Genomic DNA, 144179 nt, shown 5'->3' on the forward strand with positions numbered 1-144179 from the left:
GATCACTTTAGATAAGCTATTACCAGCACCACAGTGGAGTGGGAGGAGGTATTGTTTCATGATCTCTGTGTGTATATAAAGTCTGCTGCAGTTTCCACGGTATGCATCTGATGAAGTGAGCTGTAGCTCACGAAAGCTCATGCTCAAATAAATTGGTTAGTCTCTAAGGTGCCACAAGTACTCCTTTTCTTTTTGCAAATACAGACTAACACGGCTGTTACTCTGAGATATGTGTCTCAGGGGTGTGAATTTTTCACGCATCCCTGACTGACACAATGAGGTTGATTTAAGTTTTAGGTGTCGACCAGGCCTAGGATACCTGACTCCATCCCTTGCATTGACCACTAAAAGACATTCTTTTATCTCCTATTTTTAAATGAATCCTGATTTCAAATACATCTGACACCAAAACTCATATTTGTAATAGTTATAGGTGAAACATAATGAACCACAGCTCTCTGAATTACTCTTTTAAAAGTGAGCATTGCCAGTAGAGCAGAGTGGGACAAGCAATGAGAAAGGAAGAAAGCTTAATTTATTTTTCTGCTCTGGAGTATTCGTTCAGCTTGTGGCATTTCACATCAAAATCAAATGTCTTCCAAAAGCTGCAGTCTCATTGTTAAAGATCACAGATTGTTAATAATTACACTAAGTGTATTTCATCACATGAATATTTAGTGTCCAGTAATAACAGGATATTGGTGTCCCGAAGATTTGGAATCCTAAGGAACCTGTCCTCCCCATACACAGTATAAAGAAATCCCAATCATAGCTAATATTTCAGCAATACATTCTACTAAAAATTAGAATGCAAGAGAAGTCAGTTTAAAATTCTTAAAAGATGTGTAATTTTCACCCCAGCATCCCACAGCATGTATCAAACACATGAAAAACTGCAGCACCCCTGCAAATAATCTGCATACCAAATTGCTTCTGTATTGGCCCCAATGCAACCTTTTAACACTTCACGTTTGGCTACCAGTGTGCGTAAACCGTCTCTGAATGCTGTAATATTCAAAAGCCCTGTTGGCTCCCTTAAAGGAGAGGTAAATCCATTTTCCTTACCTCAGGAACCTGTAAATTCAAAAACCAAGAGGGTCATAATGTCCTGAATCCCCCATGCTGTGAAAATGACATTTAGAATTTATGTTTGCAGTTTTGTTGTAGCCATGTCAATCTCAGGATATGAGAAAGACAAGGCATAGGAGCATCTTCGCGAAAGCACTGCAGTGGTTGTAGCTGTAATGCTGCATGTGAACACAAGCCCTAAGGTGAAAAGCTCAGGGCCTGGGGCAGAAAGATAAGAGTTAGTATTTCAGACTGGTTTGAGACCCTAGAGCAGGGGTTCTCATAACAAATTTGTTGGTGGCCTCAGAGTGCAGCCACCAACTTTTGCTGGTGGCCGCTCTGACAATTTTTACTAAAATACTTAATTAACTTTAGAAAAAATAAATATGCACATATCCATGTCCAAATCCTTGTAATTTCTTTATAAAGAGGGTTGTTGTTTTTGCAGACTCAATAATAAAAATAATGTACAGTTGTCTCTATTGTTTACTGGACCTACACAGAACAGGAACACAAATAAGGCACTTTGCACATTCTTGCCTGTTGTTGTTGTTGTTGTTTCTTTTGCTTTTTGGTTGCTTCTTTTTTTAAAAAAAGACCTGCTAGCTAGCAAGTCTGCTGCTGCAAAATGTAATATTTGTATGTTTGTTAATAACACTTTTCACAGCAGTCTTACTAGCTATCTGGGAGGCTGTGAAAGGTGATATTAACAAACATACAAATATCAATGTTCACAGCAGACATACTCAGCCCTAGCATGCCAGGGGACAAATTAAGCCCTAGACGGGGAGGTAAGTAGGGAGGCAGTGGGGCCGGGGCAATGCAAGGTGGTGGTGGTGAGCTGAGGGTTGGCCCCCACCACTGTGCAGCCAGGGTCCAGGGCTGGAGCCTGAAGCCCCAGGACCGGACCCTGCTGCCCGCTACTCCAAGGCTGAAGCCTAAAGTCTGAGCCTCACTGCCCCCGGGAAAGTGGGGAATTCACTGGCTGCCTGTTCCTCCAGTGTTTGCGGCTCCAGAGTGGGTCAGGGCCCAACCCCTGCTGGTGGCCCTGGGGGAGGATCTACTGCTTTGCCACCCCGCCCCTGCACCCCCCGCCTCTCATCCCAGTCACTGCCCAGGAGGCTGTGGACTTAAGAAAAGAACCTGGTGACTGCATGTGGCCGTGGTGGATGCATTTGAGAAATGCTGTTCTAGAGAGATACTAAGGGTATGTCTACACAGCAAAGAAAAACCTATGGCTGGCCTGTGCCAGCTTACTTGGGCTCACAGGCTTCGGGCTGCAGGGCTGTTTCATTGCTGCATAGACTTCTGGGCTTGGGCTGGAGCCTGGGCTCGAGGACCCTGTGGGGTGGGAGGATCCCAGAGCCCAGGCTCCAGTCCAAGCTCCAAAGTCTACACTGCAATAGAAGGCCAGGCCCGAGGCACAGGCCAGTCATGGGTTTTTCTTTGCTATATAGACATACCCTTCAACACAAGGCAGTTGTTTACTTGGGACAGGGCAGTGGTGCCTAACCTGTGGCCTGTGCAATAGCAAGTTTCCTTTGTGCCATTTGTTACCACCACTGATCAAGGAAACAGGACTAGTGCATAATTTGAAAATAAACAAACTGAACTAAGAAAATACTTGATGCTGCATCACCAATTTCTGCTCCAAAGGGAGAACTGATCTGCAAGGCCACAAAATATGTCATCACTTGGCAAAGAGGTTAGTGTTAAAGTAGGGATGTCTAACCTTCAGAGGTTTTACAAACCAGTGGGAGTTGTTTTTGTTTTGGCTCCATGCAAGATAGGATCCACTAAAAAAATGCCCACAGAACTAATTAGCCCAAAAAGGGCTACAATATTCAGGGTACACAAAATCACTTCAAGTTTGGTGAACCCTATTTTGAAATTTAAACGTATATCTAAATATAACGTAATTAATTGGGTTTTTTTTAAACATGCTTTTTCTTATTAGGTGGCAGTTTGCTCTATGTCTTAGTAATAGAAGAATTGCCTGTGTCCCCCTCTTCCCAAATTAAGCTAGGCTGCCACTAGTAGGTGGCAAATTGCATCAGCACAAGCTCCTCTTTGCACCATTGCAGCCCTTCTGCCTTGGGGACTTGCACTGGTGTAGGTATCTCGGTGTAGTTATGCTGGTGCAGACATCCCTGATGTAAAAAGCCCTAAGACTAGAATTGGGTAACTAGCCCTTTTAGGCTAGAAGTTATTCTCTGCAATATAGCGTTATTACTGTATTCCATTTGTAACACTAATCAACACTAGATAGGAAATCAAACTGTTCAGTGCTTACGGGGTAAACACAAGGATTTGTATCAAACTGCAGCACTTAACCATAGCTTATCCAGATTGTCCCCCTAGAGCTATTTTCAAAATGCATCAGCAAGAAGGAGGTTATGTAAAAAGGCCTTAAACCATATGTTACAAGGTTGTACTCACTTACATCAAATACATTAAGACCGATTATAGTCTTGTATGAAATGAATTTTTACAAAACAGGGCTTGATAATCTGTCACTAATTCCAAATGGTGGAAACTGATATATAATGTATACTGCTTTTGCATTTTGCTAATTGAACTACCAAGAAAAAGAATACCTGTACATAAAACAAATACTTCCCTGCTATGGGGAACAAGAGTTCAGTAGATTTATCCAAAACATAATCAGCAGATTGCATTTGACAGTGAAGTATGGAGAAGTGGGAACATTCATTTGAAAAAAAGATTAAAGTAAATATTAGTCTGAATTACAAAGCCAATGCTCAACAGGGTTTATGGGCAAACTACGCAGGGTTGTAGGACAGGTGAATGCCAAAAAAAGATCTGCTATTTCCTCTTGATGGCTAATCTGAGGCAATAACCAAGAAGGCTTGACTTTAACTGCTGCTTTATCTGCAGTTGTCAATCATTCAGTTAGGATGGGAGATGATTACTTTGGTATGTTACAGAGGCAAGATGGGTGAGGTAATATCTTTTACTGAACCAACTTTTGTTGGTGAAAGAGACAAGCTTTTTAGCTGCTACACAGAGCTCTTCTTCAGGTCTGGGAAAGATGCTCAAAGAGTATCACAGATAAATACAAGATTGAATAGATAGTTTAGCATAAGTAATTACCACATATGTTAAGGGATCATACAAGGTAAAGTGGCCTGTTAATACTCTGCAGTCACAGGACAAAAAAGGGGAGTTAGTGGGTTACAGATTGTTGTAATAAACCATAAATCCAGTGTCTTTATTCATACCATGATTTTTAGTATCTAGCAAAGCTATAAATTTAAGCTCCCAGTTTGTCTTTTGAAGGTTTTGTGTAGGTTTCCTTTGAGGATGAGGACTGAGAGATCCAAAATAGAGCGATCATTTTGTGAAAAGTGTTCTGCCATGGATGATATGGTGTTTTTGTCTTTTATTATTTTTCTGTGTGAGTTCATTCAAAAGTGTAGTGATTGTCTGGTTTCACCCACATAGTTGTTATTGGGGCATTTAGTGCGCTGGATGAGGTACGCCGCATGTTGTGATAAGCATGTGTAGGACCACAGATCTTGAAAGGTGTGTTGTGGGGAGTATTGATCATTGTAGCAGTGGAGATATGTCTTCAGGTATTGCATCTGCTGTTCTGGCAGGGTTTGGTGCCACTTTGAGTTGGTGAGTCCTGGTCTGTGGGGAGCTTGCTTCTTATGATGAGCTTGGACAGGTAGTGGTGGTGGCGGGTTGTTTGAAGACCAGAAGAGGTAGTATAGGAAAGATTTCTTTCAGGATGTGGTCCACATCCAGTATAGGTTGTAATTGCTTAATGATGGCAGGTATGAGGTTCTAGTGTGCTGTGGTAGGTGACCACTAGGGGTGTGCGGTTGGAGGTGGGGGGTTTTCTGTACTGAATCATGTTCTCCCATGTTATTTGGGTGACCCATTCCATGAAGCAATCTACTTATCTGATGGAGTGCCCTTGTTTGGTGAAGGCAGTTTTAAGTGCATTAAGGTGTATATCCCAGACTCCCTCCTTGGAGCATATTCTCTGGTATCTGAGTACCTGGCTGTAGATAACAGTTTTCTTGATGTGTTTAGGGTGTTTACTGCATCTGTGAAGGTAAGTGTGGTGATCCATGGTTTTCTCTTATATAGTTGTCTGTAGGGTTCCATTGCTGAAGCTGATCGTGGTGTCCAGGAATTTGAAGCTGGTGTGGGAGTATTCTAGAGAGAGTTTGATGGATGGGTGGTGGTTGCTGAAGTTGTGGTCATAGTCTTAATAGAGACACTGAATTTATGGTTTATTAGAACACTCTGTAGCCCACTAACTCTCTCTTTCCCTTTTTCTCCTGTGACTACAGAGTTGTTAACGGGCCACTTCACCTAAATTGTCCCTTAGGGTATGTCTACACTGTGAAGTTGTTGACAAAACTTTTGTCTTTCACTGGTACTTAAAAAAGCCCCCCCTCAAAAGACAAAAGTGTTGCCAACCCAAGTGGCAGGGTGAATGCAGCGTTGTCGACAGGAGCACTCTCCTGCTGACAAAGCTAATGCTGCACACGGGACTGGAAGTATTTTGTTGGCAAAAGTGCTGGCAAAGTACCGACTAAGTGTCGACACAGTCTTGTCGCTAAAAGCTGCATGGTATAGACAAGCCCTTAGAATATGTGGTAATTACTTATGCTAAAGAATCTGTTCCATCTTATATTTAGCTGAGACACTCTGAGTACCTTTCCCAGACCTGAAGAAGAGCTCTGTGTAGCTTGAAAGCTTGTCTCTCTCACTGACAGAAGTTGGTCTAATAAAAGATATTACCTCACCCACCTTGTTTCACTAATATCCTGGGACCAACACAACTATACCAACACTGGTATGTTATAGTCTTATAAGTAGTTCTGTAGCCTTCATCCAATCTCATTCCACTGCCTGACTCAGTTCTTCCAAAGTACCTGCAGCTGGGAATGCTATTTGCTATTCTTCTGTAGTGAACTTTTCTGCAACATTTTACACTAGAATTCTAAACTGTAGTTGGTGCTTTTCTATCAAATTACTCTGTATTTGTCTTTTCAAGTTAGTTACGGGAAGTAGTATCTGCCACAGGCTCTTCAGTGTATTCGCTGGGATATTCTCCAACTATATATACTCACTGCCTAACCAAATTCATCCCTGGTGTAATTACATACGTTTACACCATTGCTGCACAGGGGTATATCTCACCCATAATATAATATTATGTGCCATATAATATAATATAATAAAAATGAAAGGGAGCTAAAACTGCTTTGATGTCACAGTCCTCTCCAATTTTTTTCTTTGTCACAGCCTTCTCTATATTTTCATTTCATTTTAGAGTGTTGTCCTTCAAGTGAACTATTCATTAAGTATTGAAACTTTTAGATACATAGCAGCCTTCTTCCTATTTGGATCTAATCCATTCCTGTCACTTTGGCTGAAATAAGCAGGTGATCACACTCATGTGATTAACTGAAGTGCATATTGCAGCTTGCACACTACACACCACTGCTTATAAGGTCAAGAACTGTATTAGAAATTTGTCACTAATAATATCTAAATAACACAATGGTAATCAGAAAAGCTTTTTCTCCTGTTTCATCCACATAGGTAACCCTTCTTAACTAATTAAAATATAACATCTTTTTCTAGCCAATGAACAAATTATACAGTAGCACTTGCTTTAAAGATAGACATTGTGTTATTTGTCATTTGAATGATTGGATCAAATTAGATAAGAGATCAGATTAACCATCAGTTGAATTAAAGGCTTTGTACTGCTACATTTAGACCAGATTCTGATGCATTTAGTCCTATTTGATATAACCTTATTTCATAAGTGGTCCCATTGACTTTAGTAGGGTCACCCACAGAATATGGTGCTTTTCAGCATGAAGCGTCTATGTATCATTCAGAAGACTCTCAGGAAAAAATATAACATTTAACATTTATTCATTACAAAACCAAAGAAAGAGAAGTATAGATTGTAAAATGTAGACTTGGAAAAAATGTGTTTGAAATTTGGTTTGGTTTGAGTTTTGGTTCTCATGATGTATTTGAATGAGGATTAATTGTATGACTGTTCTGTCTAGTAAATTTTGCAGCGAAACTATTCAGCAACGCTGGCTTTCAGAGGTGAATAGAGGTGGGTTTTTCAATGGAAACAGTAGCAAAGAACTCTACAGCATTGCATGGCTAATAAAATAATGCATGAAGTCAGTAACTATTTCCTGATTTGGCTGCAGGAAAGGATTTCTACACTGCGTGTAACAGTAGTCTCTCTTTGGCCTGGACTTTGCTACCATCATCTATAATCATCTTCAAGATCACACAATTGCAATGCAGTCTAAATGACATCACGCCTTAAAATCAACTTAGAAATGGAAGCTTGTGCAGAAGGCAGCAGTCTGCTTGTTAGACAGTGTGTCTTGCCAGAATCTGCATCAGCTGCCAGTTAGTTTCTAGATGGAGTTTAAAGGATTAACTATGACCCTTACAGTTCTAAATGGCTTGAACCTGCCTACATGTGATCAGCAGGGGCAATCAACATGAAGCTCCCTTGATATATAAGAGAGTTGGCTGCTAGCAGGGCATTTTTGAAAAGGGTTGCTTGACTTGGAATTCACTTCCCAGCTTGGTCGGTAATAGCCAAAAGTTTAACATTTAAAGATATGCTGCAAAGCATACCTGTTTCGGATGATGCTTAGGAAGCCCTGAGGTTTGGATGATTCAGGTGGGGCTTGGATTAGGATTTTGTGGGAGCTCAGGAAAGGAAATTTTGGCACATGGACTTACTTCCTTTTTATAGAAAAAAATTGATTCTTTGTTGTGGGTTTTATCCTAGAGGTGTTGTATTTTTAGTTTTCTGTCAGGAATGCCTCGAATCTGGGAAAGGTTTTCTGTTTATCTTAATATGCTGAAATAAAAACATATTTCTCTCACTGGAAAATGGGCAATACTTTGACAGCCTGCTGCTCACACTATAGGAATCCAGGACTAAATATGTGGCTATACATAAAACACAAGATTTTACTAACAGGAAAGACCAAGTGTATGTGAAATTTGTTGAGTGTAGTGATAATGGGGACATCATAGTACATGTGTTCTTTCTGAAGAAGAAAACAGTGAAGCTATCTGGATAACCATAGAGGGGGAAGAACAGATGATCCTAGTGAACTTGAAACTGGCTTTCCCTTCTCATTAGTATAATTAAAATATATATATACACACAGAAATTATGCTGTGTCTGTATGAGAGCAACAACTGGGATGTTAAAAAAAAACAACAACACATTGTAATGTACTGGCTGTGTGTGACTGTCCTCTACTGGACATAATCAGAACCATTAAATTGTGTGCAGTAGGCCTTATAATGTTAACAGCTGATAATTGAGATTCCCCATTAGTTTGGGTGTGTGCTTTTGGGTGTGTGCTAAGGAAGTTCTGAATTTTATGCCCCATGCTAGCATTTGGTGTGCAGCATAATTTAATAAGAGGAAAAAGTTGTTCCAACCTGCATTATTACAATAAAGAGAGTGTACTGAGATGCAGTGCATAGGACTGAGAAAACATGAGTTCTATTCCTGGCTTTACCTTGGGCACATCACTTTACTTGTTTTCCCTGCCCACCTTTGTCTGTCTTATCTATTTAGACTGTAAACTCTATCAGATAGGGACTGTAACTTACTATGTTTTGTGGCAAATTGCCAGCACTACTTTGATGGGTCTCGCGCTTTCTCTTCTTGGGGAGGGTTCAGGGCACCATTTCTCGCCCCTGAACTGGGGTATTAACTGCCCCACTAGTGTCTTAGAGGAGGGGAGTGGAGAGGGAGGGACCCAGGCCTGCCCTCTAATCCAGGTCCCAGTCAAGGGGCCCTAGGGATAGCGGTAAACCGCTTGAACTAGTGGTTCCTTCCCCTGGGCTTTCCCTCTCCTGCCCTTCAGCTTGTGGGGCTTCCTGCCCGCCCTCTGCACAAACCAGGTGTCCCTTTACCTAGAGTCTTGGTCTTCTTAGCCCACCACAGCACTTCTTCAAACTCGCCTCTGCTTCCCTCCAAACTGCTCTCTACTCCAACACCAATCCACTCTGCTTCAACTCCTTCCCTTCTCTGATTGAAGCAGGGGGGGTTTATCAGGTGATTGGCTTCAGGTGCTTTAGTTAATCTATAGCAAACTTTCTTCCCTCTACAGGGAATAAGGCTCCCTTCTGGTGCTCTCCTGCTGCCCTCTGGCCTGGGCTTTCCTTGCTTTTTGCCCCTGCTTTCGGCTTCCACCCCAGCTGGGCCTGATGCTCTACCACCTTCTTCCCCCCCCCACACTTTTTTTTTTGTTTTTCTGCTGTTGCTTGAGTGCTGGTCGGCTGCCGGCTGGCTGTCAGCACCCCCTCCGCCCGCCCTCGGATGCTGCTGCCGCTCTGGCTGGGGCCCCCTGAGAGAGGGGGGCCTGCTGGCCCACTCCCCCAGGTGGGGGGAGTGGGGGGACCCGGCGCCCAGACCCAGCCACTTGCTGTTTGTTTGTGGACCCGTGTCCGGCCGAGAGAGACTCTTGTCATCTGTTCCAGTGTCCTTGGAATGCTACAGCTCCAAAAAAAAGAAAAGTCCAGAGAAGAAAGGGAGGGGGCCATCTACCGGGGGAGCACTGCCCGGGGAGTCTGCAGGTCGCTGTGGGGGGGGGCCTTGAGACTGAGTGACTTTCGAACTGTGCTCTTGTGTGGGGGGAGGCCTTGACTGTGTCTTGACTGTGTTTGTAGGGACACAGGGGGTGTGGCACAGAGCTGCCCCCCGATCTATTTGTGTCCTACCAACCCCCACACTACTATCTTCACCACTGCCCCACTCCACCGTCTTTGCTGGCAGTTTAACATCTGCCTCTGGACTCAGCTGCTCGCCCTGATTCCACCGTATGGACCAGAAGCACCAGCCAACCAAACAGGACTCTCTGGACAAGCGTATGTTGGTTCATGTGCCAACCCCCCCCAAATTGTCCACCCCACAGCTTGTCCCTTTTTACCTGACCCCAACTCCTGTTAAGCACCTGCCACCGCCCCCGCTGGGGCATTGGCAATGGAGGGCACCGGGGTGACCTCTGCCGCTGCCATGCCCATCACCTCCCCAGACTCTGGGGACCCCCCCCCCCGCCATTGGGAAATGCCAGGGCAAGAAGAAGGGGAAGGCCCCACTAAAACCACCAGGCCCTCCATGGCAGAGGCCACCCCCACTGCTGCGGCCCCACCACCGACCACGGTGTCCTTCCCCGCTGCCTCTTCCACCAGCTCTGCGGGTGTCCCTCCCTCAGCCCCCAGGATGTATGCCCGGGCGGCGGCAGCCCCCCCACCTGCTGCCTCTTCATCCCTCCCACCCACCACCTCCGCCACCATCAACAGCGGCCGGGGCCCCTTCCCCACCATGACAAGGAAGCATGGTGTCCGATGCCTCCTGGTGCCTGCCTCGCCCCACTTGGAGACCTATGTGCGGGCGTTGGCGAGGGTGGTGGGGCCCTCGGCCTTTGTGGCAGCCTCCAAAATGTATGGGAAGGTTGTCGTCTTCTTAGCATCGAAGGCTGCCACCCAGGAAACGGTGGAGAGGGGCCTGGCAGTGGAGGGAGGTGTTTGTCCCCCTAGAGCCGCTAGAGGACCTGGGCGTCTGCCTGGTCCTGACCTCTGTCCCTCCTTTTCTCCCTAATGCTGCCCTGTTACCTGCCCTTTCCACCCTGGGGAAACCTGTTTCTGTTATCAGCCCTCTCCCGTTGGGCTGCAAGGACCCCACCCTCCATCACATCTTTTCCTTCCGCTGGCAAGTGCAGCTTCCACTGCCGTCGGTGGCGTGTGATGGAGAGGCGCTCGAGGGGTCCTTCCTAATCCCCCACCAGGGGGCCCGTTACCAGGTGTACTTCTCCACAGGGGAAGCCTGGTGCTACCTCTGCCGGGCATCGGGGCATGTCTGGAGGGACTGCCCCTTAGCCCGGCAAGGAGGGGCACCTGGGATCCCCGAGACCTGGCAGGACATCGGCCCCGTCATTGCTGACGCCCCTGGCCGCCTGGTACCCGAACCTGCCCCCCATCCTCTTTGGACCACCACTACTCCCGCTCAGGCCCAAAGGGCACCTCCCCTACAACGCCCTGACAAGCGGGAGAGCCCCGCCCTCGCTGCTGACAATCTGGCGGGGCCTATGGAGGAGCGTGTGGCAGACATACCACCAGGCATGGGAGAGAGCCTGCCCCAGGGAGAATCCTCCCTCCCTTATGCTGCCCCACCGCTCCCCCCGCAAGTCCCTGAGCCATCACCTCTACTCCCTGACATGACCCCTGCTAACCAGCCCCCAGATGATGCCATGGAGGGCTGGGCCCTAGTCCAGGGGAAGCGAGACAAGCAGAAGGCTCGAGCTCCGCCTCATCCACCCGAAGTGGAGGCTCCCCAGAAGACCAGGAAGGGGGGCACTGATGCTGAGCCTTCCGCTTTGCCCATGAGTGCGTTCCATCCACCGGTGTCAACCGGGAAAGACGTGGCAGCACCGGAAGGTAGTGTCTCCCCTCCACGGAAGACCCTCCCCTCCGAGACCCTCGAGGAAGCCCCTTCTGTTCTGACACTACCCGAAGCCCCCGTGAACCCCGAGGCAACTGTCGTGGCGGGTGCTAGCGGGGAGAACCCCGGGGTGGCGGAAAGTGTCCTCTCCTCCATGTTTGAGGAGATCGAGGCCCTAGATATGACCCCGGTCGCCCAGGGGGAGGACGACCTTTTGCCAGCAAACCTCGATCTGGGCGACCTCACTCCACCCCTCTTTTCTCCATGCTCCCTCCCCTAAACTGCTGCTTCTGCTCCCACCTCTGAGGAGCCCCTGGACTCCTCCATCGACCCAGCTGCTGATAGCACACCACTGATGACCACCGAGCCTGCTCAGGTGACAGCCGGCGCCATGCGGCCGGGACACGAGTCACCAGGGGCACCCCCCGTTGGTGCGGAGCAATTGACTTCCTTCCCTGGCAGGGGCCCTACAGAAGATAATCCACCTCCTGATGCTGTGGCCGCTAAATCCACCATGGAGCCCATGCCCGGTATCACTGAGAGCTCCCTCCCCACCCCCTTAACCCTCGAGCCTGATCTGGAGGCACCACCATCCAGCTGCTTGCCTCCCGAAACCCAGAACCTCGCCTCTGCCCCTGCCTCTGCCCCTACCCCTATCCAGCTTACCTTCTGCAATGTTATCACCACCCCCGGGGCTGTCTCCTTCCCTTTTCCAACTGATGACCCCCAGGGAGCGGCCTTTGTGTTTTCCTGCCCCGACCCATTAGGGGCTGCTATTTTCCCTCCACCATCCCCTATTGCCCCAGGGTTTGAGGCGGGCCTAGAAGCTCCAGCCCATCAGGCACCCCGTCGGGGGTCCACACCCTGCTTGCCTGTTTTAGTGGGCTGCGGGGCTGCACCAAGGGCCCTGCTGGGGCACAATCGGGAAACCGTAACCCCACCTCCCCATGAGCTGCGAGGAGCGCTGCGGAAGTTTTTAGAAGATGCCCGTGGCTCCCGCAACAAGGTACAGCTTGCTCTCCAGTGATGAGGGGACTTTTCTCAAATCCTCTGGGCCACAAGGGCCCTCATGGGGGAAGGTAAAGGGATGGGGAAGCGGGATGCCGTGGCCTACTGGCGGGTCTGCGTCTTCTGTGAACAATTACTCACCTGCGGGATGGGTCAAGGACTGTTGCGCGGTCCGCTGGGGGATGCGAGCATCCCTGCCAGTGAGGATCCCCTCCGGCCCTCCCCATGACACCTCTCACCATCGCAACATTGAACACCCGGGGTTGTAGGATGGCTCTCCGCAGGTCCCAGGTGCTCTCTTTCCTTCGGGAGGGAGGGTACTTTGTGGTTTTCCTGCAGGAGACCCATACGGATCCGACCGCTGAAGACAGTTGGTGGCTGGAGTGGAGGGACAGGGTCTACTTTAGCCATTCCACGGTTCGACAGGCTGGAGTGGTGACCCTGTTCTCCCCCGACCTACGGCCTGAGGTGCTAGGGGTCACCGAGGCCGTTCCGGGTCATCTGCTGCATCTCCGGGTCCATATGGAGGGGCTCGTGGTTAACCTCGTTAACGTCTATGCCCTGACATCAGGCCCAGAGTGGCTGCAATTCTATCAGCAGGCGTCCGCCTTCCTTGGCACCTTAGATTCTCACGAGTGCCTGGTCCTGGGAGGGGATTTTAATACCACACTCGAGGAGCGGGACCACTCGGGGACCGAGCAGAGCCCGGCCGCTGCGAACACCCTCCGGGAGATAATCGAACATCACTCCCTAGTGGACATCTGGCGTGACCACCACCCGGATGACACTTCCATGTTCACCTTTGTCCGGGTGGAGGCCCATCGGATGCACAACTCCCAGTTGGACCACATTTATTTATCACGCTTCCATCTCTCACAAGCCCACTCCTTCAGCATTCGGCTGGCCCCATTTTCTGACCAACTCCTGCTCGAGGGCACGGCGCGCTCACCCTCTACCCCAGGCCCGCCGGATCTTTTAATTGGACCCCTGCCCCATAGACCCAATTGACCCCCTCACCCCTTTACTGCGAGCCGGCTGCATGAACTGCAGCCGGTACGCTTCCAAACCGCGCCAAGGAAACATCTATACACGCTCGTGCTCCACACCCTTCACGCCCTCACCCTAGTGTCCCGCCCCGACACAAAGTGGCGAGACCTTCTGCCACCTTTGGAGGGTGAGCAGCCCCAGTGGGCCAGCCTATATTCCACCTTGGTTCCGAAGCCCGTCGGGGACATCAGTTGGCGGCTCCTTCACGGAGCTGTGAGCATGAGCACGTACTTGGCGCGGTTCACCCCCATGCCAGATACTTGTCCCTTTTGTGATGTGAGGAAAACCCTGGCGCATGTATATTTGGAGTGTGCCAGGCTGCAACCCCTGTTCTGGCTCCTCACAAATCTTTTATTACGTTTTTGGTTGCATTTTTCCCCTCACCTTTTTATTTATGCACTCCCCATCCGTGGCCTCACAAAGTCGCGGGATCTCCTAGTTAACCTCCTCCTGGCCCTGGCTAAAATGGCCATCTATAAAACCAGAGAGAGGAGGTTGGCTGATGGAGTTTCCTGTGACTGTGGGGCCGTTTTCCGATCCTCGGTCCGTTCACGTATCCGGGCGGAGTTCCTCTGGGCGGCGTCCACCGACTCCCTTGATGCTTTTGAGGAGCGGTGGGCGCTGTCCGAGGTTCTCTGCTCGGTGTCCCTGTCCGGTTCCCTTTATTTAACCCTTTGATTGGGGGAGAGAGTAAGGGACCCCAGCCCCAGCCATTGCTGCTGCAGACACCACCACCATAGAGGGGTCCTTTTACACGTGGGTGCATGTGTCCCCCCCCCCCCGGATTGTCCACCCCACAGCCTGCCCCTCTTGTTGGGTGCTTTCAAAGGAGAGAATTGTTGGTGACACTGGGCGTGGTGCCAGGTAACTCGAGGGGGTGGCAGACCTTGAGAGTCGATGAAGCCCCCTCGCTCTGGGCCACCAGGTAACTCGGAAGGGTGGAAGACCATGTGAGTCGAGGAAGCCCCCCGCCCTCGGCCCAGGCAAGCTTGAACACTTCCCTCCCCTGAAGCTAATGAGAAGACAATTGTGATTGGTTGCTGTGTTACACATTCCATATGCTGTTGTTTTTGTTTTGTAAGTGTGGTATGCAAATAAAAACACCTTTTTTGCTTCAAAAAACAAAACAAAAAAAAAAACCACTCTCCTGCTGCCCTCTGGCCATGCTGTATCACAGTTTGTACAGTGCCTAGCACAATGGGGCTACTGCAGGGCTTAAATTCTTATAGAGTATTTCTTGGAGCCCCCAAGGCCAAGCCCCATTTGGGGCTCCAGGCTTCAACTGCAGGGTACAGGGTCTCGGGGCTTTAGCCCTGAGGGATGCACTGGGGCTCCCTGTGGTTTTGAATGTATTTATCAGATTTCCGCTCCAGACAGCCCTGTCTGAATTTAAGCCCGAGGCTACTGTAATAGAAATAACAAATAATAAGTCTAAGAGAAAACAGCAGCTAAGAACTGAGCATTGTTCAAAGCTAAGACCCTGCACTGCTTGGCAAAGCTCCAAGATGCTGATACACCACAGGTATGTTCTTATTTTACCCATACTGGTTCTCACAACTCTAGTATCCACTCTATAGCTTTTATCTGTGTTTTTCTGTTCCCAGTATGCAGCATGGTCCATTATGACTTGCACAATCTCTGGCATACACTGCAGTAATTTTTTATTTTTTGGACATAAGTTTCCAAAAGCCTTTCTTTTTCAGTGATACATTTTCCAATCTGTACTATAATTTTCTTTTGTTCTGTGAGACATGGATACTGTATATATATTTGAATTGAATATTAATAAGAAGAAAACCACTTATAACCTTGGTTTCTTGAACTGATATGGATTGTATAAATCCTGGATGAAGTCAATATGGATTTAACATTTCTTTCTCCTTGGTATGCGACTTTTCAAATAATCATCTTCTTTATTGGACATATTCAGTGGTAACTTATCTTACTACGTGACAGGTAAATTTTACTGTAAAAAAATCAATTTCCTTCTTTCAATATTTCTTTTACAACGTTGAGAATTGTATATCTTAACATGAAATATTCCCAACTACTGTGATTAACATGCAAAGCTATTCACTCTTATTTTTAAAATGACACTGAGAGCTTTGTGGCCCTTGTTCTTAATTTTTAAACCCACTAATTTCACTGTGCCTGACACAAAGCAGAACATCTTCACTGTAATTATTGTATAAGTTATTTTTTCCTCACAAAGTGGTAATTTTCCTAAAATTAGCTGGACTGCCTCAATTATGTAAATTGTATATCTTGAGATTATAATAACTGCATTGGGAAGAGCACAATAGAACTTATCAGAAACTAACGGGAGGGTAGGGAAGGAAAAAACCAAACAAACGTAGATGTTCCTTTCAATTAGAACAGATGCAAATCCTCTGCCCTGCTTGTAAACTGGCTCACAAAACTTCTCATTCTGCCAGACACACTCTTCCCTTGGTGTGTGACCAATAGAGTTGGCAAGAAGTCCAGGCTAACATTAAAGCTATTGTGCATGAGAGGAGTGCGAGATAAGCTAGGGTTGGAGTAGGCTTTTATTTATTAATTATTATTATGTTATTTATTTATTTATTTATTTTATTGCGGTAGCTGGGCTCTGTATAAAGAGACAAAGTTTAGACTGTAAACTCTTTTGGACAATGATTAAGACCAGAGACCACAGAAGATATGACAGACAGATGAGGGGAGGAGGCAACCACATGGTAATAGTGAGATAATTATAAACAATATAAGAAGGGTTACAACACACCAACTTCCTAACCTTTGTCAAGTTTTAAAGGCATTGGGGTATCGGCATCAATGAAGACAAGGCTGTTGAAGAGAATTCTTTGCATCAGTCTTTACTGAAAAGGATGTGAGGAGATTACCACACCTGAGCCATTTCTTTTAGGTGACAGAGCAGAGGAATGGTCCCAGATTGAAGTGTCAGTACAGGAAGTTTTGGAACAAATAGATCAATTAAACAGTAATAAATCAGCAGGATTAGACGGTATTCACCCAAGGGTTCTAAAAGAACTGAGATATAAAATTGCAGAACTAATAATTGTGGAATTATGGAATAAAACCTATCACTTAAATCAGCCTCTGTACCAGAAGACAGGAGGATAGCTAATGTAACAAGGATTTTTTAAAAAAAGACTCCAGAGGCAGTCCTAGCAATTATAGGCTAGTAAGCCTAACTTTGGTACCAGGCAAATTAATTGAAATGATGGCAAAGAACAGAATTATTAGACTACAATTTCCACAACATATTGTACTCATATATGTAAGGGAAATCATGTCTCACCAATCTATTAGAATTCTTTCTGCGAATCAACAAAAATGTGGACAAGGGTGATCCAGTCGATATACTGTATTTGGACTTTCAGAAAGCCTTTGATAAGGTCCCTCACCAAAGGCTCTTAAGAAAAGTAAGTAGTAATGGGATAAGAGGGAAGGTTCTCCCATGGACCAGTAATAGGCTAAAAGATAGTAAACAAAGAGTAGGAATAAATGGTCAGTTTTCATAATGGGAAGAGGTAAATAGTGGGGTTCCCCAAGGATCTATACTGGGACCTGTGCTGTTCAACATATTTATAAATGCCACCTCACTGTTTACCCCCTTTTCCAGATCAAAGTTTGCAGATGATTCTAAATTACTCTAGACAGTAGCTGACTGTGAAGATTTACAACAGGATTTTACTGTACTGGGTGACTGGACAACAAATGGCAGATGACATTCAATGTTAAGTGAAAAGTAATGCAAACTGAAAAAATAATCCCATCTATACATGCAGAATGATGGGATCTAAATTATCTGTTACCACTCAAGAAAGAAAGAGATCTGGGACTCATAGTGTATAGTTCTCTGAAAACATCTGCTCAATGTGCAGTGGCAGTCAAAAATGCTAACAGAATGTGAGGAACCATTAAGAAAAGGGTTAGATAAAGAAGACAGAAAATATCAATGTCACTGTATAAATCCATTGCACACCCACATCTTGAATATGGTGTGCAGTTCTGGTTACCCTATCTTAAAAAAAAAAGATATATTAGAATTGGAAAAGATACAGAGAATTTCAACAATAATGACTAAGGTATGCAACAGCTTCTATTCGAGGAGAGATTTAAAAGACTGGGACTGTTCAGTTTAGAAAAGAGATGACCAAAGGGGTGGGGGGGAGGGGGGATATGATAGAGGTCTATAAAATCTTGAATGGTGTTAAGAAAATGCATAATGTTGTAAACATACAGAAAAAAGGGACTAAAAGGGTTAATATTTACTAAGATATATTAATAATAAGGAAGTACTATTTACCCCTTCATCAGCACAAGAACCAGGGGTCACCTAATGAAATTTATAGGCAGTAGGTTTCAAACAAACATAAGGAAATACTTCTTCACACAATGCAGTGTCAACCTGTGGAATTTTGTTGCCCAGGGATGTTGTGAAGGCCAAAAGTATAACTGGGTTCAAAAAAAGAATTAGATAAGTTCATGGAAGTTAGATCTATCAATGGCTATTAGCCAAGATGGTCAGGGATGCAACTCCATGCTTAGGAATAGTTTAGACTATTCCTTCCAATATGTATTCCATTTGTCAACACTGACTTTCATCTGCACATTCCCTGCTCTTGGTTAAATCCCTCTGAAATTCCTCACAGTGTTCCCTCGTGTTGACTAAGATGAATCAGTTGGAGTAAATTCTGTCACCTCACTAAATATATTAAGCAAAACTAGTTCTGATCTGGAACCTTAGAATAAATGGACAGTTTTAATAATAGCAAAAGATTAACACTGGGATGCCCTAATTCTAACTGGTTTCTAGTTTGACAGATTTTTACCTTTCACCCCTTTACTACTTACATTAATAGATTTGTAAGGCCAGAAGGGGCCTTTATGGTTATCTTGTCTGACCACACAGGCCTTAGAACCTCACTGTAAAACTTCAGCATCAAGGCCATTACTTCTATTTGTATTATAGCTCTCATGAGGGACTTTGTCAAAGGCTATTTGAAAGTCCAAATAAATTATATCATCTGACTTTCCTATATCCACTATTCCGCTGACATGCTGATCTAGGGATTTGATCATTTTCTCTTTTCTTATAATTTTAACCAGTTTCCCTGCTATTGATGTGATGCTGTCTTTAATCCCCAGGATCACCGATAGTGCCTTTTTGAAAGAGATACACAATATGTATTATATTCCAGCCTTCAAGTATAGTATCTGATTTTAATAAGATATTGCATATTTTTATCATTTCATTATTAGGTTGCCTCAGAATTCTTTTTGGTATGCCATCAGTCTGAATAGTTTGTTGCTATTTAATTTATCAGTTTGCTCCTGAACTTCCTCTCTTTTCTCTTCTCAATTTCTGTTTACATCTTAAACTCAGTGGTTCTCAAACTTTTGTACTGGTTATACCTTTCACATAGCAAGCCTCGGAGTGCGACTCCCCCTAGTAAATTAAAAACACTTATTTATATATATATATATATATATATATATATATATATATATATATATAATGAAATGCTGGAGGCAAAGCGGGGTTTGGGATGGAGGCTGACAGCTTGCAATCTCCCATGTAATAACCTCACGACCTCCTGAGGGGTCCTGACCCCCAGTTTGAGAACACCCGTCTTAACTATTAGAAAAGAGATGTTTCTGGATAGCTACAGTATCTTCTCCAACATCATTTGTGGATTAAACTAATGTAAGTAAATCATATAGCTTTGTCCACATTTTTCTTATTTTCTACCTTTCCACCTTGGTGGTCCAGTGGACGCACTGACTCCATTATATTTCCTGCTTCTGATATTCCTAACCAATTTCTTGTTATTTGTTTTTGTCTTTGCTTCTTTTTTCTTCAGTTACTTCTTAAAACAACTCCTATGTGTTATTTAGCACTAAGTGGAGAGTAGCTTTTCTTCTTGTGTGTTCCTGAATTAGCTTTTCCAAGAAGCAATTGTGATGAGAAAATGTTACTTTAATAATTGGCCTAATGGATTATATGATCAGGTACTTGAACACACCCGTTATTACTGCTTTATTGGATTTAGCTGCCGCTTTGATTTTCCTCAACATTGTGCCTACAAAAGATCACAGTACGCCACACATATGCCAGTAGAAGAGGGAGAATCCCCCAACAATACACACAGAACACATCTGGCAGGGATTTGCAGCACATAGATGGCAGTAATGACTGAACCAATGGATAGCCCACTCATATAGGAGCAGACACTTGACTTGACAGGAGAATCAGAGGGTGACATTAGCTACATTAGACCTATTCCTATAACAGCCCCAATTCACTTATCTAGATAAACATTACTTGAGTGACATGCATACTAGTGCATTGACCTAAAAATTTTAGTGTGCCGCCTTTAAATTAAATAGTTTTGGTGGTTCCACCTCATCCTCTTCTTCAGGCAGGTCAAGATCCTCATCAAAAGAAACATTATACTGAAATGTCAGATTGCCTACTAGCATTCCCATGTAGATAGAAAAAGTCTTGGCTCTAGCAACATGGTGGAGAATAAGCAACAGAATCTAATTTTAAGGAGACTAATAATATACTGAGTGACAGATTGTGCATTCCTGTGTCCAGTACTGTAGATCAGCTCAAAGACTTTGGCAAGCATGCTATATGGAAATTGGAGGGAGGTACCCTGCCTCAGCTACAAGAGAGAGAAAGAAACACATACAAACATGTGAATGGTGACAAATCTAGGAAAACATCCAAGTACTTTGTCACAATGTAAAAATAAGTTAGTGTCATATTCAGAGGTCCATAATACCTACCAATAGCCATACAGACATCTCCCTCAATAGCCATAGAAACATACATTCAACAGCCCCTGGGGGTAGTCAGTTGGTAACATGTTTTTGTCACCAGCTAGTCAGCAACACATCTTGCAGAGTTTGCTACCAATGTGACATGATTTTATTGCCAGGGTTTAAAAACAGGCAAGGGACTGTTCCAAACACACAGAGGAGTACAAGAACTCTTAAAGGGATATGGCAGCATGTTTCACAGTGATGTCAGCTTTTCAGTAAGGCATCAGCACGATCAAAATAGATTATTATTGTTCAAAACAAAACGTTTTTCATAGAATCATAGAATATCAGGGTTGGAAGGGACCTCAGGAGGTCATCTAGTCCAACCCCCTGCTCAAAGCAGGACCAATCCCTAACTAAATCATCCCAGCCACGGCTTTGTCAAGCCTGATCTTAAAAGTATCTAAGGAAGGAGATTCCACCACCTCCCTAGGTAACGCATTCCAGTGTTTCACCACCCTCCTAGTGAAAAAGTTATTCCTAATATCCAACCTAAACCTCCCCCACTGCAACTTGAGACCACTATTCCTTGTTCCGGCATCTGGTACCACTTAGAACAGTCTAGGTCCATCTTCTTTGGAACCTCCTTTCAGGTAGCTGAAAGCAGCTATCAAATCCCCCCTCATTCTTCTCTTCCGCAGACTAAACAATCCCAGTTCCCTCAGCCTCTCCTCATAACTCATGTGTTCCAGTCCCCTAATAATTTTTGTTGCCCTCCTCTGGAATCTTTCCAATTTTTCCACATCCTTCTTGTAGTGTGGGGCCCAAAACTGGACACAGTACTCCAGATGAGGCCTCACCAATGTCGAATAGAGGGGAACGATCACGTCCCTTGATCTGCTGGCAATGCCCCTACCTATACATCCCAAAATGCCATTGGCCTTCTTGGCAACAAGGGCACACTGTTGACTCATATCCAGCTTTTCGTCCACTGTAACCCCTAGGTCCTTTTCCGCAGAATTGTTGCCGAGCCATTTGGTCCCTAGTCTGTAGCGGTGTATGGGATTCTTCCGTCCTAAGTGCAGGACTCTGCACTTGTCCTTGGTGAACCTCATCAGATTTCTTTCGGCCCAATTCTCTAATTTGTCTAGGACGCTCTGTATCCTATCCCTACCCTCCAGTGTATCTACCTCTCCTCCCAGTTTAGTGTCATTTGCAAACTTGCTGAGGGTGCAATCCACACCATCCTCCAGATCATTAATGAAGATATTGAACAAAACCGGCCAGAGGACCGACCCGTGGGGCACTCCACTTGATACTGGCTGCCATCTAGACATGGAGCCATTGATCACTACCCATTGAGCCCGACAATCTAGCCAACTTTCTATCCACCTTATAGTCCATTCATCCAGCCCATACTTCTTTAACTTGCTGGCAAGAATACTTGTCAAAAAGTTTGTTAAAGTTTAATCTCTCAGAAATCAGAATTTCCAATCTATACAGGAAATTTGTGAGTGCCCAGTAATCTTGGCATATAAAGGTGCCCGAGAGCACGCCAGAACCAATTCTTGATATGGTAGGCATACAACACAATTCTGATGTAAACAACAACAGAACAAGCTTCATGGCCAGACTGTTGCAAAGCATGGAGGCTATTAAAGTTACATAATACAAGCTAATTATTTTTTCTTCTAGATCAAATGAAGCCTTTGAGAAGATAATATTGCCTTAGAACTCCTTTAAACTCTATCAAAACACAAGACTCAACTAAACAAGAACATAATTACTTCATTTACCGCACACAGTTTCATCTGGTTTGCTGTGGATGTCTGTAGGAGGGATCTTCATTAAAACACAGCTGACAAGGTCCCATGCATTGCAACTGAAGCTAAGCACCTAAGGATATAGAATAAAAATCAAGGCACACACAAAAGAAAACACTGTGAAGTGATTTATTCACTCTGATACATCACATCTCTGATATGTACTGTTGGTAATCAGGCTCTGGCTAATTGAAAGTCTAAGAAAACAGGATTTTAAAGAAGATTTTGATTACCTGTATGGCCACTTCAATTTAGGAAAGTCAAAAAGCACCTTCAAGAGCATTTTTTTTTAAGTACAGCTTCCGAGAAGAGCTCGAAGTGAATTAAATGACCCAGAGCAATGCAAACTATAACAGAGAATTGCTGATGCTTCAGGAGTGCTTGCAAACTGTAAGTAAGGAAACAATATCTCAGCTCAGAGAATACTTATGAAAATATGTTTTTGTACACAGTGTAGCCTTATTTGATTGGTTGAGGTACTGATTATTGATTAATGTCTTAGCCTGCAATGGTCAATAAAGGTTTGGTCTCCTGAGGGCTACAGCATCAGGAATATTATCAGTATCATTAGAATGAAAGACCCTAGAAGCACATGAGAAACAATTGCAATTATCACAAGTCCCTTTATTAACAAATCCTCTAAGCAGATAAACAATCCCACAAACACTGACATGTAATAGAAGATAGAGAGATAATGCAAAGAGTTTAGCCCTATGACTGGCCTCATTCCCATCTTCCATCTCCTGCTGGAGGACCCTATAGGATCAATAACTATCTTCCAATTATAATTTGTGGTTGTCATCCTGGCATGCATTCCCCCCACAGCAGCAAGGCCGGGTAATAAGTTTTATCCTGAGGTACACATACACCTACTAAGGCTCATCCATATGAAGAAGGGTTCTAACCCCTTTTCCATACTTCTACACACCACTAATTTAGGAGTGCCCAATTTTTCATAGGCTAGTTCATTAGTTCTCTTTTTGCTCATTAAACTTTACTTCAAATAGTTTCCATGGCAACCTGTGGTCAAGCTAAAATTCCCCAAGATGTAACTACTGGTCAGCTTGCGATATTAACGGATACATTGTGACATACTTTCCAATCTTTTGCTGCACAGTTTCCAGAACATTAGTACTTAACACATCTTTCGCTATTTTCTTACACTCTACCAGTACAGGGTTCTTTCTCAGTCAGTCATTCCAACCTGTGTCAGGCCAGAGGCCTTCTATGGCCAAGCTACATATCTTACAAATCTAAAAACTGTAGGCCTTGCATTACAGTTTATCTTACTTATATATCTAATACACACTCATCGGTAATACATACTTACACGCTACCATTTTAACCTACAACTCAAACTTAATATATTAACCATACATTGATTATATGATTGTATATATAATTATCTACCCCATTAACACAAGTAGCACTGGCTACTGGAGCAGTTCAGGACAGGGAGGAGCTCCTTGAAGCCAACTTTGCACCTTCACTCCATGCCACCAGGGGTCACAGCACAGAATCGAGTGAGGTATACAACCAAAGCCAATTGCAGTGTTCATCCTAGTGGGGGTATTAACACTGGCAGCCAGGGTAAAATCCAATCTAGATAAGAACATTCCAATAAAATATCCCCTTCTACTTGTGCTATCAAATAGACAAAGCACTCTTTCCTTCCTGTCCTAAAATAGTACATATTATTGTTGCATTCCCCCTAATCTTCCTGTAGCTCCCATTTTCTTAGATATGTATAATTTACAACATTGCTGCAAGTCCAACTAAGAAACAAATCTTCAAATGAAAAATACCCCATTTAAAAATATTTCCCCAACACCCTATCTTTCCGCTCTTTCTTACAAAGGATGTGTGCCTGGAAAAACGGGCCCTTTGCCTCCAAAGCATCAGGGCTTTTACTCGGGAATGAACATGAAAGGAGAGCAGAGATAGAGACACACAAACACACACCTGACTGAATCCTGCAGTGAAGTCATAATAAAAAGAAAAACAAATCCCAGTAAAATAATCAGCCTATTTTACTTGCTTTTGGTTTATACCAATGCTGAACACTTTTAAAATTTGAGTTTTACTGCCATAGCCTCAGGAAATACACATTTTGTTTCCATGAGCATCCCAGGGGACTACAACCATAATGCTGTTCAAGTATCCTTCAGTACAATGTAAACAATAGAGTGTGAGACACTCAGCATATGATAGTAACACTGAGCAGTCAAAATTTTAATCCTTTTAATGCTGACAAGGCTTCATAAAATCATGGATTAAGCAATATGGCTTCTTGCTTTCAGCACTGGATTAAAACAAAATGGGGCCCGGATGCACCAAAACCTCAGAACTCTTTGCTTTATATAAAGAACCATGGCCTCATACCAGGCTCATCTTCAAGGATTGTTACAGGAACTTCAACACCAAAACTGAAACCTTATACCAAAGGAGAGGTCTTTTAGCTGAGGCCTCTGTCTCTCTTTCACTCTCTGTCTCTACTGTCTCTTCCTCTCCTGGTTCCTCTGATGCCAAACCCTCAGTTCTCTCTCTGTCACACACATGGCACAAAATAAAAAATAAGGTTGCTTTCCAAGTTAAGTCATGGCTCACTGATCTCATTAGGAATATACCTTATTTTTTCTCAGCAGATCCTTTGGCTCCGGCATTTGAAGTGGTTTGAAATTTTCTGGCAGCTCAGGGGGGGAGGCGCTGAGTAGCATGGTATTTGTTCGCTCCTCATTGCCAGCCTGACAAGCGAACAGCAGTTCACCAGAGTTCAAACATCTGGCAAACAGCTCACTGCAGCGCTGAGCTGTCAGACATTAATAAAGACCAATTGTGCCGTCAAGAACATATTGAGAAGTTTCAAGTAGGAACAAAGGCAAGGGGAAATGTGCTAATTAAAAGTATCTTATATGGAGTTGTACTGGATAAAAATGACTAACTTACCATTCTAATCTTAAAGGCAAAGCTGTATTGCAGGATCAAATATGAACTTCGATTAGTCTAACTGGAGAGGACCAGATTCTGCCAGCCTTACTCCTGTTGAGCAGTACCTTACTCTGCAAGTATCCCACTGAATTATGGAGTGAAGTTCTATAGCCTATATTATGTAGGAAGTTAGAAGATTAAATGATGGTTATGGTCCCTCTTCTGACCATAAAATACATTAATCTGCTACAAAGAGAGCAATGAGATCTAAATACTAAGAAGTCAGCTTTGTTCATGTCTGCAGATCATCTTTGCAGCTCTTTATCGATCAATAAGGTATTTGTTTTCCAAAATCTTTTAGGACAGAACTGCGGAGGACAACTCAGAAAAAGAGCTATGAAAATGACACTACTTACATGTGAAAAGAAAAGGAGTACTTGTGGCACCTTAGAGACTAACCAATTTATTTGGGCATAAGCTTTTGTGAGCTACAGCTCACTTCATCGGATCCGTTACATCCGATGAAGTGAGCTGTAGCTCACAAAAGCTTATGCTCAAATAAATTGGTTAGTCTCTAAGGTGCCACAAGTACTCCTTTTCTTTTTGCAAATACAGACTAACACGGCTGTTACTCTGATACTTACATGTGGCATATCATATGAAACTTTTTGCGATTTTTCAGCTCTGATTTTTGCCTCCCACTTCCCAGATTTCAACTAAGTTTTATTTTTCAATTAATTACTGTTTGGCATCAAAAGCATGAATTTTCTATGTGAAACCCATTTTTCCCAGTCAAAAATGGGACCATTTTTGTTTGACCTATACACAGAACTTTTAGCAACATTTTTCACCAGGAGAGGTTTAGATTTGTGATAAATTGGTAAGCACCATACATTCTGAGGGCTTAGCTACTCAATCTCCTCAATGCACACTAGTAGGGCACGAATTCCACAATGCACCAATACGTGCACACTAACTGGACCATGTGCAGACACTGCTGGCACGTACTAAAAGTTCCCTAGTGTGCCAGGTGACTGGGAATTTGTCCAAACCTTATCCAATGTGTCTGAATCACTTAAAGCTGCAGATTTGGTGTGGAAAATTCATGTGGTCTGGAGATTAGTAATGGCAAATGCAGCCTTCAATCTTTAGGTCACAGGTTGGACCAATTTTATGACAGCTCAGTGGCCTGTAGGTGAGGAGTTGACAATTCAGTGTATTTCCTAGTGCACTAGACCACACCTGCCCCTCTCCTCCCACCCCAGCTAAAGCCATGACAACTCTCAGCACTGCTTCGCAATTTTAGCAGAGAGGCCAAGGACTGCAGAGGCGTGGAAAGTTAATGACTAGGTTTAAACACATTGATAGGATAGGGTCTGGAAGCTTGCACTACCAGCACTGTACCTGTTCTGAGGATAAAGAAAAGTGCTATAAATCCAACACCTTTCATTAGCACTATCTTTTTGACGATGAAAATTAAAATGAGTCGGAGAATAAGAATGTAAGTTATTTTCATTCTTTGCTTGATTTTCTCTGTCTCCTTCATTTGAGGTAAGAGATATTAAATGGGGATCAAAGTTAAGAAGACAGACTGACACAAAACATTAACGGTCTAGAAAGGCAATGCCAAAAAGGAGGAAAAAATGAGATGAGGGACAACAGGGGCGCATAAAAATCCATAGGCTCTAAAATGGGGGTTCTCAAACTTTTTTTCTGGGCCCCCCTTTGAAATTATTTCCGGTTGTGACACCCACCTCAGAAGTGATGTGCCCCCGCATACCAGGCCACTCTTACTTCTGCGCTGCTGCTAGTGGAGGCGCTGCCTTCAGAGATGGGTGCCTGGCCACCAGCCACCATGCTCTGGCCAACCAGCTCTGAAGGCAGCGTAGAAATTAGAGTGGCAATATACCGCAACACCCTCCCACACCCACACAATAGCCTCCTCACACCCTTTTGGGCTGGGACCCCCAGCTTGTGAAACACTGCTCTAAAACAACGCATCAAGGTAAATTAAACTTCTGGAGGGGTAGAGGTGGAAAATGGTACCTGGGAAGAAGAGAGAGGAAAAAAATTAGAGAAGAAAGAAAAGACAATTCTAGTTAAAAGGGAGAAGAGTTCAGCTGAGTCTGGTGTTCTGGGGCTGGAGGTGTTTCGAAGGCAGACATGGAAAGAATTAAAAAATAAAATGGAATAAAATAATGGTGAACATGCAGTCTGAAAGCTGAGAGGGAGAAACAGGTGCCATCTAAAATTCCCTCTCTGTATGCTGAATTCTCCAGTTTTCACTCTGCTAGTGTTACTGTTATAAATAATCACGGCTGGAAGTTCAAATTTCCAGCTCAGAGAAACACCCAAAACTTGAGTAGCATGAAATGAGCTGATTTGTGCATGAGTGCATAACCTAACGGTCATTGTCTGTTACATACCCTATTTGCCAGTTGCCAGAAAAACCATCTGCCGGGTTTTTTTTTTTTTTTAATGTGAGTCTAGAGATTTGCCTTATCATCACAATACACTGGGATATCTAATGTTAAAAGTTTCTGTGTCCAGCTAAAGATGCAGCAGTGTTCCCACTTCTGCAATTTAAGCAATAACAGATCAAAACTGTTGAAAATACAGCAACTGTCTGCCCACCAACATGCAAGCGGCACTGCATGTGTGTGTGAGAAAGGGTTTGCATCACAAGTGAGGAGATGTTGGAATTTTACCAGTCTTATCTATATATGTTTTCTCTCTCTTGATACTATAAGTGGCTGTTGAAGGAGGAGGGTTTTGAAGTTGTCTTGTGGTTGGGGGTTGAGGTTGCCAGGGGCTTGCATTTCAAAGGTGGTAACTCTAATCTAAATACATAAAGGACTTTGTGGTTTACCTTCCTCCCCATGAAGATGAGTGATGCAAGTGAATTCCTCCCATCAGCTGCGCTTGAAGCTCAGAAGTGGAGAAGGGGATAAAACCCTCTAACAAGGAGGAATGGGATCTCTATGCTGTTTGGACTCTGAGGGGCAATGTTTTCTTGGCATAAGCAAGAGTGCTTAGCCTGGGTTAGCCCTAAAGGGCATATAGAGCTTGCTTATTATAGAAGTTTCTATTTTCTTTTGAAACTTGATTGAAACTTATTTGTGTGTGTATGTTCACCTGCTTTATTCACCTGCTTTAATCTTGTAAATAACACTAATTTCCTTTTCCTATATAATAATTCTTTAGATAGTTTATTATAGGACTGTCTACAAGTGTTATCTTTGATATGAGAGATAAAGAGCAGTTGACCGGGGATAATTGACTCGTCCTTTGGGAATGGAAATGACCTAACTATTTCTCTGATCCTTGATATAAGGAACCATCTTTTACAAAGGTAGGCTTACCCCAGGGGACTGCCTGTGACTCCATGTTGAGGCTGTTACAGTGCATAAGGCATTTATCTTTGATAATTGGTTGATGAAACCTAAGTACAGAACTCAGAACCAATTTTGGGTGTGTGCCCCACTTCCTAACAGTCAGCCCTTATGGTAGGTACTCATGCTCTTGAGCAGGGGTGAAAGTAACTTAAAGGACTTACTGGTGCACTGGGCCCTTTAAATCCCCACCCGAGCCCAGCTGCCCGAGCTCCGGCGGTGCTTTAAAGGGCCCAGGGCTCCCTGCAGCGGCCAGAGCCCTGGGCCCTTTAAATCACCACCTGAGCCCGGCTACGATTTAAAGGGCCTGGGGCTCTGGCTGCTGCGGGGAGCCCTGGGCCCTTTAAAGCACTGCCCAAGCTCCGGTGGTGATTTAAAGGGCCCAGGGCTCCCCTCAGTGGCTGGAGCTCCGGCCCTTTAAATCACCGCCGGTCCGGCACACCATACCGGCTTACTTTCACCTCTGCTCTTGAGCTTCTGCAAGACAGCGTGAGAGCTAGTTATTCCACAGAGTTCCAGGACTTTGCTTTCAGCTACATAGATGATATTACTATATTTAGCAACATCTGGGAGGAACACTAAACATATGAGGAAGGTATTGAAAAGCCTCAGGGAGGCAGGCCTCACAGTCAAGGTGTCAAAGTGTATGGTGGGGACAGCGAAGATCCTTCACCTGGGTCATAGAGTAGGCAAAGGCAAAGTCCACCCAGATCCCCTGAAAGTGGAAGCTATTATGAATTGGCCCATCCCCAAAACTAAATAGGGGTCAATCTTTTATATGTCTGGCTAATTATTATTGAAAATTTCTGGGAGGTTTCAGTGACATAGTCACTCCTATCACAAGCCTATGCCAGAAAACAAAACCAGAAAAAACGGTTTGGTCAGATGCCTGTTTAAAGGGTTTTATTACAATGAAACATATTAGTTGGGGATTGGTCCTGCTTTGAGCAGGGATTTGGGCTAGATGACTTCCTGAGGTCCCTTCCAACCCTGATATTCTATGAATCTATGATTCTATGAAACAAATTTTATCAAAGACACCCATTTTGGTCAGTACGGATTTTATTGTACATTGATGCATCCAATACAGGTCTCAAACCTGTATGGATTTAGATCAGGAATGATAACAAGAGCAAAAATGTCTCCCACTGAACAGAACTACTCTGTAATAGACAAGTGTTATGCTATTGTGTGGGCCGCGGTTCCCAGTGGCCACAGTTCGCTGCTTCAGGCCAATGGGAGCTTGTGGAAGTGGTGCGGGCCGAGGAACATACTAGCCGCTGCTTCCAGCAGCTCCCATTGGCCTGGAGCAGTGAACCATGGCCACTGGGATCTGCGATCGGTTGAACCTGCGGACGTGGCAGGTAAACAAACTGGCCCGGCCCCCAGGGCTTTCCCTGCACAAGCTGCAGAACAAGTTTGGGAACCACTGATCTAGACCCTTCCTGACAGGTGTTTGTCTAACCTGCTCCTAAAAATCGCCAATGATGGAGATTCCACAACTTCCCTATGCAATTTATTCCAGTGCTTAATCACCCTGACAGTTAGGAAGTTTTTCCTAATGTCCAACCTAAATGGCCCTTGCTGAATTTAAGCCCATTGCTTCTTGTCCTACCCTGAGAAGTTAACAAGCACAATTTTTTCCCTCCTCCTTGTAACAACCTTTTATGTACTTGAAAACTGTTATCATGTTCCTTCCTCAGTCTTCTCTTCTCCAGACTAAACAAACCCAGTTTTTTCAATCTTCCCTCATAGGTCATGTTTTCTAGACCTTTAATTATTTTTGCTGCTTTTCTCTGGACTTTCTCCAATTTGTCCACATCATTCCTGAAATGTGGCACCCAGAACTGGACATAATATTCCAGTGAGGCCTAATCAGCACAGAGTAGAGTGGAAGAATTATTTCTTGTGTCTTGCTTACAACACCACTGCTAATACATCCCAGAATGATGTTTACTTTTTTTTGCAACAGTGTTACACTGTTGACTCATATTTAGCTTGTGGTCCACTATGACCCCCAGATCCTTTCTGCAGTACTCCTTCCTAGGCAGTCATTTCCCAATTTGTATGTATGCAACTGATTGTTCCTTTCTAAATGGAGTACTTTACATTTGTCCTTATGAAATTTCATCCTGTTTACTTCAGGCCATTTCTCCTATTTGTCCAGATATGAATTTTAATCCTATCCCCCAAAGCACTTGCAACCCCTCTCAGCTTGGTACAGTCCACAAACTTTATAAGTGTACTCTCTATGCCATTATCTAAATCATTGATGAAGATATTGAAGAGAACCAGACCAACAACTGATCCCTGCGGGACCCCACTCAATATGCCTTCTAACTTGACTGGAAACCACTGATAACTACTCTCTGGGAACTGTTCCAACCAGTTAAGCACCCACCCTATAGTAGCTCCATCTAGGTTGTATTTCTCTAGTTTGTTTATGAGAAGGTCATGCGAGACAGTATAAAAAGCCTTACTAAAGTCAAGATATATCACATTTACTGCTTCCTCCTTATTCACAATACTTGTTACCCTGTCAAAGAAAGCTATCGGTTGGTTTGACATGATTTGTTTTTGACAAATCCATGCTGACTGTTACATATCACCTTATTATCTTCTCGGTGTTTGCAAATTGATTGCTTCATTATTTGCTCCATTATCTTTCTGGGTATGGAAGTTAAAATGACTAGTCTGTAATTCCCTGGGTTGTCCTTATTCCTCTTTTTATAGCTCAGACCCTATCTGTTAATAGGTGATTCAGTGTGCACAGGGTAACAGACAGCCCATTAGTATGGCTCCTTAGAACAAAATGAACCCATTCCAGATTGCTACAATGGATCATAGCTTTGGAGGACTATGATATGCAAATTAAACATATTCAGGAGTTGGAGAACAAGGTAGCAAATACCTTGTCCAGAAAAGAGGGGGCAGAGGTGAAAAGTATGTCATGACCATGGCCAAAACTCCAGCATCAGACTCACAGGGGTGTGTGACAATAAAAATCCAGAGACCTCAAGGAGATAACAAGGGGTCTGGGCCCCAAAGAATAAACAGTTGAATCAACTGGTTGTGTACAATGTTATTGTGTTTAAAATATGTCACGTAAGGTATTTTATGAAAGCTTGTAACATTCTGACTTTATGGGCATTACGAGATACGTGTGCACGTTATGAATGTACACACACACACACACACACACACACACACAAATATATGCAGAAAACTGTCATTGTAATGTGGTACAACTTCAGTATCACCTCACAACAGGCCGGTGACACAGGCCATGCCTACACTACCACTTAAGTTGGCAAAACTTATGTCGTTCAGGTGTCTGAAAAAAACACCTCCCTGAGTGACATAAGTGGTAGTTACAGGTTTCAGAGTAGCAGCCATGTTAGTCTTATCCGCAAAAAGAAAAGGAGGACTTGTGGCACCTTAGTGAGCTGTAGCTCACGAAAGCTTATGCTCCAATAAATTTGTTAGTCTCTAAGGTGCCACAAGTCCTCCTTTTCTTTTTATAAGTGGTAGTGTGCAGAGTTCTATGTCGGAGGATAGTATTACATAGCCATTGTCACTCATTGGGGGTGATTTAATTATTCCGACAGGAGAGCTCTTTCCCGTCATAATAGAGCGGCTACACAGGAGATCTCACAGCGGCGCAGATGCATCAGTACAGCTGTGCTGCTGTATGGTCTCTAGTGTAGACATAGCCACAGGCAGGCAGGCAGGGGCTGCAGATAGCAAGACAAACTCCTAGCATTGTACAACCCAGGAAAAGCCAAATAAAGTGTCATTAGGGTTAATGGGAAAACAGTGAGACATCCCAGCTATAATTTCCCCACCCTCAGTAACCATGAGTCACATGCCAGTAGAAATAAAAAACAAAACAACCAACTCCACCTCCTCCCGCAAACTCCCCCCCCCCCCCCCAAAAAAAAAGGAAAAAGGAAAAAAGCCCTTTTAAAAGAAGGCTTGAAACTGCAGAACTGTGAGACAATCTTGAAGGCAGAGGGCTAGCTGTGAATGCTGGATATGCTGGATCTCCCCTAGAGTTAGGGGGAACCCTGGAAAACTGTTGAAATACAATAGGTAACTTGTAGAAGAAAAGGGAATTTAGATAATATGGAAGCCTGAAGTTGCGTCTTTATGTTTCTTTTCTGTGTAACTTGTATGTGTGTTTGCTTTTCCCTTATTATTTTATTTTTGAATCTGTGATGTTTCTATTACATAAATGTTTATTTTTGCCCATAGCTTGTCTCTGGTGTGCAAATTGCGTGGAGTGTGTGTGCTAAAGTGAACTGATAACTGAGTGGCATATTTCATGTTTTTGGGGGTGATGAACCAAAAGGGAAATTTCTGAGTGAGTGGTAAGAACTCGAGTAGATGGATTTGGGGAGACTCAGGACCAGAAGAGCTGTTGGGATTACCCTGCAAGGACTAAGTAGGCTGGTGGAAGTCTGGGTGAGACCTTTATGCTTGTGGGCTGGCTACTGGTGTCAGGGCTGTGAGCTATAGCAGTATACCATTAAGGCATTAAAGGTTACAAGGTGGGCAGTAACAGAACCCCTTACTGGTCTGGATGATCCCCAAAATGTCACAATTTGTAACACCCTTTTCCCTTTTCAAAGATTTTACTGTAGAAGTTGTTCTAGATACCATAGAAGTTCTCTGGTAAATTACAATTCATCATAGCTTTATGGTACTATTTCCCCCTTGGGTATTCTTAAGCTTTTATGGAGTCTGACTATATATCCTGGTTGTTTACAGTGTTTATCAACAAAAGTGATGGCAAAATAGTCTTCTGACACATGATTCACAACACTATTGCTCTTAAAATAATGTATCTTTTCTTCTTCCTTTTTGATGAGTAGATTTTCTTCAATGCACATAAAAGGAAGTATATGATCATAATATTGAGTGTATGGTACATGAACACTGTAGGGTGAAAGTAACTAAGTAATAGCAATCTTCTGAAATGCTGGAAGCTCAATTCTTTGTCTAAGGTTATAATAGTAATGCAGTATCTAATATTTAGTGCTCTCATTCTGAATGATCCCCCCAAAATGCTTTAATAAACTATATATAAGAATATTTTGTCCTCAACTTTTGAAATGTAATACAACATTCTGAGATCAATACACAGACGGAAAAAATAAAGGTACTTTAGGGCAGGATGTAAAGAAGACTACAGTGTAGACCCCGGAAATCTGTGGATATCTGCTTTATATCCACGGACCATGTTTGTGGATCGCAGATGGATGCAGATCCAAATTTTATATCTAGAGCCCTGCAAATCTGTGGATATCCACTTTATATCCGCAGGTGCGGATATCCGTGGACCATGTTTACGGATTGTGGATTGGATGTGGATACAAATTTTGTATCCGTGCAGTGCTCTACTACAGTGTGCAATTGAAAAGATTGGGGGAATTTCCTGTCTACTACAAATGAGAGAGCCCACAAAGTGACTTCAAAGAAACCACTACTGTGGATGCAATCCATAATTATGAAATTGTTCCTATCTAACTCATGATAGTTAATTTTAATACATATTTACAAGGTTCTATTACTGAGCATGAATTACTACGCTGCTAGACTTTAGTTTAGAAATTCAGGGGAAAAACCATCCATCCCATGAAAATAGAGGGGAAAAAAAACCCAGAGGAGAAGGTGGGCTATGTTATGTAATATATCTGTCCACCTTGAAACATGGGGAAGTGCAGTAGAGTTATCAGTAATCTCTGATAAAGCTTTCAAAGGAATTCAAACTCACCAAAATAAGCACCTTCAGAATATGGAAAACCAAAGAAAAAGGATGAGGGGTCAATATTATTTCAGATAACTATGTCACAGGTGCCAACAGTTCTGCAGCTTGTGGGAGGGGTCCATTTGTTCAAAAACTCCATTGTTATAATACCTTTAGTTTGAGGGATTGCGCAGAGAAGATCTAATAGTAACTTTAGTTAAGGGGCCAGTCCTCAGCTGGTAAATCGATGTAGCTCCATTGACTTCGCAACATGGGTTTTCACAGACAGTGGACAGATGGTCGAGCCAAAGTTATTTCCAAGAATAAAAGTTCCAGGATAATACTTCCATGGGACTTATATGTTAAGGCCCTTGGGACAGTGACTTTCTCTCTAATTCTTTAAAAAGCACATTGCACTACAGAATTAGTTATAAATAATAACCACAGCTACAATGGACTTCTTGGCCAAAGAAACATAACTTAGGGTAGGTGGTAACAGTTCTTTAGACTAATATTATGGCCTGAATCTAATAAAACCAACCCTGCTGGTTAAAAGCAAATAGGAAAGAGATTTGGGAATCCAAATCCAGGATGAAACCTGGCTTGATTTGTGTGCAGAGTTTGTGTCCAGGAACAATATAAAATTTGGCTTCATTCTTATACAAATCCAACATAAAGCAATATCAGTTTAATGTTGGAAAGTCACAAAGCTGTTTTAGATGTCTAGGTAGGGCTTCCTGCAAGTGCTGTGGGCAAGTTCCCATAAGTAAATGTATCAGTCTAATGTGGTGAGCCACAAAGCAAACTATCTGGGGATATGGCACAGGAGAGTGCGCACCAGAGAAGAAATTAATTGTTGTCTCTTTTTCTCATTCGTATTTTATAACCTTTAATCTCCTACTTCATTCTGTGAATCCTGGCATGCTACATTCCTTATTCAAGCAAAAGCATCGGATTATTTTCTTTAAATTCAGAAGTGTTGGTACTCAAAATAAAAGTGATGGAGCCTGGCACTTTGAGCGGGGAGTGTTGGCTCACAGGTGACTGCAGGAGCTTGGGTGCATCTCTGATGTGGCTGTGAGCAAACGGTTGAGTGCCTGTGACTGTGCTGTGATATTGTTTGAAGAAGAGCAGTTTAAGCATTTGATGTTCAGTGAGTGCAGGGGCATCATTTGCTATCAGGCTGGAGAGGGGAGGAGAAGGCATTGTGTCTTCCACTCTACCCTGACTTTGCAGGGTAGAATATAATAAAAAATCATGTTCTGTATGCTGATACAACCTTGAGTCTTCCCCTTCAAATATAAAAAAAACAAAAAATAATTCTACTGAAACAAAGACTGAAAAATGACACCCTTAAGAGAGTAAAAAAATTATATATATATTCAGGTGTCCAACACCACAAATACAAACCATTAGGGGGACCCCCAGTGATACAGAAACAGTTACAAACAGATGTGCTGCAGTATTTTTATATTATTTTCAATAGAAATATAACCAGAGCAGTATATCTTACATTTTTAATCAATTTTCCATTTTACAGCCTCATTTTCTGAAGAGGCAGAGCTGGAGTTCTGTGAAACCATCACTCCTGTAGTGCTGAATGACCTCTGGGATATTCTTTGCTGCAATAAAAGTCATAACTAGTAAATATGTCATCCTTATTTGCTATTGATTGATATGTGGCTGTTAAACATGTTTTTATAGAGATGACAATCTTGACATCATATTAAACTGCAAACTGGCAGACAAAATATAAGTAGGCCCAAAGATAGACTGATTCACAGATGGATTCAGAACCAAGCACACAGCTGTAACATGTTAGGTCCCTCAGGTTACCCCTTGACCATGTGTAGGGAGGAGAGGGTAATGACAGTTGCTAAGGTACTGGCAATTATGATGGCCCTGGATTAAATCCCATGGTGAACCCAAGACCCTGAAGAGAGAGGCTGGGAAAAATGAACTTACATTTAATGAAATGGTTTAACACTGTGCAACCAGGGAAACCACATCATGCTCAGATCTCAGAATTTAAGCAGTGTTGGGGATGGCCAATAATAGCATGGAGACATGCAAGGAGACATGCAAATTGAGGGGGCTTTTGGAAGGTGAATTATCCTCAGTATGTGGCACTCTTCCGTCTAAATTGGTATAAAATCAATGCCCAAGTATTGTGATACTAGACACTATACTGTGATAAGGGCAGTCTTTGGGATGAGACATAAAGCAGGCTCATACCACTTATGTTCGTTAATAATTTCATGGCAAATAGAGATTTTCACAAAATATAGAATTGTTAACTCTAGTGTTCCGGCCAAATTGTAATCTGTGTATTTGCATTCTGCCAAAAAATAAAATTTCTACTGCAGGATTTTTTAAAAAATATTTTAGACTTGATTATACGCTTAATTATACCACTTTTACACTGGTATAACTTCTCTGAAATCAAGTATATAAAACCAGCTTAAAACTGATGTAGCAGATGGGAGTATCAGGGCCTCTGTTATTTAATTCCTGTCCTAAACTGTCATTTAGAGTTGTATTGAGCTGTTAAACAGCTGATTATTTCCCCTCCCCTTTACCAGTAGTGCAAGTTTTACTGGATATCCCTAATTCCACAACTCCCACGGTTTTCCTTATTGTAGAAAAGCACTCTGTTTAGTCCCACATGGTATTGCTGGCATATGAACAATGAGACGAAGACATGCTAAAGCAGTGGTTCCCAAACTTGTTCCGCCGCTTGTGCAGGGAAAGCCCCTGGCGGGCCGGGCCGGTTTGTTTACCTGCCGCGTCCGCAGGTTCGACCGATGGGAGCTGCTGGAAGCAGCGGCCAGTACGTCCCTCTGCCTGTGCCACTTCCAGCAGCTGCCATTGGCTTGGAGCAGTGAACCGCGGCCACTGGGAGCGGCGATCGGCCGAACCTGCGGACGCGCAGGTAAACAAATCGGTCCGGCCTGCCAGGGGCTTTCCCTGAACAAGCGGCGGAACAAGTTTGGGAACCACTGTGCTAAAGGATTCAGCCAATTCTACTGAAGTACACGTCATGTTCTGTGTTGAAAGAGCACCTGGTGGAGAACTGATTAAATCAACACTTTTCTGCCCACTGAATATTGCTGTAAAACCCAACTTTTGGCCCTAGCCTTCCCATCATATGCGAACTTGGGAATTACTAATGCACACATATAAATAATTATTATTATTAAGAAATCAAACAAAAGCTTCCTACTGCAAAAAAAGCGAAGGGGAGAATCCTCTATGGACATCCAGATTAGGCTAAACTTCTGTATTTAGAATCTGGTGATGGATACTCTAGAAATACCACAGACGACTGGAACATGAAAAGTCTAAATGCTTTCATTTTGAACACTGGCTAACTCCAGGGCTCTTTGTCACCAGTGGGTATTCATCTCTCCTCTGTTTTGACAATCTAAGACTTATTTTTACCTGCCTTGCTTCTTTAGGAATATTTTCAAAGGCACAAATCACAGTGAGGCCCCTAACTCCAGCTTCCACTTTCACTGTAAGTGAATGTGAGTTCAACATCTAATTGCCATTTGTGCCTTTGAAAATTATCCCCTTAAGTTATTCACAGCTATGCGAAGTGAATATAAAATGCTAAAGAATGGTTGTGTTTTACACTCACTTCACACATGTTTAAATGACTGAACAACATTCCCGACAGTGGAAAATCAGGTCCCAGTCTCATATGTACTCAAGCCTTTAGACTATTGGACTTTCAGGGTTAGTATGTATTGAAATTTTTTTTTCTCTCCTTCAAGAGGGATCTTATATGAATATGTATAAGCCCCACTTATATGTTAGAACTGAAAAACTTTGGATTCATTGGGATATCTTTTAAAGAGGAATGGATCTTGCAGCTCCCTCAGAACACAATGGTGTTTTGCCTTCCAAATAAACCTCTGCACTGCTTTTTGTAGTTGTCTAACTCCAAACGGCGGCTTTAGAAGGAATGACCTCAAAGCATGAGATGCCTAGGCACTGCCAATGCATTTTTTGTATCACTGTGCAGACACAGCCCCAGCAGGTGCATAAAATACAATGTTCCAACCCATTTCACCCTGCAAGGTAGAGTGAAGTACGGTCATTTTCACACTCTGCACTCACTGTCTGCTCTAAGCCAGAGAGTCAGAGCTCATGTGGCTGTGCAATCTTGAGCCTCTTTTATGAGCTTAGCTGGAACACTGCTGGGTATCTGTCCTTGTCGGAGCTTTTTTAATCTTGGCTTGCGAAATCAGAAGTTCTTCCCTGACTGTGAAGATGATTGCCTTACTTTAGGTAAAGTCTCAGATACCCTGAAGTATCTCGTATAGCTTCTCACAATAGCCTTTTCAGCACTCCCTTTTCACTGCTACACTTGCTGCACCATTTTAATTCTGAAGACTGGCTATTGATGTATTATTTCTTGTGATTGCTTAGCAGCCAGTCAGTCTTTTGATTCACGTTATTCTTATATTTGATTTATCTGCTCTAAGTATGTTAGTGTTTGTCACTTTTTGAACCCAAGACTGGAGCAAAAAATAACTCTGCTGTCCATAGGAAAAATGAACAGGAAAATTTCCACAGAGCATGATTAAAAAAAAAAAAAAGAACACCTTTACCTGAAATATAGTTTTGAGTGAGCAGTTTGGTTTGTATGGAGGATTTGTTGTTAAGTCTTATAAAGTATTTTATAGTAATTTTCTTTAGCCTGTGTTAAATTGTACCCTTTCACCATCTTCTAACCTCAAAAGTAAAGATGGGACCCAACCACAACCCCAAATTCAAACTCCCCCAAATGTCAGAGTTCCCAGATCCAAATGTTGTGACTGTCCCTCAGTCTTTGTAATACAGTGTGTCAAGGTTCCTCCCCCACTCTGAACTCTAGGGTACAGATGTGGGGACCTGCATGAAAACCTCCTAAGCTTACTTTCAGCAGCTTAGGTTAAAACTTCCCCAAGGTACAGATTAATTTTATCCTTTGTCCCTGGATCTCCACTGCCACCACCAAACTCTAACTGGGTTTACTGGAAAACATAGTTTGGACATGTCTTTCCCCCCAAAATCCTCCCAACCCTTGCACCCCACTTCCTGGGGAAGGTTTGGTAAAAATCCTCACCAATTTGCATAGGTGACCACAGACCCAAACCCTTGGATCTGAGAACAGTGAAAAAGCATTCAGTTTTCTTACAAGAAGACTTTTAATAGAAGTAAAGAAATCACCTCTGTAAAATCAGGATGGTAGATACCTTACAGGGTAATTAGATTCAAAACATAGAGAATCCCTCTAGGCAAAACCTTAAGTTACAAAAAAAGACACACAGACAGGAATAGTCATTCTATTCAGCACAGTTCTTTTCTCAGCCATTTAAAGAAATCATAATCTAACACATACCTAGCTAGATTACTTACTAAAGTTCTACGACTCCATTCCTGGTCTATCCCTGGCAAAAGCAGCATACAGACAGACACAGACCCTTTGTTTCTCTCCCTCCTCCCAGCTTTTGAAAGTATCTTGTCTCCTTATTGGTCATTTTGGTCAGGTGCCAGCGAGGTTACCTTTAGCTTCTTAACCCTTTACAGGTGAGAGGATTTTTCCTCTGGCCAGGAGGGATTTTAAAGGGGTTTACCCTTCCCTTTATATTTATGACACAGTGAATCAAAATCTCACAGTCAAATCAACTCCAAATTTGGGGAGTTCTGAGTAAACATTTCACCATTTCTTTTTAATAAACCATTTCATCCCAGTTTAGAGTCCTTCTTGTCCTTCACCTAGAACACTGTGTCTCTGAAGGCTACATATATATTTAATGGTCTCCACCACAATAGTATCTGAAGGCCCCCAAACCATTTCTGGATGTCTTCTCATGACAACTTTGTGAGGTGGGTTCATAGAACTACCTCCCCTTTACAAAGAGATTAACTGATTTTCCTGCGGTTACATGGGAATTCTGTGGCCGGTCTGGGAATTGAACCCAGATCTCCTGAGTCCCAGCCCAATGCTTCAACCAAAAGACCCGCCTTCCTATCTGTTTTTATTTGTTACGTATTTTTCAGGAGTTGGTTGTAAAAACCCCAATGTAATGGTCTAGAACAGCGGTTCTCAAACTGTGGGTCAGGACCTCAAAGTGGGTTGCAACTCCATTTTAATAGGGTCACGAAGGCTGGCTTAGACTTGTTGAGACCCAGGCCCAAGCCTGGGGCTGAAGCCAAAGCCTGGGGCCCAATATCTGGGCTGAAGCTAAAGCCTGAGTTCCAAGGCCCAGGGATGAACCTGAAAGCCAAGGGCTTCAGCTCTGAGTGGCGGGGCTCAGGTTACAAGCCCCCTGTCTGGGGCTGAAGCCTTTGGGCTTTGGCTTTCACCCCCACCCTATCCAGGGCAGTGGGGGTGGGGCTCGGGCTCCCCCCCACCCCCGGGAAGCGGGGCTCAGCTCGACTCAGGCTTAGGTCCCTGCTCCTTGGGTCGTGCAGTAATTTTTGTTGTAAGAAGGGGGTCATGGTACAATGAAGTTTGAGAATCTCTGCTCTAGAAAATGAAATCTAAAAATAACAATTATTCCATTACTTCCAAGGTCCAATTAGTTGTATAGGGATATGTTGAATATATTAAGAATAAAGGCTATAGGGATATAGTGGTTCATTAACAGCATAAGCCATCTTATCATTTTATTGCAGGCTGGTCTAGAAGTGCCTTTTTAAAAATAAATATTATTTGTAATTACAAGGAAGTAGGATATCTAATATTTATCACCGAAATGCAGAAATATGATTCATATAGCTTTTAAATTTAAATTGTTTTTTTAGGATAGAAGTTCATTTTTGGAGATCTGGAATATTGCCCTTTCACCTTTGGCACCTGATTTCAAACAAGTGTAATATCCAAACAGCCAATTCAAATTCATTATCATCACTCCCATATTAGTCGTTGGGACACTAGCATTAATGATCAATCAACCAATTTTCTCCACCTCTGATGATTGTGTCAGTGCTGGAGTCTCCACAAAGTCCATTCCTGTCCACTCTTTTATGTTGTCAATCCATCTCTTCTTCTGTCTACCTCTTCTTCTCTTCCCCTGTACTGTCCCTTGGAGGGTGATCTTGGATAGGCCAGATCTTATTTATATGGCTGTACCGTTTCAGCTTGCTCTTCTTCATGGTCGTCAAGAGGTCTTCATGTGACCCAGCGTATTGGGTGATGATGTTGTGGGCCTCTTAATTAGTGACATGGTCGAAGTAGGAGATGCCCAGGATTTTATGGAAGTATCTCATCTCTACTACCTATATTTTCCATTCAAGTTCTGCTGTAAGGGTCCATGTCTCGCACACACATATAGAAAAATGGAAATGACCAATGCATGCAGCAGTTTCAGTTTGGATTCCAGGGAGATGTTCTTATTCCTCCAAACTGGCTTTAGCTTTGTCACTGCTGCTGGTGTTTGTGGAGTTCTTGCCAGAATTTCTGCCTTTGATCCTACATCAGTGATGATTGCCCCCAAATACTTGAACTGTTTCACTGTCTCCAGCTCTTGTCCACTGACAATGATATGTTTGTTTGTCATCAGTTTGGTTTTCTCTGCACTGATTTCCATGCTGTATTTTGCAGAGGTTTCATCCAATCGTTTCACAAGGTTGGAAAGTTCATCTTCACTGTCAGTGTCATCAGCGAACTGAAGATTTGAGATTGTTCACCCTCCAATGCTGACTGTGCATATGTGATCTTCCAGGGTAACAGTCATTATGAGCTCCAAGTAGATGATGAACAGTGTGTGTGAAAGAAGGCAGCCTTGCTGGACTCCAACAGCGGTATGAAACTACTCTCCTTTTGTGCCATTGACGAGAACTGCACTGCTGGCCTTGGCATACAGTTGTTTAATGGTAAGAATAAGCTTAGGACCAACACCATACTTCTACAGAAGTATGAGTTTTGTGCCATACTCTGTCAAACGTCTTCTTGAAGTCAACAAAGATGGGGTAGATGTCCTGCTGGTGTTGTAAGTACTTCTCACATAGAACACGAAGGTTGAAAATCTGTTCTGTGGTACTTCTTCCAGCATGAAAGCCAGCCTGTTCTTCAGCAATGGTATTCTCCGCCTGTGGCTTCAATCTGTTCAATATGACTTTCAAGTTCACTTTGCTGGGATGGCTAATTAAGTTTATGGTCCAGTAATTTTGACACAATTGCAGGTTGCCTTTCTTTGGCAGAGTGATGATTAGTGACTGTGTCCACATGGAGGACCACTCACTGGTCTGCTATATCTTGTTGCAGATCTTGCTGAGTACAACTATCACTATTTCTCCTCCTAATTTCATCAGTTTGGCTGGTGTGTTGTCAATACCTGTAGCCTTTCATTCCTTAGTGATTTCACAGCTAACTTCACTTCATCATGTAGTTTTGGAAAGTCATCTTCCTCTGTTGAATCTGGGCTGTCTAGGACACTAGGATCTCCATTTGTCTGGTGGTTGTATAGATCAGACCAGTAGTTTGTCCACCAATTGATGATGTCCCTTTCTTCTGTAAGACTGTTCCCTTCTTTGTCTTGAATTGGAATTGAATTGCAATTTCAACACTGTAATGAATGAGGCAGAAATGGACATCCTTGGGAAACACCATAAGAAGACAAAACCATGGGTCACAAATGAAATACTACAAATGTGTGACATTAGAAGAGAACTCAAGGGAGTCAAGAACAGCACTGAGGGAATGTAAAAGTATTTCATTACAATTTTCAAAGGTGGAGTTTCATTCCTTTTCACAGAAAATGTAAAGGAATAGCAGAAGTAACTCAGGGAAAGTTTTGCTGGTACAGATCACTTGTCACTTATACCTTTTTTTTAAAGTCATGGGAGCACAGAGGTTGACAGGAACTGTTAAGGCCAAGAAAACTTAAGGCCTCCCATTGACTGGAGAGGCTCCCATTGACTGCACTGATCTTTGGATAAGGTCCTAAGTATTCAATTTGCTGTACAGCACCATTCAAATAGCCACAAGTTTCCAAATGTCAGTTAGAACTTATTGCATTCAGCTACTAATATCTGGGAGAGCATGTGCCAAAATGAATTCAGAGAAAGTTTCCAAGTCTCATGAAAGCATTCCAGACAATAAGTGCTTTGAGTTAGGCTGTCAGTCATGTGACCCAGGCAGATTTCATTCACATGTATCTAGTTCCATACCTACTAAAAAGAAAAATAGAACCAAATCCCCATCCCTCCTACCTTTGTTATGCTGCTGCCCTCACTCCACTGCCTATCCTATTATAGTTAATCATTATTATTTACAATGCCTATAATACTCAAAAGTATGGTAGGTGTTTTTCCAGTTAGCTCTCATAATACTTCTTTAATCTGAATCATCTCTTGACTGACCAGGTAACAGACCCTCCAAATCTGAATTTTGTGGGGGTTTGCTATTGCTTAATCTGTACAATTATTTCCAGAGTTCAAGTCAAAGACCAGCCTTCCTGGGGTATCATTATTGCTCAGTAAATGACATGCCTTCTTACTGAAAGCATGAGATACATTTAGGAAGAATTGTTCACATTGCGCATAATGTCTTATGAAAAAATAATTGATGGCTTTGTGAAATGTCTCAGTGGAATAATTGCTTGTTTGGTGCAATATTTTCCCTGAATAATTCTTTTTCATTTTTTCTCTGTTAAGTATTTCTCTTCTAATGTAATGTTTCTATAAAGATTTTCTGATTTGGCGTAATTGGACCATGAGCTATGAGAGCCTTTAATTGCTGAGTCACACACTGTATTATGCTGCTATTATTTTTAGACTGCTAAGTGGATTGAGCAAGAGCTGCTTTTTAAATTCCACTTCGAAGTACTTGATGTTTGTATTTCTCTGCTACATATATCTATGTAATATTTTCCATACCATAACCAACCACTGGTTCAGCAAGTCCAGCAGCTGCCAATATCTTATGGTTCAGAGGAAGACAAAAACCAAACCAAACCAAACCCATAATATAACTGGCTTCCTAATCCCTTCAGGCCATTGCTCTGAAGCATCAGGTTTGTGAAGTCAGCACATCCCAGGTTCTGGCTGAGAAATGGTGCATCAGTAAAAGTAGGCAGCTAGAAGAGACACTGGTTCAGTGCCTTTTCCAGGCAGATTCAGCTGGAGGGATTTCTATGGAGCCTTGGCCAGCTTTTAAAGCTTCTCACTCTGTCCTGCTGGAGCTCCCTGGTGGGGATACCCTGTGAGCAACTGCCTTCCAGAAATGCCGTTATTCCTTTGGGCACATGGGTGCAAATTGAGGGTGGGGGAGGGAATCTGCATGACCTCCGTCTTAATCGTCAAAGTGGTATAGCTACCTATACTTTGCTTATTGCTTTAGTTTTGCATGTAGGGTTTTCATCTGCTTTACAGATATTAGCTAATATATTGTGCTACAACTGTATTGTTTTATTAAGACAGCCATATTTCTATGTTCCCACAAGTACATTTCTTTTAAAGTATTTTTTTAATGTTACTATGAACTGAAGGGCTTAATGGGTTTCCTTTGTACAAAACTAAAACTCCTTCAATTTGGCAATGGAGATATATGGAATTATATCCACAGTGAGTGGATGATCATTAAATCATGAAAGATTTGGCACACAGTGCAACAATTGTTTATTTATAAATTGTATTAGGCACCTTCAGAGAATGCATGCTTTAGGGATAGCTAAAACAGGCCAAAAAACCCCTAGTGTAACCTAGATTTAGCAGAATCCTCATTTATAAATGGTTAGGTGTTAGTTTTTCCTTGTACAATACTCCAGTAAGTAATCTGCATAGTGCAGGCTTTCTTTTCTTTTTATTTATTTCCATTGTACCCAAAAATGACTTTCCTTTATGAAGCTAGTGACATCAGATGGGCCCAAGTGGTAGAGAACCTGGCAACATAATTCCAATATAAGTCAACATATTCACAAAGAAATAATTTAGTAAATCATTTATGAAAAATTATTGCCAGGATTATTTTCTAGCCATTGCAGTTCAGTGACATGCCAGAGTGAAGATATCATGGGATTCAGATTCAGATAAAATTATTTCACCCCACAGTTTGTCAGAATGCAATGGTGGGTCAAATCCTGGTTCCATTGACTTCAGTGGGACCAAAATTTAACTCTCATAGGATACATTTTCTTTAAGTACTTTGACATTTCTCTTAACATTCCATCTGAAGCAAATAAATGATAAATAACAACAATAGAATGAAATGATGAGAAGAAATTTAAAGTGATGGAAAACATAGATGACTGAATATTGAACCCCATAAAAATTCAGTCTTTATTTTATCCATGCCAGTTTTTCCACCTTTACTGCAATATGAAAACAACAATAAGCACTTAATGATATCTAACACACCTATAAATGTGGCAAAACACACCTCCAGTGCTGTCCAGGAACCTCATTGTTAGGGCAGTGACATTCCAATTGAACATCATGCTTACAGGAATGCCGTTAAGTTCCAAATGTGAAGATCACAACTGTACTTCTCTTAATCTATATTTAATTTTCCTGACACAAAGGTAGTAGGGAGGGAATTGCTTTTATGTAAGAATATCATCCATCAGCCTTATTAATTAGTCACTTTGTCACTTAATCTTAGATAGTAGTGCCAGAAAAATTCCCTGGGGACATGCAGTCTGACCATTATCCATTTTGAATGCATGCTCACTACGTCATTCCTTCTAACTTGTATGCTCACCAGAAGCATAGATTTTGAGATTGGTACTATAGTCGTGCAATATGGGCTTGATCTAAAGTCCATTGAAGACAACAGGCATCTCTCCATTGACACCAATGGGCTTTGGAACAGGCCCTATGGGCAGAGTTATTACAAAAAAATAATCTGTGACTATCCAGAATTTCACAGTCATCAATAGAGATATATTCCTTCTGCACAAGTGCAGGTTTCTATCACTTGCCAGCTAAAGCAGAATCTCCTTTATCAACCTCAAATTGTGGTTTAAACAGCTCTCAAATTCCTTCCAACAGAGGGCAGTAGGGACTCATACACCTTCTCCAGTACTATAGCCCGAATTTTGGTCAAACCTAAAGGTTGGAAGTTTTTGTGATAACCTCAAGCTAGGATGTGAGCTTATGTGGCACTGTTTTGCTGTGTGGTGATGGATATAAGGTCAGAATTACATTCTCTGCCCCAGCTAAAAGTACACTATGTCCACATGAATGCAGGTCTTAATGGTTCAAGAGGATGAATCTAAATTTGGGATTAAAATGTGGACCTTCATCTGGGCTGTGCATGTCCCTGTCATAAATTGACTGGAGCCTTCCAGTTCCAACATACATCAATAACAAAGAGACAGGATCTCAGTGACCTGTTTCTCATGTCCAAACAATGCTACAATTCAAAATTAAGCAGATCATGTTTTCAATCCACTTTAACAAGATTGAATATATTGGACACCTGACATAAAGCTGAATTCTCCTTGAATATCTTCATCATGAGGTGGGTTTTTTGTTTTGTTTTTTTTCACAGCTATTGAAAAATCCTTCTAATTGTATTTTCAACTGACAGCTGGTCTTCTGTGCTGGAAGCTGTATTGTTACTTTAAAAATACTATTATTAGTCTTTTTTATTATTATTTCAAAGCTATTTCTTTGCCCTTTATTCCCTTACCCATAAATTAAACTTGACAGAAGTTTTTGTCTGATGATAATTTAACTAAGGGCTTCGTGGGGAAAAAAAAAAAAAACAAATGCCAGATTTGTGCAGATACCATGGAAGAACATTTTGTAGATAATTACATCAGCTTCCTTCTGTGCAGGTGTGCAGCCTAGGGGAGCACCAAAGGGTGAAAGGAGCGCTGCAAACAGGGCTGAGTCAGATGGGAAAGCAAAATGTGCAAGCCTTCAAAAGCTGTGCTAAAGAAAGTAATACAAGGAAACCTGTGTGAAGGATTCCACTCAACTAGGCACCTTCCTGTTCCAAGAGACCTTTTTAAAGTACCTCCTTAATCTCCAGTATGAATATGACCAACCCTAATTAGACTATAAACTCTTCAGGTCAGGGATCATGACATCCACTGCTTGAACACATACTGGAGAAGAGGAGAGTTGTGCATAAATTGTGCACCTGCGTTTCAGAGTGTTTTTGGCTATATCTTCTACCCTAGAACTTTCAAAACAGTTCTCAAAGGCTCACAGTAATTCTATTTTTGAGGGGATTCGCATGTTTCCCTAACTGCATCACTGCCTTCACACATAAGAGGGTCAGTACTATTTAGTATTGTCACAGTTACTTTACTGGGGTAGTGTAAAAAGAAAAGGAGTACTTGTGGCACGTTAGAGACTAACAAATTTATTTGAGCATAAGCTTTCGTGAGCTACAGCTCACATCATTGGATACATTCAGTGGAAAATACAGTGGGGAGATTTTATATACACAGAGAACATACCATACACATGTTACCATACACACTGTAACGAGAGTGATCAGGTAAGGTGAGCTATTACCAGCAGGAGAGAAAAAAAACCTTTTGTAGTGATAATCAAGGTGGGCCATTTCCAGCAGTTGACAGGAACCTGTGAGGAACAGTATGGGGGGAAAATAAACATGGGGAAATAACACCCATTGTTTCATGTTCTCTGTGCATATAAAATCTCCCCACTGTATTTTCCACTGCATGCATGTGATGAAGTGAGCTGTAGCTCACGAAAGCTTATGATCAAATAAATTTGTTAGTCTCTAAGGTGGCACAAGTCCTCCTTTTCTTTTTGAGGATACAGACTAACACGGCTACTACTCTGAAACCTGGGGTAGTGTAGTAATGATTTGGACCCAATCCAATTGCCAGCAAAGTCAATGGAAAGATTCTCAGACTTCTATGGACATTACATCAGGTCCTTGGTGTTCAGCAAGACAGAACAGCACCCAGAATGTCCTTGTTGATGTGATAGCATTTTGGAACAAAAAGACACAGGGAAAACAGGCGGCAGATTAGATTTGGGGATAAAAAGGCTGAAAGCACAAAAACAGATAAAACAAAAATAATCCCAAACTCTTTTCAGCCTGGAAAAAGATAGTGACATGTGGCATTCTGCTGAGGTACATACATTCTTAAATGGTTTAGACAATGTCATCACAAATTACTATTTCCAGCCTCACAAAGTCCATCTTCTAAAGAGGATTATGAGATTACAGTTTTAAGAGCATAACAAGAATGGGTTAAATCTCAGCCAGTTCCTGTTCTCATTACCGTCATTGTCTCAAGGCGGGATTAACATTGTGCCATTTTCTGTTTTCATTAAGCCTTGTTTTGAGATTGGGATGTCATTTTAATGTCCCAGGGAGTTCTCATGGCCATGCTGTGAACTTTGACTTCTCCAACCATTTATGATACGTTAGCTGTACACTGCCCTCTCCTGTCTATCTAGATATATAGTTTAGATATGTATATTGCCGCATTTACCATAGTATCTGAGCACCTCATACTCTTTAATTTCCCTATGCTCACAACATCCTCAGGAGGCAGAGAAGTGCTATTATCCCCGTTTACAGATCAAGAACTGAGGTTTAGAATCGTAAGGCCCAGATTTCTAAAAGTATTTAGACATTGCAACACTGAGTGGAATACCACCTAAATACCTTTAAAAATCTGGGCCTTTGCCTGTCTGTGCCTTAGTTCCCCATCTGTAAATGGGGATAACTTCAATTCCCTACCTCACAGCTGGCATAGTGAGGATAGTTACATTAAAAATTGTGAGGTGTTCAGTTATGATGGCAAATAGAGCTATATAAGTCCTGCTGACTTTCAATAAGAATTAGGCTCCTAAATTCTTAAGTCAGTTTTGGCAATGAGACTTATGCCAAATTTTTAAAGGTATTTAGGTGCCTAACTGCCCATGATTTCAATGGGAGTTAATAGCCTAAAAATCTGGCCCTTAGGATACTAAGGCAGTTAGGCATTGCAATGCTTAACAGAACAACGCCTAAATATCTTCAAACATATGGGCCTAAGTGACTTTTCAAAGGTCACACAAGGGGCCTGAGGCAGAGCAGGGAATAGAAACCAGGTTTCTTGAGGCTCCAGCTAGCATCCTAACTGCTGGACCATCCTTCTTCTCTCCCTCTTTTAAAACCCTGAAGCTGCAGTGATGATGTTGGTATTACCAGACAATTAAACTATCAAACACTGAAAGGCCAGAGAAGTACAGCCTCTTGATATATTCCACCCAAGGTATAAAGGCTTTTACATTCTGATGTCTCATTTAATGACCAAGATTACAAGGGGAATACAAAATGACCCCCATGCATTAATCCATCCTTGGGATAAGAGATGAGACAGGACTAATGGTATCAATTTCTCCTACTCTAATTACACTCCAAAGATTGCAATCTCAAGGCCCTTTGTGGCTGCTCATACTGTGCCTAGCTATTGGAGAGTGGAACACCGAGCCCTAAAGGGAAACTGAAAGACAAATTAATTCAGAACAGGCTGTTGGAAGCAGTTTTTCTTACAAAAAGAGTAATACAAATGTGTGTTACACTGCAACAGGTTACTGAAACAAAAATTCAAATAACTAGCTAGATGACATCCCAAGAGAAATACAATACTTAGAACAAACTAGATGGGTGGAAAAGATTTCACAAGTCCTCTAAAAAATTCCTTCCATTAAAGAACAGGAAAACTAAACCCACAAATCACTCAAAATTTGTCAGAACCAAGCACTGGAGAGTCCTGGGGGGACTCTCTAGGATGGTGGACAAGAGCACCTGATCTAATAGGTCTTTTCTATCTCTAATGTATTAGTCTAGATGGACTAAAATACTGAAAAGATTGACTAGGTTCTCATGGCTCTTTTGAAATGAGACAGTGGCCAGAGAGGAAGTGACAATAGTACAGAAATGAATGGGAAATGAAGTTACTGAGGATGTGAAAAGAGCTGAAGTATTAAATGAATACTTTATAGGCAAGAACACTAAAAGATGTGCCAACTGAAACTGTCTGTTGTATCCACTATCACGGATGACTTCAGTGCTAGTGAGGCAGAGATATTGAATAAGTTAAGGGAAGTCGAAACCAACAAATCATCCACACTGTGTGCAACTGGTCCTAACATCTTAAAGGAGACTGGATCAAAAAATGGCACGGGGAGGCTATTACTCAGTAATCACCCACGACATACCAGATTCACAATAAAAGAGTGAAGATGTCATGGATTAAATGGACATAAAAACTTATCTCCTGACTAAAGGGAGTCCATCCAAGTCAGGTCTGAAACTTGTATTGACTCTGTGAGTAAACAGAGGACTTCAGTCATTCTTTTAGCCCAGAATCTTACATTTGTTTACAGTTCATATGCTTACACAAACAAACAATAATTATAAACGTGTCCCCTTCTAGTAGCAAGCATCTCAAGTGCTTTACAAATTATAATTAACTAAGCTTACAACACCCCTATGGCTAGGCCAGTCAGCAGTATTACCCCTATTTTATAGATGGGGAAACGGAGGTAAAGAATGTGTACATTACTTGCTCAAGGTCTAACAGTGAGTTAGTGGCAGATCAAGGAATAAACACAGGAGTTCCAAGTGCTAGTCCCCTGCTCTAGGCAGTAGCCACACTGCCTTGGACTAAGTGCTGTGCACAACTACTATGGTAGATTCTTATCACCAGTAACACTTCACTAATAATATGTATTTTCCCTAAGGAAAAAACCCTGCATGTTTTTGCTATTCATAACATCTCTCTCTGACTAAGAACAAGTAGACGAGCAGTTCGCCACCCATGTAGTAAGTTTCAGTGTCCAATTAATGTAGCTGAAAGCATGGCAGCTGAGGACAAGTTATTGCATTTCTAGTTCTTTTTTCCATTTCATCTGTGCATGTGCAATAATAAAACAAACTATCATTATCAAATGCCCATGGTACATCATCATGTCATCTAGGGGGTTTATGTTTTAGTAAATCCAGAAAGATCATTGTCAATTTTTAAGATAAGTGAAAGTAAATGAAGAACCATATCACTTCAGTGGCTGCTGGCTGAAATACAGATACAATGGGAAATGGGATTTTGGACAACACAGAGGAGGATATCACATAGCACCACTGTATACAGCAGGGATTTACTCTCATTCTTGATGGCCGGCACCTGATGGGTTGAATCTGCTCACAAAGTGGGTAATTGGAAACTTTATTCTCTCTCATACAGGCCTTAATCCTGTAGCCTTTATTCACATCAATAGGATCACCAATGTGAGTAAGAATAAGTCCATAATGACTTGTGCTCGAGACAGAAACTCATAGTATGAGGAGAAGGATTTCTTTTGTGTGTACGCATGTATAAAAATGAGCAGACAATTCTCACACAGCTAAATAGTTTCTATAAGTCATTACTGAACATCTGCAATGATTTAGTAGCTGTTGCTTCCTTAGTGTCTATTGTGAAACTTCACCTTAGAAAGAAATTTTGTGATAAAGGAAGCGATTGCGTTGCTGCTAACCACAGCAAGTAAAACTGGTCAGAATTGTGCTAAAAATCAAAATATAATATTTTTCTTTTGTTAAAATATTGCAGAAATTTTAGGCTGATTAAACTTTTTGTTAATAAGAAAAATAGGTTTTGTTTTTCCCCTCATCTTTTTTCCACTGAACCAAAAAACTTGTTTTGATCAAGAAACTGAAAAATTTGCTCCAAAACTAAAATTTGAAAAAAAAAGTCTGTAAAAAAAGCCACCATTTTTCATTAAAAGATGTTTCCATTAATTTTTTTGGTCCAGATCTGCTGACAAATGATCCTCAAAGGCTTGTGACTTCTATTCATGATATCATCCAGAAGTTTGAATATGTTCCTGACTATTCTCCAAAGCATCTGAATCTCTGCAATCTGCAAAGCTGAGATGAAAATCTCCAGTGAAGAGGGATTCAGCTAATGAGCCTGGTCTCTGGATTGGCTGAAGATTCCAGAAGGTACAGACCTTTCAGCAGCACTAGGTCCCTGGCTACTCAACAGTATTCCAGGCCCAGAGTTGCGTTTCTGATCCACTTCCTGTTTCTTGCTCCTGTTCTCAACAACCTCTTCACTCGGGCCCTTGCTCCTTCCTCCAGCTCATTATTACCACTCTTGGTCTCCTTATCCGTGCTCCCAGTTCTTGATTCCTGCTCCTGGCTCCTGCCCTGCTCCAGCTGATACTCTGTTTCTGACCTCCTACTCCAGGCTCCTGGTCCCAGCTCACTCCCTAGATTTTATATTTGGCTTCTGATACCAGCTCTGACCCTTGACTCCTAGTTTCTGGGCCTCTACTCTAGCTTGTGTCCTGGATTTGGTAATTCAGCTCCTGATTTGGGATTCTGGACACTAGGCCCAATCATCCTAGTTCCAAACATAAGGACAACTTCTCACCCTGCTCATTAGGCAAGGCCACCCATGACCCAGTCCATAACAGGGACATATATCCTATGTTGAGATCTTCCCTTGTGATATTTCAGCCTGTTTACTCTCCAAGCTGGACTACAAAAATGCACAGTCAGTACAAAAAGAACATTCATGAACCCAAGAAAGTTTCAGTCCAAGGTTAGGTGTAGGTTCAGATTTATTCTTATTTTAGTTGTCCCCATTCAATAAAACCGACTTTCAAATCTTTATGTATGAACTGAAGGAAGAATAAGGAATCACAAAGTGATTAAGTGTGGATATTCACATCGTCAAGATTTATTTGCATTACCATAGTGCTAAAAGACCGCAAAGAGATGAGAGCCCCATTGTGATAGGTGCTGTTCAGATATATAGTAGAAGACAGCCATTGCCTGAAAGAGTTTACAGTCTTGGGTAAAGGAAAGATGCACAAGTAGATGAAACAAACAAATGGATGTGTAGGAGGGTTTTTGCATAAAATAGTTGTCTGTCCAGTTTATAAGCAGACTATAACACTTTTTATAACTTAGGTTGCAATTAGTCAGCAAAGCACCGAGTAATGATACTTTAGCAAAGTTCTGTGTGTGGATGAAAGCTGTCCATTTCTTATATTTCAAAGACTCATTTGACTCTCCAACTTATTGCACTGATAGCACAGCATGTGGTCTCACTCTCTTCAATGGAATGAATTGAAAAAACTATCTTAGATATTCCTTTGCTTTCCCAGCAATTTAGTGGGTTAATTCCTGGAAGTTAATGTGTTCTCCCCCATCATTAACTATTATTTCATTTTATTTTACCATAGAAATTGCTATAAACAGAACTCAATGGTTCTAGGTGGGCTGTATAAGTGTATCCCCTGTAATTTTGCATCTGCTGAGGTCTTTACTCTTCAAGTGAGGCATCTCTAAAAGATAACTGCTGAATATTTCTATACAGCAATATTTAGGGATCAGAATTAATTACACAGGATTTTATGGACAAAATGCTGCTTCCTCCAGAAAGAACTATAACATTGTTAATCTGATTTGCTCTCTGGATTTAGAGAAATTGCACATGGAGAGAGAAAAGGAGTACTTGTGGCACCTTAGAGACTAACAAATTTATTTGAGCATAAGCTTTCGTGAGCTACAGCTCACTTCATCGGATGCATTCCTTGAAGTTGATAGATTTCCACTCCATACGGCTAAATGCAGTGCCTTGCATAATGACAGGTTTCAGAGTAGCAGCCGTGTTAGTCTGTATTTGCAAAAAGAAAAGGAGTACTTGTGGCACCTTAGAGACTAACAGACGAAAGCTTATGCTCAAATAAATTTGTTAGTCTCTAAGGTGCCACAAGTACTCCTTTTCTTTTTGCGAATACAGACTAACACGGCTGCTACTCTGAAACACATGGAGAGAGCAATTCTAGCCATTTATAATATTTTCAAAGAGAAGCAGCTCATTCTAGTAGCTCTCATTTTTCATATGGCTCTTTCTAATGCTGCTTACTCAGACACTGAATCCTTTAAGTCTGTAAAATGCCAGCTGCCAGTCCTTTTACCACCCCATTCCCAGGAAGGATTTCATCCACTATGGAGTTCAGTCTGTAAACTGTTGAAAAAAATTGAAAGAAAAACAGAGGTGTTTTTGCTCTTTCTAGAAACCATATACCTATGTATTGCGGTATAAAGGTTTTATCCACATGAGTTTGGGGTGACACACTGTTATGGTTGTTATCAGATTGATGGGTTTGGAATAAGCTGCATTATTCACAAATAGCAAAGCCACAAATGAGGTATGCAGGTCAGCCCAAACAAGTGTTGATAAACCCATTATATCACACCTCATTATTGTTGTTATTTAATTGTATTATGGTACCTTCTACAAGCTTCAGTAGAGATTAAGTCCCCATTGTCCCAGGCACTGTACAAACACATGCTAAGAGTGAGTTCCTGCCCCAAATAGCATACAATCTAAATAAACAAAACACACAAAGGGAAACGAAGTATCATCTTCCTCATATTATAAATGGGGAAACTGAGGTTCAGGGTTTTTTTAAGGGTGGGATTCAGAAAGATAAGTAGGCGCCTAACTCCCATTAAAATCAGTGAGTAAGTTGCCTAAATACCTTTGTGAAGTTCACCCTAAGTGACTCGCCAAGGTGACACACAACCAGGGCCGGATTTCTAATTAGGCACAGTGGGTACATGCCTACGGGCTCTGGCATTCTAGGGATGCCTCACTGCTCTAAAACTGTGTGCAACACAGAGATCAGCTGTAGATGGGAAGGGGGGCACTGAATATGCTGTGTCTAGGGGCACGAAAGGTGAAAATCCAGCCCTGCACATAGCTAGAATGTCAGAACCACAGTCAAGTTTCTTATGCCTTCACTAAGCGACATATTTTACAGAAAAGCTTTTTAATAAATATTTTAGAGTTTAATTGATCTTATGTTTAAATTTTATGTCCCTCTGTCTGTACAGCAAGAAGCCTTGTTACCAATTATTCCCACTGTATGGTCTTCAAAAAGAGAGAGAAAAAACAGATACAGTCTTAGAAAGCTCTCACCCACAATACCTTGTATATAGTTTGGTATCTCAGGTTCTTCCTGCTGTGTGTTGCACTGGAAAGTTAGGAACCATCCTTCTACAATGCTTTATGGCACCCAACTTCTAGCCCAAATAGGTTACTAGATACTGACACTAAAACTCTCAATGGTGAGGGACTGAATAGTGGCTGTTCTTGTTCTCAGACCCATGATTTTTTTTTTTTTGGAGAAGGGTGGGGAATGGGGTTGAAGGATGAGGGAGAAAATTCCACATGGGGGAAAGTATATATTTATCTTAAAATGGGGGTGGGGGTGGGGAGTTTTTGGAAGGTCCTTGGAGGTCTAGAATATTGGAAATAGTCCTGTTGGATCCTGTTAGTGGTCAAAGATCCACGAGAAAGGCAGTGTATTACACAGCTCTGCAAATTACTATACATGGATATTACTTCTTTATACGTGGTGTGTATGCATACTATGTGCTCACACAGATTTTGCTCTGTGTGATCCCTTTTGCCCTACTGGGTTAAACATCAGCTGCATCTAACACTAACAACAGATGGTCAGATTCTCAGCTTTGCTGAAATCCAGTCAATACAGGGGAGTAGGGTTTTGGGGGCCACCATTACATTTCCATGATCCTGAAGGTCAGTCTGTGCCAGTCCCAAGGGACCATATGTGTCAGCTGGGAATGGCAGAACATAGCTGCACTCCGCTGCTCCCCCCCCAACATCCCCTACACAGGAGCCAAGGAGAAAAAAAGGGAGTAGTTGATGTAGGCACATAGTAGATCAACTAACACCCATCACCCTCCCACCAGCTACTGACAGATTCTGGCTACCTTGTGCCCCTTAAGTAGTACAAACCAACTAATTAGGGAGAAGAAAATCTGGGACAGAATGTATAGGGTTGAAAACTCAGGCAACCACCTCCCATCCAACCTCCTTACACATGCATGTACACGCACATCAAATATCATTTCCCTGTCTTTGTTTGTCGTACTGTTACCTTAAGTTGTATAGAAAAGCCAAAAACAAAAGATGTAATATCGATGTTTTTAATTCCCTTCCTAAAGTCTGTATTATCCCAGTTTCAAAATTAGGAATATATCATATTGGTTTGGTAGATTGATTCAGGTATCAAATTCAACTATCATCTCAAAATGAGAGCTCTAGCTAATAGGGGTGTGGGGGGGTTGCTCATTTTTGTTCCAAGTAGTAATTAATTATAAAAATCCATCAGTGAAGATTTTTTGTCTGAATGCTGCTTTTCCCAGCCTTAATTCCAAAATCTGTAATCTCATTTGGTCTCTTGATTTAAAGAAATTGCACATGTAGAGAGCAACTCTATCCACTTATGAGATTTATCAGAGAGGAGAGGATAAGGCTTTGTTTTTCATCACACAGAGTAATGTCTGTGAATAACCAAAGTAGCCAGTGAATGTCACTCTGGTAGTACACAAATGGCAGTCAGAAAATACCCTGAAGGAAGGCTGCCTGGCTGGTAATGAGTGAGCATCATCATCTGAGGGTTGCTGGACACATTAGCATCCATATATACACCCTATCATTTTACAGAAATTCAGGATAGATTTAGGAGGAAAGGATGCTAAATGGTTTACCAATTGCAAAACAAATAAAATAAAATAATTTGTATGTGTAATCTTAGTTATGATGATATCAACACTGCTCTTCTGGACTAATGATCAAGAATAACCTTTGGGACTTACTACAGCAGGATATTATTGAAGCAAATTGCTATGCACTTTTTAAATAGAAATAATCATTATTTATATGAATAAGAACAGAACCAGCAATTACGTTATCTGTGCTGAAATATAAAAGTTATCCGTCCTCATGCTTCAGGGAATATTAGAGGTGAAGTTATTGGAATTAGTAGTAAAAACTTAATTTTATAAAAAACATAAAAACTATGTTGAAAAGCATCATGTTTGCAAAGTCAAAAACTAATAAGTTAGGAAATACCAGAAGCAAGGTTGTGTATGCAACTTTAATTCAGTCCTTTTGTGCATTATGATACAGTCTTTAATTATGTGATGGCCTATTACTTTTTCCACAGGATCCCTCCTAGTCTTGGGGTGAGAAGCAAACTATTGTCATGGATACAAAACTGGTGAAGAAACAGGAAATAAAGAGTATTATTTCTTCAAATGTAATGGGTATGCATGTAACACACCCATAGAAATTCTCGCTCTGTGAAATACACAAACATGCACAATCCATTTTGCATTGCTGGGCCAGTTTTCATCATGGTTAACAACTGGCATCATGGTTCTGTAGGAGATCCTGTGTTTAGTATATTTATCAATGATCTGGAAACTGGGGATGAGCAGTGAAGTAGCAAAATTTGTAGATGGCACAAAGTTATTTAGATTAGTCAAGTCTAGAAAAGACAGTGAGGAACTTCAGAGGGACTTAACCAAGCTAGGTGAATAGGCAACACAGTGGCCTAAGAAATCTCAACCAGTCACAGCTGGAGATGGCCTGACTTCAGGGTAAGAGAAATAATATACTTTATTTTGTTTACAACAGTCATTTGTTTCAGAGGCTGGAATCATTTCATATGAAGAAGAAAGGCTTGTTTAATCCCATGGTAAGCAGTGGTTCTGATCAGAGATTCTGAGGTGTGTGTGGAGAGGAGACTTGCTTTACCTCAGTTTAAACACTAAATAAAACAGTATTGATCATTTGGCAGTAAGCCATAGGAAAGAAGCAGAATGAAAACTAATCATATTTAATGTTAAAATCAATGGCATGATGTCATGAAATCCTGTAGGAAAAACTCATGGGAATAATTGACTCTTTGCATACACAGTAATAGACTGTGGGGTCAAGAAGAAGATATATTACTATAATATTTGCTGCTTCTTAAAATGGTTTTCTCATAAATTGCATACATTCCCCTTATAATATCTTTATTAGTTGCGCCAAATTTTACTGACGGTGATTATCACCATGGACAGCAGATGAAAAATCCTCTGCTGACAATAAACACAACAGTGGTATTACATCAGGGAAGTATTTGGCCCACCATGCATAGAAAAAGGCTCAGCCTCTGTGCTTTTCTTTCTCTCATGAAATAGCTATATGACAAACCTCTTTCCTTTACAGGTAACCTCTAACCTTCCCAGGCTCTGTGGGATCTTTGAGCACAGTATCAGATTTCACAGGAGAGGGAATACATCACAGTTAGGGAACCATTTGCTTTCTACACGCATTTGGCACAGTCCTGCAGCTCAGTAATGTACCTTATCCCACAATCAATTTCCCTTCCATCTTGATTGAAGGAAATGTATGACTTAGCTGCAAGCTCTGTTAAATTCCCTACCAAGATCTCCGCAGATATGTAAATGAACATTAGCTGTAGAATATCAGATTATGGAAATACTTAAAGAGCCTTATGGCTTGAGGAAGGGGGGGAAAGTAGTCTCTTGCCAGCAAAGTCATTTTCTCTTTGAAGGAATCACTTGAGTGACATGGAGTTGAGGCTAAAATATAAATTAAAAATGAAAAGTTGGACAAGATGTAATTATTAAAATGATTTGGATTAGCTGGGGAAATTCAAGGCCTGTTCCAACAGAGAGCTTGTGTGCATGCATACCAAAAATATGTGAGTTCATTGGGAGGCTGTGAATTTAGTGTAGCCTCACAGAAGAAATGACAGTATTGTATATTTAAAAAAACCGCTACAAAAGGATGTGGACAGACGAGAATCCAATAGACTGTAACAAACTGTGTATGTGAACCGTAGCCATCTGCGGGATGGAATGAGAACTATTCACCTGTGTGCCATTGCCCTAGACTGCTCATGATTAACTGGGATTCTTTTTTAGCTGCTGGAGACTTGTATGTTTGGAGCAGGTAGATTTAGGTTTCATCCTGATTGCTACAGTACCATGAAGTTGCAAGTGGCCATGAGGCCCAGAAGGACAACCATGAAGCTATAGGTGGCACATGTGTTTTACAAAATGTTTGCTGTTTCTCTGAAATTTTCCATTCTGTGTCCAAAACCTCAGTTTTGAAGAAATTTTTGAGGTGGAATAGGAAAGAATGCACAGAAAAAAATACTAGATTTACTCTTCCTTAGCCTAGACACAATTTTTTCAAGCCCTTTTTTATTACAACACAAAAAATTCATTAAAAGAATATTGAGGTAGTGATCTGAACAAATAAAACAAAACAAGGGAGAATTAAGAGGGATATGTTCCATAAATGGAGGCATTTTGCCATATTCAGAAACAAAATGAAAGTCAAACAGCTAAGGCAGATTCCAATATTAGCGGGTAGAAGATGACAAATAGAGCCAGATCTCAATCTTACATGTGCTGGTGTAAATTCTGATTGACTCCAATGGAATGTTCAGGGAGTTATTCCAGATTTGTGCTACTGTAACTGAGATCATAATCTGTCTCCCAGTATGGAATATTTGCTCCTTAGCTGTGCTTTCTTGCTTTTAATGGTTTGTGTGACAGTACTATGTTTGAAAATTTTCTTTTTGTTAGTTTGTTTGTTTAGAAGAAGACATATTTGAGTTTTCCCATGGAATTTCACTCAGTTCTTCCTTTGATATCCCTAAGGCATCTGGATGTGTTAAGGGGGATTGGATCAGATTATAATGTGCCTGTACCCGTGTGGGAAACAAGTATGAGGAGAATGAATTTTCTCTCTCTCATTGGGATCCCATCTGCCATGAGTAACAGACTACTTATCCTTAGCAGTTAACAGATGAAAATCTATTGGATAACTCTCCTTTAGTAGAAAAATAAATAAACTGATTGTACCAAATTGTAGAAATAATCTCTTTCCTGGATAAGATTCTATTAGTCACTTCTCATCCTAAAAGGAAATGTTTTTCAGAGTTCTAGATACCTCAATATATGACGCACTAATGGTCCTACCTGAGTTCACTCTAGTCTCTACCTTTGATCTTAATCTTAACTTATATTACCATCCATTCCACTCTGACAGTGATCCAGCCCTGAGTGCCTCACCTTTCTCCTGCACCTCCCCATATGTATGGAATATGTAGTCCCTATACTGATTCACCAGGCAACACATCTTCTGCTGTTAAATTCCTTGCTTCTCAGTTCTGTGGCAAATGCAAGAAACCAAACAACTTATTCTTTTCTTTTGGTTTCATAATGTGACAAAGTTTTCTCTGTTTCTATGCAGGATTCAATGGCTATTAGCCAGGATGGGCAGGGATGGTTTCCCTAGCCTCTGTATGCCAGAAGTTGGGAATGGGCGACAGGGGATGGATCACTTGTTGATTACCTGCTCTGTTCATTCCCTCTGGGGCACCTGGCATTGGCCACTATCAGAAGACAGGATACTGGGCTAGATGGACCTTTAGTCTGACCCAGTATGGCCGCTCTTATGTTCTTATTATAAACTTCTTGGAACAGGGGTTGTCTTTATTTTGTCTCTAGAGCATACTGTTGCCAATTAGATAGTAATAAAATAATAATAAACACTTTGAGAAAACTTTATTTGTAGTGTTGCAACTACAAGACTCTAATAAGAGGCTTTCCTGAAGCTTCCTGGCTCTCCTGTTTACTATACAATGACCATCTGCACAAATTGTTAAGAGCAACCACCTTTTCCAGACAGTAATTGCCCGAGACGAAATATGTCCAGAAGGTAGTGGCAGCATGTTGCAAGTTTTATGGCCTTCCCATGGGTGTGAAATGTCTGAAGCATGAATTCCAAAGCTGCCAGGGCAGCTTTCAACATCATCCACCAGGGAGCTAGGTACTGCGCTTGACACAATATGTTCTGCAGTTCAGCATCTGGGCCTTTTTAATTGGAGAGAAGCAAGTAGGGGAGCTGGAAGGTAGTACAGCAAATGGTAGTTTCCTTCCAAACCTTTCCTCTGCCTTTGTTACCTCATAGCCTTGTAATCATCTACCTGCCTGTCAAGAACTCTACCCTTAAATTATTCACTTCTTTGTGTTTTTTGAAATCAGAAAATTATAAATGAAGATGAAGAAGAACTATTACTCTGTGGCAAATGTGAACAATGTGATAGAAAATGCTGTTTGAAAGCAAATATTTATCTAATATTGTTTTCAAAGTTATCAAAGCTTTTCAATAAATGTGTACAGTTCATTGTTCCTTACATGACCAGGTTTCCACGTGTTTTGCTATTTAAATAGAGTGGATGCTTGTTTATCCATTTCCTAAATTAATCTGGTTCAGAGACATACTTATATGTACAGGCAACATCCTGCCTGACTTAACTCATCAGAGTGGTCCCACTGAGTTCAATGGCACTATTCATTCCATTTAGAGCTTCAGTCCATTTGCGGATACAGACTAACATGGCTGCTACTCTGAAATCAGTCCATTTAGAGACTGATTCAGCAAAGCCCTTAAGTATTTGCTTAACTTTAAGACCCACTGATGTCAACTCAATGACCAGGTTAGGCATGTGCTTAAGTGATTTACTGAATAGAAATGGACCGAAGTATATGCTCAAGTCCAGTGCTGAATCTGGGGTGGTACTGACTTCACTGGGATTTCCTGCATGAGTAAGGCAAGTAGGCTTTGTCCCAATGTAAGAGTTCTGGTGCTGTGGAATGTTTCTGATGAAATGTTTGTTGTGGCACTTTCATGTTTTCTTTTTTGCTCAGTTCTAATCAGAGATGGGAAAACAGAGAACTAATATATTTTAAGAAAATGTAGGGGTCCTAGTCCTCAAAAGGGTAATAGAACTGTAAAAGCTTTTAGGTTCTTTTTCACTGGACCTTGGGGTGATGGGCAGATTTCAGAATGCCTTGGGCCTTTTAAGAGCAGGCACTGAGAAATGTAGTTTCCTTGGAGGGATTGAGAGTCTAGAAGTCACATGACTAGGGAAGAAGGTGACTAGGTGACCATATTTGGGAACTATGTAAAGGATAGCCTGAGCTAAGTATGAGAGAGATGAGGGCTGGGACAAGATCCTAAATGGCAGTTGAGAATATTTTGAGTTGTTTTGTTCTGTCTGTTTGTTTGGTCGTACAATAATTCCTTTGGAAAAGCACTTGAAATTATTATTCTGATTTATTATTTGTATTTACCATAGTGCTTAGGAACCCAAGTCATGGACCAGGATCCCATTGCATTAGATGCTATGCAAACACACAATAAAAAGACAGTCCCTGCCCCAAAGAGTTTACAATCTAAGTAGACAACTGATGGATACAGACAAACAGGAGAGTATAAACAATGAGAGACAGTGCTCAGATGATGTACAGGGATTTAATAGCATGAACTCCATTAATGTAAATGCAAACATGGCCGACTCCCCAGTGGTCCCACTGTCAACATTGGCTGGGCAGAGCTGGTTGAAGACAGAAAAATATTGTCACAATAATTTTCACAAAAGTTCACTTCTGAACAGGTTTTAGTCAAAATTTCATTTTCACCGGAATTTTCTGACCGGTATGGGACAGAGAGCTCTGGAGACTGAATTTCTAGGTGAGGAACAACCTGGGCAGTGTCAGTGCCAGTTCCCCATATGTGGGCCTGCAAATGTGCCTTGCCCCCTTTTCTGGGGGGGCCGCCTTTAAGAGAGAGATGGTCATTTCCTTTCCTGACTTATTCAGTACTTGGTTTCTCTGCAGAGATTGACAACTAGATCAGTGGTGGTGGAGGTGGATTCTGTGATGTGGACACCTCTCCTTTGGCAAGATGGGACTGGACCAAGATAACCCCTGGAACACTGAAGAGCCATCAAATGCAACATATTTCAGTCAGTACCAATGCGGGCTGGATTCAGAACTGCCTTCTAAAGATGAAAGGCAACTCTTTATCTCCATTGACCGAGCTATCCAGTTAATAACCTGTGCTCAATCCTTGCAGGTTAGATATGCTATTGTATGAGCAATACATGTTAGAGATGGCAGATACTAGAACACCTGACCTAACCCCTCCCTTGAGATGTTAGGATCCAGAGTCAGATCCAAATCTAAACTATGCAATTTGGACTAAAAGATGCTGTCTGGGTTGAGAGTATCAATCCTTCAGTGTATCGAGCAACCCAGTCTCCTCCCATTTGTAGAAGAGAGTTCTTTACAACCAGTTCCAGCAGAGACCAACTTTTCCCACACTGCACAAGCATCAAATTCCCACTAGGCAGCACTTAGTTGCAATAGATGGTGAGTCCATGGAGAGAGTTAAGAAGTAGTTGTCCAAGACTCAAGAATACTCTGAGCAGCCTCCAGCATTTGCTTCCCGGCATCAGGCTTAGTTAGCTACACCTCTCAGGCATTCATATATGCCTTTTACCCACCAAGGAAAGAAAGGGCTACATTGCAGTTCAGACTCAATCTTAAAGGATAACATTCCTAGATTCAATAAATATACTTCTCATGGAAAATAACTGATGTCTCACAGGAGGGTACACGAGCCATGTGATAAATGGTGAAAGGTGCTCCAAAGCCCCAGTGGGTGAGGAAATAACCCCCGACCCTGCCTGTCGCATAGGTGATTGGGGATGGGAATATAAAGATAGAGAGGAAGCAGCACTGCTGATGGCTACCTAGGGAGAAAAGGGCGTGTGTCCTTCCCCTTCCAGCTACCTAAGAAGCTGGAAAGGTCTGTGGCAACTGAGATCTACTGTTCTAAATGACTTGTTTTTGTCTGGAATCCTTTGTTTAGGAATCAATAAAAGAAGGCCCTGAGGAAAAGGATGGTAACTCTGCTGCTGGTGAGAGTGTTATTAATCTTCTCTGGTTGATGGTTCTGCCCACCGGCACACAACATGGTATAAAACAAAACCAAAAAGACTTTTTGAGATTTACTGTGCCTTATAATACAAAATCCCATTAAAAATTCTCTTTACTCTTAATATTCCTTATAAATATTGTTGAATAATTTGGGGGCAAAGATTTTCAAAACCAGCTGCCTAATGTTAGGTCCTGAATCTACATTTTAGGTAGCTGCCCAATTTGTCAAGGTGTAGAACATCCAATATCTCAACAGCATGTTCTGAGCAGCTGTGGGGTGCTCAGCACTTTTGAAAAGCAGGCAGACTATTGTTTTTTTAAAAAATCTTGGTCTTGTGGCTCACTACAGCTCCAGATATAACCCTCTGACAGCGTTACAAACAGAAGGATCTTATACAGGTTAGACAGCAGCAGATATTTTGCACTGTAGGAGTTCCACCTAAGGAAATACATTTTCTGAGGGGAAATACCTATGCATTTTTATTCCAGATATGACAAAACCTTAGAAATCAGAAAGAGTTCTTACTAAACTTTGAAGTAGTGTGACTATGCAATTTATAAACAGGATATTGTTTTCTATTTTTTACTAATTTGATTCATGGAGGGGAGGGAATTGCTTTGTTTAGTGAGTGGAATTTTGAAAGTTTCATGATGCAGACTAATATTTTTGCAAACTCGAATGCATTTTCTCTTTTTTTTATTAGCTTCCACAAAGGGTTTTCCATGTTCCCTGAGCAAATAAAAAACAGAAGCAATTTGTACTCCCATACATATTTCTTTGGCTTCCTTACTGACATGTTCTAAATAAGCATTCTTACCAAAAGTATATGCTAATCAATAATAGAGAAAAAAATGTAAGACTGCAGCTGCATAAAACAACCCCAAAACTGAGTGACCCCAGCAGAACGGAGAGAAGGCAACAGAGAATTAGAAGCAGGGTGTCTGGTGGCATGGGAAGAGTTATTTGCATGTATTCTTTGTCCCTCTGAGTTTGGGCAAATCTTTCCCTCAGTAGATCAGCCCACTGCACAGGCAGTTTATCTGATCTTCTGGGACTCGCCATATGTAGCAGCCTGAATAAGATGACACTCAGCTACACGTCTCATTAAATATCCTATAGTGGTGAGTTCATTATACAGTGCATAATATAAGATTCTTTTATTAAAGTCAAGGTTGTGCAAGCTTGTCATAAAACTGAGAACTTTCAGAGCCAATATCTGATCTCCACTACGCTAGTGTAAATCCAAAGTAGCTTTGCAGAAGTCAAAAGAAATACACCTGTGTAACTGAAATCAGATATTGATTCTAGGTGCTTTGAGGTTTTTCTTCACAAGATTAACTTTGGGGTTTGGCGGGGTGGGGGAAGCAGGTTTGATGACTGAAGGAAAGATCATTTTACCTTCTACTGAACAGTGCCTCTTCTGTTTGTCCTTGTAATGATCCTTTCATGTATCTTCATTTCTGATCCTGAACTGTTGTGTAGTGTTGCTGTGCACTGCCTAATTGCTGTTGCCTTTCACACCAGAGACTGCCTGCCAGAGACAGAGGAGTTGTTCCATACATATATCCAACTTCTCTCCTCAAATATACTGAGAGTTTGTTCTCCAGAACAGAATATGATCTGTAAGGGTCTGATCAGAAGACTCCCATTGACTTCAATGGGCTTTGGCACAAGCCTCAAGTATGTAAAGTGCTTTAAGATCAGAGGCAGTGATAGCACATTAGGGGCCCTAAGCAGGAATATTTTTGAAGGCCCCCCACAACACTGACAGCCTGAGCCCTGCCGTATGGGGCTGAAATCGCAGAGTTCACATAAAATCACAGAATCGGTGACCTCCGTGACTGACTTGTAGCCTTAGTAATAGTAAAAAGTGAATAAGGGGCCACCTTGAGTTGCTTGGGCTCTAAGCAATTGCTTAGTCTGCTTATGCCTAGCGCCGGCACTGTTTGAGATCCTTCTGGAAATAAGGTGGTATATAAATGTAAGTCGCTTTCATTACGAGCGTGGAACAGTAAATTGTCAAATAATTAATATGGGAAAGAAGTTAAGTCTGAGTAGCATAGAAGCCCCAGAGATTGGGGAGTAATAAATTAAAGCATTTCTTCTCATTTTAGTGGCTCATATCCTTGCCTTCTGACTCTTTTGCTGGATGGCAGTAAGACAGGCTCATTTGTAAAGGAAGTTCATAGACGTTTTTCGTATAAGTTAAATATGGAAAATTAGCTGATGGCAAAATAACATTTTAAAGGGAAAGAAAAAAATGATTAGACAAGTCACTTGATTCTGTTGTAGCATTATAAAGAAAATATAACTTCATGGAAATATAATGCTTAACAGGACTCAAAGATGTGGAGACTAAATTATTCTCTGAACTCTACCTCAAGGTGTAAATACATGGCCCATGTGGTGTGGTGAACCTTGCATCTCTGATGTTTTTCTGTGGATGTAAGACTCTGGTCTTTGGGGTGCCACAGCACTAAATTCCCTTATTATTGATTATTATTTTTTCTATAACACTTTAATTGCATGGGACACAAACAGTAGGTAGTCTGTGAAGAACACAAGCCCTATCCTGAAGAGTTCCATAGACTAAACAAGAAATCCACATGCACTGAAAATAATGTTAAAGACCAGGGAAATTCAGAGGCATCCCTTTCCATTCTTAATGCTTAGCCGTAAGACTATGTGTTAGGATATAGATATTCAGGCCTGTCTGTAAAGGCCTATACTCTAAGAATTTAGGTGTATTCTTATCACTTAGCTAGTTGTAGAGGTATAAAAGAAAGAATCAAAATCATTGTCTTCCGGTGTAAGGGCCTTCTCTTACTGTGACAGTCTGAGGCCCTGTTCTTAGGCTAAGATCTTTGGCTAAGCAGCAGAGGCAGCCATAAGCAAAAGGTCACATCCTCACATTCCAAACTAGTCACATTGAAATAAAGTGCTATAGGGCTGTTAGGAATACAATCCTGTCCTGATAATGCCTATCACCTCCAGAGAAAGGGAAGTGCCTAAAAAATGTAAAAGGAAACTTAGTTTGATAGCAACCTGTCTGGCAAGAACTCACTTATTAATAGCTGGGATGTGAAATCCTCATTTCTCTGTTGTTCTATCATTGTAGTCCCCATTTCCCTATTGTTTGTCTGTATAATGTCTGTCTGGTTCTGTGATTGTTTCTGTCTGCTGTATAATTAATTTTGCTGGGTGTAAACTAATTAAGGTGGTGGGAAATAATTGGTTAAATAATCATGTTACAATATGTTAGGATTGGTTAGTTAAATTTCAGTAAAATGATTGGTTAAGGTATAGCTAAGCAGATCTCAAGTTTTACTATATAGTCTGCAGTCAATCAGGAAGTAAGAGTGGGGGAATGGGAACAGGGAATGGGGTGGGGAAATTGGAATCATGTTTTGCTAAGGGGGGGAATGGGAACAGGGACACAGGTAAGGCTCTGTGGTACCAGAGCTGGGAAAGGGGACACTCAGGAAGGAAACTGGAATCATGCTTGCTGGAAGTTCACCCCAATAAACATCAAATTGTTTGCACCTTTGAACTGCGGGTATTGCTGCTCTCTGTTCATGCGAGAAGGACCAGGGAAGTGTGTGTGTGAAGGAATAAGCACCCTAACACTATGTATTGCAGATTGCAAGGGCCCACATTGCTTTTCTGAAAGCCCCCCAAACCTGGCCGTGAGGCTATTTTTAAAGGTCAGCTGCTCAAAATACTCAGGTTTGAATTTATTTTCTTTTTGCTATCCAAGTACTTGAGAGAAAGTCATTAATTTGTTTCATATATAAGGAGCATTGCTTTCTTTTTCCTGTCATCTCCAAATGACCCATCTTCTGGAAAGAAATGAGTACAAACAACCCTAACATTTCTTTCTGGAAAGGAATGGAGAGAGGTATGATGGGAGAGAATTTTTTTTTCCAGAGTAGGATGTTGGAAGGATTTGACATTCAAATCCAAATGTAATAGCTGGACCTTTTCCCCTCTAGTTTTAAACACCCCAAACTTTGTGTAGAGAGTTTCAAGCAATGTGATTCTGTATATTTGATTGTATAATGGGTTGAACCAAAGCTCCGGATCTGAACTCTTTTCCCAAACTTTGTGGTGTTCAAAATCTGCTCTGAATTTTGCTGCTTGGTCCATCTCTGTTTCTGGGCTTGGTCAATTATGCCCTGGTTTTATTAGGCCAGGGGATTTCACCTTTGGCCTAAATCATAAACACCTGAAAAGCAGAAGCTGAAAATTTATGAAGGAAACACTAAAGAGCCCCTTATCTACAGTGACAAAATTGCTACCACCATAATCTCTATTAAGTGCTACAAAATTACAGTGTAACAGCTCTGAAATTACTTGTGACATCTGCATGAATACCAAATCGATTCATTATGTTCAGTCCTATTACAAAAAGCACTTACTGAATTTGTACTGATTACAACCCTTACAAATTAACAGTTACCCAAGCACACTCACTTTCCAATGTACATATATTATTTAAAGATTACAGTTCAGTTTAACAGAGGTAACAGCAAAATAATATTGCCACTCAGGGTGGAGTACCATTTCTGTATACAGTACCCCAATTTCTAAAGCTTTTTTAAAGCGGTTGAATTTCAGATAGAAAAGTCTTTCTTTCTTTCTTCTTTTTTTTTTTGGTTAAGTGCAGCATGTCATTCTCCCACTCTCTCTCAAGAAGTGAAGTCTAAAGAAAAAAAAAAGGAAAATGATAAATGTCCACATTATGCAGAATTTGCCTTTTTGAAATCCCATTCCCCATTGAGCAAGCCAGAATTTTATAGAGATATAAATCACAAAGAAATAAGAAGCCAGTAATGAGATAGAAGTATATTTGAAATATGGATGCAAATCCTCACCACCTGCTGAACAAAAAATAGTCTTTGGAGACTGTCCTGAAAACTGAACTGCCATTAACATCTTGTAAGCACTAAATTTGCAGCAGAAGAATAGTGGAATTATATCCCTGTGAAATGCCAAAGGCTTCCCTGATTTATCTCTAAGCAGAACGTTTCAGCCACATCTACATAAATATTTTAATAGGAATTTAATTTTAATTTTAGTCACACAATAAATCTTTTTATTGAATGACATCATTTTGTCCTAAACTAGTTGCCTTTTGTGTGCTCGCGTGCACAATATGTGTTCATTCTTTTGGGTCTGACAAATACAATTTCATATATCATATACTAAGTATCAGTGGGTTTATTTCCACAAGTGTCTTGCCACAGGCTGTTTAATTTTATCTAGAACTTCTATTTATTTAGACACAATTTATCTGGCAGCTACCAATTGACTTGTATCTAAACTCATACATCCCAGCTTTGGAACCCTAGGGCATAACGCAATAGAACAAAAAAGGAAATCTATTTAATGCTGCAAGTGTATGTACTTATTGGGTTGGGTTATATATGCATTGGCTGTGGAAGAATAGAGGAAGCTGACTACTTCATCTTATTGTCAGTGTATTTTATAAATAGCTGTGTGAACACAGGTAATTCTTGTCTGAATCATATATTACTTACTGTGCATTTCAGATGCCATTGCTGCTGTTTGATGATCATGTAACATTAGAAACAGCAAAAATGCATAGCCAGTCACTTAGAATGTCTCCAGAGGACATTAAGACAATGATGGACTAGTTTACTGCTAGCAGGAAAAAAGACTGTAAGCTCATGACCATACAAAGTCCACCTGGAGCAGGGGTAGAGAGGTGCAAGTTACCTGTAAGCCCTATTCTGTTGAGGAGAGTGGAGCTGACTGGCACAACCCACTGAGTAGGCTGGTAAGTGCACATGAGAGATGTTCTGATACAGCAGGTTTGTCCCGCAGCCTCTGTTGTTGGAGGCTCATGGAGCCTTAGTCAGAATAGAAAGTTACTCCCTGCTGGTAGAAGGTGGGAGTCGGGGTTATACACTGTGTAGAATCCTGCTTAGGTGTTGTGGCTCCCTTCTGCGCGCAAAGGGTACAAATTGCTCTTCCCTGCACTCACAGGGATGAATTACCCCCCATATATTTAATCTGAAAGTGTAACTCAGAGCACTTACTATGGCACTTGACTGGGGACAGTCAAACATACAAATAACACAAACAAAATTGGTAGTTACAAGTAGATATTAAGGGGGAGACGTTCAAAGGCACAAATACCCAGCTTCCACTGAAAGTCTAATTATATCTAATCAAGTCTTTCACTGGATGCTGGGCACCTAACTCCCACTGGTGCCTTTGAAATCTTCCCATAAAACTTTCCGGCTTTATGATTATTCAAAATCAGACCTCGACATATTGTTTGGTGGTCCAGTGGTTACCGGGGTAGGCTTTAACCTTTGGAAGCCCAATTTTAAATTCGACTGAGGTAGAAAGCAGTAACCTTAAATGATTCAGAGATGTGGGCTCTAATAAGCAGTCAAAAGTTCAAATGATGATCTGAAGCTTTTGGTAATACAACCACCTGTTCTAAGGAGATATAGAGGATTTTGGGCAGTAGGTGGTTGTCTAATCAGAACCACAGTAAATTAACCAAATTGACTAAAAAAATGTAGGAAAGAATACACACACGATTTACCATAAACCTGGGCATTTTCAGAAACACTGTTAAATACACTGCTAACAAAGCACAGATGTGTAAAATTTAAATGGGTGGTGATGAAAACTTATATACAGAATAAGAGTCCCCATTATAGGATAGGCTAGAACAGAATGCAAAGCAATTGCAGTCCATCCCTGTCTGCTTCTCATCCTTGATCTGAAAGATCATTTGTAATTGTCTTCAGGCTTATTCAGTCTTTGGCCTCTGTATTAAGATTGCTGAGACACCCCCCTCCCCAGTTAACCTTTTGTATTTCTTTCCCTTGCTCTTTCCATTTCCATGACTGTCATGAGAACTTAATGATCTTATCCAGGTGAAGCCTATTTCATTCCACATTATATTGAAGACTATCAAAGCAAAGATTTCTGTAACATTTATTATATAGAGAAAAACATTTTTTTAAAACAGAAGTCTACTCAAAGCCAACACGGCCTCTCCTATGTAGCTCTTAAATTGTTATTTTGCAGGGCTGTTTTTATAGTAATTAATAGGAACAAAGGAATGGCCAAAGTGGGTCAGATCTAGCCCAGTATCCTGTCTTCTGACAGCAGCTGGTGCCAGATGCTTTAGAGGGAATGAACAGAACAGAGCAATTATTGAGTGATTCATCCTATCATCCAGTCCAGCTTCTGATAGTCAAGGTTTAGGGATATCAGGAGCATGGGGTTTTGTCCCTGACCATCTTGGCTAATAACCATTGATGGACCTATCCTCCAGGAACTTCTCTAATTCTTTTTTTAACCCAGTCATACTTTTGGTTTTCACAACATCCCATGACAATGAGTTCCACAAGTTGACTATCCATTGTGTGAAGAAGTACTTTATGCTTGTTTGAAACCTGCTGCCTATTAATTTCATTCATTGTGTGACCCTGGTTCTTGTGTTAAGAGAAGGGGCTAATAACACTTCATTACTCATTTTCTCCACACCATTTATGATTTTATAGACCTCTATCATATTCCACCTTAGTCATCTCTTTTTTAAGTTGAATAGTCCCAGTCATTTTAATCTCTCCTCATATGGAAGTTGTTCCATATACCTAATAATTTCAGATGCTCTTCTCTGTACTTTTTCCAATTCTAATATATCTTTTTTGAGTTGGGGCAATCAGAACTGCACACAGTATTGAAGGTGTGGGCATACAATGGATTTATATAGTAACATTATGATATTTTCTGTCTTATTATCTCTCCCTTTCTTAATGGTTCCTAACATTCTGTTAGCATTTTTGACTGCTACTACACATTGAACAGATGTTTTCAGAGAACTGTACACCATGACTCCAAGATCTCTTTTTTGAGTGGTAAAACCTAATTTAGACTCCATCATTTAGTATGTATAGTGGGGATTATGTTTTCCAATGTGCATTACTTTGCACTTATCAACATTGAATTTCATCTGCCATTTTGTTGCCCCATCACCTAGTTTTGTGAGATCCCTTTGTAACTCTCTGCAGTCAGCTTTGGATTTAACTATCTTGAGTACTTTTGTTTCATCTGCAAATTTGCCACCTCACTGTTTATCCCCTTTTCCAGATCATTTATGAAAATGTTGAAAAGCACTGGTCCCTGTACAGATCTCTTGAGGGACCCCACTGTTTACTTCTCTTTCCAGTGAAAACTGACCATTTATTCCTACCCTTTGTTTCCTGTCTTTGTTTCCTGTCAACCAGTTATTGATCCATGAGACTTCCCTCTTATACCATGACTGCTTACTTTGTTTAAAATCCTTTAGTGTGGGACGTTGTCAAAGGCTTTCTGAAAGTCCAAATACATTATATAGACTGGAATACCCTTGTCCACATGGTTGTTGACACCCACAAAAAGTTCTGATAGATGGGCGAGGCGTGATTTCCCTTTACAAATGCTATGTTGACTCTTCCCCAACATATCATGTTTATCTGTGTGTCTGATAATTCTGTTCTTTAGTATAGTTTCGACCAATTTTCCTGGTACTGAAATTAGGTTTACTGGCCTGTAATTTCCAGGATTGCCTCTGGAACCTTTTTTGAAAATCCATGTTACATTAGCTATCCTTCAGCCATATGGTACAGAGGCTGAATTAAGCTATAGATTGCATACCACAGTTAGTAGTTCTGAAATTTCATATTTGAATTCCTTCAGAACTCTTGGGTGAATATCATCTGGCCTTGGTGACTTACTACTGTTTAATTTATCAATTTGTTCCACAATCTCCTCTATTGACTCTCAATCTGTGACAGTTCATCAGATTTGTCACTGAAAAAGAATATGACTCAGGTGTGGGAATCTGCTACACATTATCTGCAGTGAAGACTAAAGCAAAGAGTTCATTTAGCTTCTTCTCAGTGGCTTGTCTTCCTTGAGTGCTCCTTTAGCAACCTGATTATCCAGTGGCCCCACTGACTTTTTGGCAGCCTTCCTGTTTCCCATATGTTTGAAAAAAATGTTTGCTGTTAATTTTTTTGTCTTTTGCTAGTTGCTCTTCAAATTCTTTTCTGACCTGCTTAATTATATTTTTATTCTTGACTGGCTCTTTCTATTTTACTTATTAGGGTATGACTTCCAGTTTTTAAAATTATGTCCTTTTGTCTCTAACTGCCTCTTTAACTCTGTTGTTTAGCCATGATGGCATTTCTTTTTGTCCTCTTATTGCTTTTATTTTTTTTATTTGGGGTATACATCTAGTTTGAGCCTCTATTATGGTGTTTATAAATAGTTATGATGCAGCCTGCAGGCATTTCAGTCTTGTGACTGTTCCTTTTAATTCCCATTTAACTAACTTCCTCATTTTTTTGTAGTTCTTTAACTTTTTTGAAGTTAAATGCTACTGTGGTGGGTTTCTTAGGCATTTCCCCCCTACAAAGATGTTCAATATAATGATATTATGGTTGTTATTACTGAGTAGTTCAGCTATATTTATCTCTTGACCCAGATCCTGTGTGCCTACCTTCACACCCAGCTGTAAATTCACCATACGGTTCTCCCAGTCATCACAAACCCAACTATCTATACTTGTAATAATCAATCCCGCATTACTATTACCCAGTTGTTCCTAATAACTGGGGTTCCTTTGCCCGGAGGGGTATCCTCAGCATGAAAGAATGCTGTGACATCATCTGAAAGAATGAACACAAAAGAATGTTACAACTTTAGATTCAACAAGGCATTGTATTTTTTCCCCATTCCTAGGTGCTTTGATCAAATAGGAGACAAAGCAGGCACCACTTGTTTTATTTATATGTACAACAGAAACAGATAATTAATCCTTCAATTGCTGGATTATATTTGCTAAGCACATTAACACCCTCCAATAAATAATAACAAAACTTCATGCCTATATCGTGCCCTCCATCCCAGAAATTCAGAGTGCTTTGAACATTCACGAATTGAGTCTGGGAAATGGGGAAATATTTCCTTCATTTTACAGACAGATGGATCGGTCAGAGAGAGGATAAATGAGTTCTCCAAGGTTTCAGAGGAAGTCTATATGAGAAACAAGGAGCGAGCCATCTCACCACAGGGACAAAAGGCTATATTCTGAAGGAGTGCAAACACTCTTTACATTTTCTTCCTGGATCAGCTCAAAGATATTTAGTGCAGATATTTCTGTAATTGTGACATAATGGGAAAATTCATTGTTCAGGGGTCCTTAGATTTACAGTTCATTTTATATGGCATATGTATAGACTACAGTGGGCTATGTTATAAAATATTTGGGAATACTGGCTGGCTCCAGACCTGGAAAAGGATTTTCCTTTTTTTTTTTTCTTATGCCATCTGTCCCTCTTTATTCACTTAAATGTGATTTGTTTCTGCATTCAGATGGAGTGAAATCTACTCCCTCCACCTAAAGCCCAAAGACTTGAGGACCTCACACAGATGCACTGTAAGGGAATTGGGGAGGTGAACCTCCTCACCCACAGTTCAGGGTAAAGGTGCAGAAGAATTAAAATTGCCTATAAAGTTGTAAAACTTGCATTTGGTGACAGCTAAAGACCTTGAGATTGACCATATCTGAGATTCAGGCAGCTGAAATTTGGACAAGAGTTAAAAAACCCAGAAGGAATTTTTTCAGCATTTCATGAAATGTTATCCAAAATGAAATTCTTCCCCCTTGCTCATTTCAAATACACACTAATGGTGAAGGTTCCATCTTGGCTGGAAAATGGATGAGTGTTTTAACTGTGTCAGGAGACAACTACATTTCAATTGACCCCCTGAGATGGTTTTGTTTGTAGTGTAGATAAGGCCTTTACCTTGAGGCTGAATTCTTCTCCATTACTCTGCTAGGTTAATGTGTGCAGCCTTCTTTATTTCATTGCTCTGTTCTTTATATAGCTTTATGTTCAGATGGAACCTTGAAGCTCACAGTTCTCTGATGGCTTTCTGTGCTTCACAGGTTCATCACTCCAAAGTTTTGGATAATGTATGATCTGACGGTCAGACAAAGGGGAGTATCATTTTTTTTTCATCACCCTCTGATGAGCTTCTCTCTATCTAGTCTCTGAATTTCGAAAAAATCCCATGAGACTGCATTCGTAACTCAGATTCCAAAATGTCCTATTAGTTCATTTTTTCCCCACGGAGTTAGAAAAGACAAAGATTTCCCAAAGGGAGGGGGAAAAAAAAAGGTTTGCTTTTGAGAAGCTACAAAACTCTTTGCTATATCTGAATAGGTGATTGAATAGGTAGCTGTTAGATCTGCTGCTGTCTTGACTAGGAAAAGTGTCAGCAAGGCTACCTTTTATGCAGGATATCACCTGCAATTTGATAACAACAGACTGAACATCTAATTACCTTGTGTATGAACTGCAGTGGTTTTACATCTTTTATAAGAGATATGTGTTAAGATACTTTTGACATTTTCCTTCTAGGTTCTTCCAAGTGCAACTCATCCTGTACAGTATCTGTCCACACAGAGTTGGAGCAAGATGCAGATCTCAGATCTACCAGTGGAAATTAGGAGAAACTCCACTGATATCTACAAAGTTACGTTAGTGTAAAACTGACCTGAGTGAGATCAGAATTAGTCCTTTGTTCTTTACATCTTTCTGAGAGACCTTTAATAGTGGTCAAAACTTGATTAAAAACATTCAAGAAAAATTTTAGAAATGGTCCTGAACCAAAACCCAGATCCAATCATCCTTAAAATGTAAGGAAGCTCAGATCTAAATCCCATCTGTTGGCCATGGTTATTTGTGGTTCACCACGTCTTCTTAATCCAAGAGACAGTGCTCTGTATATAGTATATTTAGAATGCAATGGTGGAAGGGAAAAAAGTATAAACACTCTGAGGCAGATCCATTTGAAATCAATGGAGCTATGCCAGTTTATATCACCTGAGGATTTACCCCTTTGCATTTACGTAGTGTGAGTCAAACAATGCTCATTTCCCCCCTCAAAGCCATAGTAGAAAGGGGCTGAGGAGATTTTGTGTCTGGGCTGGTAAGTTTCCAGGAGAGTTTTGCAAAACTGAATTAGCACATGCTGATCAAACAGTTTATCAAACCCCTTTAAATTTACCGGGCCAAATTGTAACTGGCCCTCCATAGTGTGCAAAGCGTTGAGAGTTGAGGATCCAGGAATCTTCCCCCTCTATTTTGTCGTGGACAGTGTGGCTGGGGACAACTGATGCTGCTCCATGCTAGCACCAGCAGTGGCACTAGCTATTAGAGGGGTAAAGGAAATGAGGGTGGGACCATGCCTCACTGCCTCCTGAATCTGGGCTGCACAGCACACACTGGATCTATTTAAAGGGCTGCACAGCTGCTGCATGCACTCCCCAGGAAGAATTCTCTCTGATTCAGGCAGAAAGGGGCAGCAAAGGATCCCCCAGAGAACACTGGGGTTGCACAAAGCACAAGTAGTCAACTTTACACCACAGGCTGTGCCTCCCCTCCAATCGCCGGGTAAGAGTGCGCTGGGCATGGGTAGGTGTGTATTTTGGGGAAGGTCAGAGTGCATCGTATCTCCCAGATCTTCAGCTGGTACAGCAGCTAACTGCATTCCTAAGTCTGCTTTCAGTTATGCCAGTGGGCGTTTTGGCTTCTGGCTAGCTCAGGACTGGGGGGAACAGAAAGGTGGCTTTTAGTTTTAGCCATACCTCCCACCAGCTGCAATCCCAGAATTCCTCTTGGAGACTCCTTTGATTCAGCCTCACTGCTGTTTCCATAACACAAGACTGTGTCTTTGGTCCATGGGTTGTTCTCTTCAAGGACTGGATAATAAGGTCTGTAGATTTACTGTGCGACTCGCCAATGGAAACAAACTAATAACAACAACATCAGTGTACAAGGCAAGAGGGAGAGTGGAAGAAATCCCTCAGATAGATTTCATATGCCAAACCTAATATTGAAATATAGGTGCTTGTCTAACACAGGAGCTCTGCTCAGCAGAGCAATTGTACAAATTGTCTTTGTCTAACGACAATAAAAGACCTGAATCTATGTATTTCCAGGGCAATCTAAAATCTGAGTTTAATATATTGCACTTTCATTTCTGGTCCTAATACAATTGTATAAAAGTCATTTTGTTTAAAAGAACACTTTGCTGCAGATACTGAAGTGCAAAGGGATGGCTTAGAATGTTGCTGGCCATTTCTTAGAAGAAGAGTTGGCTAGAGAAATTCAACTAGGGAAGTTCGTCAACACTTATTTTTACACTATGGTAGCAAATTTCTTACTCTATGCTTATTATTATTCTTATTATTGCCCCTGTGGCCCAAACAGTAAGCCAAAATTTGAGGCCTTGCCGGGTTGCTTCTATTAGGATCAGAAATTGGTGACATGACAGGTATATTCACAATGTAATCATGTTTGTTTTAAAAGGGTGCAAAAAGTCATTGTTCTCTGCCAGTAGAAACCAATATCAACAGACTGTTCCTTATTCAGAAATCCCCAAATCAGCTACTCCAGTGAACTCTGTGCCCAAACAATCCATGTCCCTTAGCTTCTTCTCAGGGTCACACTCACAATTGTTTCTCCTGGCTTTCACTGACTCCAACATACACAGTCTACACCTGCCATGCCTAGGGCAATTGCTTGCTCCATGGATCCCAGTTGTTTTTACTAAATAAAGAGCCTTCATTGCTCCTGTTGAGCCTGAAAGAGTTATACATGGCACACCCATTGGCTTTAATGAGATCTGTGATTGTCTTTGCATTCAAGACACCTGCTGGTGGCCATTAGCCCCTTTCAGAATAACATTATATTGAGTATTTATATTCAAGTAGAACCCAGAGACCCTAATCAGGATCAGGTGCTATATAAACACAAAGGAAGACCTTCTTCCTACTTCAAGTGAAGAGATAAAATCAAAATAGAAATACCTTTATATCTTAAAGGGCCTCAGTGTGGCCCTTATTACTTGGCTGACCTGATTTTGGAAATCACCTAAAAAATCCAGAGGCGTCTTTGATATACAAAAACCCTTCAAAAATCTCTATGAAGGCTCTGAGAGCCTTCTTTAAGATGCTGAGTGACCTCAACTCCCACTGAAGTCCACACCTAGCGGGCTGACTTCCTCCCTTCCATAAAATAACAACTAAAAAAACAACCACCCACCCTAGACTAATTATAATCTGAGAAATACAGTGAGGTACAAATTAATTGCCATGCTGTGGGATAGCCATGATGTAGTTACTACTGTTCCCGAATAGTAATACTGCAGCTACTTTACTGTAATTCACAGTGAGCCACCAGAATCTGCAGTCAATTCACTGTCAATCCGTATATGTATGGTATATGTCATGGCTGCTAATGTGTATCACCAGGTTATTTCCTCTCTTCATCTCTCTCTTCACAGAATCTCCCTAGCAAGCAATGTCAAAATGCTCTGCAACAGTGAATTTTTAAAAAGTTTGACTCGACAAGCAGGTGTTATAGTTAGATGTAAATCTTTGTAAGCTCTTCCAAGAAGAACTACAGAAAGGAGAATTTTGGAGGTGTCATACCAGGGGAGCATAGTGTGATTAATCTATCAAGTTTTCGTGTGAGGAATAAAGAAAAGACCATAAGAAATGGAAGGGTTATATGTCCTGGAAACAAATCTGGACCCATCTACCAATAGCATTATTGAAAAGCTGCAGAATCTTGCACTGAACCTCATATTCCACCAATAACCAGTATTCAGTACTCAGTAGAGTAGCCATGTCTTAGAAATTGGTGAAAGATCCACAGATCTGATACCTTGGATGGTATTCCTCATGAAAGAAAGTGATAAGGAATGCATGTCCCAGAGCTTCAATGTGCACAGAAAAGAATATTGCAATAATTCCATCTGACATTTCACATAGTGCCCTTCACTCCACAATCACCTTGGGGAGGAATCCCTCCCTATGATGGCACAGCACTGAAAGATTCCCCAAAGGCAATATAGAGTCAGTATGCAAAGACATACATGCACTGTTTCTGGGCTCTGAACTAGAAAATACGTTTTACTGACTATCACAGTTTCCCCTCTCTTGAAAGAGCTGCACTTATACCTGAATTCAACATGGTACCTAAGCATGTGTGCAACTTTTGGCATATGAGCAATCCCATTCACATCCAAGTGTTATGCAGATACCTGCACTCTAAATTGCCCAAGTCTACAAATGTCCAGCTTAAAAAGTTATATAAAATTGTTTAGAAAAAATATTACGAGAGAGAGAGAGAGAGAGAGAGTGGATTAGTTCAAACTGATACCACCCTAAGGATTGTGTTGAGATCTTGACTGTTGAATAACAGGAGAATGGAAACAGAAATTAATGGACCAAAACTGATATGTTGGGAATTAGGCCTAATTTGTGTAAAAAATAATGAAGGGATTTGTAGATTCCCAGGCCAGAAGGGACTACTGTGATCATTTAATCTGATCATCTATATAACACAGGCCACAGAATGTATCCAAAATAGTTCCTAGTGCATATTTTACTAGGGTTGGTGGTGGAGTCTAACTCTCCAGGGTTTGTGGCCCAGGTCTGTGGAGGATCCATGAAGACAATGGCAAATCCAATCAGTGGGACATTTACTACTTAACAACTAACAACTCTGGATGAAGAAAAGGAGTACTCGTGGCACATTAGAGACTAGCAAATTTATTAGAGCATAAGCTTTCGTGGGCTACAGCCCACTTCATCAGATGCATAGAATGGAACATATAGTAAGAAGATATATATTTACACACATACAGAGAAGGTGGAAGTTGCCATACAAACTGTAAGAGGCTAATTAATTAAGATGAACCCAACTCTGGATGGCCCATCTTTCCTGGAAGCCAGCCATGTTTGACCAGCTGGACAACAAAGCATGAGGAGGGGTCAGGTGGGACTAGCTCAGGAATTTGAAAAAGAGGACAAAGGGACAGAGCAGAAGCCAAGAGTGGACACTGTTTGGCTGGGGCTCTGGGTATCCAGAATGGACCATGCTATAACTTTCTTTTCTCTGTGCTGACCAAGAACTTTCTATGCTGTGTTCCAGACATCTAATAAACTCTACTGCTTTTACAACACTGGCTGAGAGTCACTGCAGCTGCTGAAGGTGGCAGTGTTTTGCTCTCTTTGGCTGTACAAGCAGTGGTGGATTAGCCATTGGGCCAACGGAGCCCATGCCCAGGGGGACCAGCCAATTGGGGGTTCCTCCAGAAAAATGGGTGCCCCTGTGCTCCAACCTGCTCTGCCCATCGCCGGGGAGTAGGGGAAGCCCCTGCATCCTGATCTCACTCCCTGACAGGAGTGTCAGGGGGACTGCAGGCAGAAGGGGTAGGGAGGGACCCCCGCTTGCTTTGGCGCAGGGCCTGACAACCCCCTAATCCGCCTCTGTGTACAAATCTCTCTCAGGTGCCTAACTCGGGTGGACTGACTGAAGGGAGCTCATGGTGTGAAGCAGGGGCTCTGAAGGCGCCGAGGTTTAGCTCAAGGGTAAGTACCCTAGCAGCTTATCCGAGTGACAGCGTGAGACACTAAGTGGGTCTGGCACACTAAAAGTATCCTCCGAGGGATTGTTCCATAGCTGTTCCAGAGCACTGGACCTGTGTATCCATGACGGCACCAGATGGATGTTACATGGGCAGGGTGTGAATGTGAGTCCTTGTCACCCAGTGTGGCAATACGTGTTGTACGGGGAACCCTATTGCAGTTCAGGGACCGCACCTTTCCCCTTAGGGCACTTACACAGGGGAGCAGAGGGTGGACATAGCAGGGTAATAAATAGACCATGGGGAACACTGGGTGTCCTGGGAAGTTGGAACTGTATCTGAGACGTCTGGGGTACAAACACCCCTTCTATGGATGTTAATGGTGTTACATTGCTGCTGCAAGCTAATCTGCAGTTGTTGCAGCAGCTGGGAGCGCACATGGGTGCAGGGGTCTGGAATGGGTAGTAATGGAAGCCCAGCATGGGCTCGAGTTTGAGAAACAGGAGATAAGCAGGGCAGGCCCCTTACCAGGGAATGTGATCCCCTAATGGGGGGTAGATTTCTGGGCACCTTTTGATTCACCCATTGACAGGGACTATTCATGGGATAGAACTATTCATGGGATTCTATTCATGGGATAGAACTGCAGTCCCAAGGCTTGCTGGGGGGCAATAGGACATGGAGTGTGCCCCAATGGTCACCCTCGAGTACAGTTACGCTGGGGTGGCTGACTCGATGGAGTTCACCTTCTCAGTACTATCAGGGATAAAATGTTGAGAGGTGAATATGTACACATATTATCATTGTTGCACAGAGAAGTGCTGCCAGACAGTAAGTTGGGGCAGAGCAACAGGGGCAATGAAATGCCCAAGCGGGCACGTATAGCTAGAACATGGGAAAATTGGGAGATTGCCTTCCTGATCTATGTGGGAGTTATTGCAGAGGCTTACCCAGACAGAAGCCCAACACTGATTAAATATATGGATATAATCAGGCTGGCATATAATACGCTTAGGAACATGGCTTGGTTTAATTATGACAAACAGTTTAGATTGAGGCAACCACACAAACTGAGATCTGGTGGGACATATCACATCATGCTCTGTGGTTGGAGTGAATGATGCCACAGGAGCCTGAAGTCCACATGGACAATGGCCTGTTCATTCTGTCACAAGCCCAACAGAGGCCTGCAGCATGTAACAACATTTTCTGGACATTCAATGAAAACATTAGTTTTTGTAGCATCTGCAAATTCAGGCATGCTTGTGAAATGTGCTTTGGAGCCCAGACAGCCTGTTTTTGACAGATCAGTAGAGGAAGGTCACAGTGCGGGAACAGGACTGGGGGTAGGTCAGGTGCTGCACATAGGGAGCAGGAGATGGGGGACAAAACAGAGGCAAGGGTGGGGGGTGAGCTGAAAACAGTGGGTTGGACAAAGGCACCTTCCTCAATTAAGCTGGAGGTGTTAAGGTAATCCCAAAGGAGAACCCTTAACAAGGTAGATGGGGCATATTTGTGGGATTGGTTTACTGTGAGGTTTAGAATCATCTTTATGGGGAAAGGGGGTCAAGTGATGTCTACAAATTTGAAGTCCTTAGTGGAGATGGGTCATATTGTAATGAAAAAGATTACACAGGAATTAAATGAGAATAGGGTAGCAGGGCCATTCAGGCAATTACCTCTACAGAATTTGTGAATTTCTCCCATAGGCATGATCCAAAAGAAGTCCACCACTTCTTTTCCAAGCATGTGCTCAGGACTGATAATGGAATAGCAGATGCATGCCTCATTTTTAGATGGACAGATTTTGGGAACCAGCACCAGGAGCCAGCAAGGAACCCAAACGGACATAGCTAGCTCTATGGAACCTTGGCGTATGATGGCTGTTAGTGTAGTGCAGAGGTCGGTGGCTCCACAAACACTGCAGAGCTGTGGGAGAAGTTTTAATGATTTTGTGCAATTTCAGGATCTGGAAGGCCACTTACCTACATGGCCCATTACAGAGGAACATGTGCTGCAGTAAATGGTATTGTTAGTAACTCGACAACTAGTGACCTCAACTATCTCCAATCACCTATCAGCCCTGACATTTGTAAGTAGCCTGAAGGGCTATATCCTTGCAGCAATTTTTTAATTTGAAGGTTTCTAGGAGGGTGGTCACGCAGCACTGACCCCTGACTTCAGGAAGCATACACATTGTCCTATCACAGTTGCTACTCTTAGGGATTTGGTGTGGATCCTGGAGAATATATGTCATATATATCCTGTCCACAGTGAACAGGCGGTGGCCTTATTCAGGGCGGCAAGTTTGGTATCACTTTTTGGATTTTTTAGGATCAGAGAATTTGTACCTCGGTCCTGTAAGGATTTTTCTGAAAGGGCTTTGGAACTGTTGGATATACACTGGGAGGGGCAAATAGTTATAGTAGAAGTCAAAGACAGATCAAGAAGGCTGGGGTGAATCCATTATCCTATGGGAGGGTGGTGAACCCAGGGTCTGCCTAGTGGAGGCTTTGATAGCCTACGTGGTGATAAGAATGGGGATGGGTGTGCCCCTCTTTATGCACAGAGACAGGAGTCCCCTCACAACATATGAGTTTGTTACAGTGTTGAGATGGGGACTGATGAGATTGGGGCTCCCAGACCATGAATTTGGTTCCCACTCATTCAGGATTGGGGTTGCAACATCATCGGCACAGACAGGTATGGGGACTAGGCAATTGGACATTGACATTTGGAAGCATACAGAACGTACATGAGACCCCAGTAGGCAATCAGCATGGGCGGCGGGTGAACCCCTGCTTTGGGGAGGCTAGCCTGCTGGCCAGCCCCTTCCATCTAAGGCCACCACCCCGCACACCAGAGCCTCGAACCCTCCCCCAACCCATAAAAGGAGAAGCTCTGAGGAGTCCCGGCCCGCCAACCCCAACTGCATTGGGCCAAGCTGCCGCCACCAGCCACCTGACCCTCCTCAGATGACTGGCCAAGGAGGAGGGATGCAGCGAGCAGTGGGGACCTGGGGTGGGGTGTGTGTGGAGTGGAGGAGGCAATGTGGGTCTCAGGGAAGGGTGGCTTCAGGTGTCAGGTCAGCGGCAGCACCAGGGAAGGCTAAGCCTTCCCTGGCCTCTTATACCCGCCACCCATGGCAATCAGTGCTAATTTTCCTTTGTGTTTTCGTTCCAGATGCAGGAAGACAGACCAGGCAGATTGTTCTGTGGATCTGTGGTCACAGTATTGCTTTCTGGGTACATAGGCATGCTTCCAGGTTCACAACTCGGTCTCAGTAATGAAGCCGTCCTGAGATGGCATGGAAGGAGGGGTGTATTATGGAACCAGCTGATGCCCCTTCTGTACTCCGTAGTGGCCTGTGAGTGTGCACCAGATATGATTGTGGTTCACCTTGGGGAAAATGCTCTGGTAACATGTAAAGGGATAGCCTTAATACTCAGTGCTAAGAGGGACTTGGGACAGATCTTGGAACTTTTCCCAGGTGTAAAAACACTTTTATGGCTGGACAAGCTGCAGTGCTGGGTGTAGTGGGGAGCTATGATGTCCCCACGGTCGACAAGGCTAGGACGCATGTGAATAGGGAGGTGGCTAAATTCATGGGAGTTATAAGAGGGGTTGGTAACTTCACATCCCGACATAGCATATGGGACCCCAAAATTATTCAGGGAGAATGGGGTTCACTTGTCAGACTTGGGGGCTGACACGGTTTTGGCTGATATTAAAGGGGGCATTAGGGGATATCTGGGAACCCGGCTGTATATAGGGTGGGAGGCAGCCAAGCTAATTGAGGCTGCCTCCTTGCGGCAGATGTCCAGTGCAGGTACTCTGTAGGGAAGGGATACAGTAACCAGATAAAGAGATTGGTAAAAGATGTAAAGGAGCTATTCTTTAAAGGAGTGGGCACGGGGGTAGAGGGGTTCAGTGCTCCTATGACTAGCACAGCAGGAAGCCAACCCCCCTCCTTTGTAGCCTACATTTACCCTCATTTGAGGGGTGAGGATGGTAAGGTCCCAGCAGTGGGTTGGCTAAGGACCAGGATGGGAAAATAGGGGGAGGCTGACAGAAGCCCCCGGGCATATATTGAAATGATCATAGAATTATCTGCACTGTACACTAATTTGTCAGCAACTCTCAGACAGTTAATAATAAAGTTGGGGTCTAATAAAACCACATCCAGTGTCTCCTGGCGTCCTCCCAGTACAGCTGAACAATGCCATACTAGCCTGATCTGATGTGACTTGCCAAGCATTTCTGCTTTTGAGCAGCAACAGCACACACTTCTCGGAATTTGTGAAACTAAAACATAAGAGTGGTAAGAATCTAGTCTCCCTGAACAAAAAAGCCTTGATATTACATTACTGAGGCATCTCACTAATGTGGGTTTCTCCCGCAGATGAAAGATTGCAGTCTGAAATACTAATAATGAAGATGTGCGCACAGGCACTTAATGCTCTAGAACAGCCAAATGAAGGCCAAGCACATCACTGCTTCATTCTGCAAAGATATTTCCCCCTGTTCTATTTATCGTAGCAATGCACTTGGATTCCAATTAATTTCATTCAAAAAGATCCAAAGCTGTTTTTTCCCCTCTGTCCCCCAGTATACCTCACAGCCAAAGAGTTTCTCCACACAGGTACTCCTGTGAGAGAGTTTTGGGATATTGAAAAGACCACCTAGCAAGGAAGTTACTTTTTAACAAATGACAAGAACACAGTTCCTTCCAAAGCTACTTTTGACAACTTCTATGATTCTAAGTTAATAGAAGATGCTGTGTTATCTGCCTTTAATAGATTTTAAAGTAACAGCCGTGTTAGTCTGTATTCGCAAAAAGAAAAGGAGTACTTGTGGCACCTTAGAGACTAAATAAATTGGTTAGTCTCTAAGGTGCCACAAGTACTCCTTTTCTTTTTGCCTTTAATAGAGGAGAATAAGGAAAAAAGGAACTGAAGGGAGGAAAAGGCTCAGAGTGCAACATGAGAAACTCAGGGATTGAATCAAAGTGACGTTCATGCAGATGGATCATCTGTGATTTGAAAAAAGTCTCAAATGGTTGTACCTGTGCTTAAGTCATTATCTGCCAGATATTCAGAAGAACTGAAGTTTGTTTTACATCATTCACCTCCACAGCACACAGTCAAGCTTTACATTGCATTCAAAACAGTTATTCTAACACAGTTCTAAAAGCTCCCTCTTAGGTGTTAAACATTTATATTGCTCTGTGCCACATCCTTCATGCCAGCCACCTCCCAAAGTTATTATAGAAGGAAGTTTAGCTGCTTTAGTGGTCCAGTCTATTTTGTATCTATTAATTTCACAGCAAGGCTCGTTCACTCACTTTGTCACCCTCCCCACCCACCGACTCACTCAAACAAGATTTAACTTCTTTCAGAGGATATTAACTACAAATCCCAACTGCACATTTACCCACCTTGCCTGTTATTTCAGCTCAGCTCCTTGCTTCTGCTGCTGCAGCAGTTCTAATTAGCTTGCTGGCTGGGGTCAGACTGTCCTTCTCAGATTTCAATGGGCTATGACACCACAGTGTACTAGGCCCCTGAGCCAAATTGGATAGGTGTTTTAAATAACAATGCTTCAAGAGCGGAAGAGAAGAAGAGATGGAAAAGGACACATCTGTGCCTCATTTTTATTTGTTCCCCCGCTTGATTAACATTTCATCTGATTTTGCATTCATTAAGAATCTTCAACTTGCTCCACTGTAAATAAGGCAAGATTTTTTTCCCTGTTTAAAATAAATAAATACATTTGGGTGTAGGAAGATTGGGTCTAGCAGCAGTTGTAAAGCCACTCAGGTTATTATTGGGAGCTGGGCTCCCGTTGCCAAGCAACTGCTGTTTGTGGAGCCAGCAGGAAGTTTGTGCACTTGTACAGCGCAGGTATGAGCTGGATTCCCAGAGACAATGGGATTTTGTTTGGTGGTTTCTTTTGGGTACATTCATTTCCCACTCATTATTAAATACAAATGTTAGAATCTCCCTCTGCCTTTTGCTGAACAATGATGCATGAGTTGCTAATTAGACAGCGAGGGTGTTGGTAGGATTAACGGCTTTAGCATTTGCAAATTATCTTGCACGCAGGAAATCGTTTTGCTTTGTATTTAGCTTCAGAAAAGCAGTTGCCACTTGCTGCTGCTGCTCTACGCTGATGTATTTTTTTGCTGCACTCTGGGCTGCACGAGCTCTTTATTAGAACTTCCTTGAATAATACATTTTGGGCCTGACCTTGCTTTCTTACCTTAGGCAAAACTATTGATTTCAATTGGCATTTTGTGTGAGGCGTGGCCATGGGACTAGGTACTTGTAGCACAAGCGTGCATATATCTGCCTACATGCACATGCGTCATCTTTAGGATCAAAGTTTGGCTCAGGTAAATCCAAGGTCCCCAGCAAAGTCATTTGAATGGGGCTCTCCTTCTGCATGATCCAGGATTCTGTGTGTGATCTGTCTCAAACTGCTCTGCCATGTGCAAGCTGGGAGAAGACAGGGACTATGCCCATAGCTATTGCATGTGTTTAGGGATGCAAGGGGCAAAGGGATAGCAGATCAAGGTTTCCTTCTAACCAGGAGGAGGAAGCGTGTGAAGGGAAACCTGTGATATACCCCTGCCAGCTCCCCCACTGGAGCTGCAATTGGAAGAAACATCCTTATTTTCAAGAGAGTCCCAGTTATCCTCATACAGCCTAGGGTCACCGCAAAGCAGCTTGTATACCACTCATTAATCTGGCTTTCAAACTCACTTGGATCAAGCCCCCTACAACTGCTAATAGTGTTTCCATTCCCTGATCTGTATTCTCATAGACTGTATTACCCATTTATTGAAACCTCAAATTCACTTACAGAATTTCCACTGATAGAACCAATTTATCTAACTGGTATAATTCCCCTAAAAATCGCTGGAAACTCAGTCACTTTCAACTCCACCTGGAGTCTCACAATGTCCCATAAACTGTTACAGAATAGTTATGGAGATTTTCTGCAAGGAGGAGGACCTGTTTACATGAGAGAGTACAAATGGATCTCATAGAGGTTGTCTAGAGAATCTATTTATCTTCAGTATATCATCTTCATTAGATTAGCATAACAAAATCCCTCAGAAGTTTATGAAGTTTTTGGCTCTTCTCTCTTTTCTGGTTACTATTGGAAGTAATGCTTGAAGTAGAGGACGGTTTGGAAGGTCTGGGAATAAGAACACTTCTTGTAATTGTTATCCTGGTTATGATGGAAATGTTCTCTCAAAGAGATTTTGTAGTATAAACTAAATGTCATAAAACATCTATATTCTATAGCCTCATTCCTTGACCAAGAATGGTGAGCTTTCAGTCATTCATTCTGTTTTGAACTCTTCATGTACACTGACAGGATTGCATTATTTTGGCTATACTATTCAAAGAATTTAGGATAATAAAATGTATCTGAAAAGGCAACAAAAATCACCTTCAGAGAATGGTTAAGAAATTCAAGGTGGATGCTAGTTGCCTTTAGGGTCTGCCTGAGGATCTCTAAACATCCGGCAACTGTGTGCATCAGGAATTTTTGTATATGTTAGAGACAATTTAGATTGCAATGCAGAACTAAATTTGGGGTTCTGGCCCAGCTCTAATTCTGATAGTTATTTTATTAATATTATATTACTATTATATTAATTCCAACCTCCAAGATCAAGGGGAGAGAGCAAGAGAGAGAGTTTAAATAATTATAAAGAGTAACTGACATTTTATCATAATTTTGGATCAGGCATTTCTGATTTCACAATGAAATCAGTCAGTGAAACAAATCAAATGGCAGCTAGAGACAGTTGATCCTATTTCAAAATCTGAAGGAAATGGAGACAACTGGTGGTTTTATTAAGAGTAAGAGATGTATACATTGGAGGTTAATTAAAACTGCATGACAAAGCAGGAGAGAGTATTCCAGTTCCATCTGGGGCCACAGGATATATCAAGCCAAAAGCACATCACTGGAATAAACTCCCATTGGTCAGTCATGTCTTAAAGGATATGATGTTATTGCTAGCTGCTAGTGGATGATCTAGTGTTATATAAAATTTAACCTTTTATTGGGTGTCACACTTACACTGCAAGGAACATCCATTTGCATGGATTGTTGCTTAATGAAGGTTAGATCTCCATAGGGGAAGGGAGTTTTGTATTTTACTGGAGGCTGAGTTCTGCTGTCTCTTGGGTGCATGCTGCTATTCAATTTTGAGCCTTGTAACCTGTGAGATGGGTGCATAGGGCCTTATATAAGTGCCCCTCTTCACAATTATATCCAAAGAACTACTACTAATGTCTCAATACAATGACATTTATTTTTTCCTGGGTGTTCAGCTTTGGTTAATTCATTCATTTTAGCTTCAGTATTCACCAAAAGAAAGGAAGTGCTCTGTGAAACTCAAAAGCTTGTCTCTTACATCAAAAGAAGTTGGTCCAATAAAAGATATTATCTCACCCCCCTTGCCTTAAAGAAAAGAAATGACATTTACAGAACCATATATTTTCAAGTCTCATTATCATTCTTAAGGGGATTATGGGACATTATGGGACGTTTCTGGAGGCTGATCAGAGCACAGTAATACAACACCTCGTTCACACTGATGCTGGGGTGTTTCAGCCGATGCGTAGCAAGTGTGATGCTTCTCGTGGAGGTGTATTACCAGGAGTGCTCCAGCTGCAGAGTCCAGGCACTCTAAGTGCCTTGTCAGTGTGGACAGGTCATGAGAATTAGGGCACCTGAGGCTGCTTTAATGCACTCTAATTTGCAAGTGTAGCCAAGCCCTTAGAGTAAAACCCATTCCCTGCCCCTCTGACAGAATCATTAGGAAGTAACTACAAAGTTTTTGCTTATAGTTTCCTGTCCTCCACTCAAGCCTGTACTGGATGATCTGACCTAAGGAAAGGTTCAGGTGAAGACCGAGGTTGGGGGATAAAGCACACTATACTGGAGGAAGAAAACAATTGTCAAATGGAGCGCCAACTCAGATGTTTCTTGGGTGATGGGAAATTCTGGTGTCCTCTGTCAGCAGGGATCCCATTCCAGTCTCTGCTTCCCCCCTCATTCCTCCCATAGGGACCCCAGGTCTCCCTCTGCTGGGGAGTCACTCCTCTCTCACCCACTCAGAGCATGAGCTGGTGCTGCCAGGAGTCAAGTTCTTGATGGATTCTCCAGCGCTCTGCCGTAGGTACAGACTCTCTGCACCCTGTCACAACATTTGAAACAGCCGGCCCCCCAGATTTGAGCCGCATTGCCACCTGGCACACAGGATTGCAATGCCACTTGCAGAAATTTGGCCAGCACTGCATTTGAATGGAGGGGTGGCTGGGTCAAATATCAACAGCATAGTGACCACACAGCCGGAGCAACACTTATGCTCCTGACTGCTCCAGCAACAGTCATACTGATTTAATATGGGACCACTGCTTAAAAGTGACCGAGCCACTCCCTCTCCCGTCCCCCCCCCCCCGAGCTCCACAGCCTATGGAACATTGAGCATGGGCAAACCATCTTGGGACAGGGGGAAAGGGGCAAAAAGCCCCCTTCCAGTCCCCACTAATTGGAGCCACTGAAATAGAGGAAGCTGACTGTGGTGTAAGAAGAGATCATGAGGCTATCAGGAACTGCTAGGGTTGCCAATTTTGGTTGGACGTATTTCTGGAGGTTACATCCCATGACATAATCTTTAATTAAAGATTAATCTTTAATCCCTGGAGACTCCAGGGCAATCCTGGAGGGTTTGCAATCCTGGGTACTGCCTCTCTCAGAGCCCATCTCTCATCAGATCTTCACAGCAGTACAAAGATCAAAACAACCCTCCCCCAAAACCCCTCACCACTCCTGAAATACCACAAGCTAGTGACAACAAATGAAAAAAGAAAAGGAGTATTTGTGGCACCTTAGAGACTAACAAATTTATGTGAGCATAAGCTCACAAAAGCTTACACTCACATAAATTTGTTAGTCTCTAAGGTGCCACAAGTACTCCTTTTCTTTTTGCAAATACAGACTAACATGGCTGCTACTCTGAAACAAATGAAAAGGCTGTCTGTGGTATGGCTGACCTGGGGCCATGCCAGCTAGATGAATTCCTAAAAGATGAGAAGGAAAATAGCTCAGGTATAGTTCTTGTGTTTCTTTAACTTCCTGCACACATCCCTAAGAGACTGCATTTGCTATAATACAAATCAAACTCATATCAGCATCAAACTGAGTGGTAGATGCATGCCCCCAAATGTGAGTTGATAACCATTCAGCAGTTTAGGTTTACTTTGACACAGAAAAGTCCATAAGCAGCTAGATCTTTTCTGTCATATCCTTAATCAATAGAATATTTTACCTCCTTTAATGTGTTGAGTCTTTAAGACTTTGTTAAGAAATGGTTTGAAAAAAAAAAGGGGAAAATTTAAGGAGAATATATCACAGATTTCTTTGCATATTAAATTGAAAAAGTTTCCCAAGTGAAAAGGTGGGAGCTTCATTCATTAGGATATTTGAAATTGAAATGGACAAAGGATTAGTTAATTTTAAAAAATCTTGCACTAGCTAGGGTGGGGGACAAGCTAAATAAACTAAAATTTTCTACTTCACATTTCTACTACACTATTAGTTTAGTTTAGCTATTTAGGAAACAGCCTCTCTCCTTTTCAAGACTCTGCCTTTGTTTCTAAAGGGCTCATTCTGTTTCCTCTCTTCTCAAAGAGCCCTCTTGCTCTCTGACACACTGTTTCTCTGTCTCTGCTTGCTATTGGTAACAAAGAGTTCAAGAAAACACAGTTCCGTTCAAGTTCAGTCAGTTTTAAGACTGTTCCTAGATCTCAGCCCTCCGAACTGCTCTGGTCACAGCACAAACCTTGGAGGTAGCACCTGTGCTTCCTTTATAGTCTCACTCATTTAACCCAATTAGCACCTTGTTCATTACTCATATGCAGTGTTTTTTCTCCCAGACCACTGCCTTTTAGTTTTTGTAACCCATTGTGGCAGTACATTGTCAAAGCTTGTGTTGCTATTGGGAGTTCCAGCCACATGCCTGTCACTATTTAGAAATGGGGTTTTATTGTGTCATCATTTCTACTTGCCAGTTTATGGTACCATTAGCCCCTTCATTTCTACTTAGCTTTTAAAATTAAGAAAGGAGGTAAAAATCAATAGCAGCTGAGGTAGGAGCTATGTCTGATAGAGGCTGGATTAATGCATAGAGGTGAACTTATGGGGGAGCAGTAGTAGAAGAGGGACCCAGCACGTGTGAACAGTCAGTCAATGCAGCTGCAGCTTTGCTAGCTAGTTGAAAGGAGGGAGCTGCAGTTACATGCAGTGGATTGCTGCCAGGAAGATGTTTTGAGCCTTCAGGAAAAGAGCAGAAGTCAGTGGTGGAATTGCAGAACTGGCTCTGTACAGAGAGAAGTTTGCCCTGTAGCTCTTTGACATTTCCCAGTTGTTCCCAGTGTACTATTTTAATAGGGTTAAAAATGGAATCAGATGTTGGCTTTTTTCATCAGAGAAATACTGTCTGAACAGAGATTTCCCATACACCATCAGATATAATCAGCACATGCTTCCTCCATTGCCTGCTGCAGTTGAACCGCTGGGATTAGTATTGGCAAGGGGAGGGGGAATCAGAGGGACTGGCCCTGGTCACGCCCATAAATTTCACTGACTATGGAATGATAGCAGAGCTGGGGAGGCTGTATGTGTGTGTTTTCCAAAACCTTTTGTTAATAAAACTTGACTTTTTCACCAAAACGAAAAATGTCATTACTCTTTTTTTGGGGGGGTGGTGTGTGGAGGTGAATGTTTACCAAAAAAATGAAGTTTCCCGTTTCAGTTCTCTGCTGGAATTTTTTTCCCCACAGGAAATGTAGAGGGGAAAACAAATTTCCTATAAGAAATGACAGTGTGTTTTCAACTAGTGTCCTAGCCAGCCTTCTTATAGCTCTGAAGGAGTGTTAGCGGCAGCATGGTGCCTGCCTCTGGGTAGTGCCTGTATAAATATTAAGTATTATTATTTGCTTAGGTTTTATGTCATGTTTGTAAAATACTTGTAAAGCCCTATGCAATTGGCATTGTTGCTCTGTTATACAGAGAGCACAATTATATCTTGTCCTTTCATTCAACTTGGAGGGAAAAATGGCACAGTGCTACCTAAAATAGGAAGAAAAAAGATAGGGTGGCATTTCTCTCTTCATGAGAGTAATGAAAGAATAGATATGGACTCCATTCATTTGACATTTTCACTGTGACTTATGGATGTCAAATAGTTGCTTCAAAGATGTAAACCGGTGTCTAAATGGCAACGACTATGATTGTAACATCTCTGCAGAAGTTACTTACGCGACAAACAATAGGCCACAAGTTCTAGTATCACATGCTGGAGATTTTATGCAAAGCCCATGTTAAGTGGTAACACTTTCAGCCAAAGTAAAGGGATTCTATAAATTGCAAAAGGTGGCATAGGATAAAAGCTGAGATTTGAAAGAGAGAGCAACAGGTCTGCACTTCATGTCAACAGCCTAGAGACAACACATGACAAGACACAGGAGAGTTGCTTTATGAGAGTTCATTGATATTGAAACATATGGAAGGTTGAGTCTGCCATAATCGTACTAGTGCCAGAATTTTGCTGATCGTTGGACAGTTTTAGATAAACTTTATAAAGCAAAGACAATACAGCTGTTAAGCCTCACCTTTTTACCTTGGCCAGGGAACTCTCTGAGAGAGCAGATGGTCCTGAGTTTCAAGCCATGAATCACTGTCATGGACTCTCTTCAAGCTGTCTTATAGTACGTGGAGTTGAAAAACCCCAGAAGGTAACATTTTCATTACTATCTCTGTCATTCTCATCGAGCACCCTTGCTGCTGAAATGATCTTTATTACTACCATGCTAAGGCTCTAGAAATGAATAGAAAGATTTAACTAATCACTGTGGGCTTGTCTTCATTATTGTGCTACGCAGGCGCAGTGTGAAGACACACAGTGTAGACACCGCTTTAAGTTGATGTAATTTATGTTGCTCAGGGAGGGTGGTTTTTTACACCCCGAGCGATGTAAGTTACATCGTTTTAAGCAGTAGTGTAGACAAGCCCTATGATTCAGTATCTGATAGAGATTTCAAGGTTTTCACTTTACCATTCTTCTTGCTGCTCTGGAGTGATGGAGGAGGAGAAGAAACTATATCTGTTTCATTGTATAAATGTAAACTTATTAACAAAGAGAGAGATGTCCACATTTTGTGTATGCTGAGGAGATGAAATGATGCAATGTGCAACATGATAGCTACAGGTAAATTTCAAATAGGCCATCCCCATTTTTGACATCCTCAACTACACGTACCTGAGGAAATACCCCAACTTGTAGATACCAGCCCAAGCTTTTCAGGACTACAGAAATGGGCTAATGGAGCTTGAGGAGAAGGAAATTGAGAGAGGAAGGACAAACACTAAGGAGAATGGAAGCCCCAAGATCCAAATCATGGAAATCAACTGAAGAGGTGATTGTGCTGAGAGTTAAGAAGGAGAAAAACAGGACTGGGGAACTCAGAGGATCAGACAAGCTGGGAGAAAAGGGAAAATATCTGACTGGGCTGCACAGTATTCCCTTCAATACCTTTTCCACTCAGCTTATCCAGAACACTTTCTTCAGTCCTGGGAGAACACTTTATCCAGTTTTCCGGGATCCAAAAAAAATCAGTTCAACTCTCGATTTCATCACTCATGTTCCTTTATTTTGCATACAGCAAAGCTACACTGAGTTGATCAGACTCAAGTGTACAGGGTGGATTTAAGGTAGATCATACATCCAACATTACACATTGATATTCATATACGTTTACATATCTCATTGCATTTGCTATACATTACATCACACATTTTTGGATTCTCTTGACTACTTTGCAGGAACCAATCCCTGTGCAGCATGCGTTGTCCATGCATTGTCCATGATCGACCTCCTCTGTACATTCCTAACTTATCTTGTTCATTGTTAGCAAATAATTCCTGGGATGTTCTCCCTCTTAACTTAGCTTGTTCAGACATTCTGTCTTTTTAGCTTATTGACCTATTTACTTTAGCCTAATGATTAAGGCTATGATTTAGTCATGGAGGTCGTGGAAGTCATGGAATCCATGACTTCCAGTGATCTCTTTGACTTCAGCCTGCAGTGATTGGGAGCTGCACGGTTCCCTGCCTCCAGCAGGGGCAGGGAGCTGTGGGGTCCCCCCCGGCGTCTCTGGCAGCCCCCCGGAGCTTCCAGCCACTGCAGGTGGTGGGGGGGACCCCCAAGCTCCTACCAGCAGAGGGCTGCCAGCAGGAGAACACTCCAGCCACTGGCGGCAGCAGGGGAATCCCTGAACCCCTGGCAGAGAAACCATGGTGGGGGAACCCCAGGCCTGAGCCCTGGGCCTGAGCCCCTGGCCACTGCTGGCAATGGCAGGAGAATCCCAGAGCCCCTGGCAGAGGACCCTTGATGTGGGGAGCCCGGGCCTGAGGCCCTGGCCGCTGGTGGCAGGAGAACCCCCAAGCCTCCGGCCACCACGGGAATCCCACAGCTTCCTATGGGAAGCAGGCCCCAGCTACTGGAGGTGGCTTCTAGCCCCTGAACAGCTGCCTGGTTCAGGCAGTGTGGGGACCTGCAGATCCCCATTTTGTCCGGTATATTTTTAGTAAAAGTCAGGCACAGGTCACAGTTTCTGTGAATTTTTCTTTTTTGCCCGTGACCTGTCCCTGACTTTTAGTAAAAATATTCATGACAAAATCTTAGTTTTACAAATGATCTGTTTACCTCCCTAATTCTATCCTCTAGGAAATGAAGTCTCCCGTCATGTGTTAATTACTCATGTCTGGCCAGGCATCAGCTACAGGAGGAAGAAGATGTAATTGCCAACTAATTAAAAATTGCTTGGAAACATATAAATATGTGAATATCTGAGTGACCTGAAGAATCTTGAACAAATTCAGAAATGTTTCCCTTTATGTAACTATCATAGATTACAAAGCTATAGTTCCAATCCAACTTCATGAGCACTTCAGAACATGAACATAACTACCCTAGAGCAAATTCTGTTCCCTTTCCCATGGGGCAGAGGAACTAGTGGATCGCACTGCATGGTGACTGGTGTGGGCAGATGTGAGCACTACAAGAAAGTGCATGACACAGAACTCTGCTCTGTCAGGGTTCTATTCTTGCCATAGTGGGAGCATGGAGGTGTTTGGATGGTCTTGGTGAGAATGCAGCCACTGGATCCATTACCGCCATGACACTGGTAGAACCCAACAGAAAGTGCAGCCAGAAGCTATTGCAGTGGCAACTGAGGTGCATGAGGGGGATTTTGGACCTTCCCCCACTTAAACCACTAGTCAACCTGCTGTGCCAAGCCCATTTAGTCAGTCTTGATGCAGAGACCAGGGGCCATTATAAAGTTCTCTACTGAGTAATCTTCTAGGAGTGTTTAGGATACTGTGGATTATTAAACTACCTAGCATCTATCTAGTTATGTCTTGATTTTATCTATTTATTTATTCTCATATGCATTTGAAATATGATTGCTTCATTCATCTTTCTAAATACACTGGTCAGACTTTCTTTTCCTGTAAATACACCTTCCTCCAGCTGCCCATTTGCTACATCTCTTGGGGATTAACCTACAGGACAGACAGGCAAAAGTAGTGCCCCCTGCCTGCCCTTGACATTTCTGCCTGGGGAGGGGGGTAACAACTACTGGGGTCTCAGTTGCTGGAAGCTGTCTGCTCTCCCCCTCTAACCAGGCCAGTGCTGTCCACTTTTGGGGTTGTGCTAGGTGTCTGAGAGCATTTCCATTGCAGAAGAGCTTATGGACAATTTGTGGCACTACAACCACCTTCCTGATGGACTTTCCTTTGCTTACGGGACCTGCAATCATTGGTGGAATCCAATTCTTGGACTTGCAGTTACCTATCCCTATATTGGCCATAGAGCAAGCTAGATTTGATTGGTAGGGAATATTTGTGTGTTCTTTTTCCTCTTATGGCTGCAGAGTATGATTCCAATTAACTTTTTCTTTCTTCTTATAAACTCCACTGAAGAAATCAGGGGGAAAAAATATAGGTTGGTTCATTGAACACCATAACCTAATGGATCAGATCAAAAAATCTCCAGGCTGTTCTGGGATATGGTTTCATTTCTCCACAGAGTTGTGAGATGTGACATGGAAAAGTGCTAAGAAGAATTGAGCTGTATAGTGTGAGCCCTTGCAGAAAACATAAAGCATATGAAGCTGAAAAAGAAAAAGCCAGGTACCCAAGTGGTTGGTATTCAGGCTACTTTCTCCAGTTGAGTTTGTTGTGTGCAGCAATATGGCACTCTGTCTATATCATGGGTATCTTACAGCCTGGAGTGAAGTAGAAGAAAATTGCAGTTTTAGATGATACTTCTGAACATTTTGCTAAGAATCCACCATATCTAACACTGGTCTCTCTACTGTAGTTACAGTGGTGCAGACTACATGGAATGGCAGGTCCTGGTTAGATGGGGGAACCTGTTAGAAAGCAGCAAGTGGAAAAAAGCGTGGACTCAACTGTAAGTTGTAAAATACCATCAAACACATGGGAAATCCTTTGCCTTCTTGACAAGAGGTTATATATCAATTTCCTTTAATTGTGTTTTATTCATGTAAACGTGCCTAAAGGTCTAGTTATGAATCTGTATATGTAAGTATACAGAATACTATGCTCATGACCTGTACTACAATTTCAAATACATCTCACAGCAGGGAGGAGCCTCTCCAAAGCCAAATGCTTACACAAAACCAGATGTAAGTAACAATCCATGGTACAACCCCAGAAGAGAAAAATGATGGACCATTACTGTTAGAGGGAAGACATTGGGACATCCCAACTGCCAAGCCGAGAGGCAATTTTCCCTAGCATGAATCACCATTGCTTGTGAGAAAGAAAAATACAAAACAAACAAACCTGCAATCCTTTCAAAGAGTCATGGTTTGAAGTGTAGGTGATCCAGAAACTGAGGGGAAACCTTTAAGTAGGAAGATGCCCATGATATGCTGGATCCCCTCTCTCACAGGGGGCATGCTAGGAAACTGTTCAAAGGTAGAAGGTAACTTGTATTAGAAAAAAGAATTTATTGAACAGAGAAGTGTAAAATCTTGAAGTTGTCTCTTTATGCTTGTTTTCTGTGCAACTTGTATATGTTTGCTTTTTCCTTTTCTTTCAGCTTGTGAATCTGCGATTTTCCTATTAAATGAATTTTTTGTTTATTTTTACCCCAAGCAAGTCTCTGTTGTACAAATGCTGTGGACTATGTGTCCCAAAGTGAACTAATTACTGGAGGCTGTTTTCAGTCCTTTAGCAGTGATGAACCAGAGGGGAAAAGTCTGAATGTCTGGGAGTTAAGAGCTGGGAAAAGATGGATGTGAGGAAACTTGGGACTGCAAGGGCTGTTGGGGTCACCCTGTAAGGCGTAACTAGACTGGTGGAAGCCAGGGTGAGACATTTATGATTTTGGGCTGGCTACGGGTGTCAGGGCTTGGAGCCACAGCAGCAGAGCATTAAGGCAACCACAGTTACAAGGCATGGGGTGTTAGAACTCCGTATTTATCTGGGTGATCCCCGAACCATGTAAGTTTCATAAATTTTTCAAGAGAAAAATTCAACCTTGTGCAGAGGACTAGGGCTTGGTCTAAGCACCACTGAAATCCATCACAAACCTTCCAAATAAGGTTAAGAGGTGCACAGCCCTTCTGCTGACCTGCTGAACAGAAGTGAGTTTCATCCCAAGGAATGCATGAACCTAGTCCAGGAGAAAGCAACAAATCTTCTCACAATCGGAAACAAACAGTCACAGGAATTGTTTTGGCTGAATAAGGACTGAGTGAAATTTGAGAAAGGAATTGGCCTGTAGTTGCTTTTGATTCATGATGTGAAAGACATTTTGAATCTGGGGACAAATGACTTGATTCTGCTTTTACACAAGTGTAAATCAGGAGTAACTCCATTTCAGGCAACCACAACCAGGTCCAAAGAACCTTGAACATAACCAGTCAGGTATAAAAGAAAAGGGAACAAAGATGGATAGCTGTACAGAGGGGTCCCTTAAATATTTTGATAAGTTTTCATCCTTGTTTAATATAATAATTTAGGAGATCTGTCACATAATTCCTTATAATAGTTGTGCTAGCTATCTAAGGAAAAGGCTATCACAGGGCATGTAAATCTTTTTATGAAAAGGAAGGCAAACAAAATTTTGACCTAAGTCAAAGTTTATAAAATCTTGACTTGGATTATACTCGTTGTGGGAGTAATTTTACTTGAATCCCTCATTAGAGATTCAATCTCTATTTATATTAGATGATCAATCAGACGATATCATTGAGTGGCAGGTGGGAATAAGGTCAAAACTGCAATATGCTTACCTTTGGACTCGTTGAATAGCTGTTTTATTGCCCTTCAAATAGGACCACAGATCTTAATCATCCAATGATGGTCTGTCTAGATACAGCCACGTGGAACCCAGAGAACATGGTGCCCCAATGGACTCATGTGTAGATCCTACAGTACTAGTTAACTGTATCAAATTGTGAATATGTTTTTTTACTACTTTATTTCTTTCACAATGGATCAGATTTTTAAGTACTCAGTACCCACAGCTGAATTTTCATAATTTCTTATACTGTGTTCACTTGAAAATCTGGCCACTTATTTTGGGGGGAGCTGAGCTGTTTCAAAAACCCGATTGAGGGTGCTGAGCCCTACTGAAGATGCTAGCTATTGTGTTTCTTGCATGTCTGTCTTGTTACTTTATATAAAATGTTTCATGATGAAATCTCATGCGGCAGCCCAATCCAGAAGGATAAACACCTCTGTTACAGGAACTATGAAACTTAATGACAAACAAAAAGAGCACACATCTCACACAAGCATTCAGTCTTTTTAGTGAGAAAAAGTTTTTCTAAACTATCCGAGAATAACAGGCAAGGAAGTCAGCAATGAAGTGTGGGGTTTGAGAAAGGAAACAATTGGGGTAGCAAATGCTTAAACAAGTAAATTATTGGTATTTGTTGGGTTTGAATTTTGAATTTGGGATGAAAGTGCAGACTCTTTCTTACTTTATCCAAATGATTCATTTATGTATTGTAAATGAGCAATGGTTATTAGTACACTCACGTACCCAAACCACAGTTTTCGGCATCTGGGTGTTGAACTGAGGAGGGTACCTAAATGTGGGATCAGGGTAAAATCTTGGCTCCATTGGACTCATTGGCAAAACTCCAACTCATTGACTTAAACAGGACCAAAATTCACTCTTAAGCATTGGAGTTAATACCCAAATGCAAAATTATGTGTCTTAACTCATGCACCCAAGATTGACATTTAGACATAGAGAGCCTGATTCTCATTTACCCTAAGGGCCTGATCCAAAGCCCACTGAAGTAAATGGAAAGACCCCCAAATTGACTTTAATTAGCTTTGGATGAGGTCCTAAATCCCTGGCCATGTAAAAGGGCCTTAAAGTGGACGTAAATGTAAATTACTTCAACCTTAAGGCCTCCTTACACTGCACTAGATTTGAGTGCACTAAAAATAGAAGTGTACCTGTGGCAGCAAAAGCAGTGAGAGAGTCAAATGCAATCTCATCCAAGACCCTAGTTACATACCATGGGTGCCTACCTGCTTGCACCACTATGGCTATACTTCTGTTGTTATCACGCTAGTTCAGTCAGGGCTCGTGTGGGCATGTCTACTCAATATACAGTGTAGACATACCCTTAGTGTGAATAAGAACAGGCCCAGAGATTCATAGCTATAGAGCTACAAAGTTCCCAGGCACTTCATCAAATGTTATCAGTTCATAGCAAAACTCAGAAGCTTCATTAAAGGCTTGTCTACATTTGGAAAGTTACTAAAAAAGCTATTCCAGAATAAGAATGTCCACACAGAGTGTTATACGGAAATAATTATTCCAGAATAGCTGTTTTGTTAAATCTCCAAGTGTAGATAAGCTGTAAAAGGTCATCATGTTTCTGAAACATGGAATCACAGTCTAGTGGCCTAAACACACATCTGAGCCATGGTCTACACTAGGAGTTGAGGTTGAATTTAGCAGCGTTAAATTGATTTAACCCTGCACCCATCCACAAGACGCAGCCCTTTTTTTGACTTAAAGGGCTCTTAAAATTGATTTCCTTACTCCACCCCCGACAAGGGGATTAGTGCTGAAATCGGCCTTGCTGGGTCGAATTTGGGGTGCTGTGGAAGCAATTCGATGGTATTGGCCTCCGGGAGCTATCCCAGAGTGCTCCATTGTGACTGCTCTGGACAGCACTCTCAGCTCAGTTGCACTGGCCAGGTAGACAGGAAAAGGCTCGTGAACTTTTGAATTTCAATTTCCTGTTTGGCCAGCATGGCAAGCTGCAGATGACCATGCAGAGCTCATCAGCAGAGGTGACCATGATGGAGTCCCAGAATCACAAAAGAGCTCCAGCATGGACCGAATGGGAGGTACTGGATCTGATCGCTGTATGGGGAGAGGAATCCGTGCTATCAGAACTCCGTTCCAGTTTTCGAAATGCCAAAACATTTGTCAAAATCTCCCAGAGCATGAAGGACAGAGACCATAACAGGGACCCGAAGCAGTGCCACATGAAAATTAAGGAGCTGAGGCAAGCCTACCAGAAAACCAGAGAGGCTAACGGCCGCTCCGGGTCAGAGCCCCAAACATGCTGCTTCTATGATGAGTTGCATGCCATTTTAGGGGGTTCAGCCACCACGACCCCAGCCGTGTTGTTTGACTCCTTCAATGGAGATGGAGGCAACACAGAAGCAGGTTTTGGGGATGAGGAAGATGATGATGATGAGGTTGTAGATAGCTCACAGCAAGCAAGCGGAGAAACCGGTTTTCCCGACAGCCAGGAACTGTTTCTCACCCTGCATCTGGAGCCAGTACCCCCCGAACCCACCCAAGGCTGCCTCCCGGACCCGCCAGGCGGAGAAGGGACCTCTGGTGAGTGTACCTTTTAAAATAGTATACATGGTTTAAAAGCAAGCATGTTTAATGATTAATTTGCCCTGGCATTTGTGGATCTCCTGGATATACTCCTAAAGCCTTTGCAAAAGGTTTCTGGGGAGGGCAGCCTTATTCCATCCACCATGGTAGGACACTTTACCACTCTAGGCCAGTAGCACGTACTCAGGAATCATTGAAGAACAAAGCATTGCAGTGTATGTTTGCTGGCATTCAAACAATATCCATTCTTTATCTCTCTGTATTATCCTCAGGAGAGTGATATCATTCATGGTCACCTGGTTGAAATAGGGTGCTTTTCTTAAGGGGACATTCAGAGGTGCCCGTTCCTGCTGGGCTGTTTGCCTGTGGCTGAACAGAAATGTTCCCTGCTGTTCGCCCTGGGGAGCTGGGAGAGTGGAGGGACTAGCCACGCGCTGGAGGGAGGCAAAATGCGACCTTTGAACGAAAGCACATGCGCTATGTATGTAATGTTAACAGCAAGGTTTACCGTGAAAGAGTGTACCCATTGTTCTATAAAATGTGTCTTTTTAAATACCACTGTCCCTTTTTTTCTCCACCAGCTGCATGTGTTTCAAGGATCACAGGATCTTCTCCTTCCCAGAGGCTAGCGAAGATTAGAAGGCGAAAAAAACGCACTCGTGATGAAATGTTCTCTGAGCTCATGCTGTCCTCCCACTATGACAGAGCACAGACAAATGCGTGGAGGCAGACAATGTCAGAGTGTAGGAAAGCACAAAATGACGGGGAGGAGAGGTAGCAGGCTGAAGAGAGTAAGTGGCGTGCTGAAGAGAGGGCTGAAGCTGAAAGGTGGTGGCAGCGTGATGAGAGGAGGCAGGATTCAATGCTGAGGCTGCTGGAGGATCAAACTAATATGCTCCAGCATATGGTTGAGCTGCAGGAAAGGCAGCAGGAGCACAGACTGCTGCTACAGCCCCTGTGTAACCAACCGCCCTCCTCCCCAAGTTCCATAGCCTCCTCACCCAGATGCCCAAGAACGCGGTAGCCTCCAGCCACCCCAGAGGATTGCCCAAGCAACTGAAGGCTGGCATTCAATAAGTTTTAAACTTTTAAAGTGTTGTGTGGCCTTGTCCTTCCCTCCTCCACCACCCCTCCTGGTGCTTCTCTCCTCCACCACCCCTCCTGGGCTACCTTGGTAGTCATCCCCCTATTTGTGTGATGAATGAATAAAGAATGCATGAATGTGAAGCAACAATGACTTTATTGCCTCTGCAAGCGGTGATTGAAGGGAGGAGGGGAGGGTGGTTAGCTTACAGGGAAGTAGAGTGAACCAAGGGGTGGGGGGTTTCATCAAGGAGAAACAAACAGAACTTTCACACCATAGCCTGGCCAGTCATGAAACTGGTTTTCAAAGCTTCTCTGATGTGCACCGCGCCCTCCTGTGCTCTTCTAACCACCCTGGTGTCTGGCTGTGCGTAACCAGCAGCCAAGCGATTTGCCTCAACCTCCCACCCTTCCATAAATGTCTCCCCCTTACTCTCACAGATATTGTGGAGTGCACAGCAAGCAGTAATAACAGTGGGAATATTGGTTTTGCTGAGGTCTAACCGAGTCAGTAAACTGCGCCATCGTGCTTTTAAAGGTCCAAATGCACATTCTACCACCATTCTGCACTTGCTTAGCCTGTAGTTGAACAGCTCTTGACTACTGTCCAGGCTGCCTGTGTATGGCTTCATGAGCCACGGCATTAAGGGGTAGGCTCGGTCCCCAAGGATAACTATAGACATTTCAACATCCCCAATGGTTATTTTCTGGTCTGGGAAGAAAGTCCCTTCCTGCAGCTTTTGAAACAGACCAGAGTTCCTGAAGATGCGAGAGTCATGTACCTTTCCTGGCCATCCCACACTGATGTTGGTGAAATGTCCCTTGTGATCCACCAGTGCTTGCAGCACTATTGAAAAGTACCCCTTGCAGTTTATGTACTTGCCTGCTTGGTGCTCCGGTGTCAAGATAGGGATATGGGTTCCGTCTATGGCCCCACCACAGTTAGGGAATCCCATTGCAGCAAAGCCATCCACTATGACCTGCACATTTCCCAGGGTCACTATCCTTGATATCAGCAGATCTTTGATTGCGTTGGCTACTTGCATCACAGCAGCCCCCACAGTAGATTTGCCCACTCCAAATTGATTCCAGACTGACTGGTAGCTGTCTGGCATTGCAAGCTTCCACAGGGCTATTGCCACTCACTTCTCAACCATGAGGGCTGCTCTCATCTTGGTATTCTTGCGCCTCAGGGCAGGGGAAAACAAGTCAGAGTTCCATGAAAGTGCCCTTACCCATGCAAAAGTTTTGCAGCCACTGAGAATCATCCCAGACCTGCAACACTATGTGGTCCCATCAGCCTGTGCTTGTTTACTGGGCCCAGAATCGGCGTTCCACCACATGAGCCTGCCCCATTAGCACCAGGATGCCCACATTGCCAGGGCCCATGCATTGAGAGAAGTCTGTGTCCATGTGCTCATCACTCTCGTCACTGCACTGACGTCGCCTACTCGCCCGGTTTCGTTTTGCCAGGTTCTGGTGCTGTATATACTGCTGGATTATGTGTGTGGTGTTTAATGTGCTCCTAATTGCCAAAATGATCTGAGCAGGCTCCATTCTTGCCGTGGTTTGGCGTCTGTACAGAAAAAAGGAGTGGAACGATTGTCTGCCGTTGCCCTGACGGAGGGGCGGAGGGAGGGGCGACTGATGACATGGCTTACAGGGTTGGCTTACAGGGAATTAAAATCAACAAAGGGGGTGGCTTTGCAAGAAACTGAATGGCCCCCTCAAGGATAGATCTCAAAACCTCAAGGATAGAATTCAAAACTGGGTTTAGCAGGCCGTTGATTTCACAGAGGGAGGGAGGGAGGAGAAAATGAATACAAAACAAATCTGGTCTGTTTCTTGTTTTAAGCCACTTCATCTATCTTTATACATCTTGCTGGCAGCAGACTGTGCAGTACAACCACTAGCCATCGTCATCTCCTGGGTGCTCAGCAGAAGATGGTGCAGTATGACTACTGGCCACCGTCTTCTGCTAGCTGCAGATTAAAAGACAGTGCACTGCCGTTAGGACTGAATCTCCATGAGATGAAACAAGGGAAATGACCTAGCTGAGTCACTCCCATGTTTGCCCAGTTGCCCGGTTAAAAGAGCACCCAGGACGACGTCGACGACGGCTACCAGTCATACTGCACTGTCTGCTGCCAAAAGGCAATAAACTGCTGCTGTGTAGCAATGCAGTACCACGTCTGCCGGCACCCAGGAGACATACGGTGACTGTTTGCTGAGCGGGCTCCATGCTTGCTGTGGTATGGCGTCTGCACAGGTAACTCAAGAAAAAAGACGCAAAATGATTGTCTGCCCTTGCTTTCACGAAGAGAGGGAGGGAAGGGGGGGGGGGCTGACGATATGTACCCAGAACCACCCGTGACTATGTTTTAGCCCCATCAAGCACTCAGATTTCTACCCAGAATTCAAATGGGTGGCAGAGACTGGGGGAACTGTGGGATAGCTACTCACAGTGCAATGCTCCAGAAGTCAATGGTTGCCTCGGTACTGTGGACACACTCCGTCGACTACATGCACTTAGAGCATTTGTGTGGGGACACACACAATCGACTGTATAAAAATGCTTTCTACAAAACCGACTTCTATAAATTCGACCTAATTTCATAGTGTAGACATAAGAAAAAATACAAAGTTCTAATCCCCATCTATGACTAAATTGTTCTGCCTGGCTTGGGGTGAGTAACTTTCTCTTGTTATAGCCCTTGTTTTCACAACGTCTTGTTCTGAAAAATGCAGCTAATAATACTTACCGGGGTGTTGTGAAAAATAATACTTTTGCAGCCTTTGAAAATTTAATGTATTATATAACTGCCAAGCTGTGTTTCCTGTAAGTGTGCACTTGCGGGACGCCTAGGAGAAATTCAAATGCCGCCCAACTGATTAGCAAAGCACGCACAGCCAGCAGCAGGTGTTCAGGTGCCCTTCCCCCACGTTGCTCCGTCCTGCAGCTGCTCCCAGGACTATCCTGCTGGCTGTGCAGAGGAGGGGGTGCTGGAAGGAGCAGAGGGTGCTGATGTCAGGGTGCCCCCTTCCCTCCAGCCCAGTACCTCATCTCTGCAGAGCAGGGGACAGAGGATACAGCCTGGCTCAGGACTCAGAGCTGCTGTGGTGAACACTGAGTGAGTGCTTTTCTATAGGAGACAGTGCACTGTTTCTGAGCTTTCCCCAGCAGCCAGCTCACAGAGTCTCTGGCTCTGTCTGTCTCTCTCTGTGTGTCACACTCACACACACACAGAGTCTCTTTCACACTCACCTTCCAGGACATACTTGTATTATTGTTGTTGTTACTTCTTGGTATTTCCTGCAATGCACATATATTCTCTGTAATTTTATTCTTTTGAAGTGTGTTATTTTAGTGTTCTGACTGGTCTATGCATTACATAATTTTTATTTCTCTTACACTTAAATTGAATTCTTTGAGTAGTGAGTTCTAAAATGCCTAACCTGTTCTGGCTGGAGTAATTATCACTATGGCAACTTTTAAAAAATATATATATTATACCTAGGTTTTTTGTTTCTACTGGTGGCGCACATCCGCACATACCTCAGTGCACATAACAAAATTTATTCCCCACATGGATGGAAAAAATTAGAGGGAACACTGTGTGCCAAGTACTATTATTCTTGTGCCAGAACAATAGCATCAGTCAGTGACTGGCCTAGTTGGTAATTAAAAATATCAAGAGATAAAGGCTCCCAGAAGCTTCAGAGGAGTAGTCACCAAAGCATATGCTGAATGGAAAGAGTGTTTAGCACTATTAGCAGAATTTACCAAAGGATCTGCATGTCTTCCAGCTGTAAATGGCTTCACATAGGTTATTCATTAGACTCTCTTTTCAACAAAAGCCGAGGATCTTTTGAAAACTCTTGTATAAAGTAAAGCTTGGGGATTTTCTTTACAGATAGCATATAAAAGCTTTCCCCTCAAAGCTATTCATTCTTTGTTTCCACATGTGACCATCCGGGAGTTTCCCCCCACCTTTCTTTGTGGGTCTTATATGCCCTTGTAATTATTTCATTGTCATATATGAAGTTATTTCCTATCCCACTTTTAAACCTAAATCCAATAGTGAAATACTGATTGACAGTGTTAAAGAAGGTGAGATACAATTTGCAGATATCAGTAACGTATATTTATGGGGACAATAAAGTCCTTTAAGAGGGCCTTCCCATACCTATGTTAGGATTTATCCCTATGCACAACCTGCAGAAATTCTTGTTTTCTACTTATGGTGGGGGTTATTACTAACTAGCATTTAAGTATAAAACAGACAGGAAAGAAGGCTGAAATGCTTGAATGAATCAGCCAATGTATGTGAACCTCTGCCCTCTACTGGATGGTATCTGAACTGCTCAACTGTTTGTCATAGACCCTGTATTAACAGCCAGCCAAGAGTATCTAGCTAAAATGTAAAGAAGTGTGTCCTTGGAATAGGAGATTATGGATTGTATCTCTATGGCAGCCATTAAGTTAGCTAGTTTAGACAACATACAAACCTAGAGTTTTATTGCAATAATAATACTATGAATGTGATCAATATGCCCTTTTTATATTGTCCTGCATTGTCATTAAAATTATTTAGGATCAGGGCAAAATATAGGAAATAAGCCAGTCATGGTAATTAAGATATAATACACCAGACTGTAAGTATATTAATCAATTAATATATTAATTAATATAATTAATTTAAATTAAAATAACATTATGTTGCAAAATCAAGCACTCAAAAGTTAGGAAATGCCAGACTTGAGGTTTCCCATGTAACCTTAATTTGGCCCCCATGTGTGTATGCATTATGATAATTTTTAACTTCACGATCACATACTATTATTTCTGCTTATAATTTTAATAAGTATTCAAATGATTATATATAAAATAATGAGCAACAAAGGGAAATACTAGCTTCTGTTTTTGACACTGCAAGTTAAGGACAGAATTATGCATGTTATATTTTTAGGTGGTAACTGGCATAATTTAAATATCTAGGTACATGACTGCACCTGGAAATTAGTTGGTTAGATGTTTAAATGACCTATATAGAGCTTGTAAATGAGCAGGGACAACATCAGAGACTTAGTTAAAGCTGAGCTGAAAACAGTGTGGGTGTACATGTGACTATGTGTGTACACACATGCACATGTACATTTTTTTATTGTACCAATTGACATGCACGTTTCCATGGGCCTGCAGTGTAGGATTATAACGTTGACTGGTGACACTCAGGCCTGGTCTACACCTAAAATTTAGGCTGACCCAGCTATGCCACCTGTGAAACTTTTCATGCCCTCAATGCCATAGTTAGGTTGACCTAACCCCCAGCATAGACCTGGCTAGGCTGAAGGAAAAATTCTTCTGTTGATATATCTGGTGTTTAGATGCTGCTTGTAATTATTAGAACTGGGAGCACTGGCTGTTGGGAGTCTGAAAGGACAGGAAACAGGAAGGGGGGTGGAAGTTGAGGAGGCAGAGTGAGAGCTACTGAGGGTGCAGCAGCAGCTTGGTAAAGAGGTTTCCACTTTAAAAATAAAGTTGAAGTTTGTTAGTACCTTGCCTGGTTGTTACAACATTTTGGTGACGAGGATGGATCATCTGCCTCCGAACCCACCTGCACCCTTTCTACAAAGCCCAGGTGAGCCTCCAATTGCTTTTACTGCCTGGATCCATATGTTTGAGACTTATCTGCTTGCAAGCACTGCTACAGAGATTTCTGAAGTAAGAAAGCATGCTCTGCTAATCCACTGCCTTGGAGCAGAAAGGCAGAGTATATTTTACACTTTTCCCCTGGCAGATGATAAATATGAGACTGCACTCACTGCATTAAAGAACTTTTTGGTGCCAAAAGTGAATGTAGTAGCGAATTGCTACAGATTTTGCCAGCGTGATCAGAAATCAGGGGAGACTATAATGCAATATATTGCTTCCATGAGGAGTCTGATTGTAACTTGTGACTTTGGGAATATGGCAGATAAGATGATTAGAGACCAGCTCATTGAGAAAACAACCATGCTTCGTGTAAGAGAACGCTTACTTCTAGAACCACAACTTACACTAGAAAAAGCAATAACCATTGCTACTCCGATTGAGTCAGCTACAGCTGAAGCCAAAATAATGAGCATGGATACAGGAGGCACTGTCCAGGCTGGGACTCCTTTGCAGAAAAGTTCACTATTGCTGCAGACAAACAATTACAAGAGGAAAACTAATGGAAAACCACCAAATCAGCAAATTCAAAATACAGTAAAAGCATGCTTTCACTGTGGATCCCCACAACACCTTGCAAGCTACACAGGATGTCCGGCAAAAGTAGCTCAGTGCAATCATTGCAAAAAGATTGGACATTTTGCTAAAGTATGTCGCAGCAGCCAGTTCAATCAACAGGTGCATGCAGTTACAATACCAGATGTTACTGTGCTGAGCTTGGACAAAATCACTATTGCACATATTTCAGAATGAATAAAGTGCACTGTTAACATTTCTGCCATACCCTCAGGCAAATCACACTCTATTCAGCTAATGTTGGACACTGATTCAGCAGTATCTATACTACCTGATTCAATCTATTTGCACTACTTTAAAGATGTGCCTCTTACTGAACCCAAACTTCACTTGGTGTGCTATTTGAAAAACCATATTCCAGTACATGGCTGCCTGCTAGCAATAGTTACTTTTGGTGATTGCTGTGTAACTGCAGAGTTCTACATTGTCCACAAAGGCACTCCTATCCTTGGCAGAGATTTATTGGCTGCTTTAAATCTCAGGGTAGTTAATGGACGAATTGATCTTCCTCAGCAAAGCACTCTTGCGGTACACATACCAGTTTCATATGGGACCCAACACCAGGTTGGGAAGAAACTCGGCTGTGCTTATGGGTTTCTGAATAAAGTTAAAATGTGGAATAATGTGATGCCTGTATGACGGAAGTTACGGAGCTTACCATTTTCAGTCAGGGAAGCTGTTTCAGAGGAACTTAGAAAACTTGTTCAAAAGGACATTATTGAAGAGATTGACTCCTCGGAATGGGTTTCACCTATAGTAGTGACGCAGAAGAAGGATAGAGGCATTCGCCTTTGTGTGGACTTAAGGGAGCCAAATAAAGCTATAGTGATTGACAGCCATCCTCTTCCTCACTTCGAAGAAGTATTTGCAGAACTCCATGGAGCAAAGATGTTTTTTACTCTTGATTTGCAGACCGCATACTACCAGGTTATGTTGCATGAAGATAGCAGCGACCTCACAGCATTTATTACACATGAGGGACTATTTCGTTTTAAAGGTATTCCATACGGTCTCACATCTGCCCCAAGTGCCTTCCAAAAATGATGTCATTGATTCTGAAGAATTAACATGGAGTTCAGTGCTATCTGGATGATATTATTGTGTTTGGAAATACTTCTGAGGAGCATGACAATAACCTGCAGTCTGTACTAAACTGCATCAGCAAAGCAGGTCTCAAGCTAAATCGGTTCAAATGCAAATTTAGACAAACTGAACTCTCCTTTCTGGGGCATACAATTTCACAGGCTGGACTAACACCTGATTCAGATCATATCCTGGCAATTTCAAATGTTCCTTCTCCAACAGATTTGCAAACCTTACGTTCCTTCTTGGGTCTTACCTCCTGGTATGCAAAATTCATTCCCAGTTATGCTTCTGTCATGGAACTGTTATGAGAATTACTATGGAGAAGTTCAACCTCAGTGTGGACAACAGATGCACAAGCTAGTTTTGAAACGGTGAAAGACTTGATTGTACATAGTCCAGTACTTGCACTATTCACTCCTACATTGCCCATAATTGTAACTACTGATGCTTCTGATTATGGACTTGGGGCTGTCCTCACACAACTTCATGAGGACAACACAGAGAGGACTGTTGCATTTGCTTCAAGGACACTAAGTAATGCTGAGAGGAAATATTCTACAGTTGAAAAAGAAGCACTTGGTTGTGTCTGGGCTACTGAAAAATGGAGAACTTACCTGTGGGGCCACACGTTCAAGTTGCGCACAGACCAGAGCCCTTTGATGACGTTGCTCACCGTGAAAGGACTGGGAAGAGCAGGATTATTGCTCTTGCTAGATATTGCTAGATGGTCTGCAAGACTACTCTCTTTCAATTATGAGCTGGAATATAAGCCTGGAAACCAAAATGTGGTAGCTGATTGCCTTTCTTGCCTGCCTTTGCCTTCACCAGATGGTCCAATTGAGGATGAGGATGTAGTAGTTGCTCTTATTACAAGCACTCTTACTGCAGTTACAAAAGAACAATTTCAAGCTGCTTGCTCAGCATGTCCAATTCAACAAAAGCTATGGGAATTTCTGACAAAGAGATGGCCCAGTAACCCTAAAAACCTTGACCCAGTTTTGCTGCCTTATTTTAGAGTTCGGGATGAACTTTCTTTGCTTGATGGCTGTGCGCTACAAGGTACACACTGGCTACTTGTGCCACAAGAATTACAGTCAAAACTCATACACCTGGCACACGATACTCATCAAGGAATTGTCAGAACCAAACAAAGACTACGGGATCTGTATTGGTGGCCAGGGATGGACTCTCAAACTGAAGCACTCATAAAATCCTGTGTCACTTGCCAAATGCATGATAAGTCAGCAGTGACGTGTACCCCTCCATTACAGCCTGTTCCTCTTCCTGAATCTGCATTGGAAAAAGCGGCGATTGTAGGACCCTTTGCTCCAAGTGACTGCCGTTATGCTCTCACTTTAATAGACTATTTCAGTAAATGGCCTGACATACCATTTACATTGCAAATCTCTTCTGCTACAGTAATTAAGTTCCTCTCTTCAGTTTTTAGCAGAGAAGGTAACCCCAAAGAACTAGTTTCAGATAATGGTAGTCAATTTACTTCCCTGGAGTTTGAAACTTTTCTAGCAGAGAGGAACATTTTACACAGAAGGTCAGCCCTATATTACCCTCAAACCAATGGGGAAATTGAATGGTTTAACAGAAGTTTGAAAGAGAGTTTGCAAACAGCTAAACTGGAAGGATGATTGTGGATAACCTTCACTACTGACTTCTTGCAAGCATACCGGGCTACACGATGTGCCACAACACAAAGATCACCCACAGAATTACTGCATGGGAAACAGATGAATACCAAACTGAATATTGCTGGATTGTTAAAGGCACGACCTGATGCCCCAACCAAGGATGATGTGAGAAAAACAATTCGACAGAACCAAGCAAAGTATAAGGCTTTCACAGACAAGAAGAGGGGTGCTAAGGAACCAAAGTTCGAGTGTGGTTCCTTCATTAGAATACAAAAAGCTGGAATTTTATGCAAAGGGGACGATAAATTCACAGCTCCTCTTAAAATCATAGACAAGAAGGGACCTTACACCTATCGACTTTCTGATGGGTGGGTATGGAATGCTTCTTATCTTGCACCTGCCTATGCACCAAGAGGAGATTATGCCAACACCCAGTCTGCATTGGATGACTTCACTGTAGTATCAACACAACAAGACATTGCACTGGAACCGGGGCTTGAGAGACGGCCTGTCAGACCCAGACAACTACCTGTCTGGACTAGAGACTATGTTATGTAGTATCTACAGTGTTTTCAGTGTAATATTTCTGCCAACAGTATAGTATCTTGTTTCATATTTGTTTCTGTGGTTAGAACAACGTTTATTTTAATTGGGAGAGTTTCTTAAGAGAGGAGGGAATGTTGCTTGTAATGATTAGAATTGGGAGCATGGCTGTTGGGAGTCTGAAAGGACAGGAAACAGGTAGGAGGGGGGAAGTTGAGGAGGCAGAGTGAGAGCTACTGAGGGTGCAACAGCAGCTTGGTAAAGAGGTTTCCACTTTAAAAATAAAGTTGAAGTTTGTTAGTACCTTGCTTGGTTGTTACAACAATGTAGCTCCGGGGTTCTCCAACTGGGGGTCTGACCCCTTAGGGGGTCGCAAGGTTATTATGTGGGGGGTTGCGAGCTGTCAGCCTCTACCCCAGGGCCGGTGCAACCACTAGGTGAACTAGGCGGTTGCCTATGGCGCCAAGTGGTTGGGAGTGGCGGTGGAGCGGAGGTGAGCTGGGGCAGGGGGGCGCGGGGAGGGCCGCCTGCAGCAAGTAATGGGGGGCGGTGTGGCACACAGGGGAACCGCTCCTCACCACAGCTCACCTCTGCTCCGCCTCCTCCCCTGAGCACGCTGCCCCACTCTGCTTCTCTCCCTCCCAGGCTTGCGCGCCAAACAGCTGATTGGCGCCGCAAGCCTGGGAGGCGGGAGAAGCAGCGGCGTGCTCGGGGAGGAGGCGGATCAGAGGTGAGCTGGGGAGGGGATCTGCCGCACTCGGCTCCCCGGGCTGAGGGGAGGGAGGGGGCAGTGGGGAGCTGCCGCAGGGGGGACTCCCTGGGCCGAGGGGAGGAGGGGTGGCGGCGGGGAGCTGCCACAGGCTTCCTGGGGTGGAGGTGGGTGCAAGGTGGAAGTTTCGCCTAGGGCGTGAAATGTCCTTGCACCGGCCCTGCTCTATCCCCAAACCCTGCTACGCCTCCAGCATTTATAATAGTGTTAAATATTAAAAAAGTGTTGTTAATGTATAAGGTGGGGCCGTTTCACACTCAGAAGCTTGCTATGTGAAAGGGTCACCAATACAAAAGTTTGAGAACTGCTACTGCTTCTTGAGGTGGTGGATTAACTACTACACCAATGGAAAAAATCCTTTCATCGCTGTAGCGAGTGTCTGCCCTACAGTGGCACAGCTGCACACCACAGCTGTACTGGTGTTGCGCCAGTAGTGTGAACATACCTTTAGTGTGTGAGCACATTCTGTAAGTTTAACTTGACACTTCCCATATGGCTTTTACTTTAATCTTATTTTTCAGGTAACAGCGTATGTGGAAGTCACATGAGGCGGAATACAGACTTGAATTTGCAGAGCTGGAAAGCTTTACATTGGGCAGAAACACTCCTTTTTTGGATGTCAAGACTTGGGCATACCATTAATTATAAAGTACCTAGAATACTAATGACTTGATTTGCAGAGGTTAACGGCATCCAGTTGCCTTTCCTGGAGCTGTGGTTTATTCGGCATTTCTGAGAGAAACAAAATTTCAGCACCCTTTATCTTTATATTTTTCCTAAGAAATTATGAACGAGATATGCAATACCTTGATAAATTATTTTATACTGATCCACCATGAGCCGTAAGCCAAGATAAGCATGTCCAGTATAAGATAAGGAAGATGTTGAATAGTTAACTCTGACATGACACATAAATGGCATGCCAAGAATGCAAAAGCAGGATCCCTCCCACAGGTTCCTTATGATATGGCATGGATCTGCAATTAGGCGATGTCTACAATACGGACCTTACAGTGGTACAGCTGTACCGATGTGACTGCGCTGCTCTAAGATGCCTGCAGGAGAGAGTTCTCCCATTGGAATATTTAAACCACCCCCAACAAGCAGCTGTAGCTATGTTGGCGGGAGACGCTCTCCTGCCAACGTTGTGCTGTCCATACTGGTGCTTTTGGCGATGAAACTTATGTCCATCAGGGGTGTGGTTTTTTCACATCCCTTACCGCCAAAAGTTTTGCTGACAAAAGTGCTAGTGTAGACTGAGCCTTAGAAAACTTCTTTCCCTGTCTCCTGCTCATGAGCTCCAGTTTACAGAGCTCTCCCATCCTCCTTGTATACCTTTCTTAACCCACAACATCCAGTTTATTCCATTTCAGCTACCATGATTTACTCACCTTCCTGGAAGAAGGTGAGTGAGACATGGTAGCTGGGAGGTGGAATAAACTGGAAGTACTACTTACCACACAGGCTGCTGCAGTCTGCATTACCTTAAATTTCTGAACTGCCTTAAAATGTAGCTTCATATACCACACATTGCAAGAATCCAATCCTAGCAACAATGGTATCCAAAGGGAATGGCTGCAAACTCCTACCCAGATGCAGATTAATAATAATAATAATCCTGCCTATGGCTGCTATATGATCAGCATCTGAGGAGCCAACAGTATCTGTAGATTATAAATACAAGTCACCAATAGTGGACAAAGACAGACAAGGTGGGTGAGATAATATCTTTTATTAGGCCAACTTCTGTTGGAGGGAGAGACAAGCTTTTGAGCTACACAGAGCTCTTCTTCAGGACTGGGAAAGGTACTCAGAGTGTCACAGTTAAATACAAGGTAGAACAGTTTAACATAAGTAGTTAACACATATTCCAAGGGACCATTAAGTGTGAAGTGGCTTGTTAACTGCAGTCATAGAACAAAAAGTGGGGTAAGTGGCTTACAGATTGTTGTAATAAGCCATAAATCCAGTCTCTTTATTAAGACCATGATTTTTAGTGTCTAGCAAAGTTATGAATTTAAGCTCCCAGGCTCGTCTTTTGAAAGTATTGTGCAGGTTTCCTTTGAGGATGAGGACTGATAGGTCAGATATAGAGTGATCATTTTGTGAAAAGTGTTCACCCACAGGCAATGTAGTGTTTTTGTCTTTTATCATTTTCCTGTGAGAGTTCATATGAGAGTTTAGTGATTGTCTGGTTTCACCCAGCACTGTAATATCCTGGGACCAACACATCTACAACACTGCATTCAATAGTGAACAAACGCCAACAGTTAAATGGGCAGAGATCACTCATCCTCACTGCATCATTAGATTGATAGCATTATTCATAATGGCTGGGTAATTCTCATGCAGCTTTCAGAAAAATATGGATGCTACTTCATGAAAACAAAGCAATACACCAGTGCCACTGTCTCCCAATGTGCATAACTAAATTCACTGGGGTAGCTTTGTTACTGTTTATTGCTACCCTCCTCAGATTATGAGAATCTTGACTAAATTACAAGCATTGCATCAAATCCTGAAGTCTTTACTCAGTTCTCCCTCAGAAATTCCCCATGGAAGTAAGGGCTTGTCTACTTGGGGACACTCAGGGCTTGTCTACACTTAAAACATTGCTGCAGCAGTGCTGCTATAGTGCCTCAATGAAAACGCTACTTATGCCTCCTGGAGAGGTGGTAGCTAGGTTGATGGAAGGATTATCTTGTTGACCTAGCGCTGTCTACACTGGTCAGTTTAACTGCATCATTCGGCGGGGAGGGTGGATTTTTCATGTAGCTGAAAGACATAGTTTGACATAGACATAGACATTTGACATAGACATTGACCTAATTTCTTAGTGTAGACCAGGCTTCAGGAAAGTTAAGGTGAATTAAATAAAGGTGTGAAGTTAAAGTGAATTAGGCTATATCTACACTATGGACCTTACAGCAGCACATCTGTACTGCTGCATCTGTGCCACTGTAAGGTCTTCTGTGTAGCTGGCATACTTAAACCACTCCCAACGAGTGGCAGTAGCTATGTTGGCAGGAGAGCATTTCCCGGTGACTTCGTGCTGTCCACACTGGTGCTTTTGTTGGTGAAATTTATGTGGGCCTTGTGTGTGGAAGTAAAGTGACCTTACTTTGCTTTAGCTGATCACCACTGACAAGTTTCATTGGCATATGTCTATGTCTCTCAGGGGTGTGAAAAATCCACACACATAGTTAAGCTGATTTAGCCCCTGCTGTAGACATCACTAGATCGATGGAAGAATTTTTCTATCGACCTAGCTACCATCTCTTGGGGAGCTGGATTACATGTGCCAATCGGAGAACCCATCCTGTCACTGAAGCGTCTACATCAGCATTTCGCAAATGCGGCCACCAGGGGCTTTTCTTGCAGCCACAGCCTCTTGGCAGCTGTGACTGGGGAGGCGACAGCAAAGCAGCGGCTCCTCCCTTGGGGCTGCCTGCAGTGGTTGGTCCCTACCCCATTCTGGAGCGACAAATACTGTAGGAGCAGGTAACCAGTGTGAATTCTCCACCTTCCCAGGGGTGGTGTGGCTCAGGCTTCAGCCCTGAGGTGGTGGGCAGCAGGCTCTGGCCATGCAGCGGCGGACTCTGTCCCCAAGCTGCAGGGTTTGGGACTCCATCTCTGGGCTCACCCCCCAACCATCACCTCAACCCTCACTGCCTCCTCCAGATCTCCATTGCTCCTGGCCCCCCCTGCCTCCTTACCCACCTCCTCATCCAGGGCTTAATTTGTCCCCCAGCATGCCAGGGCTGAATAAGAGTGCTGTGAAAAGTGATATGAACAAATATCACTTTTCAGAGTAGCAGACTTACTAACTAGCAATCTTTTTTTAAAAAAAATCAAAACATGCAAAGCACCTTATTTTTGTTTCTATTCTGTTTAGGTCCAGTAAAGAATAGAGACAACTTAGATGCTGGGGGAGGGAGTCTCCCTTACTTTGGTTCTCTGATCTTTCAAGTCTCACAGCACACCTCCAAGCTCCTCTCTCCTTCCTCTTTCTCCCTGACTGCCTGAAGTAGGAGGTTTTATTAAGTTCCTGACAGGACCTTAATTGACTGCAGTTTCTCCAATTAACCTATAGCCACTCTCCCTAGTCTACAGGGAACCATGCCTTAATTAGCCTAGGGCTTATATATTTCCCCTCTAGCACTCTACCACTGCTCCCTGGTCCTCCTGTATCACAATAAATAAATTACAATGATCTGGACATGTATATGTGCATATTTATTGTTTTTTTCCTAAAGTTAATTAAGTATTTTAGGAAAAATTCTCAGAGTGGCCACCAGCAAGAGTTGCTGGCCATACTCTGAGGCCACCAAAAAATATGTTGTGAGAACCCCTGGACATAGCCTTAGAAGGAGACTTTTGGGGCTCCCCACAGCTCCCTGGCATTGTGGCTCCATTGTAGCTGCACTAACAGGGGGGTCCCCGATTGCTCAGATAACATAAGTTGATTTTCATTTCCTGCTGGCAAGATGCGAAGCAGAAATGATAAAGCCAGAGTCTAGTCTACACTATGAGGTTAGGTCGAATTTAGCCACATTAGGTCGATTTTATAAGCAATGCATCTACACAACCAACCCCATTCAGTCAATCTAAAGGGCTCTTAAAATTGACTGCTGTACTCCTCCCCAGCGAGGGGAGTAGCGCTAAAATCAACCGTGCTGGGTCGAATTTGGGGTAGTGCAGATGCAATTCGACGGTATTGCCCTCTGGGAGCTATCCCAGAGTGCTCCAATGTGACTGCTCTGGACAGCACTTTCAATTCCAATGCACTAGCCAGCTACACAGGAAAAGCCCTGGGAAATTTTGAATTTCATTTCCTGTTTGGTCAGCGTGGCGAGCTCAGCAGCACAGGTGACCATGCAGTCTCAGAATTGCAAACAAGCTCCAGCATGGAGTGAATGGGAGACACTGGATCTGATTGCTGTATGGGGAGAAGAATCTGTGCAGACCAAACTCCAATCAAAAAGAAGAAATGCTAATATATATGCCAAAATCGCAAAGGGCATGGTAGACAGAGGCTACAACAGGGACAAACAGCAGTGCCGCTTGAAAGTGAAGGAGCTCAGGCAAGCCTACCAAAAGACAAAGGAGGCAAATGGTCGCTCCGGGTCAGAGCCCCACACATGCCGCTTCTATGAACAGCTGCATGGCATTCTAGGTGGGGACCCTACCACTACCCCACCACTGTCCATGGACACCTGCAAGGGGGAGTCTCACGCAACAGGGAGAAGGATATTGTGGATAAGGAGGAGGAGAATGCACATCAGGCAAGTGGAGAATCCATTCTCCCTGGCAGCCAGGATCTTTTCATACTCTGGAGCCAATACCCTCCCAAGTTGGGTTCCCGGCCCCTGAAGCCAGAGAAAGCACCTCTGGTGAGTGCACATTTGTAACTACAGTACAGGGTTTAAAGGCAATTGTGTTTAACGTTTGATTTGCCTTGAAGAATTGGGATGCATTTGCTGCCAGTACAGCTACTGGAAAAGTCTGTTAACATGTCTGGGGATGGAGCGGGAATCCTCCAAGGACATCTCCATGAAGCTCTTCTGGAGGTACTCTGAAAGCCTTTGCAGAATGTTTCTGGGGAGGGCTGCCTTATTTCATCCTCCACGGTAGGACACTTTACAATGCCAAGCCAGTAGCAAGTAGTCTGGAATCATAGCAGCAGAAAGCATGGCAGCGAATGGTCCTGGGTTTTGGTTGCATTCAAGCAAAATTCGGTCTTTATCTTTCTGTGTTAGCCTCAGGAGAGTGATATCATTCATGGTCACCTGGTTGAAATAGGGGAATTTTTGTAAGGGAACAATAAAAGGACCCCATTCATGCTGGGCTGTTTGCGCTTGGCTAAAAGGGATCACCTCAGAGAATAGCCACACGGTGAGGTCGGGGGAGGGGTGTGCTGCACATCAACCCTAAAACCGCAGCCCCTCCTTTTAAATGGCAAAACCAACCGGCATTGCTTGCTATGGGAGCGCGCTGCAGTTTGAAACCATTTCCACATATTATGAAGGCAGAAGAAGCCAATCCCGCATACCCTTTGGCTTACCTTTGTTGCCTGGAAACCGAATTCTGTTGCCCAGCCGTGAGTGATGTGTCACCATACTGGCAGGCTGTCACTATAAAAGGCAAAATGTGACCTTGTACCTAAAGCACATGTGCTGTCTGCTGTGAATTGCTGGATTCACTGTGAAAGAGTCTCTCTTTTGTTCTCAGAAATGTATCATCTTAAATTTTACTTTCCCTTTTTATTCCCCCGCAGGCACAAATGTTTCTATGCTCCCCCTATCATCTCCGTCTGTGAGGTTATCCCAGATTAGAAAGCAAAAAACACACACTCATGATGACATGTTTTCCGAGCTCATGCAGTCCTCCCACACTGATAGGGCACAGCTGAATGCATGGAGGCATTCTGCATCAGAGGCCAGGAAAGCATTAGGTGAGCGCGATGCTGAGGCTAATGGGGGAGCAAATGGACATGCTCAGGTGTCTGGTGGAGCTGCAAGAAAGGCAACAAGAGCACAGATCACCGCTGCATCTACTGTATAACTGCCTGCCCTCCTCCCCAAGTTCCATATCCTCCTCACCCAGACGCCCAAGAACGCAGGGAGGAGGCTCCGTGCACCCAGCCACTCCACTTCAGAGGATGGCCCAAGCAACAGAAGGCTGTCATTCAAACAGCTTTGATTTGTAGTGTGGCTACAATAAGCAATATGGCCTTGTCCTTCCCTCCTCCTCTCCTTCCCCACCCCATTGGGCTACCTTGTCAGTTATCTCACTTTTCTTTTAATTAATAAAGAAAGAATGCATGGTTTCAAAACAATAGTTACTTTATTTCCTTTGCCAGCTGTGATCGAAGTGGGGAGGGTGGCTGGCTTACAGGGAATTAAAATCAACAAAGGGGGCGGGTTTGCAGCAAGGAGAAACACACACAACTGACACACCCTAACCTGGCCGGTCATGAAACTGGTTTTCAAAGCCTCTCTGATGAGCAGCACTCCTAGCTGTGCTCTTCTAATTGCCCTGGTGTCTGGCTGCTCAAAACTGGCTGCCAGACAATTTGCCTCAACCGCCCATCCCACCATAAACGTCTCCCCTTTACTCTCTCAGATATTATAGAGCACACAGCAAGCAGCAATAACAATGGTTATTGCTCTGAGGTCTAACCTAGTTAGCAAACAGCGCCAGCGAGCTTTTAAAGGTTCAAAGGACATTCTAGCACCATTCTGCACTTGCTCAGCCTATAGTTGAACTGCTCCTTACTACTGTCCAGGCTGCCTGTGTATGGCTTCATGAGCCATGGGAGCAGGGGGTAGGCTGGGTCCCCAAGGATAACTATAGACTGACAACATGTACCCAAAACCACCCGTGACAATGTTTTTGTCCTATCAGGCATTGGGAGCTTAACCCAGAATTCCAATGGGCAGCAAAAACTGCGGGGACTGTGGGATAGCTACCCACAATGCACCACTCCGTGAGTTGATGTTAGCCACAGTATTGAAGATGCACTCCGCCGACTTAATGCGCTTGGTGGGGGCATACACAATCGACTGTATACAATTTCTTTCTAAAGATCATCTTCTGTAAAATCGACCTAATGTCACAGTGTAGACACATAGGCAAGAATGTCACAGTAAACAATAAAACATTCTTTAAATACATTAGAGAGAAGAGAGCTGCATGTGTAACCTGAGGATTCTCTAGACCAGTTAGGGAATAGAGTTGAGGTTGGCAATTAAAGCTGAGAGGGGAGTAGCAGACAAGCTGAAGCAAAAAATAAAATAAAATAATTTAGTCTTTACTGTAGAAGTCAACAGGGAAATTCCTATTCCAAGGACACTTTTTAATGGAAATCAGAGTGTGGCCTTTTCAGAGACTGAAGTCTCTAAGGAAGAAGTTATGGAGGAGCTCAACAACTAGGACAGCGTAGTATTCATCTGAGGGGTCTGAAGTAAAGAAAGTGAAGTAGCAGAGTTAATGAGGAAGATATGCAGTACCATTCTTGAAGATCTGAAGGTCACTTGTGTGATTCCTTGTACTGAAAGAGAAGCCAGGGAAAACCCTGGGATATATAGCTTGGGAAATCTCAGCTCTGCTCTGGGGAAATTCACAGACAGTCTAATTAAGGAGTGAAGTAAGTATGTATAGCCTGACACAGTCACACCAACCTGGCTCTTTCAAGGGGAAACTGGGACTCACTAACCTCATTGAGGTATCTGAAATAGTTTATAATGTGGTAGAAAAGGGTGGACATAATAGCTCGAAAGATTTGACAAGCCCATAAAAAAAGAGTGTTAAAGAAATAAGTAGTTATAGGCTGAGTGATCAAGAGATGCTCTTCAAAACTAAAAGATGTGCCCCCAGTTTTGGTACTTGGACTAGAGATAGGAGATGATGAATCCATTTCTTGTAAAGCTAGCTAGAGTTGTTGCTAAATATTATGATAGTTAATGAAAACTGATCAAGTTCTTCTTTTTAACCCTGCTCAATAACAGAAATCAGAGTCACTGGATGAAATGAATGGGACCTAAACAAATGAAGTAGGGCTGTCAAGTGATTAAAAAAGTTAATTTCAATTAATCACGCTCATAAAAAAATAAACACCAAAAGCTCATCTGCCTCTCTCCACTTATCAGAAAAGATAAAATAGAAAATGCTTTAGTGATGTCTAACCTAGGGCCTAATTCTGCAATGATGACAATCATAGAATCATAGAATTATAGGACTGGAAGGGACCTCTAGAAGTCTTCTAGTCCAATCCTCTGCTCTCAAGGCAAAACTAAGTGTTATCTAGCTCATCCCTGAGAGGTGACTGACTAACCTACTCTTATAAACCTCCAATAATGGAGATTCCACAACCTCCCTAAGCAATTTATTCCAGTGTTTAAATACCCTGACAGTTGGGAATTTTTTCCTAAAGTCCAACCAAAATGGCCCTTGCTGCAATTTAAGCCCATTGCTTCTTGTCCTATCCTCAGAAGTTAACAAGAACAATTTTTCTCCCTCCTCCTTGTAACAACCTTTTATGTACTTGAAAACTATTATCATGTTCCTTCCTCAGTCATCTCTTCTTCAGACTGAACAAACCCAATTTTTTCAGTCTTTCCTCATAGGTCATGCTTTCTAGATCTTCAGTCATTTTTGTTGCTTTTCTCTGGACTTTCTCCAATTTGTCCACATCTTTCTTGAAATGTGGCGCCCAAAACTGGACACAATACTCAGGTTAAGGCCTAATCAGTGCAGAATAGAGCTGAAAAATTATTTCTTGTGTCTTGCTTACAACTCGCCTGTTAATACATCCCACAATGATGTTTCTTTTTTGCAACAGTGTTACACTGTTGACTTATATTTAGCAGTGATCTCCAGATCCCTTTCTGCAGTACTCCTTCCAGGCAGTTTCCCATTTTGTATGTGTGCAACTGATTGTTCCTTCCTAAGTGGAGTATTTTGCATTTGTCCTTATGGAATTTCATCCTATTTACTTCAGACCATTTCTCCAATTTGTCCAGATCATTTTGATTTTTAATCCAATCCTCCAAAGCACTTGCAATTGCTCCCAGCTTAGTTTTGTCTGCAAACTTTCTAAATGTACTCTCCATGCCATTATCTAAATCACTGACGAAGATATTGAAGAGAACCAGACCCAGAACTGATCCCTGCAGGACCCCACTGAATATGCCCTTCCGGCTTGACTGTGAACCATTGATAACTACTCTCTGTGAACTGTTTTCCAACCAGTTAAGCACCCACCTTATAGTAGCCCCATCTAGGTTATATTTCCCCAGTTTGTTTATGAGACAGTCATGCGAGACAGTATCAAAAGCCTTACTAAAGTCAAGATATATCTCATTTACTGCTTCCTCCTTATCCACAATACTTGTTACCCTGTCAAAAAAAGCTATCAGGTTGGTTTGACATGATTTGTTTTTGACAAATCCATGCTGACTATTACTTATCACCTTATTATCTTCTCGGTGTTTGCAAATTGATTGCTTCATTATTTGCTCCATTATCTTTCTGGGTACTGAAGTTAAACTGACTAGTCTGTAACTCCCTGGGTTGTCCTTATTCCCCTTTTTATAGATTGGCACTAAATTTGCCCTTTTCCAGTCCTCTGGAATCTCCTTAGTCTTCCATGACTTTTTGAAAATCATTGTTAATGGCTCAAATATCCCCTCAGTCAGCTACTTGAATTTCTAGGATGTATTTCATGAGTCACTGGTGACTTGAAGACATCTAACTTGTCTAAGTAATTTTTAATTTGTTCTTTCCTTATTTTAGCTTTTGATCCTACCTTATTTTAATGCCATTCACTATGTCAGACATCCAATCGCTACTAAACTTTTTGGGGAAAACTGAAGCACAAAAGTCGATTAGTACATGTCAATATTTTCTGTTATTGTTCCCCCCCTCATTGAGTAACGGGTCTACCCTGTCCCTGGCCTTCCTCTTGCTTCTAATGTATTTGTAGAATGTTTTCTTGTTACTCTTAATGTCTCTAACAGCATTCCTTTTACAAAATTCACTGCAGAACATTTAGTAGTGAACTATGACATGCTGTAAACAGAGACGGGCCTGAACCAGATCACTAAATCTGAACTCCCTGAACTTTGAGGAACTACTTATGAGGTCCAGCTACAGATCTGAATTTAATAAATGAGGAGCTTATTATTATAATGGGCCTGAACTGAAATCTCAGAGAAAACTTCAATAATTTTTGGAGAGTCGAAATTCTTATTGGATTCTAAACTCATCTTCAAATATAAGTAATTAAATTAAGTAATACTAACGTCAATTGAACAAACTATATTTTATGAAGAACTGTCATTCTATTGTTGCAGTATTTGTTTGATTACTTGATATTATCACTAATCTGCAAAGCTGCTTCATGGAGAGTAGACTAAACATCTGAAATTCACTGCAACAGGAGGTCACTGAGTCAAATAACGTACCTAAGGGCTGGAAAAATTTACAACCATTATTTGAATTTCTGTTTATGCATGCAGGTCAGGGTGATCAAAGGTCAGGATGATCAAAGGTCTCACTTCATATTCTAAGCTGAGAATTTCAGAAAGAACTATTTCCTCACATTTACAGCACTACACAAATATTGGGTGCTTTATGGGTGCTCTTCATCTTAATTATCATGTATTAAGCATTACTGAAGGACTTGATGGACCAATGGTCTGATATGACATGGTAAACCTGATGTTCTTATGCTGGGGGGCTCTGCAGATGCAATGCACTCAGTCTCTGAAAGAAGAGTATCTAAGGCTGGATTCTCTAGTCTTCTAAGGCCACTACAAAGCTTTAAACCAGCTGAAGATTCCCACCAGAGAAGCTGCCTCCTACACGAGCTGCCCTTCCTATGCTTGGGGGTGTGTCACAGGCAGGGACTGGCACACCCTGATTCTCAGCCAATGTAAGATACATTACAGAATTTATGGAAGTAGCAGATTGAGAGTAGACCCCCTCTTGCTCCTCCAGGACTGGGCAGTCAAAGATCAGGGAGCGGCAACTAGCTGCTTTTGGCCATTATTCTCCACAGATTCTCTCTAGCTGCCAGGCAAGGCAGGGTACGAAAGCTCCAAGGAAGGTTATGTGAAGCCCTCCTCTCATGTGAGGGAGTCTTACTGAAATGCAAAAACGTGGGGGGAGGGATAGGAAACAAACGTGGAAGAAAATGAAGGGATTCTAAAGGAACTTTCTTAGAAAAATATGTTTTCTGAATAGTAATAGCAACACTGTGACGCTCTATAGCACCTTTCTGAAGGTCTGAAAAATGATTTATAATGATTAATAAAACCCCATAATACACTACCAAATAGAGCAGGTAACTACCATTTTACAGTTGGGTTTCAGATATTATAGATTAGCTCCATTATATAGATGGAGAAATGGAAGCACAGGCAATCACTGAACCCAGGAGTCCTGGCTTCTAATGCTGTATACCAAAAAACAGACCATGCCGCCTTTCTCACTAGTTCAGACTGCATCTCATTTCCTTGGAGCCAATATGGATGCAGCTGTCAAAAAAGTTCAGATATAAGTGTGTATTTTTTCTTTACATGTCTTTTAAATCTGAAGAAAAAAAATCAATTATTTAATTCCCTCATTTCTTTCCCTTTTGTAGCTAGTTTCTGAATCAATAGAGAAGGGAAAATGTACATGCAAAGCCATTTCTAGCAAACTCACTAATTTCCTTCTTGCCAAGCTATTTAAACAAATGCCTGTAGTTAACATGATTTCAGCGGATCCTAAGATTAAGGAGATTTCATTTCTGTCTTTGATATTTAGCAGCCTTCCCGCCATCCCCACCCCCCATGATATTGCAGTCCATGACCTTGAAATCATTATTGCTCACAGTTTGGCAGACTGCAGCTCATTACTATTTTTCTACTCCACAGGTAGAAGATTATATGTATATCTAGAAATAGATATAGATTAGATATATATGTTTTAAACGTTGAAATTTATAATTAATGTAATTTAAATTACAAGACACCTAATTTTAGTACAGTAAATAGAAGAAAAATTGAAAACCTTTTTGTGCTAGAGCTGGAAATATCTCGCTTTCAGAGAAGACTTGGTTTATAATCATCTGCTTATATTGGCAGATACAATTCAACTTGCAGCAGCACAAGCTAACCTGTGAAAATGGACTGCTAAAGTAATGATCAGAAATAGGCAGAGAGTTCTGTTTTTGTCTGCATAAGCACCCAAAATTGGACACTTTGGGGATCTGGAAATCTCAGAGAAGCATGGGTTCTTAGCAGATTTCTGGCATGTCTGCTTTTCACCCTGGCTAGAACCACTTCAAGAGGAGGGTTTTTTTGGCACTTGCTATTCAAGAGTCACCTGAAAAGCGGATATGAAAAACATATTCAAACTTTTCAGATCCATTACAATTGTTTGATTCAAATATGGGTTTAGAATTCCATGGGTTCTTATTTTTTCTGCACCAGTACACCTTTGCCTAATATATAGCAAGACTGTAATTTTGCAATAAGATCAACACAAGCAAATTCTTGCATCCGTGTAGAACAATGGGCTCTATTTGGAAGCAAGAGTCCACCTGCATGGATCTAATGTCTCTTGACATGTACTTCCAACTTGCAGTGCAAGTTGGATAAAATATTGTATTATTACTTCCATCTCGGCAGCATCAAGTCAGTGAAAATCAAACTGCATTCTAGTTGCTCTGGGCACCATGAAATCCACTGATCATGCTGCTATCTGCCATTAGTGATGGATAGTTCAGGAGGAAGAACTCTTGGAGGTTTTTTCTAATGCCTGTTGACTCTGAACTAATGGAGGATGAGGAAAATTCTCCAGGTTGTTCAGAGAGCCTGACAGTAAAGGAAAAGGAAAAGAAACAGCTTGGGTGAAATGCTGGCCCCACTGAATTCAATGGAAAGTTTTCTGGTTGACTTGAATGGATGAAGGCTCTGGCCCTATATCATTTCAGCACCAAAGCCTTTATTGTTTTTAATCAGAAAGTGGTTGGTGTTTTTTTGGGCTAGTCTTTCCCCGCATGGCTGGATCGCTATAAAGAATTTTGAGAATGAGTTCTGCATTTTTTGTTTAAAAAAGTCCTCTGTTGGTAATACAGCTGCTATGCTTTCACCTGTGCATCCTAATCTCCAGATGGTCAGAGCTATGACTTTGAAAAGTTGCTGAATAATGCATTTGTCTGATATAATCAGATTTGTGTTATCACTGATTGCTCAGCTGCCTACTCTGAGCTTGTCATCTCACTGCTCCACATGACTGTCCATTTCGCTTCTTACCCGTGTCTACTGGACTGCCCAGCATGGGCCTAGTTTTTTTTTTCTACAGGGTTTTTAATTTTGATGTATAAAATGTTTATGATTTTGGATGATAAAAAACTTTACGAGTCATTTAGCATGGATGCTGGAGTGTTTAAAATGGCTTATTGTGTCTAGCTGCACCATCTGTGGAGGAACTCACTTGACTTTTCTACTGTGCTCTCGGGATAGTTATTTTTCAAGCCTTTCTGCTAGTTCCAATGCGGAGTGTCTAACAATGCCAAATAAACTGTATTTTGAAAATAAAAATAAAAAATGTGCTTAAATGTAGTTATTATTACAGCCTAGTGTAATTACGGCTAAGTGTCGGCTTAATGGTACATTAATTAATACTGAATTTCAAAGGCATTCTTCAGGAGGTGCAATATGAATTACATCAATGCCAGCCATAGGGGAATCCTTCCTTGTAGCCAGTCAATATAAGCACAAGGAACTACTAACAGCTCTTCTGTTAGAATTCAGTTGTGTGAAGGCAACTATTTAAGTGCTTTAGAAGTAGGAGAAGTGACTAAATATAATGGCATTGGGGGGAGTTCCCTGTTTATTCTTTATCACTGAGTTACATATCTTCTCTGATAAGTTTATAATCCTCATCTCTTTTCCTAATGTTGCAATGAGAGGAAAATTCAAATATGCTCATTCTTCCTCTGTGTGAGGAGATCTACCAGAACAGGGAAGAAGACAGAGTTTTAACCCGATTTAATAACAACCTCACAGTCCACTATTCAAATCATATCAGTAACCACCAAAAGCTTACACATCTTTCAAAAACAAGACTGGAAGGATGATCTTGTGGTTAAGGCAGTGGACAAGCACTCAGGAGATCTGGGGTAAGTTTCCAGCTGTGCTACAGACTTTCTTGGGCAAAATATTTAATTTCTCTGTGCCTTGTTTTCCCACCAACACAATGAGGATGATAATCCTTCCTTTGTCTGTCTTGCCTATTTAGACTGTAAGCTCCCTGGTGCAGGGACTGTCTTTTACTAGGGCGAGTGTTGTCAACCCTCAAGGATTGGCCTGGAATTTCCAGGAATTAAAGATTAATCTTTAATTAAAAATTATGTCATGTGATGAAACCTCCAGGAATACGTCCCACCAAAATTGGCAACCCTACTATGGGCCCTAATTTCAGCTGCGGCCTTTAGTGCTACTGTAACACAACTAAATAATAAAAAAGCACTGATTGCTATTTTAAAATGCCCCGGTTTACAGATCCAGTTCTTTATTTCCTCTTTCATCACTAGGTTGTGCAAGCTGCAATAAACACACACTGGGTCTGATTTTTTCCTGCCTTACACCTTGTAAAATCATTTTAAGGCCCTTTCTTTTCAGATTTTTGTTTCAAAAGTCCCAAGGATTTATCAGCGTTGAGTTAAAAAACCCTAAAAAATATGTGAAAATTGGTGCAAAAATAACTTTGCAGTTTTCTGGGTAAATATCAGGGTAAATATCACTCTTGTTGCCTGTTTTTGTTTTTTTTTACAACTTTTTAAAAAAACCCTTATATTCTGAAACATAGTTGGATACAGATTTACATTTTCAACCCATTTAACATGAAAAGTAGTTCTCTAACTTTTATTTTCTTTGAATGCTGATAACTATCTGTATTATCTATAAAGCTGGTGATGTGCATGTGTTGGGCATGGGATTGACAACAGTATGTACACCAGTGCTCAAATCGTTCAGGTACTTCTGACCTGGCTCCCCACTCTGGCAGGAGAGATGGTGGAGGAGACTGCATGAAGAGATAGTACCCTTGCCTCCTCCACCTCTTCTACTTCCAGGCCTGCTCTGGATAGAGAGATGGCAGCTCAGGTTACTGAGATGCCATCTTTCCTACCCAGGAGGGGAGCTGTGTCCCGGAAGTTCCAGCACTTCCATAATTCATGTGAAAATTGGTAAAAACTGAAGAATGGCTTATGTAAACCCAGGAAATGTTCAGTAAAAAATGGTAAAAACAGAAAACGAAGGTCCTTATGTCATTTGTACCTGTGCAAAGTGGGTGAAAAATGCTAACAAATCAGAAGTCTTTGCTCACTTACATGTATGGTAGCATTTTATACCTACTTATCAAAGTTCAAGGCAGTGGAGAATAAGGCCTATTATCTTTGTCGTAATGGTTTCCACCTTCCCTTCACTTCTTGACTACGGCAGTCAAATGATTTTGGCAGTTATAGAAAATGTTTTCAAGTGCAGCTAAACTATTTAATGTGTTCCCAATGATAAGACATACAGTGTCTTGTTTACAAAGCATATTTGGGTCACGCTGTGCACTAGGATTAATCTCATAGAATAACTAATGCCTAATGTGATTGTCCTCTCTTGCCTTCCAATGTGGTTAGAAAATCAAAAAAAGTAAAAAAGGGATAAAAATACATCTAGACAAAAAATGTAACATTAAAGTAATACAAATCTTCGTACTGCAAAGTTGGATACATGTAGGATGCTTCCTAGAGTCAGATGGGTGAGTGCATGTTCACATGTGTGTTATGATATATAAACTACTTCATATCAAAATGATATATAAAAAAGGGTTAGCCTTAAAAAGGTTTGACAAGCATATAATTTAATCAAATCTGGTTGAATTCTGACCAAAGCACCTTGTGCCATAATCACGTCACTTTCTTCAAATATTACTGGAAAAAAGAAAAATTATTTTTCAGAGCTGAACACCTGCCTCAAGGTACAAATTTTGACAAATTGACACATTTTGACTGTAATATTTTATGGAAAGAAAAAAAACCCACTTCTGCATTAAATATTTCATGCAGTAACGAAAAGAAAGAAACATATTGGATGTAAGTAGTGCTTATTTTCAATTCAGAACTAGCAGCCAAGGAGCTTACAAACTGATGAAAAGCCTTGGCAGAGTTAATTGTCCTTATTTGAAATTTACTTTACTGATGCAAATAACAGAGAGGTTCTTAGACTGAGATACTGAAGAAACCATGTACAAAACTTTGAACAAGATTTAATGTGGTCCTTTGTGGGTATGAAGTGGGGGGGTGGGGCAGAGGAAGAGTGTGTAAGGAGCTGTCCTCACCTCTTTGAACCTCTTCACAGGAACTATTCACAGTTCTTGTCCTTGGGCAGGCTTTTCATCTGTGCCCTGGCAAGTGAGAGAGTTGGAGTAGTGTAAAGTTACTGTAGAAGATAGCCAGCTGCAGGGATGTCCTCTGAGGACTTCTCACATGGCCTAGTTAGGGTGACCAGATAGCAAGTGTGAAAAATCAGGATGGGGTGGGGGTGGGGTGGGGAGGGAGGTGTAACAGGTACTTATATGAGACAAAGCCCCAAATATTGAGACTGTCCCTATAAAACTGGGACATCTGCATTGGTGCTGGAACTATTTTTAGAGAGGGGATGCTGAAGGCAGAAACCATGTATTTGGCTTGTTATGACTACTTCCAGCCAGGAGGTGTGGCAGCACCCCCAGCACCCCTAGTTCTAAATATGGACATCTGGTCAGCCTAGGCCTAGTTCCAAGGGCAGGGCTGGGAGGGACATGCTGCAGAGAGGCCTGAAGTCTGCAACACTGGAGCCAATAGGCAGCTTAGGGAGACTGACATAGTTTAGATAGGCTCCCAGGGGTTTAAATTATGCTGGTGGGTTAGAACCACTTTAGGTCTCCACTCCACCTGGGCTGTGAGTTCTGTACCTCTTAGAGGCACAGCACAGAACCTCACCCTTGTATTTAGAGCGTGCAAAGACTGTTAGCCTAAGTGCCTATAGTCACACTAACTTCCCCAGAGGAATCAGTTATTGGTTTGGCGATGGCCTAGGCTGGTCTCCTCTTTTGGGGCACACATGCTGCTCCTGTAAAAGGGTGTATCACAAATTGCACCAGTGTGTGCTCTCTCAAATACTCTGAGGAATGGTGTCCAAACCAAACACAATCCTGCTGAGAGCTACCTCTTGGAAGGTGCACCTCTGCTTCTGCCTCTATTCTGTGTATCCCTTGGTGTGTCCACAAGTTCCTCAATAATTACATATAAAAATACCAGGCATTGCTATATATGACTTCATAATAATCTTTATAATAATAATGCTGGAGGGAATGATTACCTGACCATAGGTTCAACTTCTTGGATGAGAGGAATCTTCCTGCCAAAAATGGCATTAGCTAGCAAAGCAGATATGTTCCCTTCAGACAATCTGTATCTGTCTGTTTCTTTTGGTAAGGTATTTTGTGGGACTTCTAATAATAGGCATATGTTTGCTCCTTTAATGTACAGCCCATGTAATAAACCTCACATACAGACTGCCAGTAGGACTAAAGTATGGAAAGTATTGAAAACCCTTATTAAAATGAGACCTAATACTTTTCTCCTCAGTGCTTTGGCAATGGGATACAGAACCTTCCACATCTAAGTCACTCTGGATTGAATATGCAGTAGTCCAACAATTGCTGAACATTTGGTTTCATTTGAAGCATGTTTAAAGTCTAGTCCCTTGAGGATGAGTATATAATATAACCACCCTTGTCTCCTCAGATAGTCCAAGGAAAGTAAACTAACCTGTCTTTCTCTAGTCTACAGTACTCTTTTCAAGCATGAAGCACATTGGCTAAGTAGCATAGAGAACCTTCCACTGGTATTGTCCATATTATACCTCTGTGTTTGAAAAGCACAGGACTTCAGTTTCCAAGGCCAATACAGCAGACTAGAGACAACATACAAACCTGCCCTGGTTCCTGCCTGCAGGAAGGTTATACCATATATGGAATAAGGTAGTAGGGTGGGAACCTGAGGGAACACTTTTGACCTCACATATTCTGTATGTGTGAGGTCATGTTGCATGGAGAATGCCATTTTATACAGAAATGCACTGTGTGTGTGGTCACACCATCAGAGTGAGGTCATTATGGTTTGAGTCTGGCAGGGGTGGAATACCTGCACTTAAAAAAATCAGGACTATGTTCCTTGTCTATTGTTCCGCCTCTTCTCTCTTTTTCTCTTATTGAGTTTCCGTGGTCATTAGGGTGCAGCTACTAATGGGGTGCTTGACTGGCTGAGTCATCTCACTCCCCTTTTGGAGGCTGCAGAATATACTGCATTTTCCACCTCAGCTTCCCTTCCATTGTTCCCTGTACTCTGCTTTAGAATGTGGCTTTTTATATCAAACTGTATAGACTCATGCTTTTAGATCCCTGGTTCAATCCCCAGTGAATTGACTAAGATGGTGGCCCTGAAAAACATATGTATTGTGACAGGGTCGGGCCAGATGGCTACAGGAGAGTGATCCTATTGGGATCCGGTAAGTGCTGGATCCCCTGAACCACTGCGAAAGGATCTTCCCTCAGCCTAAGAGGGAGATCCACAGGACCTGGAAACCAACTAAATACAGGGGACAACTAATGAAATAACAGGGACAGGAGTGTGGTCAAAGGGTCAAACGAAGGGAACCAGACGGGGACACCAAGCAGAGAAACCCGGACAGTGCCCACTGCTCCTCAAAGGCATCAAGGGAGTCAGTGGACGCCACCCAGAGGAACTCTGCCCGGATACGTGAACGGACAGAGGATCAGAAATAGATCCCACAGTCACAAGTGACTCCATCAGCCAACCTCCTCACTCTGGTTTTATAGATGGCCATTTTAGCCAGGGCCAGGAGGAGATTGACCAGGAGGTCCAGTGACTTTGTGGGACCATGGATAGGGAGTGCATAAATAAGAAGGTTACAGGAGAATGATTTTTTTTTGAAGCAGAAAAGAATTTTATTTACATAACACTTGCAAAGAATCACCAAAAAGGATAAAACAAAACTATGCAACAAAACAAAGCAAACACAAGGTATAACACAGCAGCCTTCAGGAGGAAGAAGTGTTCAGTCTAGCCTGGGCCCAGAGCGGGGGGGCTTCCTTGACACTCATGGTCTTCCACCCTCCTGAGTTACCTGGTGGCCTAGAGCGGGGGCGGCTTCCTCGACACTCGTGGTCTTCCATCCCCTCGAGTTACCTAGTGCCACGCCCAGTGTCACCAATTATTTCTCTCCTGAGAGTGCCCGACAAGATTGGCACAGCTGTGGGGTGGGCAGTTTTGGGGGGGAGAACGTACACCCACGTGTGATAGGACCCCTCCTAGGTGACGGTGATGATGGTATCCGCAGCGGCAATGGCTGGGGCCTCTCGCTCTTCCCCTCAATCAAAGGATCAGATGGAGGGAACCGGACGGGGTCACCAAGCAAAGAACCTCGACAGCACCCACTGCTCCTCAAAGGCATCAAGGGAGTCAGTGGACGCCTCCCAGAGGAACTCTGCCCGGATACGTGAACAGACGGAGGATCGGAAATAAGCCCCACAGTCACAGGAGACTCCATCAGCCAACCTCCTCACTCTGGTTTTATAGATGGCCATTTTAGCCAGGGCCAGGAGGAGATTGACCAGGAGGTCCAGTGACTTTGTGGGGCCACAGATAGGGAATGCATAAATAAGAAGGTTACAGGAGAGTGATTTTGAAGCAGAAAAGAATTTTTATTTGTGTAACACTTACAAAAAATCACCAAAAAGGATAAAGCAAAACTATGCAACAAAACAAAAGCAAACACAAGGTATAACACAGCAGCCTTCGGGAGGAAAAAGTGTTCAGGCTAGCCTGGGCCCAGAGCGGGGGGGCTTCCTTGACACTCTTGGTCTTCCACCCTCCTGAGTTACCTGGTGGCCTAGAGCGGGGGGGCTTCCTCAACACTCATGGTCTTCCACCCCCTCGAGTTACCTAGTGCCACACCCAGTGTCACCGATTATTCCTCTCCTGAGAGTGCCCGACAAGATGGGCACGGCTGCGGGGTGGGCGGTTTGGGGGTGGAGGAGACATACACCCATGTGTGATAGGACCCCTCCTAGGTGACAGTGATGATGGTATCCACAGCGGCAACGGCTGGGGCTGGGGTCTCTCGCTCTTCCCCTCAATCAAAGGGTCAGACGGAGGGAACCGGATGGCATAACCGGGCAGAGAATCTCGGACAGCGCCCACTGCTCCTCAAAGGCGTCAAGGGAGTCAGTGGATGCTGCCCAGAGGAACTCTGCCCGGATACGTGAATGGACGGAGGATCAGAAATAGGCCCCACAGTCACAGGAGACTCCATCAGCCAACCTCCTCACTCTGGTTTTATAGATGGCCATTTTAACCAGGGCCAGGAGAAGACTGACGAGGAGGTCCCATGACTTTGTGGGGCCACGGATAGGGAGTGCATAAATAAGAAGGTTACAGGAGAGTGATAGAAGGCAGATATATTAGCCCCAGGTTAAGTGGGTCCCTTTTCCCTGGGTAAGGTAACAGGGAAGGTTTTTTTTTTTTTTTTTTTTTTTTGAAACAGAAAAGAAATTTATTTGTAACAATTACAGAGAGTACAAAAGGATAAAGAAAAACTTAGCAACAACACAACGCAATCAGAAGGTATAACACAACAGCTTTTCAGGAGGGAGAGGTGTTCAGGTAGCCCAGGCCCAGAGCGGGGGGGCTTCCTCGACACTCGTGGTCTTCCACCCTCCTGAGTTACCTGGTGGCCTAGAGCGGGGGGGGCTTCCTCGACACTCGTGGTCTTCCACCCTCTCGAGTTACCTAGTGCCACGCCCAGGGTCACCGACCCTCCCTCTCCCGAGAGTGCCCGACAAGATGGGCACGGCTGCGGGGTGGGTGGTTGGGAGGGAAGGGGGTACACCCATGTATTATAGGACCCCTCCTAGAAGACAGTAATGATGGTGTTCACAGCAACTAACGGCTGTGGCTGGCGGCTCTCGCTCTTTCCCTCAATCAGAGGGTCAGACGGAGGGAACCGGATGGCATCACCGGGCAGAGAATCTCGGACAGCGCCCACTGCTCCTCAAAGGCGTCAAGGGAGTCAGTGGATGCTGCCCAGAGGAACTCTGCCCGGATACGTGAATGGACGGAGGATCAGAAATAGGCCCCACAGTCACAGGAGACTCCATCAGCCAACCTCCTCACTCTGGTTTTATAGATGGCCATTTTAACCAGGGCCAGGAGAAGACTGACGAGGAGGTCCCATGACTTTGTGGGGCCACGGATAGGGAGTGCATAAATAAGAAGGTTACAGGAGAGTGATAGAAGGCAGATATATTAGCCCCAGGTTAAGTGGGTCCCTTTTCCCTGGGTAAGGTAACAGGGAAGGTTTTTTTTTTTTTTTTTTTTTTTTTTTTTTTGAAACAGAAAAGAAATTTATTTGTAACAATTACAGAGAGTACAAAAGGATAAAGAAAAACTTAGCAACAACACAACGCAATCAGAAGGTATAACACAACAGCTTTTCAGGAGGGAGAGGTGTTCAGGTAGCCCAGGCCCAGAGCGGGGGGGCTTCCTCGACACTCGTGGTCTTCCACCCTCCTGAGTTACCTGGTGGCCTAGAGCGGGGGGGCTTCCTCGACACTCGTGGTCTTCCACCCTCTCGAGTTACCTAGTGCCACGCCCAGGGTCACCGACCCTCCCTCTCCCGAGAGTGCCCGACAAGATGGGCACGGCTGCGGGGTGGGTGGTTGGGAGGGAAGGGGGTACACCCATGTATTATAGGACCCCTCCTAGAAGACAGTAATGATGGTATTCACAGCAACTAACGGCTGTGACTGGCGGCTCTCGCTCTTTCCCTCAATCAGAGGGTCAGACGGAGGGAACCGGACGGGGTCACCGAGCAGAGAATCTCGGACAGCGCCCACTGCTCCTCAAAGGCGTCAAGGGAGTCAGTGGATGCTGCCCAGAGGAACTCTGCCCGGATACGTGAATGGACGGAGGATCAGAAATAGGCCCCACAGTCACAGGAGACTCCATCAGCCAACCTCCTCACTCTGGTTTTATAGATGGCCATTTTAACCAGGGCCAGGAGAAGACTGACGAGGAGGTCCCATGACTTTGTGGGGCCACGGATAGGGAGTGCATAAATAAGAAGGTTACAGGAGAGTGATAGAAGGCAGATATATTAGCCCCAGGTTAAGTGGGTCCCTTTTCCCTGGGTAAGGTAACAGGGAAGGTTTTTTTTTTTTTTTTTTTTTTTTTTTTTTGAAACAGAAAAGAAATTTATTTGTAACAATTACAGAGAGTACAAAAGGATAAAGAAAAACTTAGCAACAACACAACGCAATCAGAAGGTATAACACAACAGCTTTTCAGGAGGGAGAGGTGTTCAGGTAGCCCAGGCCCAGAGCGGGGGGGCTTCCTCGACACTCGTGGTCTTCCACCCTCCTGAGTTACCTGGTGGCCTAGAGCGGGGGGGCTTCCTCGACACTCGTGGTCTTCCACCCTCTCGAGTTACCTAGTGCCACGCCCAGGGTCACCGACCCTCCCTCTCCCGAGAGTGCCCGACAAGATGGGCACGGCTGCGGGGTGGGTGGTTGGGAGGGAAGGGGGTACACCCATGTATTATAGGACCCCTCCTAGAAGACAGTAATGATGGTATTCACAGCAACTAACGGCTGTGACTGGCGGCTCTCGCTCTTTCCCTCAATCAGAGGGTCAGACGGAGGGAACCGGACGGGGTCACCGAGCAGAGAATCTCGGACAGCGCCCACTGCTCCTCAAAGGCGTCAAGGGAGTCAGTGGATGCTGCCCAGAGGAACTCTGCCCGGATACGTGAATGGACGGAGGATCAGAAATAGGCCCCACAGTCACAGGAGACTCCATCAGCCAACCTCCTCACTCTGGTTTTATAGATGGCCATTTTAACCAGGGCCAGGAGAAGACTGACGAGGAGGTCCCATGACTTTGTGGGGCCACGGATAGGGAGTGCATAAATAAGAAGGTTACAGGAGAGTGATAGAAGGCAGATATATTAGCCCCAGGTTAAGTGGGTCCCTTTTCCCTGGGTAAGGTAACAGGGAAGGTTTTTTTTTTTTTTTTTTTTTTTTTTTTTGAAACAGAAAAGAAATTTATTTGTAACAATTACAGAGAATACAAAAGGATAAAGAAAAACTTAGCAACAACACAACGCAATCAGAAGGTATAACACAACAGCTTTTCAGGAGGGAGAGGTGTTCAGGTAGCCCAGGCCCAGAGCGGGGGGGCTTCCTCGACACTCGTGGTCTTCCACCCTCCTGAGTTACCTGGTGGCCTAGAGCGGGGGGGCTTCCTCGACACTCGTGGTCTTCCACCCTCTCGAGTTACCTAGTGCCACGCCCAGGGTCACCGACCCTCCCTCTCCCGAGAGTGCCCGACAAGATGGGCACGGCTGCGGGGTGGGTGGTTGGGAGGGAAGGGGGTACACCCATGTATTATAGGACCCCTCCTAGAAGACAGTAATGATGGTATTCACAGCAACTAACGGCTGTGACTGGCGGCTCTCGCTCTTTCCCTCAATCAGAGGGTCAGACGGAGGGAACCGGACGGGGTCACCGAGCAGAGAATCTCGGACAGCGCCCACTGCTCCTCAAAGGCGTCAAGGGAGTCAGTGGATGCTGCCCAGAGGAACTCTGCCCGGATACGTGAATGGACGGAGGATCAGAAATAGGCCCCACAGTCACAGGAGACTCCATCAGCCAACCTCCTCACTCTGGTTTTATAGATGGCCATTTTAACCAGGGCCAGGAGAAGACTGACGAGGAGGTCCCATGACTTTGTGGGGCCACGGATAGGGAGTGCATAAATAAGAAGGTTACAGGAGAGTGATAGAAGGCAGATATATTAGCCCCAGGTTAAGTGGGTCCCTTTTCCCTGGGTAAGGTAACAGGGAAGGTTCCAGAACAATCAGGAAGTTTCTGGAAACAATTAAAGCAGACAGGCTGATTAGAACACTGCAGCCAATCAAGAAGCTGCTAGAATCAATGAAGGCAGGCTAAACAGGGCACCTGGGTTTAAAAAAGCTCTCACTCCAGTTAGTAAGGGGTGCGTAAGGAGCTGGGAGTGAGAGGACGTGCTGCTGGAGGACTGAGGAGTACAAGTATTAACAGACAAAGAAGGTGTTGGGAGGAGGCCATGTGGAAGTAGCCCAGAGAATTGTAGCTGCCACACAGCTGTTCCAGAAGGCACTCTACACAGCTGCAGTCCACAGGGCCCTGGGCTGGAACCCAGGGTAGAGGGCTGGCCCGGGTTCCCCCCAAACCTCCCAACTCCTGGTCCAACACAGGAGGTTCCACCAGAGGGGAAGGTCTCTAGGCTGTTCCCCGACCCACATGGTGGATCAGCAGAAACTGTGGGGATTGTTCTTACTCTTTTTTGCTCATGCTGGCCAGTGATGAGGTTATCTGAGTGAATGGCAGATTTGAGCCACAAAAGTCTGAGGTGAGCAAAATCCGCCAATAAGTGCAGGACCCACCAAGGTAGAGGAGGAACTTTATCACAGTATCTAAAGGCTTCAAAGTAGTAGTAAGACACAATAGGATGGAATGTCACCAATATGTGGATGACACATAGCTTTCTGGCTTCTAAGCAAACAAGACAATTGCTGTCATGTAGGCTTGCGAGGACAATAGTTTCACCTGCCACTGAGAGAATATCTTCACTCCCATGACTGAGGCACAATGTAGTCTCAGGGACATGTTCGATGCATCACTACTCCCGGACACACAAATAACAGTAGAAAGAAGTGCCTTCTGGATGCTCTGCGCATTCCTATTAGACAAAGACCTGGCAACATTGATACATATCTTTGTTACCTCAAGCTTATATATCACCACTCTTACGTTGCAGAGAATTCAAAGCGATGTTGGGCACCTAAAGACCCCCTACCCCCCACAAAAACCTGTGTACCCTTTTGGAAGAGGAAATGAAATAGAGAAGAGACTGTGTGGGTTGGAGAGAGGACAGGAACTGAGAGAATGACAAGGGGCACCTAAGGTTGTTCCTGGTTTTAATGTAATGTGGATTTTGGGGCTGGAAATCCCACCACAGGAGCAAGTGGGACAACCTTGAATTCTTTCTGTGCTTTAGGCTTCCAGGTTATATTCTTGCTTGAGTAAGTGGCAGACATAGTCTCATTCAGGCTGTAGCACCCTTTGGGCTGCACAATACCAAATATTCTCCAGATCTCTCTGCTCTTGGAATGTAAAATGAGAACTACACTAATTCTTCTCTCACAGAATTAGTTAAGAGTGCTATATCCCTGAGGGCTGTAATTAGCAAAATGTCATTATTGTCGGCTTTATGTTTTGTGGTTAAACTTGCCACTCTCTTAAGCAAAGGAGTAAAAATAGATAGTGCAACAAGGCTGGAACTTTAATTTCAGAAAATAGAAACTTTTTTTAGGGTGAAATTTAACCCTGTACAGAGGAGCCAGCACAAACCTTTCACACCTCTTAAGTGCTGTTTTGAGCATTGAAATGAGACATAGACCATGTGCTGATCCGTCACACAGGGATGAATTTCACCCTAATTGACTGAAGCTGTAGCTTTTCTATTTAGAAATCAAAGAAAACATGGGAACAAAAGACACAGTATGGCCTAAAAATGAAGTAAAGGGATGGACAAAGTCCCATCTATGATTGTTAAAGCTCTACATACAAGTTTTCACTTGGAAAGTACTAACAGGTGGACACAGAAATGATTGAAAATACTTGATATTTAACTATTTTGTTTGTGTGTTTTGAACATCACCCTATCAAATCATTTGACTCTATTCATGCCTACATGGTACTTAGTAGCAAAAAGTAACTTTCTTCACCGGGAAGCAGCATTACCCAATTGATAGAAGTCAGAATAGGCCATCACTTCTCCTATCTATAGTACTTACATGCCCCCTCACAACCCAGTGTCTGAGCAACTCATAATCTTTAATGCTTTTACCCTCACAACCCTCTTTGAAGTGGAGAAGTGCAACTATCCTCTTTCACAGGTGGGGAATTGATGCACAGAAAGACGAAGTGATTTCTCAAGGTCATATAGGAAGTTGCAGTGAGAACCTAACCACTGGACCATCCTTTCTGTCTGTGACTTGACTGTGTGACCTTGGGTATTCCTCTTACCTACAGATTTACATCTGTACATATGATTGTAATGATGCCTATCAATTTTATAACATACCTTGAAACTTACCAATGAAAACTGCTATACAAGTGCAAAGTATTATTTAGGATCAGGTCTTGGTTAACCCTTGCAAGTTTGGATAAGGGAATCAGGGAGAGTAAGACTCCAAACTCATTCCCCTTTGTTGTTGCGCCATACCTTGGGGCTGAGCAACATGTCTTGTACTTCCCACTAGCCTGTGTTACTAGTGCTGACCCCTCAGGATCCCCTGAAGTGTAAACTCCATCTTGTGGGTGTTCTGGGTCCACAGGTTCATTCTTCATGGGTTTGAAACCTAACCGGTTTCAAGACTGAGCTTGATAAGTCTTTGGATGGTATGATGAAATTGCCTATAATGGCATGTGCCCATCTGTTACTGCTAGAAGCAAATATCTCAGATGGCTGGAGATGGGACACTAGATGGTGAGGGCTGAGTTACTACATCAAATTCTTTCCCTGGTGTCTGGCTGGTAGGTCACACCAGCATGCTCAGGGTCTAACTGTTTGCTATATTTGGGGTCAGGAAGGAATTTTCCCCCAGGTCAGATTGGCAGAGACCTTGGGTTTTTTCCACTTTCCTCTGCAGGGTGGGGCACATGTCATTTGCTAGTTTGAACTAGCGTAAATGGTGGTTTCTCCATGTAACTTGATGTCTTTAAATCATGACTGAGGACTTCAGTAACTCAGCCAGAGGTTATGGGTCTTTTACAGGAGTGGATGGGTGAGGTTCTGTGGCCTGCGATGTACAGGAGGTCAGACTAGATGATCATGATGGCCCCTTCTGGCCTTAAAGTCTATGAGGCTAAGGGGCATGTGATAGACGTAATATATAAAACACATACACAGGCAGACTTTGCACAACATTCTAAAACACTGTTGCTCTCTAACAGCATGAAATATGCAGAGATCTATACAAAACCCTACACGCATTTCACTGCTTCAGTTTCTTCAGGAGCATACTCTGGACTGGGGTCTGGCTCCTCTGGAGGTGTCTAGGACTTTTCTGCTGCAGGCCATGGTGAGACTTCCATGAAGCCTCATGCTCTAGGTCAGCTTGCTTTCTCTGACATTGTTGGCCCACAGCTAAACTCACCCCCCACATGCTACAAAAGCATGCCCATCTCTTTCTCTCTCTCTCTCTCCCTCTCTCTCTCTCTCTCATGCCCAAAGTTTCCTGTCTCTCTGTGTGAGTTTCTCTAGTTTATATGTCCCATCACCACCACGTAGTTTCTTTGTCCTACTTCTTGTAATTTTTCACTCTCCAAACCCCAGCCTCCTATTGACACGCTGGAGGAAGTGGCTTCTCCCAGCTCCAGCCAACCTCCTTAGCATGCCCATTGACCAGTCAGAACAGTTTGTTAAGGTTAACTACTCTCCTTTGTACCTTGACTGGGAGAGACATGCTTTTAGGCTTGTCAGGCATTCCACGATATAGAAATTTTCATAAGAACAACCTCACTATAGCAACTAGAATTCATAAATTGTACAGACAGATTCCCCCAATTGTTACAAACCCCGTACTTCTCACAACGGCACAATCTGGACCTTAATTATTATTTTGATACTTTCCAAGCACCACAGAGTTAGACTTAATTTATTTCCACACATTCAGTTCTTAACTGTCAGCTGTGAGAGCTAGACAGGTTCACTAAGAGCCACATAAGTCCCTAAGCTGAATTTTTTCCAGCATGTGTGTCAAAGGCTAGGGACCTAAATAAATATTTAGGCACCTAAATAAGTGGCCTAAATGTTTCTTCTTTCTCTAATGCAGCCTGTCTGTCTCGTGGACCTTATCTCATACTGCTTCAGCATTATACTTGTATAGCACTAAGCATGTCTCCGTCCTTCTAAACAATATTACTAAAGTCATATGAGAGTCTTCTCCTATGCAACTCCTAGCACCTGGAGACTCCAGAACAACCTTCCCATATCTCACAGTTTCATCGAGGGAAGTGTTATCTAGTGGTTAGAAAAAGAGTCCACTACTGAGGGATTTTAGGCTCCATCAGTGACTTATGGTCCCTCAGTCTACCCCTATAAAACTGGAAATAGAAATACCTGTATATCTCAGAGGAATTTTTCTTAATTTCATTATTTCATGTTTGGAAAGTGCTTTGCAATGGTCAGGAAAAAAATGTTCTGCCACATTAAAATGCAAATATTATTATTACTGATTCTCCATTGCTTTTCAGGAGACATCTGATCACATATCTTTCCTCACTTGCTTATCCCTCTTAATTACTTTTCCTCTGGCATCCTTTATTAGTTGATTCTGTAACTGTACTATTTAACATTAAATAGTTTGAGGATACAACCTATATGAAGGGCACCTGTCTGGGTTTCTTCCCCACTCTGAACTCTGGGGTACAGATGTGGGGACCCACATGAAAGACCCCCTAAGCTTATTCTTACCAGCTTAGGTTAAAAACTTTCCCAAGGCACAAATTCCGCCTTGTCCTTGAACAGTATGCTGCCACCACCAAGTGATTTAGACACAGAACCAGGGAAAGGACCACTTGGAGTCCTATTCCCCCAAAATATCCCCCCCAAGCCCTACATCCTCTTTCCTGGGGAAGGCTTGAGAATAATATCCCCTCACTAATTGGTACAGGTGAACAGAGACCCAAACCCTTGGATCTTAAGAACAATGAAAAATCAATCAGGTTCTTAAAAGAAGAATTTTATTTAAAGAAAAGGTGAAAGAATCACCTCTGTAAAATCAGGATGGTAAATACTTTACAGGGTAATCAGATTCAAAACACAGAGGATTCCCCTCTAGGCAAAACTTTAAAGTTACAAAAAATGGGATAAACCTCCCTCTAGCAAAGGGAAAATTCACAAGTTGAAAAGAAAAGGTAATCTAACGCGCCTTGCCTTATTTACTTACTCTTTTTGTAATATCAGAGACTTGTACAGGATGGTTTATAGGAGAAGGAGTTTTTGACCTGATGCTTCTCTGTTTTCCCCAGAGAACACAGCAACAAAGCCTTCCTCCCCCACCCCAAGATTTAAAAGTATCTTCTTTCCCCATTGGTCCTTTTAGTCAGGTGCCAACCAGGTTATTTGAGCTTCTTAACCCCTTACAGGTAAGGAGGAATTCTAGGCTACCCTTAGCTGTATGGTTATGACAGCACCTGTGACAGAGTGCTGGGAGCTAGCAGGTGAGCGAGCACTCTGATCACTCTGGCACTAATTAGTTTCCCTAGAGAAGCCTTCTGGGGAACGGAGTGTAATTAGCTAATCAGGCTAGCAAGCTGGTTCAGATAAAGGATTAATTAGCCCATCTGCTGAGGACTGATAAAAAGTTACAGGAAGGACATGCAGGGGAGAGGCACAGGGCTGACTGAGCCAAGACTTGGAGAGATTTCAAGAAAGGGAGATCTTTTCTCTTATTGGCCTCTGGGGAAAGGGCTGATAGTATGTTACAAGAGACACTGTAAACAGTATTGCAGCATGGAACTGTAAAGGTGTTGGTTAAGGAATCTGAAATAAACAGCACAGTGGGATACATAACTGGTGAAGACTGAATAGTTTCTATGGCACTTGGGAGCAGGAACAGAGTGGAGCATGCCCTACTGCAACACCATTTCAGGATGGTCAACATTCTCAGGAGCTTTTTCTGGATTTCCCTCCAGGAGCATGCAAAAGAAACTTGAGTTGGACTCCAATTCCCAAACTCAGGAGGAGAGAAATGTCACTTGCTCAGCAACTTTCTCTTTCCTTTTAAATAACTACTTTACAAAGCAGGACATTCTTCACTACGAATGTTTTGTCAGATACTAATCTAGGTTTTTTTAGTTTTTGTTTTAAATGGGAGAATGAGTAGCTTTCCAGGTTACATTTTGACAAGGGAGGGAGCCCAGTCAGACCATGAGAAGTAACATTAACAGAACATAATAATTTCTCATCTATCAATGACCTTTAAAGAGAATTGTAGTTATTACCTTGCAATATTCTGTCATTTATTACCTATCTCATCATTGAATTCTGGTGCTTTTATGTAGCAGAAATATAGATGCTTGGCTTCAAAATAGAGAAATAGGATTTAACTATTATAATGGCCCCAGGCTCTAAAGTCTAATTCATTTTTTCTCATTATAAGGAGATTTTTGAAGATGATGGCGGTTACTGGACCAGGCAGTTCATTGGAGAGAGTTAGGCGAGTTTATAACTTAAGGCTAAATTAGTCATAAAAGGGTATTTTTTTTTGCATCTGGCAGAAGTTCATTAAAGTGCTTCTAGGATAGCAGTCTGAGCTATTATTGCTGGTAAAGTCTTTTAGATTGTAAGCAAAATGATAGATATTGTGATGCAGAGAATTATGAGGATGTTCGACCTTTTCCTTCTAGTCACCAAAATCCATCTTTGGTGGAGCAGAACTCACTTAGTGGCAAAATTAGTTTTGTTGTTTAATGATCCCAGGAGCTTCTGAGCACCTTTTATTTCACCTTTTTGGTATCAGTGCTCTTACAGTAGTCATTCAAATTCAGAAGAATTAGCAATGCTACAATACAGCATGCTTTGCACTGCAATTAACCCTTTCACAATCTCCCTTCCAACATACCTTGCCTTACTTCTGTTATCCAGTAA

The 144179-nt window shown here is 42.6% G+C and overlaps 3 long non-coding RNA genes across 3 annotated transcripts; 1 reads left to right on the top strand and 2 right to left on the bottom strand.

Annotated features, from left to right (window-relative positions):
* Positions 1–52065: 52065 nt before the first annotated feature.
* On the top strand, positions 52066–97534 carry LOC142072528 (uncharacterized). The gene is made up of 6 exons (XR_012668929.1): positions 52066–52204; positions 80308–80388; positions 82351–82476; positions 83568–83751; positions 93103–93208; positions 96859–97534. It is a non-coding gene; the product is annotated as an uncharacterized LOC142072528 (long non-coding RNA).
* LOC125639042 (uncharacterized) lies at positions 64585–86143 on the bottom strand. The gene is made up of 3 exons (XR_007357362.2): positions 85822–86143; positions 73533–73606; positions 64585–68607 (listed from the first exon to the last, which is right to left on the bottom strand). It is a non-coding gene; the product is annotated as an uncharacterized LOC125639042 (long non-coding RNA).
* On the bottom strand, positions 73912–76688 carry LOC125639043 (uncharacterized). Its single transcript, XR_007357364.2, has 3 exons — positions 76594–76688; positions 74747–74923; positions 73912–74096 (listed from the first exon to the last, which is right to left on the bottom strand). It is a non-coding gene; the product is annotated as an uncharacterized LOC125639043 (long non-coding RNA).
* Positions 97535–144179: the final 46645 nt, after the last annotated feature.

This window comes from Caretta caretta, chromosome 6 (assembly GCF_965140235.1).
Source record: "Caretta caretta isolate rCarCar2 chromosome 6, rCarCar1.hap1, whole genome shotgun sequence".
NCBI classification, from domain to species: domain Eukaryota; kingdom Metazoa; phylum Chordata; order Testudines; family Cheloniidae; genus Caretta; species Caretta caretta.